Source organism: Pseudorasbora parva, chromosome 9 (genome assembly GCF_024679245.1).
Source record: "Pseudorasbora parva isolate DD20220531a chromosome 9, ASM2467924v1, whole genome shotgun sequence".
NCBI lineage: Eukaryota > Metazoa > Chordata > Actinopteri > Cypriniformes > Gobionidae > Pseudorasbora > Pseudorasbora parva.
This window is the reverse complement of record NC_090180.1, coordinates 34,095,118-34,221,100: the sequence shown is the minus strand read 5'-3', so window position 1 is coordinate 34,221,100 and position 125,983 is coordinate 34,095,118. Positions and strand designations below refer to the sequence as shown.

The 125,983-nt window shown below is 38.1% G+C and overlaps 8 protein-coding genes across 14 annotated transcripts; 4 read left to right on the top strand and 4 right to left on the bottom strand.

The window, feature by feature from the left end:
• Nucleotides 1-2,363: 2,363 nt before the first annotated feature.
• Nucleotides 2,364-4,082, bottom strand: gadd45bb (growth arrest and DNA-damage-inducible, beta b). Its single transcript, XM_067453235.1, has 4 exons — nucleotides 3,843-4,082; nucleotides 3,636-3,737; nucleotides 3,305-3,530; nucleotides 2,364-3,036 (listed from the first exon to the last, which is right to left on the bottom strand). The coding sequence occupies exons 1-4, from the start codon at nucleotides 3,893-3,895 to the stop codon at nucleotides 2,932-2,934; spliced, it is 486 nt and encodes a 161-aa protein (XP_067309336.1). The 5' UTR covers nucleotides 3,896-4,082; the 3' UTR covers nucleotides 2,364-2,931.
• Nucleotides 4,083-8,236: 4,154 nt separating this feature from the next.
• map1sb (microtubule-associated protein 1Sb) lies at nucleotides 8,237-18,562 on the top strand. Its single transcript, XM_067452338.1, has 7 exons — nucleotides 8,237-8,464; nucleotides 10,531-10,632; nucleotides 11,899-11,981; nucleotides 13,370-13,510; nucleotides 13,698-16,827; nucleotides 16,907-17,112; nucleotides 17,403-18,562. The coding sequence occupies exons 1-7, from the start codon at nucleotides 8,317-8,319 to the stop codon at nucleotides 17,559-17,561; spliced, it is 3,969 nt and encodes a 1,322-aa protein (XP_067308439.1). The 5' UTR covers nucleotides 8,237-8,316; the 3' UTR covers nucleotides 17,562-18,562.
• A 639-nt stretch (nucleotides 18,563-19,201) lies between these two features.
• LOC137088944 (interferon-induced protein 44-like) lies at nucleotides 19,202-30,615 on the top strand. 4 transcript variants are annotated; one of them, XM_067452337.1, is made up of 9 exons: nucleotides 19,202-20,313; nucleotides 23,751-23,886; nucleotides 24,014-24,234; nucleotides 24,318-24,369; nucleotides 27,171-27,366; nucleotides 27,486-27,638; nucleotides 27,789-27,960; nucleotides 29,575-29,675; nucleotides 29,764-30,615. In XM_067452337.1, the coding sequence occupies exons 3-9, from the start codon at nucleotides 24,030-24,032 to the stop codon at nucleotides 29,947-29,949; spliced, it is 1,065 nt and encodes a 354-aa protein (XP_067308438.1). In that variant the 5' UTR covers nucleotides 19,202-20,313; nucleotides 23,751-23,886; nucleotides 24,014-24,029; the 3' UTR covers nucleotides 29,950-30,615. The 4 variants fall into 4 exon arrangements, with proteins under 4 accessions (XP_067308438.1, XP_067308435.1, XP_067308436.1 ...); XM_067452334.1 differs by having other exon boundaries at nucleotides 23,751-24,234; XM_067452335.1 differs by lacking the exon at nucleotides 19,202-20,313 and adding an exon at nucleotides 21,448-22,917 and having other exon boundaries at nucleotides 23,751-24,234.
• Nucleotides 30,616-32,154: 1,539 nt separating this feature from the next.
• On the top strand, nucleotides 32,155-37,094 carry LOC137089666 (interferon-induced protein 44-like). Of its 2 annotated transcripts, XM_067453234.1 has the most exons (9): nucleotides 32,155-32,270; nucleotides 32,428-32,563; nucleotides 32,691-32,908; nucleotides 33,006-33,057; nucleotides 34,111-34,306; nucleotides 34,401-34,553; nucleotides 34,716-34,887; nucleotides 36,162-36,262; nucleotides 36,355-37,094. In XM_067453234.1, the coding sequence occupies exons 2-9, from the start codon at nucleotides 32,460-32,462 to the stop codon at nucleotides 36,538-36,540; spliced, it is 1,182 nt and encodes a 393-aa protein (XP_067309335.1). In that variant the 5' UTR covers nucleotides 32,155-32,270; nucleotides 32,428-32,459; the 3' UTR covers nucleotides 36,541-37,094. The 2 variants fall into 2 exon arrangements, with proteins under 2 accessions (XP_067309335.1, XP_067309334.1); XM_067453233.1 differs by having other exon boundaries at nucleotides 32,161-32,270; nucleotides 32,428-32,908.
• Nucleotides 37,095-40,315: 3,221 nt separating this feature from the next.
• rabgap1l2 (RAB GTPase activating protein 1-like 2) lies at nucleotides 40,316-46,806 on the bottom strand. The gene is made up of 9 exons (XM_067453232.1): nucleotides 46,603-46,806; nucleotides 46,301-46,470; nucleotides 44,792-44,860; nucleotides 44,527-44,637; nucleotides 44,315-44,419; nucleotides 44,144-44,227; nucleotides 43,986-44,057; nucleotides 43,699-43,890; nucleotides 40,316-42,424 (listed from the first exon to the last, which is right to left on the bottom strand). The coding sequence occupies exons 2-9, from the start codon at nucleotides 46,409-46,411 to the stop codon at nucleotides 42,206-42,208; spliced, it is 963 nt and encodes a 320-aa protein (XP_067309333.1). The 5' UTR covers nucleotides 46,412-46,470; nucleotides 46,603-46,806; the 3' UTR covers nucleotides 40,316-42,205.
• A 1,776-nt stretch (nucleotides 46,807-48,582) lies between these two features.
• On the bottom strand, nucleotides 48,583-81,022 carry fam163aa (family with sequence similarity 163 member Aa). The gene is made up of 4 exons (XM_067452333.1): nucleotides 80,588-81,022; nucleotides 53,438-53,537; nucleotides 53,107-53,221; nucleotides 48,583-52,747 (listed from the first exon to the last, which is right to left on the bottom strand). The coding sequence occupies exons 3-4, from the start codon at nucleotides 53,197-53,199 to the stop codon at nucleotides 52,388-52,390; spliced, it is 453 nt and encodes a 150-aa protein (XP_067308434.1). The 5' UTR covers nucleotides 53,200-53,221; nucleotides 53,438-53,537; nucleotides 80,588-81,022; the 3' UTR covers nucleotides 48,583-52,387.
• Nucleotides 81,023-90,163: 9,141 nt separating this feature from the next.
• Nucleotides 90,164-111,383, bottom strand: nrd1a (nardilysin a (N-arginine dibasic convertase)). 2 transcript variants are annotated; one of them, XM_067452331.1, is made up of 31 exons: nucleotides 111,235-111,383; nucleotides 110,608-110,844; nucleotides 110,103-110,355; nucleotides 108,010-108,091; nucleotides 107,755-107,908; nucleotides 107,483-107,556; nucleotides 107,299-107,394; nucleotides 107,091-107,213; nucleotides 106,947-107,004; nucleotides 106,797-106,870; nucleotides 106,646-106,715; nucleotides 106,212-106,289; nucleotides 105,934-106,054; nucleotides 105,556-105,614; nucleotides 105,379-105,433; nucleotides 105,145-105,249; nucleotides 104,885-105,008; nucleotides 103,376-103,462; nucleotides 103,153-103,272; nucleotides 102,970-103,021; nucleotides 102,635-102,785; nucleotides 102,420-102,547; nucleotides 101,571-101,733; nucleotides 100,949-100,980; nucleotides 100,712-100,850; nucleotides 100,532-100,579; nucleotides 98,588-98,640; nucleotides 98,416-98,499; nucleotides 95,689-95,896; nucleotides 95,491-95,580; nucleotides 90,164-91,142 (listed from the first exon to the last, which is right to left on the bottom strand). In XM_067452331.1, the coding sequence occupies exons 1-31, from the start codon at nucleotides 111,342-111,344 to the stop codon at nucleotides 90,921-90,923; spliced, it is 3,450 nt and encodes a 1,149-aa protein (XP_067308432.1). In that variant the 5' UTR covers nucleotides 111,345-111,383; the 3' UTR covers nucleotides 90,164-90,920. The 2 variants fall into 2 exon arrangements, with proteins under 2 accessions (XP_067308432.1, XP_067308433.1); XM_067452332.1 differs by having other exon boundaries at nucleotides 110,608-110,911; nucleotides 111,235-111,306.
• Nucleotides 111,384-115,470: 4,087 nt separating this feature from the next.
• On the top strand, nucleotides 115,471-121,158 carry slitrk3b (SLIT and NTRK-like family, member 3b). 2 transcript variants are annotated; one of them, XM_067452329.1, is made up of 2 exons: nucleotides 115,471-116,694; nucleotides 117,767-121,158. In XM_067452329.1, the coding sequence occupies exon 2, from the start codon at nucleotides 117,791-117,793 to the stop codon at nucleotides 120,434-120,436; it is 2,646 nt and encodes an 881-aa protein (XP_067308430.1). In that variant the 5' UTR covers nucleotides 115,471-116,694; nucleotides 117,767-117,790; the 3' UTR covers nucleotides 120,437-121,158. The 2 variants fall into 2 exon arrangements, with proteins under 2 accessions (XP_067308430.1, XP_067308431.1); XM_067452330.1 differs by lacking the exon at nucleotides 115,471-116,694 and adding an exon at nucleotides 116,732-116,863.
• Nucleotides 121,159-125,983: the final 4,825 nt, after the last annotated feature.

The window sequence follows — 125,983 nt, the reverse complement described above, 5'->3', positions numbered from 1 at the left end:
ATGCAGCCTGCATCATGATCGAACATGGCGTGATTATGATTCAGGCTACATCACATGCCAGAAGTCAAATTGTGGCATTAAAAATATTTCATCCAGTTATTCCATGTTTGAATGAGCCTGGTTTCTCTCAAGGTTTTTTCTCTCTCTCTCTCCATTTTGTCACCTGATGGAGGTTGGGTTCTTTGCCTCTGTCGCCTCTGGCTTGCTTTGGGGACACTATATTCAGTAATATGACTGTTTTCTGCAGAGCTGCTTTTTAGCTAACTAATTTCATAATTGATATAGGCGACTTTACACAATTATTGAACTGAAATTATGATTGTCTTTAGAGGAGAACTGAATCTGTTTGCACCATTAAAGCACTATTAGTCTTTTTATCATGTTAAAGCTGCTTTGAAAATCTGTATTGTATAAAGCGCTATATACAGTAAATAAAGGTGACTTGACTTTTATCTTTCACATCATGTGCCAATCTCTGAACAACAGTGGCTTCGTATGCATATATCTGAAGCTCGAAAAAAATGTTCTGTTAGAATAAATGGAAAATGATCTTTAAACTTGTTGACTGGCCCTTGATTTTCATGATCTTAAAATAGATCGCCCCATGAATATGCACACTGCAAACATCATAATTCTGTGATGTTTATATTCAGACTAGTGTTTATGTCTGATGTAAAACCCCCTCCACCATGCTCCACTTTTTGTTTTTCAGTGAACATTTGAGTCAGTGACATGCTCAAATATAGCTCCTTCTAGTCTAAGAATAGAACATGCAGTCAGGCTATTCATGGCAGTGGCTGTTACCTCAGTATAGCGAGTATCGTTGTTAAAGAGCTGGGCCATCGCTGCCATGGAAATAAGAGCCTTCTGTTCCTGTTTTTCCTCTATTTTCTCTCTCGGGCTTGACGTCAGCGCAACCCTGAAGTGCGCAGCTCAGCCCAGCAGCCGCCCAGGGTACGCACCATGCTTTAGTCATGTCTGTCTGCAGAGGAGGCCATCAACGTCGGCTTTGTGCATGGACGAGGACCCCGGGGCAGAACACACTGTTTTCTCTCGGGCTTTTACAACGAAGACACAAATATATCTGTCAATTACTCACTGATCCACCCCACCTAAACAATAGCCCCTGTTGATGATTTCATAAAGTGGGTGACTATGGCTCACTAACTTTCTTCTCATCACCGTTCTTGAATTGTGCCATTGTTTTTTTTCTTCTTCACGTTAAGTGAACTTTTTCTGCACAAGGGAACTGTAAATATTGCCACATGTAAGAACAGGACTCCCTGTGAAAATACAGACATGCCATTCAATCTTTCTGTACAGCGTGATCTGTTCTCAAGAAAAGGTCGATACTCTGCCAGATGTGCAGAGGTGACGTCTCTGAGTCATATGACATTATTCACTCGTAGAGGAATCATCCCCAGATGTCTTTAAAGGAATATGGTGTGAGTCAGCGCAGTAGTCTTGTGGGAAGTCATAGCGCTGAAGATGTGGGGTCTATCACGTGCAGAAAGGGCAGCCTCTTTCAACCAGCTCATTTAGCTGTCTGCAAAAGTTAATGGGAAAATCACAGGCTATGTGATCTCAACGTACCCCTCCTGCATGTTTACTGTGGCCTGCAGGCAGCCTGACCTTTCACAGTCACCAAAGAAAAGGTCAGTGAAGTCGGAGTGATCAAGCTATTCTTCTCCCTCTTTTTTTGGACAAGAGCATGAGTCTGTGACTAATATGATGTTTGTGCATGTCCAGTCTATAAAGACACTGATTGTTCTTTTTGAAAGATATATTACTATACGACTGCGCCACTCAGTTGTTTGGCTAAAGGGCAATAGTTGAATCAGCGAAAAAAATAGCTAAGCAGTTTTGTGATTTACCTGACTGTAGTTTCTCCTTCATCCTCTTGTGCAGGAAGATATTAAAAAAGCTAGCGTAGAATGACTATCTGTTTTGCGAGTCTTGCAAACAAAGCCGTGTGTTTGAGAAACAGATAAGGAACCTCTTACTCTTGTACACATAGTGCCATGTCTAGGCTGCATGATTCATAATGCAGGTGGGGGAAAATAAACAGGTGTCAATATGTGAACAGCAATCTTCTTGGGAATATGTTTCTTTACCATTAATCAAAACAGTCTGTCGTCCCACAGAACAATATAAGTCCCTCGCTTCCTTATTGCGTGCCTAAAATAACATCTGCAATGATAATACTTGGCTATTACAACAAGGAAGCAAAAGTATTTTTAGCTAATTTGTCTTTTTATGACCAACTCTGAATGAGCTTGTGTCTGCGCACGTGTCTTTCTTAATGTTGTCCAAAAAGTTGCACTCATTTTAAATCTGGCATTAAAAAAACACAACAAGAACTGTTCATTTTTGAACCATTAGGCATAAAATTTATTTCATAAAAAAAGTACACATTTGTAAAACACGTATAAATACCCAAATATATTATTTGTTTTGAATGACATCAGTGTTGTGCATAAATAAAAAAATAATGTAAGGCAAATTCAGTCCTTGAATAGCAGTCTCTTATTGAAAGCAGAGCTTCTTTTCCTCTGTAGACCTGTCACAATATTGTCAGGTCTGAGTCACGTGTAATTCATTCACCGTCCCACGTGGTGCAAACTGTGGCCATGCGCCGCCGTCTGGAAATATCCCCAGCATCCTTGCTGCATCCCTTAGACGTACAAACACAGTCCACCCTGGTGCTCCTTCGGTTCTTCCAAAGGGCGATAACACCGACCATGCGTTATGAGGAACGCGGATAAATGTCTCTAGTATCCTCTGACACTTCAAATTCCATAAACATGGAGGTGGAAGCTCTGGAATGGACTATTAGCCAGTCCCCTTGAATCGATGAGCGTGTCCTCATGACAGCTGAAGGACGACGTCAATATTCCTGTTTCTCTTCGGCACATTTCAGTGCAGAATAGCTCAGCGCTCTTGCAGGGCAATGGAGGGCACCCACTGGTTCCTGCAACGGCTTTCCTTGCAGTAGCTCCCCACCTCGTTCAGCTTCAGATGCTCGGCTTGTGGGTTCTATGAGAAGGAAAGGAATGTGATTAGTATTGCAAATCTTTTCGCCATAGCTTGTTTACTTTCCTGAAGGTGCGAATTGTTCCGGAACACTAAGCTCATTATCAGACGCAAAATGTTGAAACTGTCAATATTAATTTAAGAGATTTATATATCACAAACACATCACAATTTTTGTTTTGTTTACAAAGTTAACGATGACAAAGTGAACCTTTCCCTCCGCACACTGATCCTGTTCATAAGCATTTGAAAAATGCTTAAAAGTACTTACAGTTACAAGTATGCAGTGCAGGTCTCTCGGTTCATTGGCGTTGCTGTCAGTGGAGAGAGGCTCCCCGAGAACCTGTGCCAAACGCCTCATACCGGACACGCGCACAATGTTGATGTCGATGTCACAGCAGAAGGCTTGGATGAGCGTAAAGTGGATCTGAAGTGCAACATCATTTTCGTCCTCCTCATCGGTCGCCAAAACGCACAGGACCACGCCGTCTGGATCACTGTAAAAGGTAATAAATGCATTTAATTTAACGTGCAATTCGGATTCCCCCATTTGGTCTAATGGATATTACTGAATTACACATTAGACTGAGTAAAATACTTACACATTCATCAGTTGTGCAGACTCGTAGACGCCAACTGTCAGGCAGTTTTGTCGTTGTGCAGCCACTAGCAGCTCCTCGAGAGCTTCACTTACTGTTTCCATTCTAAAAGAAACAAGAATTGTCAGTTTTAACTTCTAAAACGGTTAAAATGAGAAACATATTGTCTTAAAATAGTCTTATACGAAACAAGTAGACAGCGTAACTTACTTTCTGTCGGTGCTGCTGCATCCAACAACTTCCTCAAGAGTCATGTTGGTCATTAAATTATATTATAATCCAGAAACCGAAATTCCTCCAAATAATATAATTCCAAGGAATATGGCGATATTTGAAGGCAATAGTAATCCACAGAGATGTCGAGTGGTCTCTCTCTCTCTCTCTCTCGCTCGCACTGCTCTGGTAGTTCTCGCTGCGATACTGTATCTACTCGTGTTTGACTTGAAGCTGTGTGGGAGCCGTGTTTTATAGCAGGAGTAGAGGAGTAGGCGTGGTTGAAACTGCAGTCGAAACCTCATGCTAGGTGCCCACGAAGGTTTCTATGGAGTCTCCTATTGTGTGAAGTATTGTGTCATCTGCAGTTGTCTTTGTGTAAGGAAGGAACGATCAAGGATCTGTTTTCCATAATGAGATCCTGCAGACTAATCTGTTAAAAATGAAAAACAATTAATATTGATAGATGGTTGCTGATGGATTTAAATATTTTTTGTGTGTGTGTCAGCTGCATCCATAGCTAAGCTTGAGGCTACACGACCACCAGCTGAGATTTCAAGTATTGTTAAACTTAAAATAAATAAATAAAAATTGCATAACATTTATATGTGATATTATATAATAATTAATAATAATAATAATAATTATTATAGATATATTTTATCTTTGGATTTTTAACGTTTCCCCCCTCTCAATTTATTTATTTATTTATTTAGGCTATTTTTATTTTAGATGTTGTTTATTTTGCAGTTGGCATTTCTATTACAATCTCACAAATCTGTTTATTCTGCAATGGCATTGCAAAATGGTCAACATTTATATCGTAAAAAAAAAATCAACAAATCAAAATGTCAACTTGTGTAAGTGGACTATTATATTAAAATATTTTATATGGCTCATTAAAATAATGTAATAAACTAGGCCTTTATGAAACCATGCAGCCTACGAATTATTTAACCTTAGCCAATCTATGTTCTCAAATAAAATAAAAAAATCTACTAATTAATACTACTACTACTACTACTACTACTACTACTACTACTACTACTACTAATAATAATAATAATAATAATACGTTTCAGTATTATTATTATTATTTATAGCATGATGCAAAAGTCAACCAATTCTCGTATCTATTTTGAACAGCTGTGAGCGCCTGGACCGTCTTGTTTGTCCAGCGCTCCATCTGGTGGAGAGAACTGGAGGCACGTCGGCAGCCACGAGGACATGTGCGGGCACGTACCTACCTGGTACCTCAATTAAGGTGATCATTTTCTGATTACGTCGAAACTAATAAGTAGCTAACTAACTAGATCTAAGAATTAGCCTATACGAACCTCCGCGATTTCGTTGGTTTCGGTGATTATGTCAGACAACAAATCGTATGTCAGATGCCAGATGGTGATAGGCTAATTATAGCCTAACAAAGTAAAGATGAGATGAGCCTGTCAATCGAAACACTCTTGAGGTTTAGCCTGATTGTCAAAGGTTCGCCATTTTGCATGATAATCCGTTCAATCAGGGCTGTCGTGATTAGGCCTACATCAGTTCAATCAGCCTTTTTTGATAATGTTTGTGCTGTCGGAATTATCGTAAATAGTTTCCTATTTGAAAAATTGGACATAACGCCTCTCAAAACAAAATTTGAATGCGTATTTTTTTTTAAATATTTTTTTATTTTTTTAATTTGAATGCGTAATTAAGCCTTCAGCAGTGGGAAATACGACATTTCCGATAGCACGTGAAGGCAGCATTAATCATTTTCAAGTGCCATTAATATCATAGGGATTTGCAAACATATCGAGTTCATGGTTTAGGTTACCTTATTAATAGGCTACCCGCAGCCGCAGGTAAATTTGTTTTGCAGTAGAATGATATGATAAAATAATTAATATTACAACAAAATAACAATTACACGTGCTCAAAGCTCCACCACTCAAGGCTTAACTTAGGATAAACCTGTAGCCTATTCATGTACAGATACACATCCCTATATAATTATGCATATACACAGATAAAACCCCTATTTATTATTCAACACTGTAAAAACAACAGGAATAAAGTTGCTTCTATACCGCTTTGTTCTGCATCTTTGGTCTCAAAAACCTCCGTCCAGAGGGAAGAAGCTGAAACTCACCGTGCAGAGGGTGGGAGTCATCATTTAAAATAGAGGTATCCATTTTCTGTAACTGTCTATACAGGGATGCCGGATACAAATGTGACTCATCCAACCGACTAGGACATTTAACTGGTTTATCTGGTTTTAGGAATTTCTTGCTTTTAATGATGTATGATCAAACCATGTCACCAAGGAAAAGGACAAAACTGATTCAATAAAAGCATGATAAAACATGGTCATTATCATTCGGTCAGTAGTGTAATAGTTTCCTTATTAGACAATATAAAATGTTGGTGGCCCGTTTTATGCACGGCTGCACAATGAGCTTTAAAGTTAAATTTTACACCAATAATGGTATTTATACAATTGCACAGTCTCAATATTCTGATCTTTAATTAAAGTAGCTTCGTTCATGACTGTTCCTCCTAAAATCCATGAGCATCTTTAGTTTTTGATATAGGCCTATTAAGCTGGAGGTAAGATTCCTCACACCATGGCTGATCTCGTTCTCCTGTTCTTACATCTAGACACCCATTGCATTCTGTTGTCTTACAGGTTGTCTCTGAAGCAAAGCCACTGACCTTGGTTCACCAGGGAATCATCCAGATCATGCAATCCTCTGGAGTTAGGCTGTCACATATCTTAAGTCATTTTATTTATTAATTTCAGTGATTTGAGATTTTATTAAAAAAAATATAATGAAACGATATGTTTTTAAATGATTATTATTAGCACAACGGACTACACATTTATGTAGTAGGCCTAGTTTATTCGGAGGACGACCCCTGGTGGTGTGAGAAGGTATTGCAGGGCTGGGTTACAGACATTAGAAATTCACTAACGTTTTAAATAACCTTTATTAAAACACATGCTTAATAGATATAAATCAACATATGAATATAAAAAAGAAACAGTGAATCAGTTCCCTGTAGTTTCCAATTTGAAGGAAACTATACTGTATATAAGCCTATGTAAAACTATTTGTTTACGAAATTCATTAAAGTTATAGTTTACAGTGTTAGAGAAAATGTATCCTTTTGGGGTTCCTGGTTTTCTGAAAGTTTAAAAGGAAAATCTCTGGGTTATGGTGTAAAAACATATGCATGAGCAGACATATAATGTATGATCACATTGAGCTGGGACATGCATCTGTAATATTTATATTATACAAACTACCATGATGTATGGAAAATGGCCTGTCATGTCACTGAGGGTCGTCATCATTAATGTTGTAGCAGGTGATGTTATATATATATATATATATATATATATATATATATATATATATATATATATATATATATATATATATATATATATATATAATCATGTGTGTGTGCATGTATATTACAGATAGAGGCACTGCAAGGGGTTCTTGAAGTTAAAGAATAAACCACTCCCACAAACTGGAAAAAAAGTTAGTCTACTTCCTTCTGTGATATAGTACTATTTTTTACACTACCCAATGCTTCCTACACATGTGGAAATTATTTTAATCATATTTGAGTGAGACAATAAAGGGAAGTTAATTCACTTACAGCTTTGAATGGCAATTTTAAAATTTGCTTAAGTTTACAGTCTTAACTTTTAAGTAATCTCATGGTGCAAAGGTTACAACTTGCAGTGATGGACACGTTTTCAACCACTTTGTAATAACTGAAGAATAGCAAGTTGACAACAAAATGACTGTGACATGTTATGTTAATATAATGCTGAAAGGATTTTACAGTGATAGCTCTCCTCAGATGTAGTCTACTCATTGCCTGGTTTCACAGACAAGGCTTAGATTAAACCAAGATTAAACCTTAGTTCAACTGGGATTTAAGTAGCTTTTTTATAAATGTCCTTTAGAAAAAAAGAAGAAGAAAAAAACATTATATGCATCTTGAGACAAATGAATGGCACTGATATTTTAAGATAGTCAGTGCAAGTTGCTTTCAGTTAAAAAGGCTCAAACATGAATTTTAGTATTACAGTATTTTGCCTCAGACACTGTTCATACTACGTACAACAACTTGTAAATTCTAAATTAAGTCCTGAGTTACTAAATGGTTGAGTTTTTTTGCTTTCCTCATCTACAATGTTTCTAATGAAAAGATACATTGTATGATTTTTTTTATTTACTTAACTCATAGCACATTTCAAATTTGATTCCTAGGCTGTTAAATGCGTTCCTTAAAAAAACATCAATTAAAGCTAAATGTTGAAGAGTGCATGCGCTCAACAAGGCGGTCTGAATCCTGACTTCGATTGGTCAGCTTCAGTTTCATTCAAATTATCCGCCCGTTCCTTCAATAATGCTTGCCTTGAATCGAATGCTTGTGTATTACATCATAAGAATAACTTTCCAACATGGCGTCGGGTCTAACGGCAGCGATGGAATCAGAGGACCTGACAGCCCATCCTGGATTCAGCAATGACAAATACTCGATGTTGATTGTAATCGGTGCGCTCTATAGACCGCACATACTGGACTACATTGTGGTGGAGATTGAACGAGGTATTCCTTTATAATTTTTGGATTTATAGGAATAGGTAATAACGGTGTTAATCCAAGCTTTTATAATATTTATTGGATATTATCATTATCTCTCATATTTATATGCTATAGCCCACAACTGGTTGCGAGCATTTGGATATTCCATTCTTTGATTTTGTAATTCAGCGGTTCATTGGTGAATTGAGATGGGTGAAACAATCAACACAGTGCGACTCATCATTGAGCCAGGCACTTTCTCTCGCGTTCAGCATTTGTTTTCATTTTTCTTTTCTTTTTTTAAATACATATTTCAACAAGCTGCCGTTTATAACGTATAACCTAAGCGTTTAAAGCAAAAATACCATGTATTCTGGTACAAGATTCGCGCAGCAGTTCCCTGCACTGCAGTGTTATGGCATCAGATTGTCAACATCAAAAATAGCCACCTACATCACTCTTTCCAGTATAGTCAAGTAGGCATTATTTAGCTTACAGGTTTATTAGTACGTGACAGTCTTCATATAAAAAACGAATTATTATTTAAAATAATGTGTTTTTTCGTTTTACACATCAACAGTTTGGGCTCAGTCAAGCTCTGCATGTTCACACCCACCCCAGCGGTCGTTTTTTTTTTTTTTTTTTGCTTACATATATTTTAGTGACCATCATCACCCTGATGAGAAATCCAACTTAATCTAATCTAGTATTGTTTTGGAACACTGTAAATGTTGTCTAGATGACCTTAGACCAGCTAGATACAAGCTACATGCTACAAAACAGAAAAGCTACCAGTTTGAGCTGGATTTTCCATCAATTGGTCAACATTCCAACAACAGAGACTGTGGTACCATTTTGAAGTAGACATATGAGACTTTAACAGTATGTCAGATGTTACCAGCAGAGATGTAAAAGGCGATCAAAAACTGAGACGAGCTTGTCTCCATGGCGATCAGGAAACATGAAATTATTTTTCTTTTCATATTTTCTTTCATTTCATTTTTTTACCTCAAACAGAAGGTTGTCAGGTTTTAACTACAAAATATAAACCTGATATTGATACAAGACACTCATTTTGCCACACACAGTTCACACAAATAATTTATTAAGGTTGGTTCTATACTGAACAACTTTGGAAAAATAATATCCTGCAAGATATCCATAACTTTTAAAGACATTGTTTTTCAGATACTTTGATTCTGACCCTACTAAAAAAATTAAGCTTTCTTTTATATTTAGTTAATCTTTGTGTGTGTGTGTGTGCGTGTGTGCGTGCGCAAATTTTATATCCATGAAGTTTACCAACGATAAAAGTATTTTTTCCCGTTCTATTTGAAATAATTAAAAAAATACTTAATACTATTACACCTTCAGTAAATAAAAAAGCAAGTAGAACAACATCCATTTGTAAGGACATCAATTTGTAGGCTACACTGTAATTGATGTATAAATTAATATCTTATTTTTCTTTTGTTATTTTCCAGTTTTCAGCCAATCATTTTTAACTATTTTTTTCTGATGACATTGAACATATTGCTTATACATTTTTTTATATTGCTTACAAAGTTGTATATCATAAATATGTAATCTCTGTATTTTTTGGAATAATAATAATAATAAAAAGGTTTTATTTACAACATTACAGTGTGGCTTTAGTTTGTTAGTCCACCCTTGTATCCTATGTATCAGAAAACCAAAATTGTTTGTTTGTTTGTTTATTTATTTTAGTTCTAGAAGTGATGAGTTGGCTTCTTTTTATGTCATATTCGGTGAGAACATGCTGTTCAGAGGTTTGTATATTTCATGAGTACAAAACCAAAGCCACAAAACAATGATGGCCAGTTAGCCAACTGTCCCATTCGTCTCTGAAAGCCACAATGCGTCTCACATGATGTTTCAATGCCATGCTGACTGCAGTGCTTTTGCTCTGGGGGGTTTAGCCTGCTTGCTCTCAAATCATCGTTCATTGTTTTTGTAGTAGGCATAAACCCAGCACAGTAAGTGTCAATATGGACATTAGCACATGTTTTAATACTTTAAGTTTTGGTAATGCTTTGAATTTGTAAAGGTATTTGTATCTCCTTACATAGGTGTTCGTGCGTGGGATGTGGACCTGGCAGTGTGTAACTTGGATGAGCAGCTGAAGCTCTTTACTTCTCAGCATTCTTCTTATGAATCCAAAGACGTAAGAGGTAATTTTTCAAAGTCATACAGTAGACAAGTTTGTGAGGTATTCAAAAAGAAGCAAATTTAGGTTGGCAGTGATAGACATTAAAAGCTACACTTTTAAAGAACTCTGTTGGGAATATTTTGTAGGCCATTTGCAGCACATGATATATGTGGGATGCAATCTTATGAATGAACAAAGAAGCAACTGTGTAGTTCAGCCCCAGCGCAGCACTATTTAAAGTATGACATGCACAATGATATTCCAGTTAATAATGGAATATGGTCATTGGTAATATTTTCAATGTGTTTGAGTTATGTTAACTCATTAAAGCCATTGCCGTAATCCGATTATGCCAATATTTCAGTTTCAAAACAGATGAAAAAACAACAACAACTGGCATATTCCTATATTAAAATAATTATAGGTCATGCCAAACATGAGAATAGTGGACAAAAACATGCATGACTTTTTAAAATATATTAAGAGAGTACTATGTTTATAGGAACATTTCAATAACTGTTGAGCATGTAAAACTGTTTTGTTAAATATAGTCTTATATGGTAATCTTTATCTGAAAATGATCAGTATTTTACATTTAGACATACAGTAAATGTTCTTTCATTACAGCCAGTCTTATGTATATATGCGGACATGTTTTCTTTGCTTTATTGCGAGAGAATCAGTAATTAATTATAATTTTAATATGTATATTGTGTAATGAAGACTGTGTAAACTGTACTGAGCTCAATCGCAACTTCTTTACAGCCTAGTTCTATTGTTCAGTAAACGTTGTATTAGGTTTGTGCGTTGGTCCTAATTTGCTTTTTTAGTACACACAGCAGAAAGACAGGAAGGAAGTGCTTTCTACCAATTGTTCAGACTTTGGCTGCTAACAGCAGTGGAACATTTTCTCGGAGTAGTTTTCAAAGGAATTTTGCTGACAAACCATAGATAGATGTTTGCAGCTCTAATACTCAGGAAAACTACTCTGGTTCTGTGTTAGATTATGGAAGCATCAAAGGGCTTTGTAGTTTGACTGCTGATTTAAAAAAGATTTCAGAATTGCCAAATAGTTCTTACTCAGGAGAAGTGCACTTTTTTTACTTTAAAGTTTAGTGCAGTTTGCTTTGATTTATCTTATACATTCTTTTTTCACATTAGTTTGTAATGCATTACTGTTTGCTATTGAGAAGTCCACATGTGCATGCCATCTTTGTGTACTTGTGTACTAGTTCTGATTATTTCCCTATGGACTAATTTTGTCTGTCTCCCTACAATCCCATCATAGGTCAGAAGACATTTCATTTCAGTTCAGATGTACTGGACATTAAAGTTGTAGTAAATCCATCTGAAGGGTTTCTCTACTCTGAGGTGTGTGACTGTTAAAGGCATCTCTTCTTCTCTTCCTTGATTCTATTTATTTGTATTACACAATAATCAATAAATGGCAAGGTTCACATTAGATTTAGTGCCTTGGCAATGTAAGACATCATTACCAATCCTGCAGTAAAACCCAAACATTTGTAACAAAATTATATATATTGTTATATATATATTGTTATAAATAGTTGCGTTATAAATGACACACACACACACACACACACACACACACACACACACACACACACACACACACACACACACACACACGTCGTGTTTCCATGTTTTATGGGGACTTTCCATGGGCGTAATGGATTTCATACTGTACAAACTGTACATCCTATCCCCCTACACTGCCCCTGCCCCTAAACCTACCCATCACAGGAAACATTCTGCATTTTTACTTTCTCAAAAAAACTCCTTCTGTGTGATTTATAAGATGTTTTCCTCATGGGGACCTAAAAATGTCCCCACAAGGACAAGGATTTCGGATATTGCCATCTTTGTGGGGACATTTTGTCCCCATAACGTAGGGATTACCAGGTCCCACACACACACGCACGCACGCACGCATGCACGCACGCACGCACGCACGCACGCACGCACACACGCACACACACACACACACTCGGATCAGGACAGGTGAAGTGAATAAGACTGATTATGTCTTTATCACGGCACCTGTTAGTGGGTGGGATATATAAGGCAGCAAGTGAAGATTTTGTCCTCAAAGTGTTATGATGTGTTAGTAGCAGAAAAAAATGGCCAAGCTATTTGAGCGGTTTTGACAAGGGCTGAATTGTGATGGCTAGAAAAATAAAACTGCAGCTTAAGTGGGGTTTGCAGTGGTCAGTATCTATCAAAAGTGGTCCAAGGAAGGAACTGTGGTGAACCAATGACAGGGTCATGGGCGGCCAAGGCTCAGTGATGCACATGGGAAGCGAAGGTTGGCCCATGTGGTCCGAGCTACTGTAACTCAAATTGCTCAAGAAGTTAATGCTGGTTCTGATAGAAAGGTGTCAGAATACCTGCAATTTAAAAGTAATTTAGAGCTTTGTAAGTAATAAAAAAGATTTTAAAATGTATACAGTGTTTATTTGGGAGCCAGTGCAGTGTTGACAGAACCGGGCTAATATGCTTATAATTCTTGGTTCTAGTAAGAACTCAAGCTGCTGCGCTTTGAACCATAATAATAATGTGCCCTGCCACAAAGCAAAAATGGTTTAGGAATTGCTTGTGGAGCACAACAAAACTCTGAGTTTGAGGTGTTGACTTGGCCTCAAATTTATATATATTATATATAATATATGTTTAAATATACATTGAAATATTTTTGTAATTTATCTATATATATATTAAATGTATTTTTTTAAATTCAGGTCCACAGCTTGATAGCATCCATACCTCGGCACAAATTGCTGGTGCTCACAGGACAGTCTCTTGAGGACACCGGGGATCTGGTCCTGCACACCGGGCAGTTCACTCCAAATGATTTCACCCAGATCTTTTCAGATGAAGAGGTTTGCCAGACTGTAATTGTGTATGCAAATAATTTAGAATATTGTCCTCACATTAGCAGTGGATTTGAATTTTTTTGCTATATTTGTATATAATATGATTCTTCTGAGCATTAAAAACGATTGTGTTGTACTTTAATTTAATTTTCTCATATATTTGAATTGAATTGCTGTTTTTTGTTCATTTCAGATTCAAGCGCTTTTAAACTCTGTAAGCATACATGGCAAAGCAAACCTCACCTTAAGCTGCCCTAAAACTGGAAAATGGAAAAACTCAGTGCTAGGGAAGCACAACATACATGACATTATCGACATTAAGGTGAATCCTCTAATGGTACTACCTAAAATGGGGGGCCTTCAAGAGTTCACAGACCACATTTTTGAGTCCTTAGAGTCACAGTCTGCATTTGATCTCTTAGAGCCACCTGGCACAGTGGGATTTCTTAAGCTATGTCGTCCGTGCTGTTATGTCTTTCCAGGAGGGAGAGGCGACTGTGCTTTTTTTGCTGTCAATGGCTTCAATGTTTTGGTAAATGGTGGAGCAGATCCACGCTCTTGCTTCTGGAAGCTCGTCAGGCACTTGGACCGTGTTGACTCAGTGCTGCTTACACATGTTGGAACAGACAACCTGCCAGGAGTTAACAGCCTGTTGGAGAGAAAGGTCGCAGAGCTTGAGGAAAATAGAACTGACTCACAGGAAAAGGAGCAATGGGCGAAGAATCTAATCTCTCCAGAGCTTGGTGTGGTTTTCCTAAATGCCCCAAACAGACTTAAAAAACTTCAGGGTGATCCTAATGTACTACGAAGCAGTGATCTAGCAGCACTTATTTTACAGCATTTGGAAAAACTAAAGATCTCACCAGAACCGCTTTTGCGCAATTCAAGTGGCTCCATAGAACCAGTTATTCTTTTTCAAAAAATGGGAGTGGGATGCCTTGAGCTTTACATCCTAAATCCAGTCAAACGTAGCAAAGAAGTAGAGTCTTTTATGAATAACTGGCCAGATAATAGTTCCAAATCCAAGAGTTTAGACGGCCACCTAACCTCTTTGGTCTCTATATGTGCTTTGCTTGTTTGGCATCCTGCTAACCCAGTGGAGAAAATCATCAGAGTTCTCTTCCCTGGCTCTACACCACAGGGAAAGATAATTGATGGTCTGGAGAGACTGAAGCATCTAGAGTTTCTCAAGCGCCCTGTAGTGTGCTCCAAAGATTTTGAAACATCAAAATCGGATAAGAATCCAAAAGTTGCAGAGAGTCAGGACAATCCCAAATCTGTTAAAAATGAATCCAGACCAAGCAATGGTGCTTCAAAAGACAGAGCTGTTCGTGGAGATGTAGAGCTTAAAGACAAGACCAAAGGCATGAATACAAATGATCTGAAAAGTGAGGAAAAGTTCAAATCTGTAGAAAGCAATGTGAAAAATAAACCTTCCAGACTAGTTACAAGGAAGGAGTCTTTGAAGGACAAAAGCAATGAAAAAATAAACATATCAGACTCAAAGAAACAAGAAAATGGACAGAAAGAAGCGTCAGGTAGCAAACATTCTTTAATAAGAAGACCAAAGTTAGATGACAAACCCGAAGAGAGAAAAGCAACAAAGTCTCTTGGGAAAGATATCAAGAAAACATCCACAGGATTATTGAACTCAAATAAGCCAGGAAACGTAAAAAATGAAGCAAAGTTACAAAAACCGGCAGAGGACAAAGCCAAAAGCTTTAAATCTAACAAGGAGCAGCAGAATCAGAAGTTGTCAACAGACTCAGAAGATGTAAATTGCTCCGTAATGTCTTCACCTGAAGATATGACGGCAGATTTTCTGGAAATGGATACAGAACAACATGAATTACTTGTGAAGAGGCAAACTGTTGACTCTGGGAACCTGAAAAATGTCTCAACAGATAATATGCAGTCTGTGTGTAGTAGCATAGTAAATCCTAGCAAGTCCGGAGCATCTGCGAGACCCTTTGTCAAAATAAAAAATGAGCTCTGTGTGAATCTAGACCTCACTCCAACTGACTATACTTTGCTTGATGGGGCTTTGAAAGATAATACTTCAAAAAATGGGCATGAGGAAGTTTGTGTCAGTCCTGATGAAAAGACGTTAGAGCTAACATCTCCTAGATCAGGTCCAAATAGTGCTGGTCATACTCCTTATCACTTGTCACCTGAGGAGACCTGGGCCTCAAAAGATCATAGTAGTTTTGGCATTAAAATGTGTCTTGGTTCCGAGAGCCAGCAGATGGGATTGTCCAAGTTTTCAGAGTCCGGATGCCCTAAAAGTAACCAAGAAAGTATCTCAACTTCCTCCAAAGAGAAGCATTCTAGTTTCCTGTCTCTCAGCTCTTTCAAGGATATAATGCCTGATATATCTCCCACTTATACCACCACACACTCAATGCCTGCAGAAGTAAGTTCACCGCAGTCCACTGAGGTTGATGAGTCATTGTCGATGTCTTTTGAGCAAGTACTGCCAACAGTGAGCGAGTCCACCAACGAAGACGAAACATCTTACTCCAATGGACACCATGTCAATTCTGATTTCAAAGTAGGAATGTCTTTGTCTTTAAAGAAGCCTCACACCCAGAGGGTACCTCATGATAGCCCAGAAGGGTGTTCATCTGGACCGCACGGTCTAGTATTTGATGCTACCCATGATGTTGACCTTTGTTTGGTCTCTCCGTGTGAGTTCAAACATTTCAAACCGGTTGGCGAGCAAGAGGATCCACTGTCACCAGGCTTTCGTAACACCAGCCCATTGAACCTTTCTGATGATAGTGACCATTCCCAGTATGTAGCTAAGCCCCTTCCACCTTCGTGTTCAGGTAACAAGGCCACTCATCCAACTCAGGAGACCCCTCTCACTTCTGCCAGTGACTATTTTCCTATGGCAACGGACTCAGATGTACATCCTGGTGTAGAGGATTGCCCATCCATTACTGCAGATGGACTTCTGGATTCTGATGAAGAAGCTGGTGTCCACCTGCAATCCCAGAACCTAAATGATGGTTTGAATTCTTGCAGTGGGCATCATTCTTTGCCAAAGGATCCCCCACCCGCACCTCTGAAAGACTTGCCTCCTCTTCCACCTCAGCCTGGTGCTTGTATGCCCGATCCCAACGTAAAGCCTGGTGCAACAAAAGGCAGAAAAGCAGGAAGAGTTACGCAGAGGTTAACATCTTCTAGTGTTTTAACACAAGGCACCAAAACCAGGGCTGGCAGTCAAGGTACTTCTGTTAGTGGCTCGAGAAGCAGCTCAGTAGGAGACATAATGGCGAGTCGTAGTACAGGCACTGCTTCTAAACGTTCCACAACAGCAGGTTTGATCTGATTTCACATTGTTTATTATTGTTTGAAGATATTTATCTAGTACTGACTGGTTTCATAATGCATCAACAGGTAGCAGAGTTGGCGCTTCAGTATACTTGGACCTGGCTTACCTTCCGTCAGGCCATGGAGCTTCCACTGTTGATGTTGAGTTTTTCTGCCGCTTGCGATCGTCCTGTTACATAATAAGTGGGGACGACACACTGAAGGAATGCTTGATGAGGTCCATTCTGGATGCATTATTGGAAGGGAAATCTTTATGGCCTGAGGATGCGCCGGTATGTATAAGTAGATGCATGCAGTAGAAGTCAATTCAAAGGAACTCCACAGAACTTTAGCCTCTCTACCTCCATCTGTGGTTAAACATGAAATTGCAAGTTAATTGTAGAATTGTTTTTTTCTTATGCCACTTTCTGTTTAAAACCACTTCTACATGGATAGGTATACCTGTGGTTGCCTGTGATCACCATATTAGAGTGGACCCAAAACAATCTTCTGTTAAGTTACTACATTTTTGAGGGGATAGTGTAACATACTTAGTCTGTTTTATCTTTGTGTAAACTTCTAGGTGACCCTGATTCCCACGTTTGAATCACCGATGATGCATGAGTGGTATCGGGAAACTCAAGAAAAACAACGGCAACTGGGCATTACAGTCCTAGGCAGCAACAGCACAGTGGCTATGCAGGAGGAAACATTCCCTGCTTGTAAAGTAGAGTTCTGCTAAAAGGACAGTAATGACATATGCTTTACATTTTCCATCTGTGTATCCCATGCTTATTTAAACCATTATTTAAACCACCATTGTTTCATATGTACAGTTATGTTCTCGTCAGATGCTTTATCAAAAAACATATCTTGTGTTCATTAAGGATTCCTAAGCAGGTAGCTAAGGACTTAACACACAGTAAAATCACAAGCATTAAATCAACACCTATAGATGTATTTACTCTAGGAGTATAATTGCACTGGTTTATTATTAATAAGAGTATTTAATAGATTCCCACTTCACAAAAACTAGACAGTTGCATTTAAATATTGCAAATCTTAACATAGCACATAGAGTTCAGGTCTTTCTATGGAAGGGGTATACACTACTCTTTGGAAAATGCATTATTGTGGTCTCTGTTGGTGACTTGAATAATTTGAAGCCAGAGAATTATAAAATCTAATTTAGGCACAAACAAATGAATTAAACAAATTAGCAGTGCCATTGGGGGTTAGATTAGGGATGGCGCAGATATTTTAATTTCCATCACATATAAAATCACTTAACATGATTACTTAGAGACCTTCGAATTGCTCTTAAAGGTTAGCATTAGACCATTTTCCAGTAGCTTCACACCGATTCACACAGATATGGTATGAATGCACAGGACTATAATGGAAATCACTATGAAACCTGTAGAAATATGATGGCATGTAAGTGACAATTTCAGTCCATCCCGTCTGGACATGTGATAAGTGGTAGTAGTGTCAACTGTGTGACACCAAGTATATGCAGATCTGATGTCTACTGTATGCCTACTGTGCTTCTGTTCCGACCGCTGTAGTGCATACTGCTCCTTTATTTTTTAGATGCATCTCCTTTCAGCACAGAATGTCTGGTAAGTTTGTGGGACACAAAAGAATTTTGAAATCATGCATTGCTGCACTATCATATAAAGGATAGTGTTTAATATGCTTATATGTAATATGAATTATATGCATTAAAACATTTAAATGTCATTGTAAATACTGTGCGGATTTCTTGTCAGTATGATAAGATAAAGCAATCCTATAACACAGAGAGACATGAGCAGTGGAAAAAATGCTAAAAGTGGAGGAAAAATATATAAATCTATTTGATTTAATATTGTAAAGTACCAGTACAAATAGTTAAATATAAATTGGACTATTTTCTCTTATATTTGTGTGTGCTATTTGTGTTCATGCCTGAGATTAGGCCTATGTATAATATGCTAGCGGTAAATTATATTGTAAATATTGAGTCTCCTGTCCTCATTTAGGTTCAGGTGCCTATTTAAAATTAATTTGTCATTATGGCTCAAAAAATGTAAGTTAAATTAAATTTATTTTATTTATTTTGACTGTAGAAAAGAAATGAGGATGTATGTTTTTATTAGGGAAGCAATTTTTAAAAAAATGATTATTAGGGAAGTTTAGAAAATACATGGTTTGGCCAGTCACCAAAAAAGTGTGTGCGCCTATTACTATGAATACGGTCATTTCAGCAACAGCAGAGAGAGAGTGCGCTTTCAGAACGCTTGAGTTGCCCACTATCTATCTATCTATCTATCTATCGATCTATCTATCTATCTATCTATCTATCTATCTATCTATCTATCTATCTATCTATCTATCTATCTATCTATCGATCGATCGATCGATCGATCGATCGATCGATCGATCTATCTATCTATCTATCTATCTATCTATCTATCTATCTATCTATCTATCTATCTATCTATCTATCTATCTATCTATCTATCTATCTATCTATCTATCTATCTGTCTGTCTGTCTGTCTGTCTGTCTGTCTGTCTGTCTGTCTGTCTGTCTGTCTGTCTGTCTGTCTGTCTGTCTGTCTGTCTGTCTGTCTGTCTGTCTGTCTGTCTGTCTGTCTGTCTGTCTGTCTGTCTGTCTGTCTGTCTGTCTGTCTGTCTGTCTGTCTGTCTATCTATCCGTCTCTTCTTTCTTTCTTTCTTTCTTTCTTTCTTTCTTTCTTTCTTTCTTTCTTTCTTTCTTTCTTTCTTTCTTTCTTTCTTTCTTTCTTTCTTATTTACATTTACATTTAATCATTTAGCAGACGCTTTTATCCAAAGCGACTTACAAATAAAGGGGAGAGCAATAGAAGCAACGAAACAAACAAGGCCAACAACCTGGAAGAGTCTCAATTAATTAGCACAGTACACTTTTATTTTTATTTTAAATTTTTTTATAGCCATCTACAATAGCCACCTACAACAAAAACTCACGTATGCAAAATACAGAACACTGAACAACCCATTAGGACTAAGGCTGTTGCCCCAGCTGTTGTCGTTAAGCAGATTCAGTGGCCTTATGGGTTGGTTTTGTATGGCATTCTAGCTAAACGCGCAGCAATAGCCATCTACAACAGTAACTCACGTACGCAAAATACAGTACACCGGATTATGATAGCTATGATAACTGTAACACACCCGCCTGAAGGCACAAATCCGGATGAGAGACGTAGATATGATCCAGGAGTGTGCGCTTTTTGGTCGTTGCTGTGGTGATCAGTAAGTGCTATTCTTTATTGGTCAGGTGCAATTGGAAAAGATGTGTCTTAAGATGTTTTTTTAAAAATGGCTACAGACTTGGCAGCACGAATTGAGATCGGCAGGTCATTCCACCAGGTGGGAACGGTCCAGGAAAATGTCAGTGAGAGCGATTTCATCCCTCTTTGGGATGGAACCACGAGGCGCCGCTCACTCGCAAAACGCAAGCTTCTGGAGGGTGTGTAAGTCTGAACAAGTGAGTTTAGGTATATTGGTGCAGAGCCAGTGGTTGTTTTGTAGGCGAGAACTAGTGCCTTGAATTTGATGCGAGCAGCCATTGGCCTGCTCCCACCTCGGATGAACTGAGTAAATGTAAGTAAAAAAATTAAGTAGATCTGAGTAACTGCAGTTGGTACATTAACAAATAAAATTGAGTAGAAATAATTCGGGGAAAACATTTAGAAAACAATATTTATAATAAATATTAGCTGTTTTTATTTATGAGTAATATTAACTTTTATAGTATGAGTGATAATAAACCTAATTTTTAGTAAGCAGACAAAAAAATGGTCAGTTCTTAGGGGACATCCTGCACAGTTTGCACACCTAGTGAAGTTAATAAACTTAATTTCGGGAGGAGTACGCCCATCTAATCTTTCAATTAATAACAAGGTATAAAACCAGCAGCTTACCTCTTCCCCTTTTTGGTTCCTGAAGCATCCCTCCTCCTCCCCTGCTCCTCCCTTTTGTACAATTTTGTATACCACATTGGTGGTGGTTGAGGAGAGATCCCTGACATGAGTGTAAAGCGCTTTGGGTGTACAGCAGTACATATGAAAGCGCTATATAAATGACTCATTCATTCATTATTTTATTCATTCAATTTGCCTGTTATAGGGGGGCAATCAGAGCTCGGGTAGAATATCCTCTCTGAGCCCCACTATAGCAGACAGCAAGCCAAATCTGTTTACCACTTTCACTAAGATTATATGGGCACACAAACTCGTGAAATCTCAATCCATTTTACTGCAGTGTTTTGGAGATATATATCTTTCTACAGTGTTGGACAACAAAGACAAAATAATTTTGTTTTGATAGGTGAATGGAAGACCAATTCATGGTTATTTATCCAGCTGTCCAACATAAAATTCTAGCAGCCGTGGTTGGTTTGCAAGAACCAGAGGCCAAACTTCCAGCCCAGTTCCATGAGCGTCGGGTGAGGATAAAACGTTTAACTTCCTGTAGGAAAGGTCAAATACATTTAAAAACATAGCCAAGAGTTATCATGTCAAAATCAAGTCAAACATTGAGAATGGGTTCTCCGGAAAAAAAAAATGTGTTTGGGGGGTAAAAATGTGTGTTATTTTGGCAAGGTTGCCTACTAAAATTTGCACTCATGGGTCTATATATCACATAATAGTCGCTTCAACCCGCGAACATAGAAAACAACCCGTGGAAAAAACGCGGACTTGGCAACACAGTGCAGTTGAGCTCTGTTGACATTTGACAATGCGTCACTTCGTTGCTCTGATTGGTTGTAGGTCTATCCTGTTGAGGTATTTCCTGGTTTGGTTGAAACACGCCTCATAATCACAGCCCAATGGCGCAGTTTCAGACTCATATTCTGACTAGAATTGAGTATGACCACTAGCCTAGAAATCTAGACGCACCCTAGCGGCAGCAAATTTAATCTGCCCGCAAGTGTCGTCTAGGAACTCTCAATGCCCTTCTGAGCTGTATTCCTCACAATCTGGACGGGCCAATCACGTCGTGTATAAAGTCGGCGGGCGGGGCCATAATGACGATGGCCGAGTTGCGTTTGCATGCTTCTAGTAAACACAGAACTAACTGGCAAACGGTGGCGGTCCTTCGAATCAGCTTTGACCGCGACTCTGGAAGACCTGGAGTTAAGCTTTTCTCTGAGAAAAGAACAAAGAACGGCACTGAAGTCATTCTTAAAAAGGGAAGATGTGTTCGTAGTTTAGCCGATACGGCGAATGTTTAATCAGTCAGCGAGCTCTGCTTCACCTTCGTTTCTCTGGTTGGTGTAGCGCTATCCTATCGCGTGCAGAGGGAGTTTGAAAGACAACCGTTTATCCCGCCCCTCGGATTGAGCCTGTCTATGGTGAGTTTCCAGACCAAACATCTTGATGTGGGTCTGGCTTGTCAGGCTATATGACCACGTCAGGCTACCAAAATGCCATTACTGCTGATGACTGGAGCTGCCCCAGTTGTACTGGTCAAATCTAAAACAGAATTTTTTCCCCGTTTTTTTTTCTAAAGCCAATTTAGGAAGTAAAATGACTATGGGAAGTATGCTTAATTATTTTTGATGGGACCCATGCAACAAATGTGTGAAATATCTTGTGGTTTCAGATAACTTTTTCATTGGTAAAATTGTAGGTTGTTTCAGTAGTATTTAAACTTCAATTATTTTAAAAATATGTAAAGTGAGGTTTTTAGTTTACATTTATAAGCAGGGTCTCAGGAACAAATGGCTTTTTTATTTATGTTTGTGTATGTGTGTATTTTTTGTGGCAGGTTTTTAGTTGATAAAATCAAATGGCTTGAATAAACATATTACTTTTAAAAAATATTTACTCCAGTATTTCACTAAATAAATGGAATGTATAACAAAAACATAAAACCTTTAAGCATCGATTTAAGATAAATCATTTACTTTCTTTTCAGTAAATACGTACAATTTCGTGTCTGAGGAACGTGTTGAATGGACCATACTTTTTTATTTGAAATGAGTTTTTATTGGCCTCTAAGGTCGAATGTGACATATCTCCAAAACGCTGCAGTATAATGGATTCAGATGAGGTCTGGGACGTCCCCTGTAAGAAATTATAATTTTTTTCTATACTTATTTAAAATAAATTTAAAGTATAAAGCAGTATAATGACATATCTACATAACGATGCAGTAAAATGTGTAAATATGAGGTGTGCACACTGTATGGGACATTTAAAAACTGATTATTTTGAAATGATAGATAGATAGATAGATAGATAGATAGATAGATAGATAGATAGATAGATAGATAGATAGATAGATAGATAGATAGATAGATAGATAGATAGATAGATAGATAGATAGATAGATAGATATTACCGTACTTTTAGTAATAGGTGCACACACTTTTTTGGCGGCTGGATGGATTGTGTATTTTTAGTGACACACTGCCAGTCATGCGATTTTCCCTCAAAACGAAAGTAAAGGCTAATCTCTTTCGGTTCTAACTAGCAAAAGAGAGCAGGCGATTTTTACGACTTGTTTCAACGTGAGGTGATTGTGTTTTTTAAATTTATTATTTATTTATTTTTTAGCAAGATGATTGCATTTTGTATTTAGGCTTATTTGTCATACTTAATATAATTTGATAATTTTAATTATTTGAATCCTTTCAGAGGAATTTGGGTGGGGCAATAATCCATTGCCTAAGGTGCACTATATATATATATATATATATATATATATATATATATATATATATATATATATATATATATATATATATATATAGCTCTGAAAAAAATTAAGAGACCACTTAACATTGAGAAATCCATGTTAAGTGGTCTCTTAATTTTTTCCAGAGCTATATATATATATAAGGGGACCTTTTCTTTACATTTTATTATAACAGCATGATGTTGGTTGAATATTTTTCAGATCATGAGCGCCATCACATCCAGTTTGACCGAATGGCAGAAGAAGAAGCTCTGCTCCTTGTTCAGCCATGCCAGCTTCAGCCTGCTGTTCAAAGCTAGTGTGCATGGCTACCATCTCACTACATTTCACCAAAAATGTAATATTCAGGGACCAACTGTCATTGTAGCTTACAATAAATCTGGATATGTTTTTGGAGCTTTTACTAGCAAAAACTTTGGTCAAACAAGCCAAAATATTGTGGATGACAAAGCTTTTCTCTTCAGCTTTAATGACAAAGAAATGAAAGAAGATCCTCTCCGTGTGTTCAGTGGAAATCCCCAGTTTGCTTTCACTGACAATGGTCCAAACTTTGGTTCTTTAGTGTTTCTTTACAATAACACAACCACTGTCCGCAGTATTCCAGCAGGAGCATACCGATTCGATCCACAGAAGATGCATGGGAATGACTTATATCTGACAGAATGCGAGGTGTACAGAGTTGAAGGTTTGTATTATTTTGTACTATTTTTTAGATCATTTACACATTCAGTAATGGTTGTGTGAATAACTGGTTTGAATTCTCACCAGAATGTGGAGGACTCATGGAGAAACCATGGAGAAATGTGCAGTGGAACCCTGAGTGAGTGAAGCAAACCAAATTCAGTGTCATCTTAACCCTCTGGTGCTCTTCAGTCAAAAATGTTACATTTTGAAATGTAAAAAATCATAGCTTCATCAGAATGGTACGAAACTTGGTGACTTGGTATATAGCCCAAACACAAAAAATAGAGGGCATGATTTGAAAAGGCTCAGTGGCCATAAAAATAGTCACAGACTTGTGGTCTTCCCGGTCAAAAATTAAATATGAATTCAGAGATTGCAAATCAACCACGATGCAGAAAAAAGGACACAATATGGAAGGGTTGAATCTTTAAAACATCAAGAGTGCAACACTCACACACACAAACACAAATGTCTGGTGCGCTATCTTTCTGGGGACTCACCATAGACGTAATGGTTTTTATACTGTACAAACCATATATTCTATCCCCCTTCACTGCCCCTGCCCCTAAACCCATCACAGGAAACTTTCTGCATTTTTACATTTTCGAAATAACTCATTATGTAAGATTTATAAGCTTTTGTACCCATGGGGACCTCAATTTAGGTCCCTACAGTAACACGAGTGTAAGGCCGCCCAAATCGTCCCAATGGAGGCTAACGATCGGCGGGTGAAAGTCGCTGCGCGTTCGGTCTTTTCAGCGGACTTGTATTGATGCAAAGGCCAAATGGCTGAAAGCCACACCCACCAAACTAAGACAAGATATCTCTAAACTCTTAAAACATTGATTATCTTTTGGTTAACTTCTGTGGAGATGAGATCTTTGTACCAGTCGCACTGAGACATTTCAAATGATATCAAACACATATAATACTGTATCGTGTGGATTGACATTGTAATATAGAGATTCTGGGTATATTTTCAGTGATCTCAGCATGAGAGAGGGAATGAATTGGGGGAGAGGGAGTCAATAGGGAAAGATGTAGATTAGCTGATACTGAGGTGAGACTTGCGTCTCCAGTGGTGTGTGAGGGACAGTTCAGATGTTAATTTCCTTTATTTACTCAGAGAGTCCTTGTTCCTCATTCAGACATTTCGGCATTTACTAGTCAAACATAATTTGTAAATATTTTCTATTTTCCATTTACTGTTTGATATTTATTATATGTTTGCAGCTATTTAGTATTTTGTTCATAATAGCTGTTCCCTTTTGAAGGTGTGTTACTGTTCATTGAATTGTACAAAAAATAGATTTATTACATTTTTAAAAATTAAATTGAAAATTAAGTAAATATGTCCAAAACAATTAGGGAATTCAAAAGCCTCTCTATAGAGAGCTGTATACATCTAGTGTTTACGCCATGGTTTTACATGTTTTTCTTTCTTTACTTTCACCAGATGGCACTAATCTGCCTCAAATAGGATTGAATGTTTATCAATATGCATTCTAAATAGTATGTGACATCAGTAATATTCAATATTATTTAGGGTGGATAGTATGCACTTTGAGATGCAGGGCTATAGTCTCTATTCTTACGTGAAATACTGCATTAATTGAAAAATAATTAAAAAAAATAATTAAAAGTTGTTTTTTTTTCAATGGTAAAAGTACCATAACATTATCTAAAAATACAAAATAAATAAAACATATTATTGAACAAAAATATATTACATAGATTTTACTGAGGGGAAGAAGTTAGATTTTAGGGGTTTTGACCATGAAGACCATAAGTGAGACTGCCAAATGAGAAGCACCAGAGATAATTTGGTTGCTAGGCAACGTGGGGGAGAGGACGCTGGCGTCGTCTGTTCGCCGCTTCTCCACCCACAAATGATCATGTTAATGTACTATTAGATTTAGATTTTATTTTATTTCCTTATGTTTGTGACTAGTCTAACAGTCAGAGCTACAATTGGGGCTGTTGCTGATTGCTGGCAGCCACTGAGAGGACGTTGTTCCTCGTTTCGCCGTTTTCCACCGCTTCTAATGTTTACGTTTGAATTGCTGCGGTTGGTTCTGGTTTGGTGGACATTTGATGTTTCTCGTCGCGACTGCTCAATGGTGGTCTCCCTTGGGCTTAAGCTGCATGGTGGCTGAAGTTTGCACCGGGCTAGCGTCATCTGGGCCATCGTAATCGGCGTCCGGCATGATGTTGGGATGTTCCGCTTCTCGGCTGCGCCGCTGTTCCGTCCTGCATTGCGGCCGTGGAGCGGCTTGGACTTCTGCGCCGACCCCGGTGTGTCCACAGAAGTGCCCGAAAAAATGTTCTGCCTCCTGCATGGTGCTGCGGTGATCCCCATCGTTTGAATCGTCATGAAGACCCATCATCTGGTCTTCAGCTGTCCTGCCTCGGCGATGTCATCGGGACACTGCCGCTGGGAGAAATCTGAAACATGGAGTGGACCACAGTGTGCTGCGGAGCTAACAGAGACTTCCACCATCAGCTGTTTTCTGTTCACCATCAGCTCTGTTTCTGTTCACCATCAGCTCTGTTTCTGTTCACCATCAGCTCTGTTTCTGTTCACCATCAGCTGTTTTCTGTTCACCATCAGCTGTTTTCTGTTCACCATCAGCTCTGTTTCTGTTCACCATCAGCTCTGTTTCTGTTCTGTTTTCTGTGTTGGTTGATTGTTTGTAGTATTTTTACTTGTTATTCATTTTTTGTTGTTATCCCCCTTTGTTGCACTTTGAGATTCTTCGGAATGAAAAGTGCATTATAAATAAAATCTATTATTATTATTATTATTATAATTCATGTTCAATAATTCAGTCAATTTGGTCTGGTTTCTTTGTTTTTAATATCAATGTCTTTTACAAAATGTGTCTGACTTACTGTGTCCCTTAAGGATTTTGACAATAAAATGAGTAATGTTTTTAGGATAAGGAAAGCACTCTTGAGCTTCATCTCGGGCTGGAAGCCTTCTGTTAGCTCAGTCAAACAGGCTCGGGTTCTACTGGTGGGTCCTGTTGGTGCTGGGAAATCAAGCTTCTTCAACTCCATCAACTCTGTATTCAAGGGTTATGTGAGCGGCCAGGCCAACACTGGCACTGCTGGAACCAGTTTGACTACTCAGGTAGAAATTTACCTTGATGATTACACCTCTGATATTTTACAAAGTAAAACATTTTGATTATCCATCTATTATGTAGGCTACTGTATTGAAAATAATTGCTAAATATTTGTGCCATGTAGTTTCGTACCTACTACATAAGGCCAGGCAGCGGTGTCAGCCATGTTCCCTTCGCTCTGTGTGACTCGATGGGTCTGGAGGAGGGTTTGAACAGCGGTCTGGATGTTGAGGATTTTTACAGTATTTTGAAAGGTCACATTCAAGACAAGTATCAGGTGAGAACTTTAGGTAGAAGGTGAACATAATAGTTAATAGGTTTAGAAGATGCTTTACTGCATAAATAAAAAAGATAGACAATGAACCTACTTTATTTATATATGTTTCAATATTATGATTTAAATATATTTGACATATCTTTTTCTTAGTTCAACCCATCAATGCCTATTCAGGAAGACTCGCCTCATTACTGTAAATCTCCTGGCTTGAAGGACAAGATTCACTGTGTGGTGTTTGTGATTGACACCAGTAAAGTCAAACTCCTCTCTGACAAAATTATCGAAAAGTTTGTGGTTTTTCGAAGAAGAGCCAACCAGCTGTGTGAGTGACCTACAATAATAGAACAGTTTTTATTAATTTCAGGTGAAATTTGTCTTTTGTCATTTAAATGCCTCTCTCAAGCAAGTCCCTTTCTCATGGGGTGTAAGTGTACAGCTTGAATAAATCTGGAAAGGGGCACTATTTTTGAAAATAGGCTCATTTTCCAACTCCCCTGAAGTTAAACAGTTGAGTTTTACCGTTTCCATTCAGTTGATCTCTGGATCTGGTGGTAGCACTTTTAGCTTAGCATAGATCATAAAATCTAATTAGACTGTTAGCATCGCGCTCAAAAAAATGAACAAAAAGTTTCAATATTTTTCCTATTTAAAACTTGACTCGTTACACTGTGTACTAAGACCGACGGAAAATTAAATGCTGAGCTTTTCTAGGACGATATGACTAGGAACTATACTCTTATTTCTGCGTAATAATCAAGGAACTTTGCTACCGTACTGTGGGTGCAGCAGGTGCAATGCTATTATGCAAAGCGACTGAAAATAGTCCCCAGCTCACTCCCTGTAAAAGCAGGTTGTCACATTGGTTATGTATATGGAAGTTAGCCTATTTTCAGGTGCTGGCACCACTGCACCCATAGAGACACGTCGCCATTGACTTTTTTATTGCGCAAGGCTGCCTCCTTGTTATTTCTGACTTATAACAAAAAAGCGAACAATGTCTAAAATGTGATATGTGACAAGGTGTACAGAAAACAAGCTTAAAAACCCAGAACCAAAAACCCAGAAGTTTTTATAAGCTGCGGACCTTAAAAAACAACGTTTAAAGACATAAAAGTGCATACATGCTATATTACAGTGAGAACTATAACGTTACGCCCACTAGAGGGGAAAGTAATCTGCGACAGGAAATATAATATATAAAACTGACATTTGGATAGTTTACAAAATGTTTACTGCACAAGTAGGCATACTGAGGCATACGGGATCCCAAAATGTACTTATTCTTCCCGCTGAAGCTTCACGTCTTATTGCCTGTATTCACTTTTGTCTCCTTAAACGCATGTTTTTTTGGGTCGACAGCTTATAAAAACTTAGTTCTATGTTTTTTTTTTAGCTTGCTTGCTGTACACCTTGTCACATATCAGCGTTTAGACATTGTTCTATTTTTTTGTAATAAGTCCGAAATGACAAGGAGGCAGCCTCACCCCCCCCCCCCCCCCCCCCCACACACACTCTGTCTCTATTGTACAGTAGCAAAGTTCCTTGATTATTAGGCAGGAATGAGAGTGTAGTTCTTAGCCATATCGGTCTAGAAAATCACAACTTTTGATCTTCCGTCCTTGACAGAAGTGTCAAGTTTTAAATAAGAAAAATATCCAAACTCTTTGGTAATGTTTTGAGCGAGATGCTAACAGTCTAATCCGATTCAATGATCTATGCTAAGCTATGCTAAAAGTGCTACTGCCAGATCCGGAGATCGCCTGAATGGATTTGAAAATGGTAAAACCAACTGTTTAACTTGGGAGTTGGAAAATAAGCCTATTTTAAAAAATAAAAATAATTAGTGGCATGTTCCTTTAACTACTAGAGCTGCATCACCCATATGATAATGATTTCTGTGATTTGATGGCATTCAAGGTGTTGTTCTGTTCTTCAGGTATTCCTCAGCTGGTTCTGCTCACTAAGGTGGATGAGGCCTGTCCCATAGTGGCGGAAGACCTGAAAAATGTCTACCAGAGCCACTATATCAACAAAATGGTACAGATGAATGTATAGGACTTTATTCTGCACTGTTCTGTTTCACATCCTGTTCTTGAGTATTTCTGAAGAACTGTTTTTGTCACAGGTGCAGGAGGTGAGCGCTCAACTTGGAGTTTCTCTGTCTGCTGTAATTCCAGTGAAAAACTACTACCAAGAACTGGAAATAGACCCTCAAACTGACATTCTGCTTCTGAACGCTGTTGTTCAGATACTCAGAGCCACTGGGGGCTTTTTTGATGATTTTTACAATCCAGAGGAGAAGTCTGAGTAGAGCTCAGTCTCTTTTCCCTGTCTGACCTAAAGGTTCTGGAAGTATTTCTATAAGCAAATTGTATCTTTCTGTTAACACGCAAAATCACATGATTTTAGTTTTATAGTCTGTGCTGTGGGTTTGTTTCTCTCTTATGTATGACATCATTACTCCTTTCATCTCTCTTAGCATGTGTTAGTTTAGGCCCTTGTGCGCCTGTGCTAGCGTTATTTCTAACGCAAGTGCCGACACAGCCATTTGTAAACTGAATGTGTCTAATATCCGATGTCATCTGTTTTTTTATTTTAATGTATTTTCATAATTATAAACACACGCTCTGTAACTGTTTACAGCACTATGTTATTCTTCTAGTTATTTACACATAGCGGCTAATTTTTGTCTGCTTTGCAAAATAAGGTGGATAAAAGTTCACCGAAGCGGAGCAGAGCAGGGAAGAGGAAATATTCAGCAGCTATAGCCTCCAAAAAAGCTTTGCTCCTTTTTGAAGTTTGTTGATTAATCTACCTTTTAAGCTGGAGTTTTGTTTTTAGGTATTATTAATTATTTGGTTTTGGTTAATTTGCTGTTAAGCCATTTAGAGTTATTTCACCATGTTTTGCTAATTTAACACGTTTCCTTTTGCTTCTGGTAATTAGTTTTTGTAATAAATATTTCAATATGATTGCATCTTGGTTTCATGTGTCATTTATGTTGCTTACCACTTTACAGTGCTGGGATGATTCCAAATTACATGACAGAAATTGTTAGTAGTAAAGTAATCAATTACATTACACATTTAAGGAAATATTCAGACTACTTTGATTACTTTAAAATGACATTTGACCTATCTCATTTATCACATTGGTTTGAATAGAATAGTCTTGTACCACATTGAGATGAAAATACAAAGAGAAATAAAAAAAAATCCATTCTTTGTTATTGACAACATGAAGTGCATTAAACAGGGTACAACCTATGGGTACAAAAGGGCAAAAGGCTCCTTTGAGTTTATTTGCCTGTAAACCACTAGATGGCACCAAAAACTTGCCTCAACACTTTCCTAAACATCCGCTTTTCAAGATGCACGTGGAAAATTGTCTGCTCTCTGAGGCCATCTCAGGCAGCAGCGCAAAGTGGATTTTGCACTTATTTAATCTAATATTTGATTTTTTTTTTTAAATGTTGTAGATTTACTAGCAAATACAAATCGCTAAATATTTATTGAATATAGTATTTTGAAACAAAGGTCTTAATGTTTGTCAGTTTTGTTCAAGGTAATTAAAGCAACGGTTTTTCAATAACGGAAAAATATGTAAAATATTTGGTGTAAAAGGCCCTTCTGCTGTTAGGGCGAAAAGGCACCATATTTACCATGATAATAAACAGCTGCTGATTTTTCTATTTGTTGACATGACATGGTTAGATTAAAATGGCACGTTTCATATATTAAATGGGGTGTCCACCTTAAAGATATATCACCATAATTATAATGAAACCATCATATTTAGAAATGTGATATTAATCATTTAATAAAATATAAGTTATTGTTAGGCCTACTAGTTGCATTATTTAGGTATTTTTATTTTTTATTTTTTGTTAGGCAGTAGAATTGGTAACATTTTACAATGAGGTCTCATTTGTTAATGCAGTAACTAACATTATCTTTATTAATGTTAATAATAAAATTCATGTTAGTTCACAGTGCATTAGGCTACCTAATCAGACACAATTTTGGATCTGAAAAACTGAGATTAACATGAACTAAAATTAATAAATCCTGTAGAAGTTCACTCATTGGTTTTTGTTTTCGTAATCAGGTTCGTTGATCAAATTTTGTATTTAGATTTTTGGGCCGATGGTTATCGCTTTCAAATATAAAAAAATATCAGGAGGTTATCGGCCAAATTTTTCATATCCGTGCATATGTTTACAGTAGATACGGGGACTCGTATGGAAGAGAATTTATGCCAGGCAAAAATGCAATCATTACATAAGAACGATTATAGTAGCCTAATCAGTTGAGATGCAGTTACATGAAATCCGTTTTTATGTGTGTTCCATTCTCCGTTTTAAGGTAGGCTATTCCATGCAGGTATACACAGTCATTTTTTTCTAGATTTGAAGCAGGATCTGTTTTTGTTTTTTTGTTTTTGTGGCCATGCACCACAATAAAATCACCTGGCCCTGAAAAAAAGTCCTGGCTCCGCCCTGATGTGACATAAGACCAAGACGCGCTGCAAGCAGGCTGCCTGCAAGTTGCCTTTCCCGGGAAACGAAAGTATCCAGTCTCTTCCAGGCTACCTAGCGAAAGAAAGCGGGACATTCTGACGACTTTTTCCAACGTGAGCTTATTTCATAATTTTTTTTGCATGATCATTGCATTTGTTATTTAACTTTCAGACGTGATATAATTTGATCAGAATCCTCGCGGATGAATTTGGGTAGGGGCAACAATCCATGCTTGTACTTGCTTTTAAATGTTGGATGAATATTTTTCAGATCATGAGCGCCATCACTTCCAGTTTGACCAAATGGCAGAAGAAGAAGCTCTGCTCCTTGTTCAGCCATGCCAGCTTCAGCCTGCTGTTCAAAGCCAGTGTGCATGGCTACAATCTCACTACATTTCACCAAAAATGTAATACTCAGGGACCAACTGTCATTGTAGCTTACAATAAATCTGGATATGTTTTTGGAGCTTTTACTAGCAAAAACTTTGGTGAAACAAGCCAAAATATTGTGGATGACAAAGCTTTTCTCTTCAGCTTTAATGACAAAGAAAGGAAAGAAGATCCTCTCCGTGTGTTCAGTGGAAATCCCCAGTTTGCTTTCACTGACAGTGGTCCAAACTTTGGTTCTTTAGTGTTTCTTTACAATAACACAGCCACCGTCTACAGTAATCCAGGAACATACCAATTCGATCCACAGAAGATGCATGGGAATGACTTACAGCTGACTGAATGTGAGGTGTACAGAGTTGAAGGTTTGTATTATTTTGTGCTATTTTTTTAGATCATTTATGAGAGAGTAGTGCACGTTCAGTAATGGTTGTGTGAATAACTGGTTTGAATTCTCACCAGACTGTGGAGGACTCATGGAGAAACCATGGAGAAATGTGCAGTGGAACTCTGAGTGAGTGAAGCAAACCGATTTCAGTGTCTTCTTAAAAATAATTCCTGTTCAATAATTTTGTAAATTTGGTCTGGTTTCTTTTACTTTTACGAAATGCGTCTGGCTTACTGTGTCCTTTAAAGGTGCAGTGTGTAGTATTCATGAGGATCTATTGAGAAAAATGCAATATACATAACTAGGTTTTCAGTGGTGCATAAAAACCTTACATAATGAACCGTTATGTTTTATTACCTTAGAATGAGCCATTTCTATATACATTCAAAACGGGTCCCCTTACAGTAAAGTCACCATTTTGCACTGTCATATTTCTACAGTAGCCCTAAACAGACAAACTGCTCTACAGATCACTTATCACTCTCTGCTCTCTCCAACAACGACATTTTTGTCCAGTGTTGGCCCCCGTTAGCCTAGAAATCTAGACGCACCCTAGCAGAAGCAAATCTAATCTGCCGCGAGTGTCGTCTAGCAACTCTCAATACACTTCTGAAATGTAAACGCCAAACTCTGGTCGGGCCAATCACATCGTGTATAGAGTCGGTGGGCGGAGCTTAATATAATGATGGCAGAGTTGCGCTTGCATGCTTCTAGTAAACACAGAAACACAGATTCTTTCGAATCAACTTTTGACCATGACTCTGGAAGACTTGGAGTTAAGCTTTTCTCTGAGAAAAGAACAAAGAACAGTCAAAGTCATTCTTATGAAGGGAAGATGAGTTTTGCCGACCGGAAAGTTTAATCTTCCAACGAGCTCTGCTTCACCTTCGTTGCTCTGGTTGGTTGTAGCGCTATCCAATTGCGTGCACTCTGGGCAGAGGGAGTCTGAAAGACAACCGTTTATCCCGCCCCTCAGATTGAGTCCTGTCAATGGTGAGTTTCCAGACCAAACATCTTGATGTGGGTCTGGCTTGTCAGGCTAGGCTCCCGTAGCTTCTCTATGTGCTTTGAAGTGGGGGTGAGCGGTGAGTGATTATAATTCACAACCTCACCACTAGATGCCGCTAAATTTACACATTGCACCTTTAAGGGTTTTGACAATGAAATTAATGTTTTTAGGAGAAGGAAAGCACTCTTGAGCATCATCTCGGGCTGGAAGCCTTCTGTTAGCTCCGTCAAACAGGCTCGGGTTCTACTGGTGGGTCCTGTTGGTGCTGGGAAATCAAGCTTCTTCAACTCCATCAACTCTGTATTCAAGGGTTATGTGAGCGGCCAGGCCAACACTGGCACTGCTGGAACCAGTTTGACTACTCAGGTAGAAATTTACCTTGATGATTACACCTCTGATATGTGATTAGTTATTATATGTACTGTATTTAAATTAATTGCTAAATATTTGTGCCATGTAGTTTCGTACCTACTACATAAAGCCAGGCAGCGGTGTCAGCCGTGTTCCCTTCACTCTGTGTGACTCGATGGGTCTGGAGGAGGGTTTGAACAGCGGTCTGGATGTCGAGGATTTTTCCAGTATTTTGAAAGGTCACATTCAAGACAGGTATCAGGTAAGAACTTTAGCTAAAAGGTGAACATAGTTAGTTGTGGCAGATGTTTTATTACCTTATTACAGGAATAAGATGATGGACATTATATTAATGCTTTGATTTTGTATTCAGTAGTCTCATGTCTCAATGATTTAAAGCTAGTTCTATGATTTTTCCCCTTAGTTCAACCCATCAATGCCTATTCAGGAAGACTCGCCTCATTACTGTAAATCTCCTGGCTTGAAGGACAAGATTCACTGTGTGGTGTTTGTGATTGACACCAGCAAAGTCAAACTCCTCTCTGACAAAATGATTGACAAGTTTGCAGTTTTTCGAAGGAAAACCAACCAGCTAGGTGAGTGACTAACAATAATGAATTAGATTTAAAATAATTTCAAGTGACATTATTTTTTATATACTGTTGTCTAAGGTTAACTAATGACATTTGTGTGGTTTTTACATTAAAAAAACCCTAATAAGTAATAGGCTATTTTCTACACTGGTTGTGAGGCTCTCTCCTGAACACTGGGTTTTGATGGGCGTGCCACACTGGAGACTTAGAAGTAAACGCCCACGGCTAGGATTGGATAAGATTTGCATATTTAATGAGCTTCAGCTCCTGTCATATCTATGCCCCTGTCAGTTCAGTTCACATGTGGGAGGGATTGTTTTGAAAGCAGCAACTGGAATGATTCTCTCAATCACAGGGCTTGTAAACGTCTTTATCAAACAAACACAATAACTTATTTATCATCCCCCCGCAATTGATTGGACTATTATTTTTGTATTACATGGCTCGCCCGATCGGTCGATATAAGCGTGAACCACATGCACGCACCCTTCAAATGTCACGTCAAGAGAGAGTGACCAGCGTAGATCAAGAAAAGGAATATTATTTCACTATTTGAGATTAATCAGCCTGCTGACTGGTGTTTTGGTTGCCCATCTGGAAAACACACAGCCCCGTGACGTTGGTCTTTGCGAGCCCTGGCCCATACATGTCTGAGTCCAGCGTGCTAAATGCATGTTCTGTTAGACACGTACACATAATCAAAATGATCTATAACAATGCAATACTATCACATATAAAAACACATTTTATTCACACAAGTGTGTTGCTCCATTCCCGTCGTATCCAATATAGAAGGCACATATGCGTCATGTTTTAATCTAACAACCAGGAATAGAGCAATATCTTGCTATATTTTTCGGCATGTTTATTGTTGTTGGCTAGTGTGAGCCGATGACCTCCATGAGTCGGTGGGCGGGGCTACTGGATTAGACGGGCTTATTGTTCTAAAGTGGCATGTTTTGTCGCTCGATGGCGTAAAGATGCGCATCGTTTTCTGGGCCTGGTGTCTATAAAAGCTTTTCTTTGACTAAAAATGAAGTTTTCAGCTCTGAAACTTACAGGATATTCTTATATTACCATGACCTTTTATATATCAAGAGCTCAAGGAAAAGTTGATTTCTCAATTTATCACCCTTTTAAATAATATAAATTATATTTACAGTCTCGCTCCAGCAAGATCCTTTCTCAAGAGCACTTCTTGTGGGGTTTGAATGTACAATCAGCATAATATATGTTTTGTGATTTGATGGCATTTAAGGTGTTGTTCTGTTCTTCAGGTATTCCTCAGCTGGTTCTGCTCACTAAGGTGGATGAGGCCTGTCCCATAGTGGCAGAAGACCTGAAAAATGTCTACCAGAGCCACTATATCAACAAAATGGTACAGATGAATGTATAGGACTTTATAGTCAGTATTCTGCACTGTTCTGTTTCACATCCTGTTCTATTTCTGAAGAACTGTTTTTGTGACAGGTGCAGGATGTGAGTGCTCAGCTTGGAGTTTCTCTGTCTGCTGTAATTCCAGTGAAAAACTACTGCCAAGAACTGGAAATAGACCCTCAAACTGACATTCTGCTTCTGAACGCTGTTGTTCAGATACTCAGAGCCACTGAGGGTTATTTTGATGATTTTTTCAATCCAGAGGAGAAGCCTGAGTAGAGCGCAGTCTCTTTTCCCTGTCTGACCTAAAGGTTCTGGATGTATTAGCAAATTGTATCTTTCTGTTTACATACAAATCAAATACATGTATATTTGTTTTACGGTCTGTGTTTCATTTTTTTCTCTCTTTATATGCATTAATCATTAAAGAACCATTACTCCTTTCATCTCTCTTAGCATGTGTTAGTTTAGGCCCTTGTGCGCCTGTGCTAACTTACGTTATTTTTAACGTAAGACACCGCCATTTGTAAACTGAATGTGTCTATGGTGTCATCATCTTTTTTTTATTATAAACACACTGGTTTGAAGCTCTGTAACTGTCAAAGCACTTTGTAATTCTTCTAGTTATTTGAACATAGCGGCTAATTAATAGTGTTCTTCTGCTTTGCAAAATAAGCTGGATAAAAGGTCACTGAAGCGGACCTACTATTAGCCTACATACAAGCTTTGCTCCATTTTGAAGTTTGTTGATTAATCTGCCTTTTTTAGGTATTATTAATTATTTGTTTTTGGTTAATTTACTGTTAAGCCATTTAGAGTTATTTCATCTTTTTTCTTTTCTTTTTTTTTTGCTGATTTAACACGTTTCCTTTTGCATCTGGTAATTGTGTTTTTTAAAATAAATATTTCAATATGATTGCATCCTGGTTTCGTGTGCTTTATGTTGCTAAGTTGCTGAGTAGATGATTCCAATAACATGACATTGTTAGTAACTTAATCCATTACATTACACACATTTAAGGTAATCTATTCAGACTACTTTGATTACTTTTAAATTAATTTTGAACTAACGTATTATAACATTGATTTGAATAGGCTAAACCTGTACTATATTTTCATTTTTTTTGTTACCAACAACATGAAGTAAATTAAATATTACATTGTATCAGGGTTTTGTGATGGAACTGCCAGGGTCTTTGAGTTTGATGAAAAGCAATTTTTAATTAAATCATACATAAAAAAAAAAAAAAAAAACTAAATAATTTAAAAATTAAAACTATATACCTAAAGGATTATTAGGAACACTTGTTCAACTTCTCATTAATGCAATTCTAATGCAACATCTAATCAACCAATCACATGGCAGTTGCTTCAATGCATTTAGGGGTGTGGTACTCTTCAAGACAATCTCCTGAACTCCAAACTGAATGTCAGAATTGGAAAGAAAGGTGATTTAAGCAATTTTGAGCGTGGCATGGTTGTTGGTGCCAGACGGGCCGGTCTGATTATTTCACAATCTGATCAGTTACTGGGATTTTCACACACAACCATTTCTAGAGTTTACAAAGAATGGTGTGAAAAGGGAAAAACATGCAGTATGCAGCAGTCCTGTGGGTGAAAATGCCTTGTTGATGCTAGAGGTCAGAGGAGAATGGGCCGACTGATTCAAGCTGATCGAAGAGCAACTTTGACTGAAATAACCACTCATTACAATCGAGGTATGCAGCAAAGCATTTGTGAAGCCACAACACGCACAAACTTGAGGCAGATGGGCTACAACAGCAGAATACCCCCCTGGTTACCACTCATCTCCACTACAAATAGGAAAAAGAAGCTACAATTTGCACTAGCTCACCCAAACTGGACAGTTGAAGACTGGAAAAATGTTGCCTGGTCTGATGAGTCTCAATTTCTATTGAGACATTCAGATGGTGGAGTCAGAATTTGGCGTATACAGAATGAGAACATGGATCCATCATGCCTTGTTACCACTGGTGGTGGTGGTGTAATGGTGTGGGGTATTTTTTCTTGGCACACTTTAGGCCCCTTACTGCCAATTGGGCATCAGTTAAATGCCACAGCCTACCTGAGCATTATTTCTGACCATGTCCATCCCTTTATAACCACCATGTACCCATCCTCTGATGGCTACTTCCAGCATGATAATGCACCATGTCACAAAGCTCTAATCATTTCAAATTGGCTTCTTGAACATGACAATGAGTTCACTGTACTAAAATGACCCCCACAGCCACCAGATCTCAACCCAATAGAGCATCTTTGGGATGTGGTGGAACGGGAGCTTCGTGCCCTGTATGCGCATCCCACAAATCTACATCAACTGCAAGATGCTATCCTATCAATATGGGCCAACATTTATAAAGAATGCTTTCAGCACCTTGTTGAATCAATGCCATGTAGAATTAAGGCAGTTCTGAAGGCGAAAGTGGGTATGGTATGTGGGTATATCAAATATATATATATATATATATATATATATATATATATATATATATATATATATATATATATATATATATATATATATATATATATATATATATATATATATATATATATATATACACTTACGGCTGTCAATCGATTAAAATATTTAATCGCGATTAATCACATGATTGTCATGAGTTAACTCACAATTAATTGCACATATTTAGCAATTGTAAATGTATCGTGAATTAAGTTTATATTAAGTTTTTAATACTCTAATCAACATGGGTATGAACAAATATGCATGCTGAAACCATACTTACTAATCAATAATACAGCATGAAGACTAGATGTATCAAAGTTCATAGATGTTTATCAAAAAATGTGTTCATGTCTCTTAAGCATAAAATTAAAAAATAAGAATTAGCAGTGATTTCTCTCATTTTAAGAATATAAAGGGAGTTTTTACACTGGCAGTTTAATTCAGAGCAGGGCAGTTCGTATGAAAAATTGGTAATGTGAAAGCTGTCATGCGGACCTGTGAGCGCACCAGAACCACACCATACCTGGAGGAGGTCCATATTCCACGAGTAGGAATATAGTGCGGCCACTTTAAGAGATCCGCGTTCCCTATTGAACTGTGGTATTTTGTGTGTCGAACAGTGCCGTGATTCACGTGAACAGGGTGATTAACACCGACTCCGGGAGTGCTCTTGTTCAGAAAAGTAACCTGTGCATTAGTTTTAGGTGATTGTAATGTATTTAGTTCAATAAAACACGTGTAGCTTACTGTAAGATGTGTTAATGATTTACCTCAGACATGAGCGAGAGTGCTTGCAGACAGTGCATATAGTGGTCGGACTGCAGAGAATGTGCTTAGTAAAAAAAACGCACTTTTCTTTCTTATATAGACCTGGAGTCTAATAAAAGTTAAACAGAAAATATGCTAGCTTGTAGGCAATAACTACACTTTTGGTTAAGAATAGTAATGTCAACCCTTTTCTTTCCCTATTAATGTTTGCTGCTGCATCCTTTGCGTCTATGACTGCTCTCACTTTTTCCAACTACGAGCCATGCTATGAATCAAACAGAAAATTTGCGCTGCGTTAACGGGAGCAAATAAATTTAGTGCCGTTAAAATGAATTTGCGTTAACGAGTTATATATATATATATACACACACACACCATGTAACCATAACCCGACATCACCGGGAACTTTATTTTTATTTTTTATTTAATTGTATTATTGTCCTAATTTATTAACTTAAAATCTCAGGGGGCACTTATGTGTTTGAAAGATAAAAGCCTTCCAAAGACAATAACACAATAATGTTTGTCAGGAGTTGACTTGATATGCAATGTTACAATGCTGAGAAAACACTTGTTAAAAGTGAAATGATTTGTGTAAATCCAGTGATCAGATGCTGTGTGGCTTTTAGTTTTCAGTGAGACGCTCATGATGGTGGCTGGTCTGTGTGTGCAATTCCAAGAACCCGGAAGACCTTATAAACAACCTCTTATTTTAGAAATAGATTGTAAATATTGTCTTAGGTGACACGGTCATCTCTGTTTTTGTATTAAGAGATGATATTTCTGCTGGTGCTCTGGACAAATTATATATATGATAAATAAATATATAAATATTTGCGATCCAAAACATGTTAACAGATTTGTAATATTCAAAGCTTTATTCAGTTCAAGTGAACAATTTGTTGAGTAGAATTGAAATAAACATTGTCATTATATAAGTGTCCTTACTTAAAGTTTAAAAGAGATAGATTCAGTATGATTCAGTTCCTAATGTAGTTAGGTTGATATAGTGAAATTAAAATCAGTTCATTGAGATGTTACCACACAAAGTCCACTATTTAGGTTATTGGCAAAACACTTCTGCAGTGTGACATTTGTAATACATTATGCTGAAACTCCTATAAACTTAATAAAGTCTTAAAGGGATAGTTTGCCTAAAAATGAAAATCACCCCATTAATTACTCACCCTCCTACACTGTACAAAATAATACCTATATAAAATTGAGTAACAGATTACATGCAATATTATTAATTCATTTCAACAAATAAGTTGGAAATTGGGTTAGAATGAATCAAATTTATTCCCCAAGACTGTTAAACACTAAACATTGTTACAAAAACCACAAACTGACTTAAAAAGTCAAGAGTAAAAATGCCCAAGTGAAGGAAACACTGATGACCATATGCTGATCAAACCTTTTCAATAAAACATCAACATCTGTTCGCTCTGTTAATTCTCAAAAAGAACTGTAGACAAATGAAAGAAATAAAGTCCGATTTGTTTGTAATAAGAGAGATGTAATATCTTTTCAGTAGATTTCATCTAAGGCTGTGGCTGAAGTTGTGGTTCTGTATTTCTCTTCCTTCAGCTGTAGTTTGTGTGCTATTTCCAGATACTTATTTTAAATGGTTGACTTTATTTGATTCCTTTGAACTCACTTCTTATTTGTTGAATTGAATTAATAATATTGGTTGTAATCTGTTGAGTAGATATATTCTTTTTTACAGTGTATGTGTATGACATTCTTCTTTCAGACGAATACAATCTGAGTTATATAAACGTGCGCACAACAGTTACGTTTAAGTTAGAGTTTACAGCTTAAAATACGGATATTTTTCTTACACAAACATATCGCTTCGCTTCAGAAGGTCTTTATTAACCCCCTGGAGCCATGTGGATTACTTTTATAATGGATGGATGCACTTTTATGAACTTCAAAACAGAAACAGGTTTGAAAGAAGAATGTCATACACTTAGGATGACTTGAGGGTGAGTAAATGATGGGCTAATTTTCATTTTTGGGTGAACTATCCCATTAATGTGAGATTGCCTTAAGAGCAATATCTGCCTCATCTCTAGGGGGGATATTTCTTCCTGCTGTCAGCCATCCTAAGAAATCTCTCATTCACAATGTTTACAACCATACAGATCAATCCACCTTATTTTGCAATGCCGAAGAAAGTTAATTTGTGAATTTGTGAGACTTCTCGTTCATTAGCCACTAAGTGCTAAAACCAGGGTGTTTATAATTACAACAATACATTCAAATAATATGGAATAAGAAACACCAGTTTGCAATGTCAATTAGCATAACAAGCTGTTTTGTACTGCTAAAAATAACTGGAAGTAGATGACACCAGAAGCCACATCACATTTGTTCTTACGTTAAAATAAGGCTGATAATTTTCTCTGTAGGTAGTTGCATAAACTGCTTAAATTAGTCTTAAAAGTTCATGTCATTTTCTTTTCTTTAAGACTGGTCATAATTAATAAAGTAAGTTTACCCCTTGGCTAACTGCTTGGTCAGACTAGTTTGTAAGACTCAGTCTTAACATTGTGACTGTGTTTATGCAACTGTCCCGAGGTCTGAGAGTACAGCCTTCTCATCATTTGTGAGGCTCATTTCAGGAGTGCTCTCATGAAATACTTTTCTTCTCCACTAGTAGGCCTATGCTACTCCGTTTCATACTTTGGCTGCTCTCCCTTCTCGATGGGCCCAGGAGAGCCTTCTGGTGACCCAGCTGGACTGGGGGTTATTTGTGGGGCTCCAGGCAGAATCAGATTGAGAGGGGTTCTGATGGCCGCCCGCAGCTGTCCTGAAAGAGTCCAGAGTTTTTCTGAGCCATGTGTTCTTAGCAGCCTGAAGTTCAGTCATCACAACTGTGTTTTGGTGCTCCAACTCCTTGGGACACATTAAGATGATAAACATGAGAATTTTTTTGGCATAAAATCATGCATTTAAATTCATTAACAAGACACTTTAGTAATACTTAAAGAACTATTTAACTTCAAAATGAAAATTTCCTGATAATTTACTCTAAAATGTTCATGTCTTTCTTTTTTCAGTGGAAAATAAATAAAAAATGTTGAGAAACATTCCAGGATTTTTCTCCACTTAATGGACTTCAATAGCTACCAAGATGTTGAAGGTCCAAATCAATGCAATTTTAAAGGACTTCGAAGAGCTTCAGAAGATCCCAGGTGAGGAATACTGTCTTATTTAGCAAAACCATCTGTCATTTTCAAGATTTTTTTTAAATGTATATACTACTTACTTTAGCTTACGTCTAGCGCGACCTTTCTGACATGATTGCGCAATCCGTGGTGTGTCACAAAGCAGCACAATATGAGCAATTTAGATAAAAAGTATATACGTTTTTTTGTTTTTTGAAGAAAATGACTGATGGTTTTGCAAGAGAAGACCCTATTCCTCGTCTTGAACATTTTGGTTGCCATTGAAGTACATTGACAGTGTGGAGAAAAATCCTGAAATGTTTTCCACAAAAAACTATTTCTTTTCCACTGAAGAAAGAAAGACATGAACATCTTGGATGGTATGGGGGTGAGTAAATTAACAAGAAATGTTCATTTTGAAGTGAACTAATCCTTTGATAATAAGCTTCAATTCATTTACTGAAGTTAATGTGAACACTGAACATTTTTAACAGCATTTGTAAATGTTAATTTATAAATGTACTATTGTTTATCGTTGAGTCGTGTTATTCACAATAAATACACGTTAAATCATACAACAATAAATGTTTAAATGTTTTAGTAAATGTAGAAATTAACATTAAACTAGATTAATAAATGCTATAAAAGTACTGCTCATGGTTAGTCTATTTATTAAGACTATTTTTTTTTTTTTAATTTTCCTTGAAGTGTCAGTATGTGCTCTATTCACAAAATTCACTTACAAAAATGTATATATATCTTATGGTCAATAAGTTATGACAGCATATGTTTTTACATTGCTTAAACTGATAAAATAGGTTAAGCAATTTTTTATTTAACAACTTTTTTTTTTTTTTTTACAGAGTTCAGCAATAAAAGTGCCACAAAAAACATGCATTAATGCTGACTGAGCTTTAAAAATTATAGAAAAAATGATAATGACAAAAACAAACAAACAAACATTTAAAAACACATGCTTTTCATCAGACTTTTTTGTCTTACTTGTATCTTGCATTTGGACTCCACCATTTGTAGCTTGGTCTGGGCTAGTTCTTTCTCTAACTCTTGGACCTGTTCTCTGAGAGAGGCTTTCACTTCCTCCTGAGCAGCGGTCTCTTCACTCTCAGAGCACAGCTGAATTGATCCATCCATATTAAAGATGTGTCTGCACCGCTCACACTCCAGCATCTTGCTCTGAAATAATATAATACATCATACAGCATATATAAGAAAAGAAACATGATAAGACTGACTGACATGGAAGGTAAAGAGGTCAGTTTGTTTCTTACCTTGATAACGGCCAGCTCTTTGTCAGCTTGAGCTTTCTGGTTTTCAAGCTGAGTGTTCAGCTGGGAGCAAATCTAAAGGATGCAAGAAAATGACCTAAATGTTGGCATTAAATTGACTGATGTTTATTGAATGTGTAGAGCAGCAATTGAATGTCTACCTGCTTATAGTCCGCAATGATGTTGTTTGATCTCTTAATGTCTGATTCTGCTTTGTCCATCTCTTTCCTAAACATCTCTTTCAGCTGTCAAACACATCAAGAGCAGAACATGAGCACTCTTTCAGAGATTGTTCAAACAGTTTACCGCTCACATCAGTGATGTTAAAGCACCTGTGAAGCCTCCTCCTCCTTTCCCCGTTTCTCTTCCTCTGTAAACTTAAGAAGCTGTTTGGTTTTTAAAAGCTCCTTGGTTAATTCATCCACCTTGTCCTCGGTCTGAAACACACACCAGATCTATTCAAACATACACCGCAAATAAAACAGAAAATGAAATTGGCATGTTGCATAATGCAAGTATGACAGCTGGTAATAATTTGACAGACCTGGTCTAAAGCAGTCCTCAGCGCAATCTTGCTGGTGACAAGCTTTTGAGCAAGGTCATCATTTTCCTGCTCCAGACGCAAACTGGTTTCTTGAAGCTTGCGGTTTTCTCTCTAGAAAAAAAACAAAAGCATTAGTCACAAAGTATTTCGTGCATGATTATGCAATTTTCACAAAGTTTAAATGACGCAAGAGCTGTAGTTTTAGATGCGTTTGTTGCGGAGTGGGACGGAAGCTTTTTGTTTTTGTCAGGGTGTGATCTCTTACCTCGTACCTGTCGAGTGGGTCTTCTGGCTGCAGTTGGTTATCTCTTAATTTCAGCTTTTTAGATAGCACCTGTTCAAAAAGAAGATTCAAAGAACTTTCAAATCATAATATCATATAGGTACGCAAATCTTGTATGAAAGGAATGTACTTTAAAATCGTACAAGTACACGTTATATAATAAATTGTTGTTTGCAGGAATGATATTAGAATTATTTCTTGCAATTTTATTTACTTTTTTTGTAATAATGTGTGTGTGTATATATATATATATATACTTTGCCCATATGATCTGAAAGTTGTTTAAATATAACTCAGATCATATCAGGACCGCAACATCTTAAAGGCATGAAAGGAATGTTCAGTAATATCTTAAGTACTTATGTTATGTTCATAGTTGCAGGTTTTCATATTCATATTACTTAACATGTCCTACACACACACACACACACACACACACACACACACACACACACACACACACACACACACACACACACACACACACACACACACACACACACACACACACACACACACACACACACACACACACACATGTTGGTCTATGTGGTTTACAGGGACTCTCCATAGGCGTAATGGTTTTTATACTGTACAAACCGTATTTTCTATCCCCTTACACTGCCCCTGCCCCTAAACCTACCCAACCATTCTGCATTTTTACTTTCTACATTTTTTTTTCCTGTATATGAAAAGTGAGGACATGGCCAATGTCCTCATATAACTCCCTCTCCTTGTAATACCTATGTCATACCCATGTCAACACATTTGTGTCCTCATATGTCACAAAAACACGCCCCCCCTCCCCACACACAAACTCGTACACACATTTGTTTTTGTGAAATGTGGGGACATTCCATAGGCGTAATGGTTTTTATACTGTACAAACCACATTTTCTACACTGCCCCTAAAACTACCCATCACAGAAAAGATTCTACATTTTTACTTTCTCAAAAAAACTCATCCTGCATGATTTATAAGCCTTTTGAATAGTGAGGACATGGGTAATGTCCTCTTATTTCACCCTCTCCTTGTAATACCTATGTATCTATGCACACATACATACACACACACACACACACACACACACACACACACACACACACACACACACACACACACACACACACACACACACACACACACACATATATAATATATATATATATATATATATATATATATATATATATATATATATATATATATATATATATACACACACACACACACACACACACACACACACACACACACACACACACACACACACACACACACACACACACATTATATATAATATTTTTGTCCGTGAGCGGCAAGGAGTAAGCATTTTACCCAAAAATGATCACAAACAGACTAATATTTCTGTTTTTTTTTAAGAGATCTGGGGAAAAAAGCATGCGGTCGTGCTGCTCCTTTAAAAATTCCAGCATGCCAGCGATAAATCTACATGTGATAAAGGTGAGGTCCAAGGGTGCTGAACTTACCACTTGTTTCGTAAGAGACTCCACCACTAGACTGGCCAGGATGTCCTCCTCTGACATTTGGTCAATAATGCAAGCATCATACGCAACAGCAATAGACACTTCTTCCATCATTTTGGCAGGCGAGTAGAACACGAGTGATCTCAAAATACAGAGCAAGCCACTGAACGTGTCTGGAGAAATGACAACAGGTTTGACAGGCAGCAGTCTATATCTGTCTTTTCTCAATGCAAGCCCAGCCCAACCATAAGACTATGGGAGGAGTGTCACTTAAGTCTACCTTTGTCCTGTGGCTCTTCACTTACCTAATAAGCAGGTATCAAAACACTGTGGCCTTCCAACTGCTCCCTGTTGAACTTCCTCGCAGTATTATTCCACAGCCCAGCAGCTAATATTAATTATTTCCACACACCGTTTCCTCATTGCTGAAGCAGAACCCAGTTATCATTCAAATTATGAATCTAACGCAAGTAGGTCCCAGAGCAGATATATTTTTCAGAAGATCTTTTACCGTCACAGTTTCGAGCTTGCTAGCCGGCCTGTGGGTTCAAGCTCAGGGCTAAAGACTGTGAAATTGAAATTCTTGCTGTAATCCTGCAGGTCGCCCCTCACACAAAAACACTGCGGTTTGCTGGGGACAAGCAGGTGCCAGAACATTCCTCCATTCCTTAAGCTGCTTATATCTGGCTGCTGTATATGTTCATTGGGATTGATGGAGGCTGAGAACTGCTGTTTTTATCATCTCACTGCAGATTTAGGGAGGCATAATGCAGATATTATTAATCGAAATGCTCAAAAGACGGTTAAAAAGTACTAGTTTCTTATAAAACTACCTTTTTTTCTTTGTCTTTAGAGCTTATCTGGTCATGGGTTTGAACAAAGCCGAGCTAATAAGGTGAAAAATAAGAAGGGGAATGTGAACAAAAGTGGGGGAGGATGTTATTAGTAATTGAAAGAAGGGAGGAGAAAAGGGCAATAAAGACAAACAGCAAAGTGTGACAGTGTTCAAAGGTTCTTGTATTGAAGGAGGTGCCACCTCAGTCTTCATCATGATCCTGCGAAACAAACAAACAAACGCACAGCTCTCTCCAACTGTGAGGTGGGAGTGCCTCTCACCTCCATTTGCTAAGTGTGTTGCCTATTATGGCTGACAACTCAGAGAGAGTCAGGGGAAAGCTTCATCATGCTGAGAGTGAAATTCTTTTAAAGTCGCTGAACTGCAATGGAAATGAGATGCACAAAAAACAGCTTAACAAGATCTTAAACTGGTCCTTCAAGTCTTTTAATGCAGAGAGAATGCGGTCCCAGCCCTTCTTGGCACTCCCATATTGTTAAGTGTCTTCAGTGCTTTTAAATATCAAAGTGAAAGAAAAGAGAAAACTGTAAGATTAGCAGAGTCAGATTTTGATTTTGTCACAATCACACAAACGTGTTCCCTCAAGCAGTGGTTTCGGTACACTACCGTCCAGAAGTCTGGTGTCATATGTTTTTAAAAGAAATACTTCGCAAAGACGCATTAAATTGATCAAAAGTGAGTCTAAATCTATTTCAAATAACTGCCGTTCTTTTCGACTTTCTAATCATCAAAGAACCCTGAAAAAAAAGGTTTCCAAAAATATTACGTTGCTCAATTTTTACATTTGCGGTAATTCACGGCAGATATTTGATCAGTTCTCGCTTTCCTTGAGAATCAAAGCCATGACCTTGGTGCTGCTAGCGCCATGCGCAACAGTTATCAACATTAATAAGAAGAAGAAATGTTTCTTGAGCAGCATTAAAAAGATTTCTGAAGGATCTTTTGACAGACTGGAGTAATGATGCTGAAAATTCAGCTTTGCCATTAATGGAATATATTACATTTAAAATAGAAAACAGTTCTTTTAAAGTTTAATATTATCCCCCATCTAATGTTTAGAATTCTCCATTGTTTATTGTGTTTCATAATTATTTTACTGTTTAAATGTTGCTGCAAAGCTCAGTTTCCATCGTCAAAAGACCCCATGGACCCGCTACTGGGGCATGTTGTCACAAAAGGTCAATACGTGTTCAATGAACTGGACAACAAAGTGGAAATGTTCAATTAGCTTTTCTTTTTTGGAGTAAAGCATTTGACAAGCAGTCTTTTTCATAGTTACCCATGATACACTAGGTGTCAAAACATCTAGATTCTAGAATATAGCAACATGAATAGTAATATGAAAGAAAAACATTATTAAAGGAAACAGTATCATTGTCTGTCCGTTCTAAGACACAAACATATAGAGAGACTTGACAGGAAACATTACAATCATTGAAATAATTTGATCTTTATGTACATGTATTTTATAGATGTGAAATGGGTTTTATTACTCTGATCACAATTGACCAATTTTATAAAAGTCTACAGACATTTATAAATGCTTTATTTATATTCAAAAGCATTCTGTGAAATATGTGCACAATAAGCTCCTTTTTTGTCTTTAGTATTTTAACCAGAGACTGATGTCTTTCCAGATTTTACCCCCCCCCCCCCATTTTTGCCAAAAAAGTATTCACATGTAAAATAGAAGTGCCATCCTGTGATTTGGAATGTGATCCAGTTACTAACAGAGAGTGCTTAAGAGAGAGTGAATATAGACATCAGAATGCAAGATTCATAAACCAATGGCTACTGAAACAAGTGTGAGAAAATATAATCATTTACATAAACACATTTGCAAAGACAAGGAAATTATTGTTCCTATAAGTATCATTTTGACAAGAACAATTCAATTTTTTTTTTTTATATTTTCCAGTCATTTTCTCTCAGTGACTTTGCCTCAAGAAGATTTTTGAAAATGTTTTGTATAAATTTGAAAATCATATGTCGCTGGAGATATCAGCAACTGCACTGACATTGAAAATGTAGTGGATATGGACAAAGAAATAAGTGAGAATGAACAACTATTACTCCAACCTCAATCTTATTTGATATTTCAACAACTGACAACTCTGTGCCATTGTGATTTTTAGTTGATGTGACATATTCAAAAATGAATTGACCAATATATTCCCCATCAGTAATTCATTTAACATTTTCCCAACAGATCAACGCACATGAAGACAATTACATTTTGGTTAAAGGGTTACTTCAGCGATTAGCATATGGCTTTGTATCAGTAGAAACCCCAGAGTATATTCAAATGATTGTGCTCCCCCCGCTCCCCCCACCCTGCAGACAGTAGAGGGAGCCATTTCCGCATGTTTTTAACCCGCACATGGGCGGTGGCAGATCGCACTCACAGCTCAGCTTGCAGCTGCAGCCTCAGGCATTCATGTGAACGGTGCGGCTGACGGAGTAAAGTGAGTGTTTCCACTTCTAAAATGAATTCCTATGAAAATTAAGCTTCCAAAGGCATGAACTGAAAACGTGCCAGACTTAACATGCGCTGTGAATCTATGCCGTGAGTGCGGTCGCGTTTACCTCAGCTCTCGTCACGAGCTCATCCATGAGGCTTGGAACATACTCTGCAAGAACAAAGAAATTTGTTCGTTTTCTCACAGCCCTGGGAGCGAGAACTTTTTTCTCTGTTCTTGCGGAGTATGTTGAAGCCTTGACTGTCAATGTAATCTGACTCCTGCAGCGTTTGTGGCATTACACTCCCTCAACGGCTAAATCATGACCAGACACGTTCAGTTTTTAATTGTAGTGTCTGTTCTCTAACTGAACTGATTTAATGAAAATGAACACGGTCGTTGTGGGAAAGTGAAAGTGATTCAGTAATCTAGTATCGTTGGCTTTGGGAGTGGCCTCGTAGGGCAGTGAAGCATTCTGGGAATTGTTGTCTTTCAACCCTATTTCTCAGTCTAGAGAGCACCAAAAATAAAAAGTAATTTCACATTTCTACTACATTAATGACCCAGTTTAAATACAGATGCATATTCCCAGCGCTGAAGTACTCCTTTAACTTTTCATCCTAAAATAAGTGTTTCAACTAAAAGGATTCAGCATATCTGGGGTTATTTAAAGGGGTGGTTGCATGCGATTTCACTTTTTTAACTTAAGTTCACAAGTTAACACTTACATCAAATTAAATAGAGTAAAGATTATCCGTATTTGGCATGCTGTCCAGGGGAGGGCTCCGGGCTCTGAATTTTTTGCCCCAGAGTACAACCCCCCCCCACGTGAAGAAATCAGGGATGGTTTAAAACTAGACTGTATTGTATTAGATTGTGTAGAAATCTAATGAGAGTTATATTAAATCAAAGTGAGGAGATGGGATGGTGGAGGGATGCTTAGAAACTGTCAACGGAAGGAAGGTAAGACAGCTGTATACACTCTAAATAATGCTGGGTTATTTTTTAACCCAAAATGCTGGGTTAAGACTGTTAGGTCATTTTTGTTGGCTTATTTGATCACATTTTAAACACCATTGGGTAGTTTCAAATTTCCAGTCCTTGGGTTAAACCTGCTGGGTCGCAATGCTTGGTTGATTCTACCCAGCGCTTGCTTCCCGCCTTGATTCGTTTAAATTTGCTCCCAAACGAATCAAGGCGGGAGGTCGCGTCACGCAGGGCTCCAGACTGTAGCCGAATATATACGAGTGTCTGTGTATATTAAATACTATTTAAATATTACTCTTCCATGTTTTGCGTCTCTGTGTGAATGAAGGCCCCGGGCGCGTGTCATATCATGAACACAGAGACTCAAAAGTCACAGCAACCCGTCAAAATAAAAGTTTGATTTAAACGTGAATAAATTGACAGAATATGGTTTGTAGTTGTCATTGTTGCTAATTTTAACACATTTGTGTATTGTACCATTTGTCAAGCAATAAAAATGATTGTTTTAACAGTCTAAACATGCATTCTTCATTCTTCTTTCATGATTGCCTAGTTTTACAGTAGGCTATAATATGAGATTTTTTAAGAACAACCCAGCAAGAATAACCCAGAATAGCAAATCCATTAATGGTAAAAAATTGACTACATTTTGGGTTTTCTCAACAGCCCAGCCTGCTGGGTTAAAATGCCACTGGGTTAATTTAACCCAGCATGTGTTCTGTCCAATATTTACCCAGCGCTGGGTTGCCATTTGGGTTGTTTTTAACCCAGCCATTTTTAGAGTGTATATACACTTCTCCTGTTGTTGATTAAATTGATTAGCTTAGTATGCTCCACTCGTGTTTAATTAGGTTTATTATCTGGACATGCTCCACTTGGGCTTAATTAGGTTACATTATCTGACGTGCTCCATTGTTTAGTAGGTTTAATTATCTGAACGTGCTCCTCCCGAAATTAGTTAATAAAACATCACTTAGTGTGTAATGTTGCTGCTTGAGCATAAACAGTATCTGCAAAGTTACAGCGCTGTGAGATGTGACTTCTGCCCGTAATGGCAAGGGGCGTGGCGCTTCCAGACAACCTATGCTTGGCACTTCAGCCAATAAAAATACATGAAACTACATTTGGCCATCTAACCATTTTAAGACCATTGCGTTTTTCGGAGGGATGGGCTTCATAGAAGCAGGAAGCAAAAGAGCTGTTCAAAGGACAGTGAAGACAGCAGAATGGAATAAAGGTAAAATATAAGAAAAATACAGTGTTTAAAAAAAAAGTATTAAGACATGTTATATTGCGCCCCATAAACGCAACCAAGCCTAGAAAAAAAAACACGGAACCACCCCTTCATATAAAGCTGAATGTCATGCTCTTTCCAACAAAAGTACTTTTTAAAATTAGCCTTTTATGTCACTATAAACAACAAAATACTTCAGATGAGCCTATAAATGAGCCTATAAATCTTCCTTTCGGCTGCTCCATTTCTATTTTCTAAATTGAATTGATCTGTTTTTTCCATCCTATTTGCATTTAACCTTTAACATCAAAGACCAAAACCCCCACAAACACTTCATGTCATATAACACACAGCCCTCACAGCAGAGAGAGGGAGAGGTGTGCAAGAGGAAGAGGTAAACAGGTGAAACAAAAGACAATGGAAGACTGAAGACCTGCGCGGAAGAATAACATGGCATCCTGTAGGTCTTTTGGCGTAAGGACATGGCACGGCCCTGGATGCTCTGCTTCACAGAGGAGGCTCTGTCCCTGGGTCCATCTCCGGGTCTGTGAGGGTCAGACGTCAGTGCTGATGGCTCGTGTATTGGTGTAAAAGTCTGGCGTACTGCGATGGCTCAGCACGGGGCCGTACATGGCGGCCAGACCAAGGGCAGTGGCGCCATGGTTCTCGTAGTGAGCGGGCATGTAGGACAGGCGTTCGCCGCCATTACGCATCTCATCCGAGCCACGGAGGTAGTAGGGCGAGCAAGTGGGGCAGTAGCTCTGCTGCGGAGCGGGGTCGTAGGGCAGCGAGAGAGGTGTGACGGCCGCCCCGTCCACTCCTGGAGCGCTGCATGCGTTGCAGGCAAACTGTGGCTGAGGCTCTCCGACCGAGCCCGCCTCACCTTCTGACTCATTCCTCTTACAGCAGTAATACTGGGATGAAGGGACGGTTAGATAAAGAGAGGAAACAAGATCAGGAATTGGCATTTCAACACAGATCTTCCTCAAATTGCTGAGTAACGCGCTGAGTGTGTTTGAGCGCAAAACACAGAAAGATTCTGCAATGGATTTTTAGTTATTTACATAATAGAGCTGTTCAGTCGCAATGCCATTTAGGTCAACACACTTAAGGCTAGAACACAATTCAGTAGTTCTTGATTATGAATAAAGTCTGTGGTCCATTATCTATTCCATTGCCTTGCATCTCGCATTTTACGCACTAAAACATCATCTGCATGAACGGCGCCTTATCCCTTACAGCACCTGCAATGGAATGCAAATGCCATGCTCACCTGGAGTCTACAGTAACAAAGCACTGCAATGATACACAGGAGTATCACTGTTGCGAGAATTCCTCCGGTTATGACAACAGTTCCAGCTGTCATCCGACCAGATCTCCATCAAACCCTGCGAACAAGAGAGAGTCAATTGTTTTACTGAAACTTCATTTCCATATGTAAAACCAGACAGAAACTTTGTTGTTGCTCCATTCACAACACCGAAACAAAGATGAACTTTTGAAACAGTTTTAGCTAAATGACATTCGAAGGATCAGGAGTACAGCAAAAACATTTGATGTATGTATTAAAGCGTTTAGATGGGATTGTACTCAGTAGCACTTACATTAGAAGAGAGCAGAGGGGACGACAGGCCACAGAGAGTTTGTACGGCTGCTTCTCCTGACACACTGCTCATTGGTTGCAGGCACTCACCAGTATAGATTCTGGATATCACAAAAAAAGAAGAACGTTTGATAGGTTAAAATAGATTAAAAAAAGAAGAAGAACTTCTATCAGCAATATGACAACAGCCACAATAACCATTCCGTCCAAAAGGAGGCAGTATAATGTAGAACATCACCACAGCACAGTAGACTAACATGGCATCACATATTCATATCTTTTTTGCTTGAACATTTAAATAGTAATGATGAATAATTAAGAGACATTTAAAAAATATATTTATATATGGATTTGTTGATGTCTACAAAAGCACTATAAGTGAAATATGCAGGCACTTGTTCAACAGAACAAATGCAACAACACAAGGGAAACTGAGAGATGACATTAGCACTTTAATATGGCATTGTTAAAAAAATACAACTAAAACAAAAATGAACTACTAAAATAATCAATGTCGTCTTAACTACAGAACCCAGACTCAATGGAAAGCAGTCTTTAGTTCAAAATCTGGGATTCTCTCCCACCCATCACACTCATTTTTTCCCCCAGAGTAAAAGCACTAAATTATATACAGGAACGGTGGAATGCTAATGCTGTTAAAAGCAATGTGCCATCTATTCTCCCTGGAATATGTCCAAGCAGCATGTTCCTGTCCCCTGCGCTCCTTGCCAGCAGTTAAACTCGAAGAAAATACTGATCTGAGTTCTTGTGGTGGGCTGGAGGTCAAACCCCTCCGTCATGGCAACAGCGACAGCAACGGGGCACTGACAGGACATGTCTGGACAATTACATAGCCTGATGGGCTAGACAAGATCACTGTAACACTGAGAGTGCTTTGAATACTGGGGAGCGATTGTGTTTACTGTTTATCTAAGTATTTTCCTGTGCTGATTTGTGGCGATACTGAACTGTGGCTCCTTGTCTACTTTTGTCTTATTTGACATCAAAGTAATGCCATTTCTGCACACAATACAAAAAATTCAAAGTCTGTTCACTTGGCAATATAGCTATTTTCTATTATATACTGAAATAGGGAAAGCCCCAAAATAAAATAAAAGTTTGCTAAGCATGATGCATACGTGTACTAATCAATCACTCATTAATGTAAAATAAAAATACAGAGTAGGTATTGGAGCTTGTTTGCACCACTGAATAAAAAATAAAAAATGTATGCACGTTTTTAATCTGACAAAACTTTTAAATTAAAGGAACTATGTGTAAGAAATGTATTTCAAGTAATCATAAAATGGCCCTGGTATGTCACTAGACATTAAGAAATCATGTTCATTTCAAATACTTATATCACTGACAACAGTAGTCCGGCCAGGATATTGTCATTTAAAAGTTGTTGTTGCAGCCCTCAACTGATGTTGACATGTTGTGTTTCGGCCTGAAGCTCCGCCCTCCACCTATCGACCAATCACGAAGCCAGTAGTGTTTCTGCATCCAGGTTGCCAGATCTTCTCTAGTTACCACAGCTACAGATACAAACGTTCCTGCTGATCCTGCAGCCTATCTGGCAACCTCGAGTCAGGAGGAGGGGGAGAGGGGATAGTGATTGCAGTACCAGTTTTCGCCACAATCTTACATACACTTCCTTTAAGTTTTAATTTAAAAAGTAATTTCAGACTTTTCAGAAAAAGTTATAAACATAAACACGCAATTCTGACTTTTTCCAAGTCAGAATTGCGTGATATTAACTCGGAATTGCAAGATATAAACTTTAAGCAACAAAACTTTTGTTAAACTTTTGTCAGTTTAAAAAAAGTCAGAATTGTATATTTATATCTACCAATTTTGACTATAACTTTTTCCGAAATGTCAGAATTGTGTGATATAAATCTGCATTTGCGCTTTTCTCCGAACTGCAATTTTATAGGCTATCGCGCAATTCTGATTTTATAATACCCAATTCCTAGAATTGTGAGATAGCCTATAAACTCACAATAAGAAAATGTCAGAATTGTGAGCTGAATTTTTTCCTCTTAGAATTGGACTTTATAACTCACAATAGGGGGAGAGTCAAAAACAAGAAAAAAAGAAAGAAAGTTTTAATTTCTTTATAACTTACCATTGCGAGTTTATATCTTGCATTTCACTGCGTATATATCAGGTTTTAACTCACAAGGTAAGCTTGTAACCTTGCAAGGTAGTCAGAATAAACCGCAATTATCTTTTAAATTGTTTAATGTCAGAAACAAGCTTCCGTAAGTACGAGCTACTCATCAAATAAATAAATGGACCTTAAATACTAATTTGACCTTATTTGTTTTAGGCAAGGCAATGCAAGATTATTTGCATAGCACATTTCATAGCCATTGGCAATTCAAAGTGCTTTACATAGAAATTAATTAAAATAGTGGCAACATATGCATGAGAAAAAAGAATACCATGTGGACGAATTTAAAAAAAAAACAAGCATAGTTAAAACAGTTGTAAAGATAATAATAATACAAAAACATTACAATAATAATAACCAAAGATAAGAACAAAGGTAAACTAAAGCAATCATAAAAAGATTAAACAGATAGGATAGGGTGCAATCAGTCAGACATACAGTGGCTCAGTGCTCATTCAGTAAATGCACAGCTAAACAGTTTGAGTCTGGATTTGAATGTGGCTAATGTTGGAGCACATCTGATCTGTTCAGGAAGCTGGTTCCAACTAAGGCTGGCATAATCGCTAAAACCAGACTCTCCTTGCTTTGAGTGAACTCTTGGTATTTCTAACGGACTTGATCCTGCTGATCTGAGTAATCTGTTGGGTTTGAATTTAATCAGCATATCTGCAATGTATTTAGGTCCTAGGTCATTGATTGATTTATAAACAAGTAATAGTACTTTAAAGTCGATCCTAAATGTAACTGGAAGCCAGTGTAAAGACCTGAAGACTGGTGTGATATGGTCATATTTTTTGGTTCTGCTCAGAATCCTGGCAGCAGCATTCTGTATGAGCTGCAGCTGCCTAATGGTCTTTTTGGGAAGGCCGGTGAGAAGGTCATTACAATAGTCCACCCTACTGGTGATGAAAGCGTGAACCAGTTTCTCTAAGTCTTGCCTGGAGACAAAACATCTAATTCTTGCAATATTTTTCAGATGATAGTAAGCTGATTTAGTTATTGCTTTGACATGACTACTGAAACTCAGGTCTGACTCCAAAATCACTCCAAGATTCCTGACTTGATTTTTTGTTACCAGGCCTTTAGCCTCAAGATATGCGTTCACCTTGAGAATTTCATCTTTGTTTCCAAATGTAGTGATTTCAGTTTAGTCTTTGTTTAACTGAAGATAGTTTTGGCACATCCAGTTGTTAAATTCATCAATGCATTTGCACAGCGAGTCAATGGGGCTGTAGTCATTAGGTGATAGTGCTAAGTAGAGCTGGGTGTCGTCAGCATAGCTGTGGTAAGCAATATTGTTCTTTTTCATTATTTGGCTCAGTGGCAGCATATACAGGTTAAACAGGAGTGGTGCAAGAATTGACCCTTATGGGACTCCGCATGTCATGGACGTCCACTCAGACTTATGGTCTCCTATACTCACATAATAACCTCTCCCTTCTAAGTATGACCTGAACCATTTGAGGACCATCCCAGAAAGCCCGACCCAGTTGTCCAGCCTGTCTAGAAGTATGTTGTGGTCAACAGTGTTGAATGCAGCACTGAGATCCAGTTGCACCAGAATTGATGTTTTGCCTGTATCAGTATTTAAACAAATATAATTTATAATCTTTATGAGCGTTGTCTCTGTGCTGTGATGTAGACGGAAACCAGATTGAAAATTGTCAAAGTATCCATTCAATCTTAAGAATTTGTTCAGCTGATTGAAAACAACTTTTTCAATGATCTTGCCTATGAAGGGGAGATTTGAGATTGGTCTGTAGTTGCTTAGTATGGAGTTATCCAGATTTCTCTTTTCAGGAAAGGCTTAACTACTGTGGTTTTAAGGGAGTTTGGAAAAGTCCCATAGAGAAGTGAGGAGTTTACCACTTCTAGGAGATCTGCTTCCAAACAGTTAAATACACTTTTAAAAAAAGAAGTGGGGAGTGTGTCAAGGGCACAGGTTGATGTTTTAAGATGCTGTACCGTTTCTTCTAAAATGTTGCCGTCAATTGCTTCAAAATCTGATATAGTAATCTTCGGAGGTTTTGGTCTGATCTGACTGACCCCAGAGCAACTCGAGGTGTGCTAATCACCTTTCAGATATTATTAATTTTCTCGGAGAAGTAGGAAGCGAACTCACTGCATTTACTGTCTGAGAGCATTTGTGACTCGGGGTGGGGTGGGGGGGGGTTGTTAGTCTCTCGACAGTAGCAAAAAGAGTGCACGTGTTGTTTATGTGTCTGTTTATAATATTTGAGAAGAAGGTCTGTCTAGCTTTGCCTAGTTCAACATTGAAAGCATGAAGGGTGTCTTTATAGATGTTATAATGGACTACGAGTTTTGTCATCTGCCTCATGCGCTCCGATTTACTCCATTGTCTTTTCATTATTTTTTATCGATAGATGGTTTTATGGATTGTGCTATGTATATGATTAAATTCTCCTAGCATGGATTTTTAACCACATATTTCTTTCTAGGGTGACTTGTAACATTCTGCCCAGGGACTACAGATAAAAAATGGCCATTAGCTAATTCTAGTGCATTTACAGAAAGGTTTTATTAATGCGCAATGTCCCTGTTAACTAAAAAAATAAAAAATAAATAAAAATAAAAATTAGTTTTTTTATCTTAAAGAAAAAAAGTCTGTTATAATGTACAACACAATTTGACTTAAAACAAGACTTTTCTACTGTAATACAAATACTGCAATATATAGTATGAAAAAGTCCTTGGATGTCATTTTTACAGGTTAATGAATAAATGCTGCATTCACACCCTGCCGAGAAAACCCCCCAAAAAGAGTTAAAACCAGTCTAAACTGGTCAGTTGGTTTTAGCTGATCTCCCAGGCTGGTTTTAGAGGTGTTTTGGTCACATTTTTTAGCTGGCCAGGCTGGTATTAGCTAGTCAAGCTGGGAAACCAGCTAAAACCTGCTGAGATGAAATCGTCTCGGGTTATGACTATAACCCATGTTCCCTTTTCGAGGGAACTCGCACTGCGTCATCGAGTTGACAGATTGGGGTACGCCCCCAGCGTGCCGCTCCTGAAGCTTGAATGAAAAAAGGCCAATCCTGATTGGTGTTATGACATAGCGAGTGACGGCATACCCGGAAGGTACAAAGGGATGCTGTCACAAAGCACAGTTAGCTTGCTGCGATGAAGTGAGCGCTCTGATGATATGTGTGGCGATGCGACGCAGTGTCTCGTTCCCTCTCAGGGAACATGGGTTATAGTCATTACCCGAGACGTTCCCTTTTCGAGGGAACTCGCACTGCGTCATCGAGATGACAGTTTGGGGAACGAGTACCCACTATGCCACACCCATCGTAACCACCTGGTGTGAAGCCAATTCCGGGCACACTCAGGAGGTGAGCACACGGGAGGTGCAGACTATAATATCTAATGAAGGTGTGCAGAGTGGCCCAACCGGCCGCTTCACAGATTTCCTGCAAAGAGGCTCCTGAAAGGAGGGCTACCGAGGAGGCCATGTCCCTGGTAGAATGAGCCCTCACGGCTATAGGTGAAGGCAAGTTGCGCACCTGATAAGCTGTGGCTATAGCCTGTACAGTCCAGTTACTAATTGTCTGTTTTGCTGCAGGCAGCCCTTTCTTAGGTGGACCAAGACACACCAACAATTGGTCTGACTTCCTCCACTGCGCAGACTTCTCCAAGTAAATCCTAAATGCCCGCACCGGGCAGAGGAGGTGAAGTCTTCCCTCTTCCGCCGTTACGTGAGGACGGGGGATGGAATGCCTGGAGAACCCACGACCGTGCCACATTAGACGGCACCTTAGGTACATAGCCCGGGATCGGGTGCAAGATGGCCTTAACTTCGTCTGGGGCAAACTCCAAGCAGGTTGGCGTGATTGCCAACGCCTGGAGGTCCCCCAATTCTCCTCAGAGAAGTGATGGCAAGGTGAAAGCCACCTTGAGGGTCAGGTTCTTGGCCTCAGCCAGCTCCAGTGGCTGAAAAGGGGGCCTCAGCCAACCCCTCGAGCAGTACTGCCAGGTCCCAGGTTGGGACCCTGGAATGAGCCACAGTCCTCATTCTCCGCTCCCCTTGGTGGAACCGTACAACCAAATGGTGCCTTCCCAACGGTCCATTACCTATAGCTGCGTGTAAAGCCCCAATGGCAGCCACGTACACCTTAAGTGTGGATGGGGTAAGCCTGGCAGAGAAGCAATCTTAGAGAAACTCCAGCACTGAAGCCACTGGGCAGTTAACTGGGTTCACCTCACGCCCTCTACACCAAGTGGAGAACACATTCCACTTTAGGCTTTACAGTCTTCAGGTGGAAGGAGCTCTGGAGCTGAGCAAGGTCACCACAACCCCTGCTGACAGACCCTCGTCTATGAACTGTGCCCCCTCAGGGGCCAGACCCATAGGTTCCACAACTCTAGCCGGGAGTGGAATATCGTGCCCCCCGCCTGAGTCAGCAGATCCCTCCTCAGAAGGACCTGCCAAGCAAGGCCGTCTAACAGGTCTATGATGTCGGAGAACCATACTCTGGTTGGCCACCGGGGTGCTACTAAGAGTGGGCTGAAGCCCTCCCGGCAGACCCGCTCCAGAACTCCCCCAAATAGACGACAAACACAGAGCGCTAACACTGAAGAGCAGAAAGCTAACTGTGCTTTGTGTCGGCTTCCCTTTGTACCTTCCGGGTATGCCGTCACTCACTACATCATGACGCAACACCAATCAGGATTGGCCTTTTTTCATTCAAGCTTCAGAAGCGGCACGCTGGGGACATACCCCAAGCTGTCATCTCGATGATGCAGTGCGAGTTCCCTCGAAAAGGGAACACTTAATCATGGTAATTACAACATGGTGTTTGTTTTTTCCCACTCCACTGCCCGTTTTCAATGCAAAAATGTGTTCTGTTTAAATAACCCCGAGTAGTAGTTGTACTGATTCGCTAATTTTGGAGTGATTAGTTCACCTCCCAAGTACTGTGTGCGCATTCTGTTCCGAGTCTTTCGTTTACTTGTCCCGTAGTAACTGCATAAGCAATGTTTGCATTAGTAGATGTGTTTGAGGGGATTTTGCTATTGAAAGGTTAACATTTACTTTTAATCTGTAAATTACATAAATGTACAGCTTAAAATAACAAAATTACTTGAATAAGACTAAGAGTAATATTACATTTTGATAAACCAATAAGGTGATCAGTTGATCGGTTAGCTGAGACCTATGATGCATCCCAATTCGCCTACTTATACTACGTCCTAAAAGTATGTACTCTTTTTGTATAGAAAATGTATATACTTTAGAGTGTGTAGCAGAAAAGTATGCAAACTTCGGGACATACTATTTCGCCATCTTTAACGGACTCTGTCGCTACGTGCATCCCGTCACCGTTTATCTGCCCTGTCAATCATCGTCAGATTCGTCACAGTTCAAATCCTCCACATTCAGTTTAATCTCCTGCCGTATCGGAGAGAAATGTAGCCGCTCGTTGATCAGCCATGGGTGGGTCTTTGTGGGTCAGAGACTCTCCTCATGTGTTTGTGTTTAAATATAATGATGCATTTAAAAGTTAATGGCCAAACGTGTCATTACAAAAGTTCTCAATGCTGCTGCGGGTGAAATATAATGTAGACAACACTGAATAAATATATTTTAGTCAGGTTAAATATTGATAGTTGGTCACTCAAACCCCTTTATCTAAACTTTTCCATTTAACCGTCGGACTCGCACATCCATCATGTTTGTAGTTTTTTAACGCTTTTGCGTCCGCGTTTGTAGTTCTAATCGAATCCTCATCCAACTCGCAATGGGTTGTGGGCAATATCAGCCGTTAGAGTGCCCATCGATCCATACTTCGAATTCGGACCGGAAATAGTAAACCATCCGGGAATCTTTGGAATACTCTTTTCAACATACTACGATTTGGGACATACTAATTCTATTTTCGAATACTATTTCGGATGGATAGTATGCGAATTGGGACGCAGGGCTAGACTCTTTATGCTTTCCTACCACCTATTCATTTTCCAATGTGTGGCCTGCATTTTCCTACACCCAATATGTCTCTGACCATACATACCGAATAAAAATATAACAGATAAAATCACACTGCAGTATATATACACTGAAGCCAAAAACCAGAACCATTAAATTGAGCTGTGCTTTAAATTGGTCCTCAAGTCCCTGCGAGATCAATTATTCATAGTGAAAAGTAAAAGACACCACTAGGCACAATGAACACTGAGATACTACTACTACTACCATACCTTTTGTTTGGTGGGTTATATTTCAGTGTTTTTTGAGGTTAATACAAACTCAAAAAAACAGAGTTGTCAATACTGATGATAGCTTCCCCCATTCCACAAACCTGTTTTAATGTGTTTATTCATGAAACTAATTTGTGCATAATAATATGAGGTGACCATCCCATGTACATGTATGTGTGTTATGTAGGCATGTGAGCAGAAGCAGACGGAGATGTGGTGAAAGAGGAAGTGTGACCTGGTGCAGACCTTGTCAGAGCGCTCGTTTATCACCTGGCTCACTCTATTACACCAATGAGTCTGCAGATCAATAGACAGATGCTCGTATATCTCCGTTGCCATGGTACCCGCTGACCCACTTCTCCCCAAATACCCCAACAATCCTCTCCTTCGCCCATCCCATTCTTTTTCCTTTCCTTTTATTCTCTGTTCCCCTCCATTCTTACCACAAAATTTCAGTGTGTCACCAGTATACGTCAGCCATCTTCACTGTGAAGGCAACATGGGAACATATATATATAACCAAAGGTGTTAAGTAATGCTGAGAGAAGACGATTCCTCCATCACGCTATGATTGGATATGGTTGGTTTGTGCAATAAATTCTGCCTCGTTTTCAGTTTTCATGCACATTCACTAATTGGTCTGAATTAACAAAATGAAAAATAAGTTAAAAACGAAACAACATTTAGATATCACCGCTTTATGTCACATCAAAATCAAACTTGAAATGGACTGAAACCATGATGACTATTGGGATTTTTAGTGAGCGATCAGCTTGAAGAAATCTTTGTCCGTGATCAGTGTTTACCAATTTGATAACTGATGAAAATAAGTTGACTATAAAAAAAGAACAGTAAAACATAAGTTCACTAATAAAATATATTGTTTAAATGTACACTATGTAGGAATTATGTGGTAAAATATCCAAAAACCACTAGACCAATGTTATATATTTTGTTCAGTTGAGTTTTTACAATATCCCAATTGTTTCCAACTATTTGTAAATTGTGAGAAAATTGCTATTTTAAACAAGGACCTGGGACGTGTGAGGGAGTCGCCTGTCTCTTACACCATATCTGCGTGACCTTCGGTTTACAGTTTTATTTGGCAAAAATTCTTTACTCTTAGAAGTGTGAACAAGTTTCACAGCAGCCGCTGAGCGAACGCACAGAGTGACATCATAAAATACTTTTAAACACACTTAAATGTATCTAGTATGATAAACAGACCTGTATTACCTCATACTCCTGACCGGAAACGCGGAAATGGCCGTGTTGTGCAACAATCACACCAGCAGCCTTGCTCAGCTCCCACAACACTCGGCCCGGCTCTGCTCCATACTACAGTAAAGTAATAATCACATCCATGAACATGATTTCTGCCCGAGTCCTATCCCAATTCTTTTCCACCGGCTGTGAGGTGTAGACCACATGTCCCAAGATTCTGCGCTCAAACTGGCATCATCAAACTACACATTTGTTTTGAATAGGCGCCCTCTAGCGGATGGAAAAATTACATAGTGCAGCTTTAAATTGTGTCTTTAGTTATTATTTTGAAATAAATGTAAAAAAAACTTAAACTAACAATGAGTTTTAGTGACTAGAACATTAATTACATAGTTCATGTAAAAATTTTAACAAATATTTATATTTGGATTCTCTTTTTAATGTAATCTTTATTTAACCAGGAAGATATTTGGTATATGAATTTAAATTACATAGTACTATTACATAGTATTTTTACACAAAAAAATGGTTTTAAGACAGTTATTTATATTTTTAGCTGTACTGTGTCACTGGGAAATATCAGTTTACATTTCCAAACATTCCTTTTGCTATTAATTGTGAAAATCCGGTGAAATCTTTGTATGCACATGGAGTCTGACAACAACTGGAGATCTGATCTCACCATTATCAAGTCTATAGATTATTTGAAGAAACTGATAAAAACTAAGAAAGACTAAATCTAGAAGAACTGCGGCAACGTCTCCAAGAGGCTTGAAGAAATCTGTGTGAAGGTGCCATAGGTTGCTGCAGGGAGGCACGAGGATGGCAGATGTGGACAGAGGATTATAATGTAAGACGCCTAAGATAGTGCTAAAAGGAGAAAGGAATGACAGCTGACTGTCCTTACATTTTCAAACCATGTATAACCACTTGCACATACTGACTGTTACTTTTGATATTAATCCTCCCCATTCAATTTCTGTTTATTAAATGTCTGTGACATTTGTTCAGTTTATGTCTAAGTTGTTGAATCTTTTTTATTTAATGTTCTTATAAATATTTACACTTTTTTAAAGCTAATTTTATTTTATATATATATATATATATATATATATATATATATATATATATATATATATATATATATATATATATATATATATATATATATATATATACACACCTGGCTTTATGCGGCATTGCATCTTTACAGACACCTTCAGATCTTGTGAACATTAGAGCTCTCGTCACCTGCTCACTTCATTTCACCTGCTCGGGTTTCTTCTCTACTTTCTCTTTTTGTCTCCTTGCCTCAAAAAAATATGACTCTTCTCACTTCCTTAGCTTCCCCTCTGCTTCTTTTTAAAGAACCACATGATGACACTTCCCCTCAGCGATCTGGTAGAATGTGGTGTCTGTCCTCACTGCCTTTGCTCCAGAACTTTTATAGACATTTTATCTGGCAGCTCTATCTGACCTCTTATCTGTCTGACTGCACCAAGACAAAATATAGCTGGTGGTTCCACATGTTTATGACAAAAATCTAAATCATATTATACCATGGCCTGTCTGAATACTCGATTCTGATTGGCTGCAAGGTGTGCAAAAACAGTTTAATGCACAGGTAGTTTCAAGTCAGTTTAATCGCCTTTCTGTATTAAAGCACTGTTTTCATTGAAGCACATTCAATTTCAAATTCACTGCTTCATGAAGCTTTGAAGCTTTACGAATCTTCTGTTTCAAATCAATTGGTTCGGACTTCGGAGCATGTAACAAACTGCCAAAGGGACGTGATTTCAATAAACGAGGTTTCAAAACGTTTCAAAATGTCACCTTAAATATGTTTTAGCAGGATTCAAATGCCTACTTTATAATAAACCTAATCCTCTTTCTATGTAGATTTTACATTCATAAATATAAATTCTTGAATTTTAAACCTTTTGTATTCTTACCAGAGATAAAACCTTATTTACTTACAATTTCACTCTCGCTTAACAAAAAACCCCTCAGAACATGTACAGTTTGCATGGCCTACTAACTTATCATTTGTACTCAATGTGTAATTGTTGTTAGTTTGTGTAATGCCCTCTTTTTTCATTTATTTGCTATTTGGGTCTACTCTAAGCTATGGTATTGATAATTTATGTTTTTCTTTCATGTTATTCGTATGCTATTGTTATGTTCTATTTTGTTGTACCATAGTGTAAACTAAATGTTCCATAGTGTAAATGCTAAATGTAAAAAAAGAGAAAAACCTCTTTGAAATGTCAGTGGTTCACAGTGAACCCATGAATCAGTCACTGAGAACCATTGAAAAGAGTCTGTGGGTTTTACCTGTTCATTATTAGTTTTATATATCTGTAGATGTTTTATTTAGACAAAACATTAGTATAACTAATAAGTATTGGCCAGTTTATTAGAGCCATCCATGGACCAAACAAAACAAGCCCCGACAACTGAAAAAAGAACATATAGACACTTAATATTTATTAGACGAATAGTTAATGGCATTTGACAGATTTTACTTTCAATAAAACATTTGCAATAGATTTGTAAAAGGTGTTTTTATGCATGCTTGGCCTAGAGTTTTATTTCATTTACACTGTTCTGACCAGCAGAGGTAGCCATGGCACATTTGCTTCAGCTGTTTCAGTGTTTCACAAAGCCTCGGTCTGCACATTACTACATACATACTCGCACAAAGAGAGTGGAGATCGTGCTGCGCACACACAGAAATATTCGGATCGTGTGTCAAACTGCCAAACCGCTGAAATCACATGACATTGGCGATCCCAATCATGAATCAATACGCTGATTCATGGGCGTTTCAATCTTTATTTGAGGTTTGAAAACAAACCCGGAGGAGAAGACAATGCTGAATTACGTCGTCGTTTTTGTTATTTTTGGACCAAAATGTATTTTCGATGCTTCAAGAGATTCTAACTAACTAACTGATGTCACATATGGACTACTTTGATGATGTTTTTATTCCCTTTCTGGACATGGACAGTATAGTGTGCATACATTTGGATACGCCCTGATGAAATATAAAATATCTTAAACTGAATTCCGAAGATGAACGGAGGTCTTACGGGTGCGGAACAACATTAGGGTCTTAAATTTCATTTTTGGGTGAACTAACTCTTTAACTGGTTTAAGTAGAAAAACTGGACGCACTTTATGTTAGGTGGCCTTAACTACTATGTACTAACATTGTAATTAATCATTTGATACAATGCACTTATTGTGTACATACATGTTTTTACATTTTACATTTTAAAAAATACCTGCATGTAATTGCGTCTGTAATTAATTTCCGTAGTTACATCTGTAATTACACAGTTGGCACTTCCCTTACACCTAACCCTACCCTTAAACTGACCCATGCCATCAAACCTGCCCCTGACTCTACCCGTATCCCATCTCAATATCAGTGTTTTGCAATACAATTTGAACAAAGTAAGTACATTGTACTTATTTTTTGATTTAAGTACATAGTACTTAAGGCCACCTAATATAAAGTGGGGCCGAAAAACTTAAACAAATTAGTTCAGTTAAATAAACTGTTGTATTTAGAACTTTCCTTTTCTTTTGAGTTCACAGCACTGACATATTTCAAGTAAACTGTACTGTTTCAGTGTTTTGATTTGTATGAACTCATTTCCTTTAATTTAATCTAACTTAAGTTTAACTGAAACTGGGCTGGGATTTTTTTATTTCACAGCATTCTTTGTCCATGGCATTCAAAAGGTAGAGTAAATGCTAAAATGAGGTGTTATATAATGTTGATAATTTTGTGTGTATAAGAATAATAGTACGGGAGATTTAGTAGTGATTAATGTTTTGTTATGCAAATTCAGAAGAGTTTCTGTATGCTGCAGTTTGAGAGCAGGTAAGTTAAAAAAAATTTAAAGGTGGGGTAACGGTGTGTTCACACGGGGCGTAGGCGTTAACGCTTGACGGAGGGTGTGGCTGAAGTTTGGTGCTGACGCGATCTTCATCGCCAATCAGCCAATAACATTAAAACTTACTTGCCGCTTGGACCACAACACAACACAAAAAAAAACACCTTTTTTGACAGCTAGTCTGTGAGATGAAATGGATGCCGATTTTGTTGTATGTGCGAATGCGATTGCCCCTGTAGTTGTTGTCAGTGCACTGCACAGGTGCTCGAAGCTGATCATAGCCCGACAGTGGGAAGAATATCACGTACTGGTCCGGGAGCTGCGTCTGGATGGTTCACGGAGTAGTAATGAACGCAATTGGCTAGTGCCTGCTCAAGGATATTTGCATACGGCGATCTGATTGGATGACACCTGCGCTGGCGCTTGAAAAGTTGAGAAATCTTCAACTTCTGCCGCTTGCAACGCGAGTGAAGCGCCGCAACGGAACCCACAATTCAGTTCGGCAACGGATGATGTCACCCATTCAAAGTAAATGGGAAGCATTAACGCCTACGCCACGTGTGAATGCGGCCTAAGTGTTATTTCACGCAGATTACCAGCAGGTAAGGGAGATGATTCGACTATCAGTCGACCATAGAATGATTAGACAATTCTGATTTGAATGTGTAAATCCTTAGTCGGGGACACCCCTACAAAATGACATCTTTTCCTATATTATTTTGCCTGGAACCGCTTTCAACACGCTCGCGTGTCACATGAAAAATAGGCATCTTTTCTATTTCTAGCATGCACACTTTTTCCACGTGTCACGCAGCTCCAACCTGTTAACATGGGAGCCGAAATATAAACGGACACGCCACGCAGCCGAGACACTCACACCATGCTTCCAGTGTGTCTCCAGCCGTAGGGTTTACAATGAAGTAAATAACTCATTTGACTTACAAGAACTCAAAATATAAAAGTTAATTAACTAAACCTTCTATGTTAATTGCTATCAAAAAGTTAGACTTACTCAGTACTTCAAGTTAGGAGCATTGAAATACATGAGTACTACAAACTCAAAACATGAGTTCTGCTTACTTAAAATTGGGAACATCATAACCCATAATTCAGGTTTACAGTGTGCTCAATCCTTACATCATATTTCTCAGCAACGAGGGAATTACTTAATTATTTTGAAGTAATTAAACTAATAGCTTAATAGATTGTTAATAGATTGTTAATAGAGAGATTGTTAATAGAGAGAAACACTTAACAGGTGCAGGTACGAATCTTTCTATCTCTGTCTCGATAATTAATTGAAATAAATTATATAATTCATTCATTCAAATAAATGTAATCTGATGCACTACCTTTTTCTGTTTCTGATTCAAAGAGGTATAACGATATAAGATATAACAAGCCGTATCTGATGAAAATAACCATCAATTTTACTCTTCCATTCAAATATTGCGCGCCAAACATCAATAATAGCTTAACATCGCCAATGCCGGCAAATGACCATGGTATAAGCAGGATAATTTATGGCCAGCAGTACATTAAATGCTTTGCATTGGGCGATTCATTGCCTCCCCATTGTGCATTAAAGCTACAGTCTGTAACTTTTTGCACTCTAGTGGTTAATAAACAGAACTGCATGCATCTTGTGGAAGAACATTGCAGCCGGAGCTACTTCTCTCAATTTATGTCTATGGCGGATCACGCAGGTACTGTGCTCCTAGTCTGGCCTGAAATAGTCCCAATATAAATACTTATTATAAGTGTACCATAATGATTCAGGGTGGGTAAGACAAAAACACGGTTTGGAAAATGGATTCATGTTGTACATTCTCATTATATAATTTTTGTCAATCTTGAACACAAAAAAAGTTACGGACAGCAGCTTTAAAATCATTTAATGCACAGCTAACCATAGATTATACCTTACTTGAACATGACGGGAAAACAACATTGAACCTTATAACAGTGTAAAGATTATGCATTAATGTGTCCAAACAAGAGTCACATTACTACATATTAACAAAATAAAAATTAAATGTTTACTCAATGGAAAGCTGTTGTTTTTGCTCAACAAAAGCAAATGATGAACACATCACCTAGTTGGATTACACACTAAACACAAATAACATTATTAAGATTTATTCACTGTCCAATTTTTTTACATTGCTGTCACTGGGGAGGTACCCTAAGGTACAAAACCAAAAAGGTACTAATATGATCTCTTAAAGTACTGATATGTACATTTTAAGGTACTAATATGTACCATTTAGTGGTGAGATGTACCTTTTCACTTTTGTACCTTAGTGCACCGCCCCAGTGACAGCACTGTACCTTTTTTTCTGAGAGTGAATCCTAATTTTAATAAGATTTGCAAAGCTATAATACTAGAATGCAAAGTATAATAATAAGTGCAAAGACCAAACTAACCTCATTTGTACTACATCTGGTTTGAAAGTTGCTTCGCGACTGTTCTATAAAGTATGAATGTTGGTATGAATGAAATTCGGATGCGTTTCCATTACAGATTTGCGAAAAACTTTTGCGATATTTCTTAAATGTCGATAAAAAACTGTTGCGAAATGACAGCGTTTCCATAGCTGCAGTTATGCGACTAAAACATATTACTTTCCTCTCGCGATAGGTCAGGCCAAAATGATGGCACTTGGTAGGTTTGTACATCCCATCCATCACACTAGCCATTATTTTTATTGGAAGGAGACGTGTGTGTTATCCAAGCATTAATGGCAAGGAACTGTAATCCTATATTGTCTTTTATGAGTTTAATAAAGAACTCCATCTCGTCTTCTCTCCAAACCGAACCATCATCTGTAAAGAATGATCGCCTTTTAAGCGCGGCAGGTTGACGCATATAGAGAAGAGCGAAATGTTTGAATTTGCATGTTAACTCAAATGTTTTATTTTTATTTTCACCACTTTCGTTATTTTGGCTAGATATTTCGTTTGATTGGCATTTGAACTGAATTTAGAAATGCTTTGGAAAAGAAAAAATTGGCATTTAATAAACAAAATAATTTTTTTTAAATGGAGACCGCGTTTGGAGTGAGTGCATGCAAAATAATTAGTTCCCCAAATCCACAAATAAAAATAGACAGTTTAAAGTATATAATTATGTCTTGAACTCATCTGTATAGCTAAAAATGACAAGAGTATTGTAAATTGTTTCATCTCTCTTAAAGGAAGAAGGAAAAATGAGAACGTCGGCGCTTTTATCGGCCGTGGGTTAAAGAAAACATAGCCTAACTACGAAACTAAATAGGCTGCGTTTAGGCCTAAACATTAGCCTGTAATATTATTATTTTAATGTATATGTTGGTTATGAAAAGTGAGCAGCATGAGTAAGAATCGCAATATGTTTGAGACCTGGGGAGTCACATGATTTTGATCACTTCGAGTTTTATTTTCTAGAAAGTCTTTCTTAAAAAATACATTTAGTTTTGTATAAATTGTATTTTTATTTTGATCGATGTTTCATCAATTAATTGCCTGTTTATTAGATAAGAAGCAAACTAAGATCGTCTGGAATGGATTGACGTGCGTAACTGGCCTGTTTCTTCTGCCTTTGAGTAAGGCTGAAAATACAGACTGGCTCTTTCTGCTTTAATACATTTCTTGAATATATGTCTTAATTACAGTATATATAGCCTGTAGTCCTTATTAGGAGAAATTATATGTCCTTTTAACTACATTATCTTGTTATTACGACACAATTGAGTGGAAAATATAATATATAGGCCCTATGTTGTGCGTCATCGCAACAGGTGACATGTAAATGCAAAAAAACCGTTTCCATTGCAGTTTTGCGAAAATGTCCTTTTTCGAATCGCCTGAAAAACTCATGAGAGCGTAAAAACTTTTTTTGCGATATATGGGAGTTTTTGCGAAATTGCCGCGTTTCCATTGGGCGTATTTTCAATTCGCAATTTCAATTTGCGCAATTTGAAGGGTAATGGAAACGCGCTTACTGTCATGTGCGTTGCTTCACTGCCATTCACAAATCCTCTCTCGTGGCCTCATGGGATCGCAAAGCGTCCAATGGACGCACACTTCAGAATCATGGCGAAAGTATTAAGTCATATGGGTACTTTTTGTCAACTGCTGTTTTATAATCTACTATGAATTCGGACATACTACTCGACTCGTTTGTTTGCCTACCCTATGGAAGTATGGGCTTTTTCAGACACAGGGCAGGTTGCAGTATGAATGTCCATGCTAGTCCAGTCTGCATTATGTAGTGCGATTAGTTCTAGTCTTGTTAGCCTAGTTAAGAAGCCTGGTGGGACGGCAACATCCAAAACAACATTCAGTATGCTGCTGAGCAACTACTGTGTTCTTTTCAGCAGGAGTGTTGTTTTCTCAGTGTAAATAACCTCATACATCACTATTTAAAGTGGCAGCAAAACGGTTTGTGTGACTGAGCAAGCTAAACAGGACAAAACAAATGCCCTATGGTTAAGAAAATGCTACATCTAAATGACTAGCACTGATCGACCTCCTGTTTGACAAGTTGAACACAATGTGACAACCAAACAGCTAATTTCCCTCAACGTTCTAATTTTCCTGCCTCATGATTTCACCAGCTTGCAACAAAACACAGCAGCGTGGCGCTAATAGAAAATAACTTGCAAAGAGCTGAGATTGCACTCTGCATGGACAGCCCAAAAGGCCATTATTGGAACAGTCCAAGCTTTCATTTACTCTAATTGCGATTCTAGCCTTTATACCATACACTTTAACCACAGGATGTAATAAGAAAAGAGAGACAGAAATCAAATCCCATTCAGTGCAATTTTTCTCATAATCCAACTGTGTGCTGGTTTCTTAAAGGATTTAGAGAGATCATGCTCAGCTTCTCTTTGGGAGATGAAAGTTGAACTGAATTGCAAGTCAAAGGTTTTATATTAATGCATTTTCTTATCACAGGTCATTGTGGAGTTTTTCTTTAAAAAAAATGTGGACTGTATTCCTTTTCAGACCAGACGTAGTCCATATGTGACATCGGCTGGTTAGTTAGACTCTTTTGAAGTGTCGACAATACATTTTGGTCCAAAAATAACAAAAAATACTATTTTATTCAGCATTGTCTTCTCTTCCGCGCTTGTTTTCAAACCTCAAATAAAGAATCAAATGGTCGTGAAACAGCAGATTGATTCGTGATTCATATCGCCAATGTCACGTGATTTCAGCAGTTTGCCAGTTTGACACAAGATCCGAATCTTAAATCATGACCGTTTGATTCTTTATTTGAGGAACACAGGAGAAGACAATGCTGAATAAAGTCGTATTTTTTGTTATTTTTGGACCAAAATGTATTGTCGACGCTTCAAAAGAGTCTAACTAACCAACTGATGTCACAAATGGACTACTTTGATGATGTTTTCATTACCTTCTGGACGTGGACAGCAAGTGGAGCACTTACTTTCAAAGCACAGAAAGCCCTTGGACTAAATCTAAAATATAAATCTAAATATCTTAAACTGTGTTCCGAGGATGAATGGAGGTCTTAAGGATGTGGATTGACATTGGGGTGAGTCATTAATGAAAGAAATTTCATTTTTGGGTGAACTAACCTTTTAACATGCCATAACTAATTATATCTGTCAAATAAATGAGAATTCTGTCATCATTTACTCACCCTGTCATTCCAGACCTGTATGAAAACAATCTATATAAAAAAGAAACCCTATTGACCTTTGTATGGATAAAGAAATCATGGAGAGATCTTTCGAAATATAATAAAGTCATACAGGTCTGGAACAACATGAATGTGCGTAAATGACAGGATTTTGGGTGAACTATGCCTTTAACACCAGATTGCTCTGGAAATACTGTCATGTGAGTCATTTTGGATAAGTGGCAGTTAATAATATCAAGTAGCTGACAGCTGTAAGAAGCACTTTACATGCATATATTAAATACTCCCTGATGTATAGACCCACTCAGTTCAGCTCAATGGGCTCTGACACAGTCAATGAGAGATATTTAAGAAACTATTTGAAGGAATCACAGGAGTGACTGACTCTTGAGTTTTATCAGATCAGACATGGAGCCCATATCTCTAGTGACAATGAGAGCTTTGGAGATTCGCTGAGATTCGAGTTTTGGTGAGAAACCAGTGATAAGAGAGAGCTTGCTATTTTCCTTGTTCCCACCTTCATTTTACTCATTCCACCATCATCAACTCTGAAGATCCTGGTCATTCAACGTTAATGTCTCTTGGATTGATTGAAATAGAGCTATGCTTTAATTATTGTTCTGTTTTCTGCTTTTCTTTTCCAAGACATCAAATCTAAAATCATAAAAAACACAACATTCTATACCTAAATCTATAATGTCCGATGCAGCTTTAGTTTTAGCTTCTCTCTCTAGCTGGGCTTGTATGCCAGCGGGTCTCTGCTCCCTGATTTATGGACGGCCAGCATGCACATCCCGCCCCAAGGACAAATCAAGAGACAGCTTCAGATGTCAGGCTATAAAGCAGCTGCTGACTGGGTTCTTATTCAGCAATTGCCGCTACCCACTTAATTCACTGGCGTTTATTTAAAGCACAAAGAGAAACGATCAAAAATTGAATGAAAATTCATTTTTTAAAGATATTTTGATGGACATGAGGCCCATGGTTAAAGGTGACAGATACAATCCATGCACAAATAATTTACTACGTCAATCAATGTGATATTGATCATCTCCATGTGCTGTAAAGAAGAAGAAAAAAACACTTAGGGTGAAAACAACACACACACACACACACACACACACACACACACACACACACACACACACACACACACACACACACACACACACACACACACACACACACACACACACACACACACACACACACAGTGTTTCCATGTTTTATGGGGACTTTCCATAGGCCTAATGGTTTTTATACTGTACAAACCGTATTTTCTACCCCCATAAACAGCCCCTGCCCCTAAACCTACCCATCACAGGAAACATTCTGCATTTTTACTTTCTCAAAAAAACTCCTTCTGTGTGATTTATAAGATGTTTTCCTCATGGGGACCTAAAAATGTTCCACAAGGACAAGGATTTCGAATATTGCCATCTTTGTGGGGCATTTTTGTCTCCATAACGTGGGGACCTCTGAAGGTGCGCTGTTTTCTGGCACTAATATGTTAGCAGCAGATCATTTAAGTCATGTAAGTGGCGAGATGGGGCCTCAGCACATCCCACAGATTGGATTGTGATCTGGGGAATTTTGGAGTCCTAGTCAACACCTCAAACTCGTTGTGCTCCTCAAAACATTCCTGAAACATTTTTTGGCTTGTGGCAGGGCGCATTATCCTGCTGAAATAGGCCACAGCCACCAGGAATACTGTTTCCAAGAAAGGGGGTAGATGGTCAACGAGGGGGAGAGGACGCTGGCGTTGACTGTTCACCGCTTTTTCATAACCTGAATCATTCCGCTGATTCATTACCATTTGAATCTTTATTTGAGGTTTATTTGAGGTTGAGAAGACAATGCTGAATAAGGTGGAAGTTTTTGATATTTTTGGACCAAAATGTATTTTCGATGCTTCAAGAGATTCTAACTAACTAACTGATGTCACATATGGACTACTTTGATGATGTTTTTATTCCCTTTCTGGACATGGACAGTATAGTGTGCATACACTTGAATACGCTCTCAGACTAAACATAAAATATCTTAAACTGTGTTCTGAAGATAAACGGAGGTCTTAAGGCTTGTTTATACTTTCCCCTGGCTCCGTGGCGCGAGCCTCCAATGACTGCGCGCGCTCCTCCCCAAACAGACGAGGGGTTTATACTTGACGCGCTCGCCATTGTGCTATTCTTTGAAGCATCAGAGGGCGATTCGGAGTAATTGTTCTATAACAATCAGCAAAAAGCGTCGAGAAGAAGTGGGCTAATGTACACAGGTGATGATATTTATTTTAGTACATTTCACCAATAACCACACCACAAAAGAATTGTGTAAAACTCAGTAAACCTTGGCTTGATATTATTACTTGTGACATGAAAACAAAATATATGTATGCAACTAAATTAACAATCTCTTAAATATTTCCTATTTTCACTAAACATTTTAGTGCCGTGATTTATTTATTTAGTTGATTAAACATGGATCTTTATTTAAAAGGGCTTATTTCTGCTTTTGTAGGCTCATTTTTTAAATAGAAGCACCTAATGTGTATGTGGAAACTGTGTGCCGGAGTGATGAGACGTCATGCTCGGCTATATTCGCAGAGAACTCGTTCATCTTCAGATACGGAGCAGCGCACGCTATTACAAAAAAATGCGCTGCACACCTCCAGGCGAAATGGGGTCTTGCGGACCCAATGCGCACGACCGCCCCCTTCGCATTGACGTCTTTTTTTTTCCACGTGCACGAGCATCCGGGTGTGGATCAACATTAGGCTGCTGCAGCTGCGAGCTGAGCTGTGAGTGTGATCTCCCAGCCCCCATGCGTGGGATGAAAACATGCGGAAATGGCTCCCTCTGCTGGCTGTAGTCTTTAGCCTCTGGCCAAAAATTCCTCAGATGAAGCAAATTGACGATATTTGCATCTTCTAAGGATTTTTTCCAGAAATAAAATGCATTAATCTTTTGTCTCAGGGGGATATTTGAGAGGGAGAAGCACGATCATTTGAATATACTCCAGGGTTTCTACTGATACAAAGCCATGTGCTAATCGCTGAAGTAACCCTTTAATAAATGATGAATCTTAAATAATGTGATTTGTTACGCCTGATTGGTGTGTGTATATTATATCTATATATTTCTTTACACATATTTATTTTCATTCTGCTTTTTTATTTCATGTTCAGAGATGATAATTAAAATAAATTATTAAAAGCTCTTAAAAAATTTGAGATGTACATGACCACATGCTACAATGTAGCAAAACAGTTTTGAAGTAGTTATATTGATTTAGCAGTATTGCGGCAATAAATTTATATTATATTGGCAAAAGAATAAACAAAATAGTTTTATTAGGTTGAATTTTACCTGTCACTCAAATACAGATACACAGCTTGTTTGCTTGAAATATATATTATCACCCAGCTCTAATCTGCCAAATACAGTATGAATATAAGATATTACTATCATCAGGGACGTGCACAGGATTTTTGAGGGGCAGTTGCTCTGACCTAAAAAAGGGAACACCCCCACCCCCAACCGAACCCCCCACCCCCCATGATCTGTCCAATTACATATTATTGTTATTGCCATTATCATTATTATTTCAATGCCCCCTAGTGGTATTTATGTTCTGCTCAGGAAAAATATTATAGGTGGGGCTATTTTTTTGCAGGGGGGTCTGGGGGTTTCTCCCCCAAGAATTTTTTTTATTTCGTAGATGTGATTTCCTGCATTTTGGTGCGTTTGAGGCCATTTCCCTTGCCTATACCAATAAAGAACTCAAACCAGTCAATACCAATAGTCTAATAAAAAAAGACAATATTAATTTAACTGCCATCAACAGTTTATGATCGTCCATTTGTTATACCTTTCCGACAACGTTAAGTCTCACCCGAACAATCTCCTTCTGGTGCCGCTCATGCAGGCTCAGCCAAGGCGGTTAGAAGGATTTTGGGGGCCCCAAGCAAAATAGACATGGCTAACTTTCTACAGATAAACGGGTAATGATTAAAAAATGTTTGTAAAACTTTAAGAAACCATTTTTAAAACATCTATAAACATTACATAGATAGACAGACCAAATATTCCTAACACTTTGTTAAGGGTTACTGTCACGGTTGGTAAATCCGCTGATCAGGCTAACTAGTGACCACGCCCCTAAGAACAAACAACGTAACGAGACACACCCACACAACATACACCTGCACCACATACACACACACACACAAGACTAGAATGAGACAGCGGATTTACCAACCGTGACAGTTACTAGTTGGTTTGTAAACTGTCTATAAACATTATCTGGATGGTTATTATGAAGTTGCAACAGATGACTATAATACCTTGTTAAATAGTTAATAAACAGTACCAGTAAAACATGTGGGTTGTCCTGATACTGTACTTCAAAATGCAACAGTGTAAAAATTGCCACACCGAATAAAGTAACTGTTCAAGATCCATTGGTAACTTATAAAAATAATATCATATTTGCATAAACTGTTACTACCATATATCCCGACACTAGCACATTAAGATAAGCTATGAAAAAAAAATCATGTTCCTCTGCCTCTTTCTGGTTAAATAATGTTTATAATAATAGTTAATGCTATATTAACTATTCCAGGTTATTTATGCATAGCATAAAAATAGTTAGTATAGCATGCTATTCCACTTTCATCAAAACCTATTGCAAAGCTATAGCAATTTTATGTCATTATATACGATAAACAGTTATTCTGGAACAGATCTGCGTCTTCCTTATCCCGTTAAAAAAACATATTACAGTAAGTAACCATATTCCGTCCGTTCGAAAACAAAGTTGCACTAACTGTTCGTTACAAGCAGCATTTACCAGGCAGGTAACGTTAGCTAACATAAACATATTTTTGCTAGCCTACCTGCTGCAAAATTACACAATTTTTGTACAAATAAAGCTATTTTATATAATGTAATTTATCACTTACCACTATCTTGTTTTTTATCTTTTTTCTTTTCTGGCTTCCTAAAGCATAATTCCGCTTCATGATCGCCGAGGAGGTTTTGTATTTTGCCGGCAGCAGAGATTGCGTGGTTGGGTGGCTGTTGTCAGCGACGACTGAGAGGGCCCCCTTGAGGGGGATTCCGATAACAGTGTCATTGCACTTTACTGCATTGACTATCAAAGGGGCGCTCAAGCAGTTTGTCGTTGCATTTTATTCTTAACCTGTCGCTGTCTTGAGGCCCCAGGCCAGCTCGGTGCCCCAAGCAATTGCTTGACTTTCACTTTCGGACGGGTACCCGAATATGGAAGTGAACGAGGCTTTGCGATTTTTTTTTTGTATCTTGGCCTACGTGAAATTCTGCATCCATTGTACGAATTTTTTTATTTATTTTTTTCCACCTCGGAAGGGCAACGTGAGTCGAGAAGGGCATATGGGCAGTTGCCCGGGCAACCTGAGCAACCCCCCTGTGCACGTCCCTGACTATCATGATTTTCTGTAAAGTTGCTTTTTTGCATATGGTGAAAAGTGCTTCACAAATACATTTGACTTGACATTTATTAGCAGACACCTATTTCAGGACAAGAAATCAAATGTAAAAAATCATGGAAAAAAATAAATACAACAAACAGTCAAGCAAAATGTGTTCCTACATTTCAGACATGATCACTGGCAAAAACTAAAAACAGCCTACAGCAAAGCTGCATTGCTGATGGGTTCATTCCGGAGAAAAATGTAGTTTTTAAATCATTGTTTACATAGTGCGAGTCAAATCAAGTGGAAATGGCAACGCAGTCAAGTGCACATGTCCAACTCGGCAATAAGTATTACACTTCTCTCTTCGGATAGCTCAAGCAATACTGAGCTGATGACTCAGATTCCGTGCTCTGCTCCCTCATAAACACAATGTAATTTGTTTTTGATGTGTGCTACATAAGTCAGCGACAAACAGAAACCGCCGCAATCACAACGCTGAGAGGTTTCTCTTGACAGCTTGTCGGCCTGATCTATGATGTCACTTATAACAATGCTGTGGGGAGATAGTAAGGTGAACGTCCCTCTTCATTATTAAAATGAATCTCTCCGCCGCAGCCGTGCAGGGCCGGTTCTGGCGCTGTGAAATAGAGAGGCAGGAGCTCTGATCATTTTTGAATGAATCCCTTCTCCTGACTGCTAAATAATGGCATGAATATTTCGGTGAAGAAGCCTCTTACTTTGCACTTGAAATCATGGCAAGCCTGCAATTTTAAAGTCGGCCCTTTTCAATTATTCAAATATCATTCCTGTAACAATATTTTTCCATCACCGAGCCATTTAGCCAGGTAGTGAAGGAAGGATTTTTCACCCCATTCTCTTCAAAAAGCACTCATCTCTGCTGTGTATGGAGAGAATATATTTATGTCTAAATCTGGGACAGTTCCATGGATTTCAAAAATGAACAGAGAAAAGAGGAAAAGTATCACTCCGTTTTTTTGTCAAAGAGTATAAATGCAATCCTGCCCATTTATACCATATAGGTAAGATTACTTTTACTTAAATGTCTGGTTGCGTGGATTTTGTCAAACATAATCGTTTAAGAATCTGCCACTGAAAACCCAGTTTATGGTTCTGCAAGCAGTTAATAACACTACATAATCAAACGATCTTCCATCAATTTCTCTTTTTACCATATAGTAGTATTACATCATGTTCATGTACATGTGTCATCATCGCCCTGTAGCTTTCAACCGCATTTCTTGCAACAGACAAGATTTTTTCCCAGAAAAGCCCTTGATGGGCTCTTCCTTGTCAAGTCGACTCACATTGAGGCAAACAGGCTCCCTCAAGCAGTACATCTGCCAAGAGCACACTGCTGGAGAGCTTGTAAATCCAGCAAAACAAACAGTTGAAAAGCAGCTCCAAACACGCCAGGCCCCCTTGGCAGATAGAGCATCACTGGCCTAGAAATCATGTCTCCACTAAAACAGCATCTGTGTATGTGTCGTGTCTGCTAGAAACAGACAACATATGCTTCCCCCTCTGGAAAACATGACTTCTTGGCCAAAAGCTATAGCGTTGCATGAGACATCTTACTACTATTAGGCTCAGATGTCACAAAAATGAAATATACACTATGCCTATCTGTCTGTCTGTCTATCTATCTATCTATCTATCTATCTATCTATCTATCTATCTATCTATCTATCTATCTATCTATCTATCTATCTATCCATCCATCCATCCATCCATCCATCCATCCATCCATCCATCCATCCATCCATCCATCCATCCATCTATCTATCTATCTATCTATCTATCTATCTATCCTTAAACAGTAGAAACAAACTAATCAAATAAAAATGTCTTGATCCCTTTATATACATATACACATACACACACACACATTGATATATATATATATGTGTGTGTGTGTGTGTGTGTGTGTGTGTGTGTGTGTATGTGTGTGTGTGTGTGTGTGTGTGTGTGTGTGTAAAGTAGAGTAAAGTAAAGTAATTAAAAATTATGCTTTACACATAGACATTCAATGCAACAAAGTCTAGTACTGTCAAAAAAGGTTTCAGCATAATTATGCTTTTTCTGTAGATATGGTGACCATGTTATATATTGCCTACAATGCCAGAATCACAGATTTTAGGGTTCTCACACCTTCATATTTGCAGAATGCAGACAACAGAATAGCTTAATTCATAACAATTCTTAATTGCATAAGCCCTGCACAAAGCATACAACAAACATGAACAAGTGGGCAAAAATGATGTCTTAATTGTGTCCAAAGGTTCCTGATATCTTATCTTTCATAGCTGTTGGTTGTCTTCTAACTATGTGTGTGTAAGAAATAAAGATTTTATTATTATTATTATTCATGCAAACAAAGAACATGCACAGAAATTCATAACCAGTTACATTTACATAATGAATTGCCACTTCAACACTAGACTGCAATAACCCAAATCAAACCATTTCAGCACAAGTGCATGTCAGGATATTTTAGTTACCTTAAACCTGTTTCTCCTCCTCCTAGAATATTTGTAAAGCAGGGTGCAGGGTATTATTCCAAATTGCTGTCACAGACTGCTGTCTGTCAGTAGTGAACACTACTGTTCATCTGGGAAAGGATCGTCTGAGGCTTTGCTTCGTTAGCAGAAATGCAGCGTCCACTGAACAGCTAGCTTTTATTATCTATCTGAACGGATGGCTGTCACATCATCATTTGTTGCGGCTGCAATTCCGTATATTCCTTGCGAAGTGCCGCGTGTATTCTGTGAGAGACAATAACACATCCGAGCTCGCAAATGAATGAGTAGTAGCCTATTACCCAGATTGCGAATCAGAGATCGGTGTGACTTGCAGGCTGTGAAGAGCGCCGACGGTCCCTCGGGAGGATGCAACAGCCTGTGAGATGATGCTGCACGCGCGGAAAGGGTCAGAAAATGAACACACACCTTTACAGACGTTAAACGAGGGGAAAGCGTCAGCCTATGAGCATGCGTCATGTTTCACATGACCACCGTCCAGAGAATAAATATATGAAAGAAAAAAGTAACAGCATTGCTTAGCCTTATCTTCAGGAAACGTGCGTGGTGAGTTTGTTATATAGCCTACTCCAATAATTATGGAAAATTAAATCTTAATTTCAAAATAAACAGGCCTATGACTATAGCATACAGTGCGAAAAAGTAAACTAGACTGCAACTTTTTCGAGTGAACTTAATATCATTACTTGTCAATCTGTTTTGGCAAGCAAAACTAATGAACATGTTCCAGTAGGCCTACGTGGGAAGATGAATGACGTGTGCAGACTTACTTACCCCCAAAATTAAAATTCTGTCATTAATTACTCACCCTCATGTCGTTCCAAAAAAGACCTTCATCTTCGGAACACAAATGAAGATATTCTTGATGAAGACGAGCTCTCTGACCCCTCCATAGACAGCAATTTAATTAACACAAGGTCCAGCAAGGTTAAAACATTGTTAAAATAGTCCACATATGACTCCAGTGGTTCAACCTTAATTTTATAAAGTGATGAAAATACTTTCTGTACGCAAAAACAAACAAAAATAACGACTTTATTCAACAATTTCGTTCTAGCATGCATCAGTCTCCTATCATTGGTTGCCGTAGAACTAAAAAATGCTGCCCTGCTTATAAGCCCTGCTTACATATATGTATAGGCTGACACAGGCTAGAACGATATTGTCGAATAAAGTCGTTATTTTATATTTGTTATTACACACAAAAAGTATTCTTGTCGCTCCATAAAATTAAGGTAGTCACATTGACTACTAGTTTAAGTTTACTTTTAATTTTTACTTTTAAAGTTAACTGTTAACAATGAACAAGTCTACCTTTCTGGACCTTGAACGTGTTAATTAAATAGCTATAGAGGGCAGAGAGCTCTCGGATTTCATCAAAAATATCTTAGGCTAATTTGTGTTCCGAAGTTGAAGGAAGGTCTTGAATTTTCATTTTTGGGTGAACTATCACTGTCCTGGAATGAATACATTGAATTTCTCTGATATCATGTCAAAGTCTGGATGTCCTGGACAGGGGCGTGGGACTGGGGGGATAAAGGGTACTGAGTAACCAGGGCCCAAGGCAGGGAAGTCCGTTTTCTATACATACACATACATGGTACAGGGGCCCAGCAAGATGGTTTGTACCCAGGGCCCAAAATTTGGTGCTACGCCCCTGGTCCTGGAGCACACTCAGGGCTTTTCAGAGATACCATTTGTTTTGAGGTTTCACCAGGACAACAACTTTTCCTTAGTCTTTAAAAAACTGACTATGATCAAATTTAGCACTCTTATGGAAATAATATTTTGTAATTATTATCATTTAAACCGGACTCATTTTCTAATAGTTTTTTTTATTTTATAAATCAACATCTTAGGAAAACGTTTCTAAAATATGACTTTCTGTTAAAACAGGGCATTGGTTTGGACACCTAAAGGGTTAGTTCACCCAAAAATGATGTCATTAATGACTCACCCTAATGTCGTTCCACACCTCCGTTCATCTTCGGAACACAGTTTCAATCCGCGTCATTTATAGTCTGAGGGAGACTGTGCAGTTGCGAACACAGATTGAAAAAAAAAACATGGAAGAGACAATGCTGAATAAAGTTGTACTTTTTGTTATTTTGGGAGCAAAATGTATTTTCAGTGCTTCAAGAGATTCTAACTAACCCACAAAATATATTAGATATTATTATGAAAATGTTGTCAACTATCACTCCCATTAGTACATTTCTTTTTTAATTAAATGTTGGTCCAAGAACACTTTAACATACAAATTTGATAGTTTACATATTGCATTAAATGGGAAAACCCATGTATGGCCATTTTACACACATAGGCTATTGTATCGACCAATTCCATTATATCTTTCATAACATAGTTTTGATTCATCTTTAAACAAAGTTTGGTTAAAAAAAATCCTGAAACCTGAAAATTGATTGTTGAAGGACAAAAAATAGAAAATAATCCTATTGTTTTTGCTTATACGTCATTACATTTTTAGAACAATTTTTTGTCCCAGTGTCCACTTACGAGGACATAGCATATAACATGAGTAAAAAATAAATAAATAAACATTTGTTTTTCATTCTCTAAACAATATAAGACTTGAAAAAATACTAAATTCACTTTTTTCCTGGGTCTTAGGTAGGTACAGTAGGTCTATGCACAAAAACAATTCCATCGTAGACTCAAACACTACCTCTCGTACATGCATTCACATTTATGTGCGCGCGCACACACACACACACACACACACACACACACACACACACACACACACACACACACACACACACACACACACACACACACACACACACACACACACACGATTATGACAGCTGGCAGGGATTTGTAGCATAGAATAGTACCAGCAGAAGGGATCTGCAATAAAGCTGAATGAGCCTGCTGAACTCATCTGTGTCAATGCATTTAATGTGCTCTATAGTGCAAAGCTACCATACTTGTCATTTGACATCTTTCTAATTAAATATTACACACGACATGGGAATGCCATTCCCTCCTCCCTCTCTCTCTCTCTCCCATTACATTGTCTTAAGATGCGAAGGAATGATTACATTAAAATGTCACCTTGATAAGCATGCTTTTTGGGCTGCTGCAATGCAATTTCCCATTCTCATTGATCCTATATATATTTTTAATTTAATTTAAATTCATAGTACAGTTCCACAAAATAAAGCAAGTTATTACAACTGTGAATTTATCTGTTACTGAATGAATTAAATTAGGCTGTCTGAATCTAGCATTAGACGCCATTATCTCACTATAGAAAGGCCAAACCTAATTAACCTGCCTTACAGAAGCCCTTGTTTCATTCCTTTGCTTTGCTGCCTGGGAGGCACATAATTCATGTCCTTCTTATATTTTCATGACCCATAAGAGCAGCGAGACTCACAGCTCAATGAGTAAAACTGAGAGAACTCCCTGTGGAACAGCAGGCTGACTTTTCCCCTATCTGCTTTATTTATTCATATTACCCAATCCTTTTCTTTCTTAGCTACACCTCCTCCCTTGTCAATTAAGACACCCCGCAGGAGTGAGATGAAGTGACAGCGCAGTGACAAATCGTCTTACACAAAAGCCAAGCAGTGTATTCCAAGACGGTCTAAATATTTAGAATGTGATCCCTCTTAAACTGTGCCAGTTTCAGCAGACTGATGAAACTCTAGCCAGTGCACCGCACCTCTAAAGAGCGCTTCAGGACAGCAGTATCAGAACAACGAGAGACGAAGAGCTATTCTGGAGCACAAAGAGATCAACTCTCTTGCTGCGCTGCTATGTGCCACCTGCCTGGACAAGGAGATGCAATGCCAACTCCATGTGATGCCTGGTAAGAGTTGGCACCGTGACAATTCTCAATGTACTTTCAGCTGAATCTAAGGTCACATTTGGAAAGTTGAAGGCAAGCTTTTTATAAATCACATCCATGTATGACCCCTACAGCTCGCATCATTTCAATATCCTGCTATCGTCCTTATTTTGCAAGTATAAGAGCAGGCACGCTATTTGTACAGTCTTGTTCAAAATAATAGCAGTACAATGTGACTAACCAGAATAATCAAGGTTTTTAGTATATTTTTTATTGCTACGTGGCAAACAAGTTACCAGTAGGTTCAGTAGATTGTCAGAAAACAAACAAGACCCAGCATTCATGATATGCACGCTCTTAAGGCTGTGCAATTGGGCAATTAGTTGAAACGGGTGTGTTCAAAAAAATAGCAGTGTCTACCTTTGACTGTACAAACTCAAAACTATTTTGTACAAACATTTTTTTTTCTGGGATTTAGCAATCCTGTGAATCACTAAACTAATATTTAGTTGTATGACCACAGTTTTTTAAAACTGCTTGACATCTGTGTGGCATGGAGTCAACCAACTTGTGGCACCTCTCAGCTGTTATTCCACTCCATGATTCTTTAACAACATTCCACAATTCATTCACATTTCTTGGTTTTGCTTCAGAAACAGCATTTTTGATATCACCCCACAAGTTCTCAATTGGATTAAGGTCTGAAGATTGGGCTGGCCACTCCATAACATTAATTTTGTTGGTTTGGAACCAAGACTTTGCCCGTTTACTAGTGTGTTTTGGGTCATTGTCTTGTTGAAACAACCGTTTCAAGGGCATGTCCTCTTCAGCATAGGGCAACATGACCTCTTCAAGTATTTTAACATATGCAAACTGATCCATGATCCCTGGTATGCGATAAATAGGCCCAACACCATAGTAGGAGAAACATGCCCATATCATGATGCTTGCACCTCCATGCTTCACTGTCTTCACTGTGTACTGTGGCTTGAATTCAGAGTTTGGGGGTCGTCTCACAAACTGCCTGTGGCCCTTGGACCCAAAAAGAACAATTTTACTCTCATCAGTCCACAAAATGTTCCTCCATTTATCTTTAGGCCAGTTGATGTGTTGTTTGGCAAATTGTAACCTCTTCTGCACATGCCTTTTTTTTAACAGAGGGACTTTGCGGGGGATTCTATTCTTGAAAATAGATTAGCTTCACACAGACGTCTTCTAACTGTCACAGTACTTACAGGTAACTCCAGACTATCTTTGATCATCCTGGAGGTGATCATTGGCTGAGCCTTTGCCATTCTGGTTATTCTTCTATCCATTTTGATGGTTGTCTTCCGTTTTCTTCCACGTCTCTCTGGTTTTGCTCTCCATTTTAAGGCATTGGAGATCATTTTAGCTGAACAGCCTATCATTTTTTGCACCTCTTTATAGGTTTTCCCCTCTCTAATCAACTTTTTAATCAAAGTACGCTGTTCTTCTGAACAATGTCTTGAACGACCCATTTTCCTCAGCTTTCAAATGCATGTTCAACAAGTGTTGGCTTCATCCTTAAATAGGGGCCACCTGATTCACACCTGTTTCTTCACAAAATTGATGACCTCAGTGATTGAATGCCACACTGCTATTTTTTTGAACACACCCCTTTCAACTAATTTAACTAATTGCCCAATTGCACAGCCTTAAGAGCGTGCATATCATGAATGCTGGGTCTCATTTGTTTTCTGAGAATCTACTGAACCTACTGGTAACTTGTTTGCCACGTAGCAATAAAAAAAATACGAAAAACCTTGATTATTCTGGTTAGTCACATTGTACTGCTATTATTTTGAACAAGACTGTATATTTGGTGTCATCTGCTTCCAGTTATATTTAGCTCTACAAATCAGCTAGTAAAATTGCAAACCATTTCTTCTTATTATTTCTCTAAACCGGCAAATGAATCAGAAGTCTTGGAGATTATTGTTGAACAATAAGGTGGATACTAAAATGGCATTTTTTCGACATAGTATATGATGCAACACCAGTTACGCACTGGAATGAAGCAACGCGATTGGTGGAGATGATAAAGGGTGAGTTCACTCTACAGGAAGACTATGAGACTAGATGAATTGCCATGGTGCTCACTAGTGTTGTAGTCAAGACCACCTAATCCGAGACCAAGACCAATATGTGTTGAAATCGAGTCAAGACCGAGACAAGACCAGCACTCCCTAAAGGGGTCATATAATGGTACATGCACTTTTACAAGTTTATTGTATAGAAAAGTGTGTTGGCAGTGCCTGTGCACAACATCCAATGATAAAAATATATGTTTTTCCGTGTCTCACACCAAGCCGTTCGACCGTGTGACGCCACACGCTGTGACGCCCCTCCCACGATTGTTGACTGACAGCTGAGTTTCAACACAGACCCGCCCTGAGCGAGCTATCATCACAGTCCGCCATTGTTGATACGTCTCGGTCTCGACCACATTTTCACTAGGTCTCAGACTTGGAGGACTCAGGATTTTGTTTCAAGACCACATCTGCTGGGGACATTACTGAACTGCCAGTCTGATTTAATTATTAAAATCATTATTGGGATTGGAAAACTTAGCTTACTTACTTTCTTAAAACTTACTTACTTAAAGGTTTCTTCAGATGCAATCAATAACTTATTTCTACTTTGATTTATTTATTGTGCCGGTTCAGAAATGAGGGATTGTGTCAAAAATGACACCAAAATTAATACAGAAGGTCACAAAATTCAAGATATTGTTGCAAAAAAAGTGATCTTGATTTTTACATAACATGATATAATTAAGCAATATCACAAGAGCAAGAGTGTTGATTTTTACAAATTTGAGCATGACTGCAAACATATTGCTTTTATACAAACAAAGAATTTAAAAAAATATTCTTAAAATTATTTATGCATTTGCAATTTACCAATTCAGATGCATCTTCTGTACCACCACCAGTGCAAAGATGGATTTTGTTGTAAATGATTTCATTTGATTGGTATGACAGCTCTATATATGGTGTCTTATTCTAATTATGCTTCTTGATTAAAAATAATTTCTCAGGCAGTAATTTGGATCTTTATTCATATAATGCCATTTTTGTATAAGTTAATATGATTATTTAGTGTCTAAATGAAAAGTTTGTAATATACTTTAATTAAAAATTCTTTCTCCTTACTATTGTAAGAAAAGTGACATTCTAAAACGCTTAACGTGAAAAACGCTTAACGTGAAAAACGCTTAACGTGGCTTAATGCACTTAGACAGTGTTAAAAACACACCAAACTCAGGAAACATAATATTAATGAAGTATACTATGCACAAAAAATCAGATGAGTCCAGAATATGAACGCAACGCCTTTTATTACACGTTAAGCGTTTTTCTTCCATAGAAAACCATTATAAGAAAAGGCTTAACGTGGCTTAATGCACTAAGACAGTGTGAAAAACACACCAAACTCAGGAAATATCATATTAATGAAGTATACCATGCACAAAAAATCAGATGAGTCCAGAATAATATGATATTTCCTGAGTTTGGTGTGTTTTTAACACTGTCTTAGTACATTAAGCCACGTTTAGCGTTTTCTTATAATGGTTTTCTATGGGAGAAAAACACTTAACGTGTAATAAAACGCGTTGCGTTCATATTCTGGACTCATCTGATTTTTTGTGCATAGTATACTTCATTAATATGATATTTCCTGAGTTTGGTGTGTTTTTAACACTGTCTTAGTACATTAAGCCACGTTAAGCGTTTTTCACGTTAAGCGTTTTAGAATGTCCCTAAGAAAACACTATTTTACCTGGTCAAAAACAGCTGTTTTCAGCAAGCCATTTCAGAGCATACGGCTTTAAAGGATTTAAATGATCTTTGCTCACCCCGCCCCTCTGTTCTGTGGGGCGATCTGACACACACACACCTGGAGAGTTACTTTGACAACAGTTGCGGTATATTTTGGAGAAAGAATGGCAACTGGAGGACACATCGTATCAATTTGAACCCGGAACAAGATGACAGCCCGGTGAGCTTGACATTTCTGAATGGTTGGTTAAAGTAATGTCACTTTGATCTATCTTTATGTACTGTCAGGGTAACATTAGCGTAGTAAGATACGAATGCTATGTGTTTACTGATGTATACGTTAGTTCATTGACAGATTGATGTTACAGCTAATGGTCATGAAAAACTTTTTTCTGTAAATGTAGGCTTGCCAGTGATGCGTTATCTATGCAGTGTTAGGTACAGCTGTCAGGGCTGAAGCAATGGCATTAGGTCACCATAGGAATGTTTCAACAGACACTGTTATAAACCATCTACAAAAGTAAGCTTGTAATTACCATGTTCACTTTATCACCAATGTACACAGTTTGTAATGAGACAATAACCATAATGCGTTGTTCACAAGCGGCAACCTCCCGCGATCTCTCTTGAAGCCAATACGAAAGTAATGTAAAATACATCATAAAGAGGAAGATGCGACAAAGAAGACCTAACACAGTTGAGCAACTAGAAGCCTGTATTAGACAAGAAAGGGACAACATTCCTATTCTTAAACTAGAGCAACTTGTCTCCTCAGTCCCCAGACGTTTGCAGACTGCAAAAAGAAGAGGGGGATGCCACACAGTGGTAAACATGGCCTTGTCGCTATTTTTTTTTAGATGTGTTGATGCCATGAAATTTAACTTATTTTATCATTAAAATTATACATTTTCTACGTTTTACACATGATATCTCACCCATGTTGTAATCTGAATAAAATATTGAAATTTAAAACTATCACAACATTGTATTGTTTTTATTCACAATTTGTAGTGTCCCAACTTTTTTTGAATTGGGTTTGTACATTATCTTTGGCCAAGTGACAACCCTGACTAACAATGAAAAAATGTTGAGACGAAAAACAAACAAACAGATACAACAGAAAATTGGCCAGAAATAAATGCAATGGGTTTTTGCAACCAAAAATATTTATATTTAAACATTTATGACCTATAATAATTAGCTGCTATCAAGCTCTGGCAGAAGGGTGACCCATCGTTTCGCATCAGAAGGAATTAAACACACTGGAGTAGTATGAATTACTTTAATGCTAGATGGAAAAAAAAGAAAAAGAAAAAAAAAACTCTGGCACTATTCAGTGCTATTACAAAGTTGGGAAGAGCCAGGATATGATTTCATACAACTGTGATTGTGTTCAACTGAAAGAAGAATGTCATATACAGGATGGCTTGAGGTTGTGTAAATTATGGGATAATTAAAAATTTTTAAATAAACTATTCCTTTAATAAGAATCAAGAGGTTCTTGCACCGATTTGGCCGAGATCCGGGGTTTTTGTTGCAGACCTTGGAAAGCAAAATACAGCCAAAAGTCATGTATGTGATCTTTTCTTACTTGTGCTGTGACGTCAACCAAAAAGAAGTCAGATATTTTGTTAAGAATAACGTGCACATATAATAATATCGGAATCTTGTATTAATAAAGTATGGAAGCACTTTATTTTATATACATTTACTTTATACACAGTCCGGTTCCCTATGTACATACTATGTACTACTTTTAGTTATTAGAATAACTGGGTAATAACTAGGAAACTAACCTTGGACCTATGCCTAAATCTAACCTTAACCCATATAGTTACCTTATATTACCCAGTGCTTTCTCAGATAAGTACTAGTACTGTAAAATAAAGTGCAACTGAAACTATAAAATAAATCTGATTCCAGATTTAAATTTTTTATTTTATTTTTAAATGATCAAATGGTGATTCATAATGAAGATGAAGATATTCAAATGCAGACAGGCCATTTGCAGTTTTACGGTGCTTTTAATAAATATATTTGCACACTCTGAATTCAAGCAGTTATATTAGCCATCCCTCAGCTTGCAGATTGAAGTTGTGCCAAATGCAGAATGATGCTATAGCAGTAAGAGAAGCATCATCATTTTGGTCTTGCATGCTCAAATGCCCACCTCTGAAGCATCATTTCACATCCTCAGTATCGGGCATTATCAACTGGCTACATAAAAAGCAGTCCAGAATCTCATTCAAATATTTGTCATACTTTCAGCACAGTGTCATTACATTATAAATTTATTAGTACAAACTCAACACTGCAGACCTATTGATAAAATACACACAATTCTGAGTCATGTTTATGTTTTAAAGGTCCACTACAGCCAGGGAGGAATTTAATGAGACCTCGTGATCTGCGTCTATCCAGCAGGACCCCCCAAACTGAGCCCCATCTATGCCCACACACACAAACACAACATTCACATCCACATCATTTCAACAGCAGGGCTCATTATATGAATGCACACACACCTGAAGCTCATATGAGTGGCATGGGGAGACCTCCATTCCATGCTCATCCTTGCTCAGGTATGATAGAGTAGACAGGAGGAGAGAATGGAAGATGAAGGTAAGGGGTGCGTGCCTGCTTCTAAACTGGCAGAGTGAGTCCATGCTTTTGTTTATTTGAGAATCTTGTGATAAGGGTAGAGATTGAGGGTGGAAGTAAAGGCCTTGATGTCTGTGATGGTAGTGGCTGAGGCCAGTAAAGTGGAAGCAGGAAGGAAGGTAAGTTTGGAAACCTCCCCATACAATGACATCTTACTGCCTTCCTCCACCTCCTCTCCAGTGGCCGGATGTTCCTTACTAGGAGGGTCGTTTTCTTCTACTCCATAACCAACAACCTGAAAAGAAACCAGTTATCCTTCAGTGGATAATTATACAATAAACTATAGTAGACTCAATATACAAAACATGCATATCTTTTTTTTTTTTTTTTTTTTTTAAATTAGATTAGATTTCCTGAAGCAAATAAATGATCATGTTTGCAAGTCACCTAAAAGTTTTTGGTAAAAATCACAAAAGAAGGGAGGGGGAAGCTTGTAAAAATTAAAATAATACAGACACTACAACTAATAAAAATAGCAACTTTGCAGACTATTTTCATTTTTAAAATGAAAGCAGATGAATTTGAGTCTGCAGAGTGCATACATTAACAATGTATGGTTACAAGAATTCATAGATTAAAATATCCATTTAAAAACATCAAAACCCTCCAAAAATAGTCAGTGATAAAGTGGTGTGCAGTTTTTTTTATTTTATAAAACAAATTTAAATTCATGTCCCAGTGACACTTAAAGGGGTGATGAATTGAGAAATCAACTTTCCCTTGAGCTTTCGATATATAAAAGGTCATATAAAAGAATATCCTGTAAGTTTCAGAGCTGAAAACTTCCTTGTTAGTAAAATAAAAGCTTTTATAGACACCAGGCCCAGAAAACGACTGAGTGCTTTATCCTTACATTATTGTGTGGCGAAACACACCTCTACAGAATAATAAGCCCGTCTAATTCAGTAACCCTGCCCACCGAACCTTGGAGCTGTTCTGATAACGCTAGCCAACAGCAATAAACATGCCGAAGAAGATAGCAAGATATTGCGCTATTCCTGGTTGTGGAAGAACAGTCGCTGCATAAGCTTCCTTCGGATCCTAATATTAGGAATGTGTGGTTGAACTTTATTTTTAATGAAGTTCCAGCTCATGTGGGGAAAACATTATATGTGTGTTCGCTTAATTTCAATGCGTAACTGTTTGTAAACAAGTCTCAGGTACTGGATTTGCAGATATAAGATTAAAACACAATGCTGTGCCTTCTATATCTGACAGGAATGGTGCAGCACACTTATGTGAGTAAAACGTGTTTTTTTATGTGATAGTATTTCATTGTTATAGATTGTTTTGATTATGTGTACGTGTCTAACAGAACATAGCATGCTGTCACATAGCTTTAGCATGCTGTCACAGGCTGGAGAATCCCTTATTTGTTGGTTCATTGCGATTTGGGGTCAGACTCGGATATACAGTGAGGAAAATAACCCTGCTATTTGCAAGTTCTCCCATTTAGAAATCATGGAGGGGTCTGTAATTGTCATCGTAGGTGCATGTCCACTGTGAGAGACATAATCTAAAAAAAAAAAAAAATCCAGAAATCACAATGTAGGATTATTTAACTATTTATTTGTATGATACAGCTGCAAATAAGTATAAAAAAACCCTGAGAAAATCAATGTTAATATTTGGTACAGTAGCCTTTGTTTGCAATTCCAGAGGTCAAACGTTTACACACAATGCAGAAGGGGTTTTGGCCCACTCCTCCACACAGATCTTCTCTAGATCAGTCAGGTTTCTGGCCTTTCGCTGAGAAACATGGAGTTTGAGCTCCCTCCAAAGATTCTCTATTGGGTTTAGGTCTGGAGACTGGCTAGGCCACGCCAGAACCTTGATATGCTTCTTACAGAGCCACTCCTTCGTTATCCTGGCTGTGTGCATCAGGTCATTGTCATGTTGGAAGACCCAGCCTCGACCCATCTTCAATGCTCTAACTGAGGGATGGAGGTAGTTCCTTAAAATATCGCAATACATGGCCCCGGTCATCCTCTCCTTAATACAGTGCAGTCGCCCTGTCCCATGTGCAGACCCCAGTCCGAGGGAGATTGACAGTCATGTTTAGCTTCTTCCATTTTCTAATGATTGCTCCAATAGTGGACCTTTTTTCACCAAGCTGCTTGACAATTTCCCTGTAGCCCTTTCCAGCCTTGTGGAGGAGTATAATTTTGTCCCTAGTGTCCTTAATGCCCCTTTGGACAGCTATTTGGTCTTGGCCATGTGAGTAGTTGGATTCTTACTGATTGTATGGGGTGGACAGGTGTCTTCATGCAGCTAACGACCTCAAACAGGTGCATCTAATTTAGGATAATAAATGGAGTGGAGGTAGACATTTTAAAGGCAGACTAACAGGTCTTTAAGGGTCAGAATTCTAGCTGATAGACAGGTGTTAAAATACGTATTTGCAGCTTTATCATACAAACAAATAGTAAAAAAATAATTTATTGTGAATTCTGGATTTTTTTTATAGATTATGCCTCTCACAGTGGACATGCACCTACGATGACAATTTTAGACCCCTCCATGGTTTCCAAGTGGAAGAACTTGCAAAATAGCAAGGTGTTCAAATACTTATTTTCCTCACTGTAAATGGGCCCGGACTCGCAAAGCCCAACGTCCCGGGGCTATGTGTTTTGAAGACAGGCTACTAAAACGTAAGCTCTTCGGTAGGCCGGTGAATCTTAAATAGTGAAATAATATTCCTTTCTTGATCTGCGCTGTTTACTCTCTTGACTTGACATTTTTAAGGGGGCACGCGCGCATATGTGTGTGTGTTCGCGCTTATATCCACTGATCATGAGAGCCAAGTAATACAAAAATAATCAATCAACCAATCAATCGCGGGTGGATGAGAATAAATCATTGTGTTATTATTGTGGATAAAGACATTGACGAGCCCTGTGATTGAGAGAATCATTCCGGTTGCCGCTTTCAAAACAATCCCTCCCTCATTTGAACTGAACTGACAGGGGAGCTAAAGCTCATTAAGTATGCAAATCTTATCCAATCCTAGCCGTGTGCCTTTATTTCCAAGTCTCCAGTGCGACACGCCCATCAAAACCCAGAAGTCAGGAGAGAGCCTCAAAACCAGTGTAGAAAATAGCCTATTACTTATTAGTTATGATGTTTTTGAATGTAAAAACCACACAAACATCATTAGTTGACTTCAGACAACAGTATAAAAAAAAGCCAGTTCATCTTTAATGTCACATTTTCCTGGTTAAATAAACATACATAAAAAATAATAATAAACACAAATCTATTTTGGATTTTTACATAAACATTGTTATTAATGTTCTATTTATAAAAAGTAAAAGTATAAATCTCATCAAGTTAGTTTTGAGCATTTTTACAAGGCAATAATAATTTAACCTTTAATTTGTGAAATTATGCTTAGCTGTTGTTTAATAGTCAATTTATTTTTGGATCATCAGGCATCAAGCTCAGTAAACACTGGTCACAGACACGAAAATGTATCTTTAATTTCACAAAGCTGATTGCCCACTAAAACCTTCCAGAGTCATATTTCCAGGTCTATTCAAGTTTGTTTATGACGTGACAAAGCAGTGATATCTAAGTGGGTGAATTGTTTCCTTACTTTTAATTAGTCCTCCCATTAACACCATAATTTTATTAATTTAGACCGATTAATTCAGACGCACGAAAACGAGGCAGGATTTAATCACACGACTCAATCATGTCCAATTATAACCAATACTATCCAATCATAGCAGCGCAATGGATGTATTGTCTCCTCTTATGTGACTTTCCACCTTTCATTTACAATTACCCCCCAACAAATCAACAACGCTTTAGGGGGTCTGTTAAAACTCAGGGGAGGCAAGAGAGATGGTTTCGCTGTTGGACAGCGTTACTTTAGAAATACGAGGGATTTATACAACTTTTAAAGTTCACATTTTTGTTATATAGATTATTTTCTCATCCAATTTTTGGAGGCAATGCCTCCCTTGCTCCCTTTGGAAGAAACGTCCCTGATACATATAGCGGTTGGACAATAGTCCCGTTCCCACCAAAATTACCCGGAACAACTTTTTCCCCCAGACCTGTTGCTGTTTGCTTTCCATCGTGGTCTAGAGTACCGTGAAGATTAGTCCGGTGGCGTAGGACTGTGCGCGACTTTCCAGAGCCCACTGGATTTCACCTTCCAGCAAATACACTTATTAAAGCCCGAACCTCGTCTTAGGTCCATTGGTAATATTTTTCATTGTTGATTCCAATAGCAATAAAACTAAACACGCAGTGCAACTGACTTTTAGTTTGAAATAAAATACTGGGTGAGCTTAACTAATCAGCATGTTCAGCGCCCAAATCCCCACCCCCAAAAGTTTGAAAAAGTACTACCTCGCAAGCAGGGCCGTTTGTATATTTTTACCTGGAACTTAATTTAGACCCCGGTTCCTGCGGTCGAAACACACAGAGTACTAGTCACTAGCTCTTTGGGAAAGTTCCTGCGGTGGAAGCGCGGCTAATAAAACTGAAACACCTGGAGCCTGGTGTATAAACGTTACGTACCTAGATTCACTGAATAGATGAATCTTGAGTGAGTAATATGCAGGTAAACTTACATGCACACTGAGCTTCCTGTTGCCTCCACCCCGGTGTTCCATGAACCAGTTCACTAGTTCAGCCTTGGTCATGAGTTTCAGTGCATCAATCTGTTGAACAAGAAAAAAATATGACAATGTCCAAGTATATTCCCACAATTCATCATTAACACATTGCTGAGCTGTCAGACTTCGCTCATGTGCAACCGGGCTCCTCACCTCACGGCTGAGTCTGTCGAAGACGTATTGCTGCGTGACCACCTCTGTCCAGTTCCTGTCCACCTCCTCGCCGAGATGGGTGTCTTCACAACCCTTCAGCTTGACGAGAGCAGTCACCTGCGTCTTAAAAGCCTCATCACTCAAGCTGTTCATCTTCTCTCCAAAGCTCACCAGAAACTCCTCAATCTTTGTCTCCACAAGCTCAGTGCTGAAGCACAGGAAGTGAATGAAAAAAGAAGAGTTTTTGTCAGCTTCAAACCACATAAATGCGACAAATATTCTGGCAGCCAAATTAACCCTCTAATTGAACTCAACAGAAAATACTTTTATCGCACTATAGTCGTTATGTTTTTTTTAAATATATTTTTGGAAGAAATCTCCTATGCTCAGTTTGCCAACCAAGACTGCAATTATTTGACTAAAAATAAAATAAAACTGTAATATTGTGAAATATTTTTTACAATTTAAAATAACTTTTATATTTTATTCCATTTTAAAATGTAATTTATTCCTGTGATGGCAAAGCTCAATTTACAGCAGCCATTACTCCAGTCTTCAATGTCACATGATCCTTCAGAAATCCTTCTAAGCTAATGATTTGGTGCTCAAGTAAAATTTCGTGTTATTATCAATGTTGAAAACAGTTGTGCTGCTTTTTTAAATGAAAATTGATTCATTTATAAGAGGATATCTCACATCGTTTCCATTTGTTTGTGAAGATTGGATAGAGATTCTTTTCAAATCATTTGATAGGGACCTTGAGGTTATTCCTAGATAAAGAAATGCTTTAGAACTAAAATAATCATTAAAAAAAATATCTACTACAGAAATTAACATAACTTAAAGGGTTAGTTCACCCAAAAATGAAATTTATGTCATTAATGACTCACCCTAATGTCGTTCCACACCCGTAAGACCTCCGTTCATCTTTGGAACACAGTTAAAGATATTTTATATTTAGTCCGACAGACTAAAATCAATCCAAATCATGAATCAATACGCTGATTCATGACCGTTTGAATCTTTATTTGAGGTTTGAAAACAAACACAGAAGAGAAGACAACGCTGAATAAAGTCATAGTTTTTGTTATTTTTGGACCAAAATGTATTTTCGCTGCTTCAAGAGATTCTAACTAACTAACTGATGTCACATAGGGACTACTTTGATGATGTTTTTAATTCCCTTTCTGGACATGGACAGTAAAGTGTGCATACACTTGGATAAGGCTCTCGGACTAAATATAAAATATCTTAAACTGTGTTCCGAAGATGAACAGAGGTCTAACGGGTGTGGAACGACATTAGGGTGAGTCATTAATGACATCAATTTCATTTTTGGGTGAACTAACCCTTTAAGATTTTTAAAATAAGATAAGATTTTTAGTAAATCCGATTTTTGAATTATTATTCTGATGTTCCCAGCTGTAACCCTGATATATATCAGGGTGTGTGTGTGTTCGCGCTTACATCCACCGTTCGTGCATTTATCTTATTAATCACATTAATTTTGTCATAATTTGCTATAACTAAAGTAATCATTACACAAAACTGTATTTTCTGCAAACTTCAAGGATCATTGGAGACTCCAAAAAGAAACCAAATATAAGGAGTCCATATAATACTATTATATAATAAATTTGTACACACCTAAGCACCCATGAAAAAGAACATTACTAAAGAACCTTTACAGAATTCATCATAGTGTGACACGTATGTGTAGAGAGCAACAACAACCACTGCACGCATGCTCAGTATATCTCTGTGCGCATTATCATCATCAGTTCTCTCTTAGTCAGTGTACTGTTAACCGAATAACTTCGGAATGTTGGAATGTTTATTTCGAGAGAGAGAGAGAGAGAGAGAGAGAGAGAGAGAGAGAGAGAGAGAGAGAGAGAGAGAGAGAGAGGTCAAAGAGAGAGTCAGAAACATCAAAAAGTGAATAACTTTAGAAATGTGAGTGTGTGTGGAAACAATGCGAATGTACTGAATGAGATCGCTTACTGTACGACACAACAATTGCGCTCTTCAGAAACAATGGCAGAATACGCCAGAGCTCGTGTTTTAAAGCAAAGCAAACACTGGAATGAACAAATTACTAAAACGCACTGTGAGTCTCTCTGGTGTATCAGCCTGGCCTTACATTAGCACTGTTTGGATGAATTAGATTACTGGATCACTGAACACTTTCCCAGAGTTTAATGCTTAAACTCACAAACAGAGAAGCAGGTTAAATAGTTAGAATGGAAAATTCCTCCTACCAGGGTTACAGGTGTGATTGATAAACTCCCGACTTCTATGATCGACTGCGTGATGCAAATTACTTTAATGTTGCTGCTTCACGTACTTCTGTAATTTATTTGTGTTAATTGCTTTAAATTATTTTAACGCGTTAACGACTTTTAATTAATTTCATATATATATATATATATATATATATATATATATATATATATATAAAAACAACCTTTTGCAATATAGATTTTATGAAGCAATACAATTATACATGATTTAATACATGGATATATTGTTAACATTTAGTGTATTTCACTTCAGAAACAATAAAGAGAGCAAATCAGTGTAAAGAAACACTGCAATTTAGTCGAGATAGAGGTGGAGATGAAGGTTAATTATGATTCTGAAGTCAAGAGGCAGCAGCTGCAGTGCATAAATCAGATAATTTTGATTAAGCAGTTTGAATTGCAACCAAAAAGCACAGCGAGAGCTCACTTGAACTTCGTGGCCTGAGTCTCCACTGTGACTGAGAATCCAAGGACACCTGATGTGTTTCTACAGGTTGGGTAGACGTGATATCTGTGAAAACAGATGGGGTACAACTAATTAAAACCAGCAACTTGAGTAAGATAAATGTCTCAACGTCGTCGCTGCACCACAGACTTACCCTAGTGTCTCTTTGGTTCGAAGGAAGTCAAAGCATGGCTCCTCCATGTGCATCTATAACACAGCAGTCACAATAAGACATGAGTTGATAAAACACAGTTAATATAATGTTTTGCCGTGTACAAACATGCTTTAGTCTGCAGACGAAACAGTAGAGTAGTATAGAAGTCGCCTAATATTGGAGGTGTAAGAATTTCTGATGAATTAGACAATGGCTTTTATTATTGATATATATTCAATGTGGGGAAAAAACTATTTTTTAGTTTCTTTAGTGAGGCTTTAGTGAACCCAGATAACACTTTATTTTAAGGTGAAGTACATACATGTTACTTCATGTAGTTACTATAGTAATAACAATGATGCATCATTACAACAAACCCTAAAACAAACCCTAACTGTAACTCTGTAGTAAGTGCATGTAGTTAATTGAAGGGGTACTTCAGCGCTGGGAAGATAAATCTGTATTTAAACTGGGTCATCAATGTAGTAGAAATCTGAAATTATTTTTGAATTTGATGCCTTCTAGACTGAGAAAAGACAGAAAATGTATTTTTGTCTAATGGGGATGAAAGACTACAATTCCCAGAATGCTTTGCTTCCCTGTGAGGCCATTCCCAAATGGATTACCTACTGGATTACTGTGACTGAGTTGGAGAAGACACTACAATTAAAAACTGAACGTGTCTGTTCAATATAATGAGTGAGTCACTGCGCGAGTATCACAGCACTGAGCACTAACTGCAGGAGTCAGATAAATGAGCTGATGAGCTCTCGTGATGAGAGCTGAGGTAATCGCGACTACACTCGCAACATACATTCACAACGCGAGTTCAGTCTGGCACGTTTCAGTTCATGCCTTTGCAAGCTTAACTTTCATAGAAATTAATTTGAGAAGTTAAAAGATTTACATTGCTCACCATAGCTCCGTTTAAATGAGTGCCTGCAGCTGAGCTGAGCTCTGAGTGTGATCTCCCATCCCCCGTGTGCGGGTTCAAAACATGCGGAAATGGCTCCCTCTGCTGGCTGTATTCTTTAGCCTTTGGCCAAACATTCCTCCTATGATGCAAATATCGTCAATTTGCATCATAGGAGGAATTTTTCCAGAAATATAATGCATAAATCTCTTGTCTCAGGGGGATATGAGGGGGGAAAGCACAATCATTTAAATATACTCCAGGGTTTCAACTGATACAAAGCCATATGCTAATCGCTGAAGTAACCCTTTAATATTACCCAGTACTGATTTGAGTAAGTACACTGTATCTGTCACCTTAAAATAAAGGGTTACAGTCTTTGTTACAATGTAATTATACATTTAAGTACAGAATAATATTAAGTAACTACAAATAGTTATTGTAGGGTTGGATTAGGGTTTGGTTTAGGGTTATGCATAATTTATAGTTATTACTATAGTAACTACACGTAACATATGTAACAATGACAATGAATAAAGTGTAACCTAATCCCCCCAAAAATGTCAGGGATTGCCCACCATGAAAAAAAGATACTGGTTATTAACATTTGTTTTAGCCAATATCTGATAGTTCCAAACCCTGTTATCAGCATCAATTAATCGGCAAAAATAAATAAATTGTTGGACCTTTAGAACAGTACATTACACTTTACAATGAGAGCCAGCTCAAGCTGTCAGAGTGTTTTAAAGCAACTGCTGAGAAAGACAGAGAACTGGACAGTATCCAAAGTCAGTCTTCAGTATAAAGTAAAGTGGATGAGTTGAGCTTATGGCCATGCAGATGTGTGTGCTCAGCGCCCTAGAGAGCAATAACTGAGAACCTCTTTTGAAACTGGCCTGAGAGATTTTATTGCTTAAAAACCCTGGGTTGGCTGTTCTTATACTTCTCAAACATATATAAAGTTACAGTAATGTATACTGTAGGTGATACCTTTCGTTATGAAGTCGGCTATCAAACAGAGTCATACTCACCACTAGTAGCTCCATCAGAGTGTGCTCACGTAGGTTCTTAGGACCAGACTACCAAAAGACAGGAGGTAGACATTAGGAATAATCACTGCAATTATAGCAATACAATACACAAAAAGCAATAAAAAGCGCTGCTGTTGGTTTGGATCAGCAAAATACAGACAAAATATAGACAAGTATTACCTGGTAATACACAGTGACCTCAGAGTTGGCATCTCCCTTGTTGAGAGACTTAACTTTGCAGAGATGGTGCTTCTGAGGCAGCTCTACCACTCTAAAGAGAACAGGGACCTCTAATGACAACTTCTTGAACTGCAATTTCCTGAAAGTAAAAATGAAAAGAAAAGAAAATGCTATTTTTGACTGTATTTCTTTAAAACACTAGTACTGCTATACAAAAGACCTGGTAGAAATGCTTACTCAGTAACATACTGCAAAAACCCCATGGATTCCTGCAGGTAATGAGAAATTACAAATTCATTATGTTTCTTAATAGATCAACTGTAGATTGATGTAGTTTTAATTATATCTAAATATTATATAAAATGATATAATATTTGATGTGTAAATGAATACAAGGTAAAGTCCCAGTGAACCGGAAGTAGCAGGGTTTCTTCAGTGATGTGACACATTTCCAAGTGAAACGGAATATTGAAAGGAGGGGAGGATTTTACCTCAGCGCTCTTCCTCTCCATCTCTTGCTCATAGCAGACTAACGGTTGGAGGGGAGTGTTAAAGCATTTTCAAACCTAAGCTGACAAACTGACATCATCAGAGATAAAAAGCCGTTTCCAGACCGGACGTTACTTTTCAGATTTCGATTAAAGATTATCGCGACAACATTTTTTTCTTTGTATTAACTTGCACAAATGAATTGTTCACTCTAAGACCTGTAATATGTGCTAACAAAGTAAATAGGGTCAATTTTGATTTCATGAGGACTTTAAGCTCTAACAGCAGCATTCATGGGATGTTTTGAACCTTGAATGTTTCTCGAAAAACAAACACAAAGAATGTGTGCATAAAAAGTGTGAATACTCACAGCGCTAGTGAAGTTTCCCTGTACTAGTCCTTCAGCATATAGCTCAGACTTGAACCTGCTCACAAACTCAATGAGCTCATCCACACGTAGTCCATCCAGCACAGCCTGGTACTTCTGAATGGTTGACCAGCGAGAGTGCTCTAGAATCAGAAGCCTCACATCTCTGAGGAGACACATGAAGACAGACAGAGAGCTAATGAGAGGAAGACCATGCATTTATTTTCTTCATCAAACAGACAGAAAGATAGCTAGACAGATAGCTAGACAGATAAGTAGACAGATCGATCGATAGATAGATAGATATAGACAGACAGACAGACAGACAGACAAACACTTAAATTAGCCTATTCTACAGCTGTTTTGAAACTACATACTCTTGAATAGAATAGAATAGAATAGAAATGTTACTTGACCACCAAATCAGCATATTAGAGTGATTTCTGAAGGATCATGTGACACTGAAGACTGAATAAATTACATTTTAAAGTACAGTAAAAGAGAAAACTACTCTGTTAAATTTTACAATATTGTTTTTATCTATTTTTGATCAAATAAATGCAGCCTTGGTGAACATAAGAAACTTAAAAAAAAAATATTACTAGATTTCAACAACCCACACATATGAACGATAGACTTTTAAGGCGGCATACATTTATTTAGAGAACAATCACAAATATTATATGCTTGAATGTTGATTCGCATGATTACAGTTTTCCACAAGATTAATATTTTCTAAATGAAAGAAACCTATAAAAGTAAAAAAAAGTGTACAATGTCACTTCTTGTGGTTGAGACTTCAGGGGCCAATAAAGTATAACTGAAGTAAAGTAAAACATAAGAGAGACCTACTTTCCAAGCTTCTCAGGCTTGATGAGGATGTTAAAGTAGGTTTTCTTCAACTGCTCTGCAAACATGCTGAATACGTCAGGAGCCGCAGAGAAATCAGCGAGATAATCCACAATCAAGTTGAACAGCAACTGCAACAAATGTCAGCAATTTAAGCAATACATTTAAAACATAAAACCAGTTTCTGTATATAACCTGATTTGTGCCCATTTACTTACCGGTAGTTTGTGGTTGAAGCCCTTAACCTTGATGACCAGACCATGCTCGCCTGCAACCAATTTATATTCTAGCTGGGCCACATCCGCCTCGTAGGCTGGCTCCGCCAAGTTATGGACCAGGATATTCACGAACAGGTCAAAAAGCACAAGGCTAAGAGGAGAGAGGAAAGAACAAAAAGAAAAGGTCAGATGAAAAGGTAAATGGATGAGCAAGAATAGAAACTAGAGATGAAGACCTAAGCAGACACGCTAATGGCTAGCTTGGGTTTCCATGGCTACAGCATTTACAAGTTCTGCTAGAACGACTGAACGTTTTCACATGATCTCCAGCTTACTTTTTTGGAGACTTCTGAACCACAGGTGATATGAGGTGGAAACGCACATATGCTGGGAAAGAGAAAGAAAATGAAAGTGTGAACTGGGTAAATGAGAGACTTTTTGAACTTCCCACTAAATCTGTTTTGCTATTAGACATCGGATACATGATATATTAACTGCAGAAACAAACACAATGGCACCTTTGGGGATCTTGAACTTGTTGTCTTTCTTGTACCACAGACACCCTCTGTCATTGTTCATTATTCTGACTGGGTACTCAGTGTCCGGACAATCCGAGTTTTTGAGGGCGAAATCAGTGGCTGGAGGTGAAAACAAACAACAAGATGTGCAAACGCTCTTAAAACAGGCTACAGATACAGTACCTGACAGCAACATTAAAAGACTTCAACCAAAGACACTCACCGATGAATTTATTCTCGGCAGGTAGGTGAAGGCTTGGGTTTAAATCGAAATCCCCCATCCAGAGCTCTCTCCAGTGCTGCTGTAAGTCTGTAAAGAAAAAAAAATTGTTTGTCTCCAGAACTGCACAATATAGAGGGAAAATGCTTAATGCTATTTATTGCATAATGTGATTAACTAACAATACATTTCAATTATTTTCAAGTAAATTTAAAACTAGGAAAACAATAACATTCAGCAAGCATATCTGCCAGAGAAAGGAAATCAATTCCTCAGAGTTGCACTTGAGTAAGAAATAGCTAATCTTTTACTTAAACAACATTCTACAAAACCTATTATTCAGCATTAAAGTCAAACAAATTGAAAAAAGTTGCTTGTATAACAACTAGGGATGCACAGAAATTTTGGCTACTGAAATAGCTATTTTCATTTTCGGGCCAAAATCAGAGGCTGCAACAGATGTTAGATTTTGACTGAGTTCGGCATCTATCTCATGCACACAACAAGGATCAGCAACAACAGCTAAACATTTCAGCTGTGTGGACACTAGCTCAGGATTGACAATATTCATTTTCTTGATTTTAATCGGAGATGATGTTTCTTTAAATAGTTGTAGCGCACCTCCCATCCAATACATTACCAAAAAAATTGTGCTTTGGAATTAGCAGCAACATCCACAACTAAAATTCTGTTGATTTTATTACAAAAATTCAGTGTTTCAAACGGGGAAAGACAACAAAACAGCCTCAAGCAAGCTAGTCAATGTCCATAAACTCATTAGTTAGCAATAAAAAAAAAGTATGCAATGCATTACATTACATATTATGTATTTTACTTAAATGGTTTGTGATGTCTTCATTATTAAATGCATGTTTGAATAATTATGTCATGAAAAACAAGTAGTTTAATGTAATTTAAATGTTTATATTTCTCAGTAATGAGTAGAAACTATATAAAACTATATATCTTATGGGCAGTTTAAATGCTTGTACAACTCAGTTTTGGCTATTTGAGTGTTGATTATTAAATACGTGTTGATTAATTAATTGATTATTTACTTTCAGTATTGGTTTTCAGTCAAATGCATCCTGAATTTTCATTTCGGTGCATCCCTAATAACAGATTTTGTGTTCAATATGACATCTAGAACATTCAAATAAATTAAGAGCATAGAGTGTTAGATCTACCCATGCTTGAAAGCAGCAACAGCTTGTTGTGCTTGGACTTGAGATATATTTTCCTTCTCAAAAACCACCCACAATCTCGTGGTCATTTACTGCAGTTATCATCTTAAAACCAAAATACTCCCACACAGCCGAAGTGCTTCCTAATTTCGGGAAATCAGATCTTTATCTACAGCTGCAGTGGCTGCACTGATTTATTCTGATAAGCTAGCTCATGGTCACTTCAAATTGGCACTACTTCAGCTTGTTTATTTCATCTTATGATCCTGAATGTTGTTTTTCAAACTTAACTGAAAACGGAGAATTCGAGTTAAAAACAAGTACAAACCCTCCACACTGTATTGGGTCCCAAACCACTTTTCCCTGAGTGGACACTGGCCTTCATGCTCGGGAGACAAAACAAGCAAGTTGGCCTTCTCTGGTGTGAGGAGTTTCAGTGCAGCAGAGATCACCTAAGAGAAAAAATGCCCACAATTATAAAGGAGTTCAAGTGTTTTCTTTCACATGACATGCTAAAATAGCACAAATATATGCCCATTTTTTACAAAACATTTAATAAAATCAGTGATGCCTGTGAAGGACAAATACCTCTGGTTTGAACTCAAACATTAGCTGGTCTCCTGTTAAAAAGTCCTCTTTTGGGAACAGCTGCATGTTTTCACAGATATCCTCCACGTACTCAATAGGATCAGTCTGTAAAAGTAACACTGCAAGTACTGAGGCAACACACAAACACTCTTATCCATCTACTTTTAAAATGGTTCTAATAGGAATACAAAATTCTTTCATAGGGTGATAATAGTGTAAAATTATTAACCGTACCTGCTCCTGATAGTGGAATTCATTGGCCTCGATCTTTTGAATTTCTTCATATATTCTGCCAAAGAAAAACAAAGCTTTTCTTTCAAGCTAAATTATCGATTGTAGTGTGTGCAAAGTTCTACAAAGATTGTACTTCAATAAATATCCTGTGTAGCACACTTCACATAAAAGGCCTACCTTTGTTGGGGTCCAAGAGTCTGAAGCATTTTCAAGTATTGGAAGACCAGATGAGCAACCTGAATGAAGAAAAATATGCAAATGACCATGGAAACGTTCCTTCTGAGTGGGACTTAACTTTACAGCAATCGCCCCTGTGTTAATTTGGGATGGTAAAGGGGAGTGTCTGTGCCTCAAAGGCTTTGTAATCCTATTTTACACACATCTAGCAAAGCTGTTAGTTTCTCAGCTTTCCCCCTGTATTTCTATAATGACATTAAGTGTGAAAATAATATTATATCTTACGGATCCTTGTAACTGTAGTGCATATTTTTTGACATGAAATAAGTGTTGAAATGTAAAGCAATGCAGTGTTTGAGCTGGTGACCCTTTGCAGACCTCATAGAAGTTCTGGAAGCCCTCATCGGTCAGAGTGATGGAGATACTAAAAATTGAGTAGGTGGTGTTCTGGTCGAAACCAGTTTCACTGTTTCCACCAAACAAAGCCAGAGCCCAGCACCTAGTCAGAGAGATAAGAGAGATCCAGTTGAATTGTTTTTGCCATTAGTACATAAGTTATGCACAACGCTCTACTGTGCTACATGCATCCAGGTTACAAAGAAAGCAGAATAAGCTCGCCACTCATTAAAAACCAAACCATTTGAGAAAGGCCTTACTTCCTCCTAAGCATGGACAGAATACTTCCAGTTCCCTCGTGGCCAATCAACCAAGCAATGTAATGCAGAGGCTTTACCCTAAGGACCGACATAAAGAGCTTTGTCTAAGCGTCACATCATTTGAGAAATAATATTGGCATTCCAATACAGACCAACAAAATCAATATATATAGACCCATGAAATGTCTTTATGAGTGCAGTTTTGATATGCTATTGAAACAGGAAGTTAGGGAAGGACATAATGAAAATGTGGATCTAATGCAGATGTTCTCAAAGTTAATGGACACTGCTCAAATTAAAAAAAAAAAAAAAATGGCAGTAAAAATACACTGTAAGAGCACTAAACCTGAACTTCACTGTGGATCAATGTACTTTTTTATAGAAAAAAATGTAACTGAAAAGGGCCAGAAAGAGCACCACCTTGGCTGGTTTACCTGTAATGCTTCTCTTGAGGGGGTAGCGCCCATGTGATCGTGAGGGCATGTACTTTTCTAACAGGCACCACTGCAACAATCCACAAACAAAATATTAATAGTGAGTTTCAGTTTGTTAAACCTTATTTGAGTATCCAGTTCTTTGACATACTTCGGTAAAGTTTGTTGAAGGCAGGTGTTTCAAAGGGGCTCAGCTGGTCTGAAAAATCAGGCTTTGGCTGCCCACTGGAAGGAATCGAAAAACGTTTTAAATGCATTCATATTATCACATTTTCAGAATTCTAAATAGTCCTTTGCTTACTTGTTGGGCACCTGACTGAAGATTTCTCGAACCCATTCCTCAAGGGTGTCAAGATTCTCTGAGAAGATAAGAGTAGAAGAAATTTTAGGATAATTTCCCAATAGAAATTTCATGTCCAAGTTGAGTTCTGTATGCATTACCTACCTTTAGACTGCACAGCTAAGGTCATATAGTGTGCAGAGTAGTGCCTCTTCCAGAACTCACGGAGTCGCTTGTAAACATTGATGTTCTTTTCCTTAGGTTCAGTCTTCAGGGTCTGTGCGTTTCCTTAAATACGATCACCAAAAAAGCAACTGAAACTCTAGAACAAATCGAAGAACAACTCTAAAGCAGCGTTGTATGTTTGACTTACCCCAGCAGAACTTGCTCATGGGATGGTTGGGCTTTGCAAGGCTGCCAAAAAGCATTTCCTTACGGTGAGAGTCTGAAGGCTTAGCAAGTTGATATTCTGTGGCAAAACAAACAAAAACATAGGGCTGTTAAGATGCCTAGTTAAGCTAGTCAAGACCATTTTAATCCATAAAAGCTTTACTCACCACTGTCCACAGCCTCAACCTCACGATCAATGGCGTCTTCAATCATAAGAGGGCAGATGAAAAACTGAGCCCATCTGAAAAAAGACAATGACATAATTTTAAAGACTATGCACAGCTAAAGGTTAATACATTTTTATTTGAACGTTTTTAGTTAGGAAAATTCTCAATTGTTTTGTGTGAAATATTACAAGTGCACTTGTTCCGACAAAAAAAAAGGAAAAAAGAAGATATCTGGATAAGGTGATAAGATCACATCTTTAGAGCTACTTCACCTATCGAGGGCTTCTTTGAAGCGTTTCCTCTGCACATCAAATTGGAAAATGGTTCTCTCACAATCAGTGGAAGCATTATCACTGCCACCATGCTTTTTCAGGAATGCATCAAAGCCATTTTCAGAAGGGTACTTTTCACTGCCCATGAACACCACTGAGACATAAGAAGAGAGACACGGTCACATGAAAAATTATCACTGAGAATAAAGCATTACTGAATACATTAATGTCAGAACAGCTGTAGGTTTGACTTACTGTGTTCGAGGAAGTGTGCAAGGCCAGGTAGATCATTAGGGTCACTGAAACTCCCTACGCCAATACAAAGGGCTGCTGCAGACTAATTTCAGAAAATAAAAATAAACTGAATGCCCTAAAATAATTTCAACACACTAAACCTGATATTTTTCTGTAATAGCTAGTTTTCATGTTATAGTCGATAGCTGATAAGTCAAAGGAAATCCCACTCATTAATACTTTAATACTAGTCTCAAAAAATGTTTTGACAAGGTTGCCAATAAATTTTTGATACTTATGAGATTTGTTGTCTTTTTTGGTCCAATATATATATATATATATATATATATATATATATATATATATATATATATATATATATATATTTAAAATATAAATACATACATACATATATACAGGTATATATACAGGTCCTTCTCAAAAAATTAGCATATTGTGATAAAGTTCATTATTTTACATAATGTAATGATAAAAATTAAACTTTCATATATTTTAGATTGATTGCACACCAACTGAAATATTTCAGGTCTTTTGTTTTAATACTGATGATTTTGGCATTCAGCTCATGAAAACCCAAAATTCCTATCTCAAAAAATTAGCATATCATGAAAAGTTTCTCTAAACGAGCTATTAACCTAATCATCTGAATCAACTAATTAACTCTAAACACCTGCAAAAGATTCCTGAGGCTTTTAAAAACTCCCAGCCTGGTTCATTACTCAAAACCGCAATCATGGGTAAGACTGCCGACCTGACTGCTGTCCAGAAGGTCATCATTGACACCCTCAAGCGAGAGGGTAAGACACAGAAAGAAATTTCTGAACGAATAGGTTGTTCCCAGAGTGCTGTATCAAGGCACCTCTGTGGGAAGGAAAAAGTGTGGCAAAAAACGCTGCAAAACGAGAAGAGGTGACCGGACCCTGAGGAAGATTGTGGAGAAGGACCGATTCCAGACCTTGGGGGACCTGCGGAAGCAGTGGACTGAGTCTGGAGTAGAAACATCCAGAGCCACCGTGCACAGGCGTGTGCAGGAAATGGGCTACAGGTGCCGCATTCCCCAGGTCAAGCCACTTTTGGGCTACAGAGAAGCAGCACTGGACTGTTTCTTAGTGGTTTAAAGTACTTTTTTCGGATAAAAGCAAATTTGGCATGTCATTCGGAAATCAAGGTGCCAGAGCCTGGAGGAAGACTGGGGAGAAGGAAATGCCAAAATGCCTGAAGTCCAGTGTCAAGTACCCACAGTCAGTGATGGTCTGGGGTGCCATGTCAGCTGCTGGTGTTGGTCCACTATGTTTAATCAAGGGCAGGGTCAATGCAGCTAGCTATCAGGAGATTTTGGAGCACTTCATGCTTCCATCTGCTGAAAAGCTTTATGCCATTATGCCTTTATGCCTTTATGCAACACTTGTAAATGGTTTACTGACCATAGTATTACTGTGCTCAATTGGCCTGCCAACTCTCCTGACCTGATCCCCATAGAGAATCTGTGGGATATTGTGAAGAGAAAGTTGAGATACGCAAGACCCAACACTCTGGATGAGCTTAAGGCAGCTATCGACGCATCCTGGGCCTCCATAACACCTCAGCAGTGCCACAGGCTGATTGCCTCCATGCCACGCCGCATTGAAGCAGTCATTTCTGCAAAAGGATTCCCGACCAAGTATTGAGTGCATAACTGAACATAATTATTTGAAGGTTGACTTTTTTTGTATTAAAAAACACTTTTCTTATATTGGTCGGATGAAATATGCTAATTTTTTGAGACAGGAATTTTGGGTTTTCATAAGCTCTATGCCAAAATCATCAGTATTAAAACAATAAAAGACCTGAAATATTTCAGTCGGTGTGCAATCAATCTAAAATATATGAAAGTTGAATTTTTATATTTACATTATGGAAAATACTGAACTTTATCACAATATGCTAATTTTTTTAGAAGGACCTATATATATATATATACACACACCATACATATATATAGAGTAAATTCCCCAATATATATATGGGGAATTTCCGTTTATGATGACTTTAATGCAGGTTCAACCAAAATAACAAAGAGTCATATCAGTTTGAATCCATAGACAAAATCAAACCTGTTTTTCAGATCCCCTTTTCTTCTTCCCTTCATAGTCCTCATCTAGCTCCTCAAAGTCACTATCTTGACTGTCCCCTTCCTCTTCAGATTCCTCATCCGTTCCTTCCCCTGAGTCTCCCTCCTCTTCTTCTCTCTCTGCCTCTTCCTCCTCCTCCTCTTCTGAATCTTCATCCTCATCTTCAGCTTTTCCATCTAAACCACTCAGATCAGAGATCAGAAGAGCCCTCAGTCCATTACTCAGCTCAATGAATCTGGATGAAAAGAGAAAATATTCTGTTAGCTGGTTTAGTCATCAACACTTGCATGCAGTGTTGTGTTACACACTCAAGAGAAGGAACCAGAGCTTGTGTTTTCCTTGAGTGATCTCATATTTCTGTCTAGTCCCAACATACTGTTTCGTAAAATGATCTTTTAAAAGGTTTTACTTGTTACTTAAAGAATAAGACAGATGTTGACTGGTAGAACCTAGATATCAATTTTAAATCTGTATGTCTGAACTTTACCTGTATTGTTTGGGGTCACTGGGGGACTTAATAATTTGAGGATCCCCTGGGTTGTCATCTCCACCACCACTGTCCCCTGGAGGTGCATTGGGGTCTCTGAGTGGTTCTCCCCGGTCTGGACCAGCAGACTGAGCAGAGCTGCTAGCTGCTGCACATTTGAACTTGTTTGTCTGGGGCATCTTGAGCAATGATGCTACTTTAGCACTGGAGTTGAGGTGAACGGGGCGGTGTATGACCCTGATACAAAACAGGGGAAACGCACGCGCAGCCTTGAACAGAGCGATAATGTCTTTGTTTTTTCAGTCTAAAAGAAACGATATATTAGAAACAGGATAGCCAAACAAATAAGCACATTATGTACGCTATCTTTAATTATACAGTAGAGTTTGGCTTTTCACGAAGGAAAACTTTAACTTCTGATGCATATTTTTGACAACATCATCACCACTGTGCTACAATGAAGCTAATCCGCTACAGACACAATTTAATATGAAGCAAAACGTCTGAATCACTTGCTATGGTTAATAAACGGACTCAGCTAATTTATCTCAAATATGATACGACCAAGTGAGATTATTTCCTGGCCATATTTCACAAAGTTGGTCAAGTTTCATCACAGTCTCATACCTGCTGTCCTGATGATGGGTCAGTCGAACTTTACAGTTATACGGTACAGAGCATGTCACTGGTAGGTTGCGTCTGTGCAACAAGGATAGTTCTGATTCGTCAAAAAACATTGACGTAGTAAAACGCGAGTCTGTGATTGGCCTAAGTTATTGCTGGGGCGAATACATTTGTTTCATGTGTCTCAGCATTCCATACGGTGATGTTGTTGTATGGGGAATTGGGATTCTAGGTTTCCTCCATCGATTACTAAATTAGCAGACTTTTAATGACACCGTGTCAGTTTCTGTATTTTTTTAAGTAAATGCCAGAGAACATGTATGTGTATACATGCACGGTGATTTTAGACCGATTTATAATTACAAACGTTTTACTTTACTTTGAGATGTGTGTGTGTGTGTGTGTGTGTGTGTGTGTGTGTGTGTGTGTGTGTGTGTGTGTGTGTGTGTGTGTGTGTGTGTGTGTGTGTGTGTGTGTGTGTGTGGGTGGGTGGGTGGGTGGGTGGGTGGATGGTGATCCAAAATGAATGATCTTGAAGAAAATGATGTGGCCTACATAATTGGTAAGCTATTTATGAAGTAATGACCTTTATAAGAAAAAAGACCTTTATATGAACTGTAATGATGATGTGTCTAGAACTGTCTTGACTATAAAGTCTAAGATAGGCTTGACTATAAAAAAAATATTTTGTTACCCCACTATTAACCCAGTAAAGCCTGACATATGATATGAAATAGAAAAATCGTTTAAAAAAACAAACAAAGATTTTATTGAATATTTGGATTATATAGGCTAAATATATATATATATATATATTATTTTTTAATCATATTTGATAAATCAGGCTTTTTATCCCCCATATAGTATGATAGTGAGAATATGAAGCTCACACTTGAGGAAAACTATTAAAACAAAAAACACATAGCTATCAGTTTTATTTATATGTCCGAACTGAAAATAAATGAATTGTAATAATTCTGAAAAATGAATACTATATAAAAACATTTTTATAACATTTTAAAAGACTACTTAGGCCTACATAAAATGCATAATATATCAATATATATATACCTCACTGTCAAGGCTTAGTTGACAGTGACAAGGCTTAGTAAGATATTTAAATGATTATTATTTTTTATAATCAAAGCTCTCTAATGAAAACATAGCATAATGCAATGCAATGGCAAGGCTTTCAAATTCATCTATCAAGTAGGCGTTAAACCTTAAATTTGAGCAAATAATCTGGAAATGATATTAAATGCATCAGATACATATAACAGTCCTGTGATAATAATCCCAAAGGTACAATTCTGTCAATTCAACAAATCTTGTAGCCTATGAGAAAAAGCCTATTTATTTGAATTGGCTTCAATATCCGATTGCTGAACAGCTTATACTGAACGTTCAGTAAACTAACATAAGAGGACAGGCAGAGTTTATAGGTGCTCTTTGGAACCTTAATTCCTTTCCATTTAATTACACAGATACCCATGAAAAGAGTCTGGTGAATGCTGCATCCATGACAACCAGATGTGGAACAGTATGCTGGTAAACTGAATATAATCAAATGGTACGAGTAGGTTATATGTGGATTAGACCTGTTGGTTTGTGCTTGAGTCTTATGTGACCGGTTTTAATGAGTTTAGACTCTGCTGAGGGTAATAGAAATGGACGTTTTTTCTTGCAATGCTCTTACTTGCTGATGTTTAGAACAGGTAATCTGTTCTTAGGCGTTTAATTCTGGTTAATTGTTTCCATATTTTACGATTTGAAGGCTCTCCGAGTGGAGATAATCATAATCGTTGGATTCCCTGTATAATCCTGCGTGGGTATTACATGCCCGTGAACGCGTTTGCATTGTTTAGTAGCGGATGACTGCAACTCTCTCCGTCAGTAGGGGGAGCTCTCGTCATGGCATATTTTCTGCTTCGTTTATTATCACTGCTTTGATGTAATCTTTTAGCATTTCAAGTATGATGCTTCACATGATAAGAGGTGATTTCCCTGGGAGCACTTCTGTTTTGTGAAATGCTGTGTCGCAACATTTTGAGTTTGGGTCTGGTGTGCTTCAGTTTTTAAGATGCTTTTGACAAGGAAATGCTAGAATGCCAGAAAAACACTTGAACCACCAAACAAATAAGACAAGGAAAATTAAGTCCTTGTGGAAATATTTATTTATGTTAAGGATTATAAATACAGATTTTAAAAAAAGCAAACAACAACAACAAAACACCCCTGTTCAAAATTAATATACGCTATAACACATTAATAATAATAATTAAAGTGCAATGTGGGTAAAGTTAAAATGGAACAGTTTCAATGTTCATCACTGTTGATATTAAAATATGATCTAAATTACTATGTAAGTACACTGTAAAATATTTTAAAAAAAATAAGTTAACTGGTTGTCTTAAAATTTTGAGTTCATTGAAATTATTATTTTTAGTTAATACAATGAACATTTTTGAGAATCGACAACCTTTATTCAAATATTATTAAAAGATTTGGTAAGAATATTGAGTAACTGTGGTTTTATTTGTGATGACAGTTAAACATGCCAAATTGTGCTATTTACATGTTTTATGTGGTTCAGATACAATAATATTTTGAGTTTCTATTTGTTAAACCAATTTCCTTCATTGTATCAACTCAAATTTTTAAGTTTAAAAACTTTAAAGGCAACCAAGGTTACTTACTTTTTTTAAGTTAAACCAACAATATTTTTTTTTTTTTACAGTGTACCATTCAGTGTACCATGTATTTTTACAACTTAATGCTGATTTTTAATGGACAAACATAATGATAGATGATTAAGGAATTGTACTCCATTTTACTTACATGGTTTATTATAGTCAACCTACTGAATGGTCTTATGAAAAAAAGTTAACAAAATATTCAGATTGTTCAACCATGGCATTCTGAGGTCAAATTACCTTCTATTCACCGTTGTCCATGGCAACGCGGTATATATCGTAACTGACGGCACTACTTTTCTCAGAGCACTTCAGTATTTATACTGTAATTTTGCTGCAGTGTTCATCTTGTGTAAATTTTGCAATACAAAATATACATTTTATATTATAACAATCAGCGGTTTATATTGTATTAAAAAAACAAAACACATAAAATTCATATTTTGGTATACTGTCATGCTACTGCATAAAATCAAAGGGCTTCTAAAACAGCGCTCTTCATCTACTGCACTTAATCCATCAGGAGTTTACACGGGGACTCCAAAGGACAGGTTCCCATGGCAACTGATTTATATCCTAATTAAAATGGGAGGGTAGTTTAATTGGCTTAACACTGGTTATTGCTCAAGGCGGGCCGTCCTTGGTGGAGGTGTGAGGAGAGGGGTCATTGCTCTGTGCTATCCACGAGGAGCACCTCGCTAAACGGTTAAAGCACCTGTGGATCCAGACAGCTCACGGTGTCAGCTACGCCCTTCATTTTCTGTTTTCTAAAGCTGGATAATTAATGGCCAGCTTCAGGCTAAATGAGCTTCAAATGGCCTGACCACCAGATTACATCCCGTGATTTATTTTTCTTCTGGAAAAATTACACCTCTAATTGTGTCTCTTCAGCTGCAAATTGAGACAGTCAAACAGGCTTTGTTGGTTTCATGTGAGAGGGATTTATAATTGAATCGGAATGCTTTAAATGATCTGTTAATTAGTCAAAGGTGGTTAAAATCATGTAAATCCCTAATACAATCATTCTTCAAACAAACCTAATCTTTTGTAATTATATTAATTACATGCAATTACTTGCTTCAATTGATCAGTGTGTGGAAAGCATGGCATGCATGGCTATTATAGTGTTATGGAATGGAGATTCAATTGTTTTCTTTGAAGGCGTTTGGAATATGCTTTAGGTCAGAATATGGCATTCGTTTTCAGAGACGGTTGGGTTTCTGGACCCCATTACTCTCCTGTCAGTCACTAGCCGTCTTCCTCATCGCCGTGTGATGGCTGCCTGCCCTACACCACATAACTTTAATTGCACATTTAAAATCATAATTTCATCCTCACAGTTCCTAATCAATAGTCTGTTTGTATGTTTTCTCTCCAAAGGGCTCTTGCAAATACCCTTGCAGCAATTTGATGGAGAAACACTGCTTTAACATGCTTCTGAAGAAAAGGGAAGCTGTTGTCGCAAACCAATTCACTGGAACATGTTCAGATCTGTAGCCCTGATCTGTGTGACGGCGTTAAAGTCTTTTTTTAAGGATCTTCAGGAAAATGCTTTAATGCTCAAAGGCACGAAGAGCTGCTGAGACAGAGTATTAACTAGCTTTAGCTTAGAATCTCCATTACCTGTGGGAAATTCACAATAAAGGGAAAACTAAAGTCGATATGCCTATGTGTTTAGAATATTACTCTGGATGTATGAGAAATTTAGTAGTTTGCTTTGGTTTTAATACATAAAACAGGTTGGAGATTGTAGGTTGGTATATTCCACAATAAACCAAAATGATGAGATGAGAAATTGCATTTATTTAGATCACTGTCAAATGACAAACTCATTATGAAGTAATTAACTGGTGATTTATAAGATAATTAATCAGCCATATGAGAGATCAGCAAAAGTGGGCATCAAGTCAACATTGTTCATTCTCAGTTCCAAAATAAGCAACATGCCCATGTATGAAGCACCACATTGTTGTGCATTAGCAGATGGCACTATGTTTCCATGGTAACCAAATTAAGATTTCATTAAATTGTTAAGGGCCCTATACCGCGAAGGATGATGAATAAGTAACCAAAGAAGCCATATCGCTCTGGGAACAGTTGCAGTAGCCTATTATTTAATATTACGAGTAAAGTAAGCCTTTTGCTAGTGTTACGTATTCTGGGTACAAACAAACTCAACTACTTTCCCTCAGAAATCAATGCAAATCTGACAAACATGTCTCAGGAGAGCGAGCGTAACATTAAAGCGCGTTAAAAAGCCAGGTTCAACCTGAAACGGTGTGTCGCGCGCCGTATTATTCTCATCACCTCGCGCATATTTGGAGCGTTTCATAGCAGGGCTGCAGGCGGGCGGGCGCGCGCGCTCGGTGCAATAGCTGTATTTTACTTGGAAAACGAAGTCCGAGGCGGCGCCATCCTGTGATTTTCTTTCAATGCCAACTTGCATAGTTGCAACTGAACCGGTTTAGTTTTTGTAGGCTGTTTCCAACCGAGATGTACTAAGATCTCGCTCATCGTCAGCCCTCACAGTGGTGCTGAACTGCAGCCTTCGCTGTCTTCACTGTTGAGCGCTCGTCAGGGGAGCGGACCTGCATCCTAAAGCAAACCTTTCTGAGACATTGCAGTCCTGTCACGTCTTCGGCTCTCCTATTTGCCTCCAACACGAGAGCGGAGAGAAGAAGAAGCGGCTCAACGGTGGTGACATGGCAAGAAGCAGCATTATTTAAAGTGGTCAATCTTCTGCTCTTTTAATTCCACTGCAGCAACCTGAGTGAGTAGCGCACATTTCTGCTCAGTTAATGCCTCTGATATGGATCCGGACGCGGGCGGTGGTAAAGCCAGACAAAGGGGAATGCTAGATTGCATTTTAGCGCATTGGATTATCATTATGTGTTAATTATGTATCTGACAGCGTAATATAATGGCACGAATCGCTCTTGGTAAGCTAATGAACATTACATTGTGTTTAGCTTCCATAAGTTCAGCTTTTTTTCCATGCAGTGCTTAAATGGTTTCCTTATGTCTGTATTGCATCTCAGTTCAAAGCTTGATCTGATCTTTGGGTCTGTTCTGTCGAGAGAGCGATGTGATCATCTAGGCTGGATTTCAGTTTAACTTTGCCTTAAAAATATTTATTTATCTTGTTTACATGGATTTGCTAAATATTACTATGATTTTTCTTATCATACTTTACCTCGAAGTACTGTAACTCCAACAACATTTTTTTTTTGTTACCCTAAAAGATTTTGCTTGCAATAATACGCTTTGCATGCATTAGTGGCGGCCTGAGGGAGCTACATTATTTCAATGACCTGTATGCACATACCCCTTCAGCAATCAATAGAACCTAGGTCTTATTAACATCACATTCCTAAGTGCCCTGCTGTGCACATTAGCTAATAGGTGCTCATGGAGGAGGGGAGAAAGAAATATTTTCCATGGAGGTCAAATTGATATTCCAGAGTCATTAGCTGATTTAGAAACTAAAGCAAAACCTCTAGAGAAGCATTATGCCTTTAAATGGATTATGTCACTTTTTGCATCTTCTCAATATCACTATAGTAAATGCAGCAGGCACACTTTTAAGTCAGTATTTAGCTCTGGTGCATTTGCTGACATTGGTAATTGAAGCCTTTATTCTTTATTTTGACAATATTGTTTGCAGTGAAAAACTGCAGTCAAAGCAGCTAAGCTGCATTCTGCTCCGTCATACAGTATAAGTGATAGCCACCCTATTCAGTCATATCACAACTAACTTGTCAAAAGTCAACATCAATTGGATTGAGCAGTTGTTCATCATCCTCTCTGTATTCACGCCACTAAAACTGTTGTATTTTTTTCAGTGCAGTGAAGGAGCTCTTGAGGCTATGCACTTGCCTGCATTTGGTGAAAGCATGTTGTGGGTTACACTGCTAAGCACAATTGCACTCGGATGGACAACACCTATCCCTCTACTTGATGATTCAGAAGAAATAGACGAGCCTTGCTTTGAGCCCTGCTACTGCGAAGTGAAGGAAGGCCTGTTTCATGTTCATTGTGACAGCAAAGGATTTACAAATATTAGCCAAGTCTCACAGTCATGGCTTAGACCATTTAAGCTCTACCTGCAGAAAAACACGTTACGGAAGCTCTACTTCAACAGTTTTTTGCACTTGAACAATGCAGTGGCCATTAATCTGGGCAATAATGCCCTGCAGGACATCCATGTTGGGGCTTTCAATGGTTTGAGCTCCCTGAAGAGGTTATACCTTCATGAAAACAAGCTGGAAGTGTTCCGGAATGACACATTTCTCGGACTGGAGAGTTTAGAATACCTTCAGGCAGACTATAATGTTATCAAGAGAATAGACAATGGGGCATTCCGAAATCTCCACAAACTCAGAGTGCTCATTCTTAATGACAATTTAATACCCATGCTGCCGGCGTTTCTTTTCAGATCAGTCTCTCTGACGCACCTTGACTTAAGAGGCAACCGACTAAAGACGTTGGCTTATAAAGGAATTTTGGAATATATTGGACGTAGTCTTATGGAGATCCAGTTGGAGGAGAACCCTTGGAACTGTGTTTGCGATATCATCCAGCTCAAGGCCTGGTTGGAGCGGATTCCATACACTGCAGTTGTTGGCGAGATCACATGCGAGTATCCCTTCCACCTCCATGGAAAGGACCTCAGAGAGATCAAACGCAGTGAGCTTTGTCCCTTACTAAATGAAGCCGAGATTGAGTCGGTTCTAGCCGTCCTACACTTACCATTCTACACAGGGAGGGCGAGGCCTACAAAGCCGTCATCTATAGTCTCCCCCAATCAAAACACCATCTCCTCTGTAGAACAAAAAGAAAGAACTCCAAAGCCAACAAAAAGACCCCGGCCCTCAAAGACACCACCAACACCACGCAGTGTGTTCCCTAATCAGCCGCCCGTAGCCGGATACCAGACACGGCCGCCTATACCTATCATTTGCCCCATTGGATGTACCTGTAATTTGCATATTAATGACCTTGGTTTGACAGTCAACTGTAAGGAAAATGGGTTTCGGAACATTTCCGAGTTGATGCCTCGACCATTAAATGCCAAGAAGCTTTACTTAAGTGGAAATCTCATTCAGAGAATATACAAGTCAGATTTTTGGAATTTCTCCAGTCTTGATTTATTGCATTTGGGAAACAATCAGATATTTTACATTCAAGAGGGAGCTTTTGTTAATCTCCCTAATTTGAGAAGCCTTTACCTGAATGGTAATAGTATTGTGAAGTTAACTCTTGATATGTTCCATGGTTTGCACAGCCTTGAGTATTTGTATTTTGAGTACAATGAGATACGAGAAATCCAGCCGGCTGCCTTCAGTTTAATGCCCTCCCTGCAGCTAGTCTTTCTCAACAACAACCTCTTGCGAACGTTGCCCGTGGGAGCATTCGCGGGTACCTCGCTGACACGCCTGAACCTGCGGAACAACTACTTTCATTGCCTCCCAGTCAGCGGCGTTCTAGAACACCTGCATGCTGTCGTGCAGATCGACCTGAATCAAAACCCTTGGGACTGCTCCTGTGACATCATCCCTCTCAAAGAGTGGCTGGACACGCTGAGCTTAGTGGTCATAGTCGGAGAAGTGGTGTGTAAGACCCCTGAACTGGTCTCAGGGAAAGATTTGCGCACTCTGAATTCTGAAGTGATTTGCCCTGAGCTCCGACAGTCCTCGCTGTCTCCTGCCGAATCAGATGGGCTTATCACTACGTATCCCGAGGTGGGGCTGCACCCGCCGAAAGGTGCCATACCCCTCTCTGTTCTCATTCTCAGCCTGCTGGTTCTGTTCGTGTCTGCCTTTTTTGCTGCTGCAGCCCTTTGTGCATATGCTCTCAAAAAGCGTGAGAAGCTTCCCTTTAGGAAGCAAGGGGAAGTGGGCCTGGCAGGCATTCAGATGGAATGTGGAATATTCACAGAGCAGCCACCCACCTTACCAGAAACTCCTCCTTCCAATCACGTGTACGATAGCATCGGTGCTCCCTCTTCGCACATGTGCAGCAACCCGGTTTACAAAAGCGGGCGGGAGGACTCAGGGCAGAAGCATCCATTCTCAGAGACAAAAGAGAGCGGTTCGCACTACAGAACGGTGGTGGAGAAGGAAAAGGAGTGGACCATGGCCATCTCCAGCTCCCCCATTAACACTATTGTCAGCGTCGGCACGCCACGTGGTGACATTGCAGGCTTTCATGAAAACGGAATACTCTGTCCGACTGTCATTGATAGCCAAGGTCCCACGCCCAAGGTGGGATTAGTGGACAGTCTTTTTGGCACAACTCCCCAGTTTAGCAACCTGCCTGACAGACACACGCACCCTCCCTCAGAGTATCCACATGCCAAACAGGATGCCAGACAAAAGCAAACGATCACAACCACCACAGGGACAAGGACAGGATGTCCTAATCAAACCCAAAGTGATTACCCTGAGCTGAGGGCTAGACTCAAAACAAAGATGGATTACATTGATATGCTGGAGAGGTCATATCAATTCTAAGACATGTCAGATATAAGACTGCACATCCAAAATGAAAATGGTAAGATGGAAAAAGAATTCATGCGATGTAAAATGGGTTTCGGTTTTTCCCTCAAGTTGCTCTGGAGGAAATCCCTTGTTCAGATTTTTTAAAGTGCCTTCATAAGAGCAGCCAGCAATGTTGTAAATGAGTATTTTTGTATCACAGTTTTATTTATCTAAAATACATAGATTTACATTAGAAGGAAAAGGATCAACTGCTGTTTCCAGACTTTGCGATGTTGGTAAATGTGAAGCAAATTATACGTATGAATGCAGGGCGTGCGGTCTTGGCTTTTAACTCGTTTGCATCAAAAACTTCGGAGATATTTTTTATTTAACTGAAAATTGTCTATCAGCAATAGAGATACTGCAGTTATTGTATAACTGTCAAGTGCTTTGTTGAATCTGTATTTTCAAATTGAGTAGATTGTCTATATCTGGACTTATTGAATGGTTTTATGGACCAAGGTAAGGTCAAAACATGTAAAAGATTGGGAACTATTGACCATGCCTATGGATGTACCTTTCCGTGGTCAGTCTCACAAAGGCAAAGACAGATCTGTGCATATATTTATTCTTAGATTTCAGTGTTGCAATTATTATTGTAAGACATCATGTTAAATCAGTGTATAATGATTATGCCTCTGGTTTAGCCTTCCTTGAAAAAAACCCCATGAATTCAATAAAGGGTGCTAAACTAAGCCAAGTTCTGCAAACTGTACCATTTTGAGTAGCAGATATGCAGATTTTGGCCTCTGCATAGCATGCGCACACACACACACACACAAACACACACACACACACACACACACTAGGCACTTTCGACATGCTCATAGAAGCTTCAAAAGAGATTCAAAAGAACAAAGTGTTTCAAACGAGAACTCGTATGCTGGAAACTAGTAAATAACCGCGTGAAATTGGTAAGAGATTGCATGATATTGGCACTGTCAATTTGCGAAAGACTCTGTCAGGTCACCCACATACCTGAAGGAGAGGAAGCAGAGAATATGTGCAGCATTCTTATAGCATCCTCTGCAGTCTCCAGTCCCCTGAGTGTCCATGGGAGGGCATCAGTTAGATACACCTATTCACCATGCATAAGCTGGCTTAACCTAGTTACGCAGCATTGCGTAAGGGGAAAAATACCGTTTTTGGCATCATACTGTAAAAGCCTCGAATAAAGCCAAACCTGGAAAGAGATGAAGCTGAATATTTATGAATATCGACGTTCCTTCATCCCGCGATTTGACATTTGTTGTTTTTTTAATTCCTCATTCGCATTATCTTCTTTCATAATTTCTCATCTCATTGCATGAAATGCAATTAAAAACCTCCACTTAAACTAAATTCACATTCCCGTTTTAGTCTCAAAGATCTACAGTGAAGTTTAGGGTTTTCTCTGTTTTAGGGTTTTGCTATTGGCCCGGCTTCTCTTGAAATTGGCCCGTCGACGAGCTGAAAGTCCAAGGACACGCGTGTGAAAGGAGGGTAACGTCACAGGGGCCCAGATCGGCTCTTATCGCGCTGCCCCTGTTTATTTTTGCTAATGTTATACTTGGCAGATATCGTCCCTCACAGGCCATCCATCATTTACACAGTTGGACGTTTATAACGGCATTTCTGCTTCTGGCGTACAGACCTGCTTGTCAAAGAGAGCAGCTTCCTAACCACCTTTCCTCAGTGATAATTCACAAAGCTTTTGTCCAAAGTATGAGGAGAGATAATCCTCTCAATGCCACTCCAGTAACCCTCATTATACGCCTCTGCCACCCAATCCCACAGACGGCCTGGCCAACTGATCCTGTATGCAGAGAATGCGATCGCAGGGGCAGTCAGCTGCTCTGCTACATAGTGCTCATGTGCCCCGCCAAGACAAAGTGGCATTTAACCAAGAGACCATGAACAGGGAGAAATGGGCAAATAAGAAATGATAGGTTATGTTTAATGGTTGTTGGAATCAAACTAACCAGCAGTTACTTTCTTTGATAGTATTGTGTGATTATTTTTATAGGAATGCTCCTAACAAAGTGGCAACATTATGAGGTTAATAATTACTTCTGAAAATGCTCTCAGAACAGCCATTTCACAAAACACTGTTATTATGAATTCTGAACACGACATATGGCGATGAATGCGAAAATGTAATGCGCCGCACCACGGATAATGTGTTCCCAACACGTAAATGAGCCACAAAGTACCTGCAGAATTTTCAATGGGATGCAATTAGTCAGCAAACGGTGTGTGCCGTTGCTCTCTGACATTTGTATTTTTTATTTTTTTACCAGAGACTGTGGCCTTTTCCTCTGGCTGTCACTCCTGTAATGTGTCTGCTCAGACATGCCGTCAAAACCCTTGCCCCTTGGGAAATTCAGGGACACCATAGTGCAGGCAGTTGTCATTTTACTAAGTTGAAAAGCTGGACAGCTTGGACATGGTTCAAGTGTTCTGCTGTCGTCAGTGCTGCGCTTTCTCAAAATGTATCACTGAGCAGAAAAATGTGAAAAAGTTTGCACTGGCTTGCATATAGATGTGTTTCTCTCCGACAAGAACTAGGCATGTCATTGTTCTGAAAAACCCCAGAGAATGCCTTTCTAATACTGATAATACCTTTCTGTATTGACCAATATTGCTGCGGTATTGTGTTGGGTGATATTTGCTGCTTGCGCTTTGTGCTTTAACCTTTCGATATATTGAAGTTGCTTTTTTGGGAGAAAAGAGGAATAATAAGAACGTGCTTGAAAGGGACAGGTAGAGATAGAGAGAGTAACTGGAAAGGTCCTTTAGAAACCACACATATAGTTTAAAATTAAAACTTGTTAGATATAAGATTTTACAGGTCTCTTATTTTATTGAACCAATTTAATCCCTACTGATCACTATACTATACTATACTATACTATACTATACTATACTATACTATACTATACTATACTATACTATACTATAATATACTATACACTGTAAAATTGCAACCAGCAATTGTTACACTACTCTAAAAAACGGTCATCTTATCCTTACATTTAGTTTTGTTGGTGTATTTAGGTTTACTTAATGAATAAAATTCTTGACTTCAATTTCTTGAGTTCAATTGTTTAGATGCTACCACAAGAAGCAGTTTTTAGTAGGGATGCCAAATATGCCTGTACAATATTTGACACTGGACCACAAAACCCGTCATAAGTCACACAACACGTGTTTTTGTGGCAATAGGACAAGTGATACATTGCACGGGTCAAAATTTATAACGAAAATCTTTAATGCCCGAAAATCATTATGATGTTAAGTAAAGATTCATGTTCCAAGAAGATATTTTGTAAATTGCCTATACTGTAAATATATCAAAAATGTATTATTATTAGTCATATGCATTGCTAAGGACTTTGGGTAACTTTAAAGGGTAAGTTCACCCAAAAATAAAAATTAGCCAATGATTTACTCACCCTCAAGTCATTCTAGATGACATTCTTCTTTCAGACGAATAAAATCTGTGTTATATATAAAAAAAGGTCCTGGCTAATCTAAGCATCATAATGGCAGTGAATTATCTTGTTTCTGAAATTTTAAATATGGATATTTTTCTTACACATGCCACTTAGCTTCAGATGGCCTTTATTAACCCCCCGGAGCCGTGTGATGGAGTTGTATGATGAATATATGCACTTTTATGGACTTTATAAAAAAAATAATTCACTGCCATTATAAGCTTGGATTAGCCAGGACTTTTTTAATATAACAACGATTTTACTTGTCTGAAAGAAGAATTTCATATACACCTAGGATGATTTGAGGGTGAGTAAATCATGGGCTAATTTTAATTGTTGGGTGAACTATCCCTTTAAAGATGATTTTTGTGCACCCTCGGATTCCAGATTTTCGAATAGTTGTATCTTGGCCAAATATTGTCTTACCCTGACAAACTACACTGTAAAAAAAAAAATTCAGGTCTCCAATTTAACATTTTCTAGTGACTGATCACTTCAAAAATTTTCAGTTGGCCAAATTGAATTTCTGTGAATTGATGCAATTTAATTCATAGAAATTCAATTTGGCCAGCTTAACAATTTAGACTTGATCAGTCTCTAAAAAAATTTCAATTGGAGACCTGAATTTATTTTATAGTTTATACATCAATGATAAGCTTCTTTATTCATGATGTATAAATCTAAAAACTAAAAACAAAAACAAATGGACTCTTATGACTTGTTTTGTGGTCCAGGGTCCTATATTTGTTATCGGCCATTATATAAATGTTCTGGAATCATTGAATATTGGATATTGAATATTTCCTTTTTTTCCAATTTATATTAAGTGAGTGTCAGATGATGGCAATGATTAAAGTCAATCTTTAACACTAATCATTTTATAACACTTAAATTGATTTTTTTTTTTTTTTTTGTAATTTCAGAATGAATATTCATTTTTCGAACATTATACTGCCTAAATTCACTTGTAGCATTTGAAATGATTTTAATGTTGTTGTTTTTTTTCATGTAAGACAGAATAGTAACAATATTTAATATTAATGTAGCCATTTATCAGTTAATATTAAAAATATTATGACTACACTGAAAATTTTAGAAACAAAATTACAGTCACTTTTCTTATACTTTACAACACTACAGTATCCTGTCCCCCCGTTCCTGTGTCACTTTCTCACGTCGACCTGATTGTCAGATCAAACCCTGTCTGAATGATATATTGTGGTTGCTAGCATAGGAAATGATAAGAAAATATTACCTCACAACACAAACTTCTCTAAATGTACAGCCGGTGCAAGAGCAGGCTCGTGTTTTGTATGCTGTACAGGTTCAATCTCTGTTTGAAGCAGCTTTGACACCATGCTGAGAGCTTTGTCTTGGGAAAAGAGAGTAGGATGCTGTCAAACCAGATCTTTTGTTTCTCCTCCTTTACTTTTCTTTCTTCATCTGGAATTAAACTCTGCCAGCAAGTAGAAAAGTTGTGTTTTAGTGTCTGACGAGTGATTTTTTATGCCCAATTTCTTCGCACAATATGGAGGTGCTGATATAGTTAGTGCGAGCTGGTTATTCCCTGTCCGCGGTGCTGAATTTCTTTTGTGCAAAGGATAGAGAAGGAATCAGCAAGGCGTTCTGCAAGGCTGTGCAGCTTTTGCGGTGTGCTATTTCCTGCAGTGGGAGCTGTTTTTATGCATTTGAGGATGAATCTAGAATCTAGCACACTGATGCAGCAATCAGCACCGTCTCTTAAGTCCACCATCTGTTGTAGTTCTTGGACATTTATGGGAGATCTGTCAGTGTAATTGTGTGTTTGTCTTGGCTGGGAGGGCATTGATCTGACCTACGGCATCTAACAGAACAGCAGTCACTGTCTCAGTAATTACAGGTTTTCATTAAGAAAGGCGAAGACGAAAGGAAAACAAAGCATATTATATGTGGTATTTGTTTATTTGAATTGAATTGATATATTTAAACATTTAAAAGTATTGCTTTTTATCTGTGAAATCTGGCAAAGGGTTTATGGGAAACCACTACATTACAAAAGAGGCTT

Bases quoted from the DNA above. Each gene is read 5' to 3' on its own strand.
- gadd45bb (XM_067453235.1), bottom strand. From the start codon at position 3,895: ATGACCAACATGACTCTTGAGGAAGTTGTTGGATGCAGCAGCACCGAC. The intron at 3,738-3,842 runs GTAAGTTACGCT...TGTTTCTTTTAG, and splicing joins TGCAGCAGCACCGACAGAAA to AATGGAAACAGTAAGTGAAG. The intron at 3,531-3,635 runs GTAAGTATTTTA...TACCTTTTACAG, and splicing joins TCTGCACAACTGATGAATGT to TGATCCAGACGGCGTGGTCC.
- map1sb (XM_067452338.1), top strand. From the start codon at position 8,317: ATGGCGTCGGGTCTAACGGCAGCGATGGAATCAGAGGACCTGACAGCC. The intron at 13,511-13,697 runs GTTTGCCAGACT...TGTTCATTTCAG, and splicing joins AGATCTTTTCAGATGAAGAG to ATTCAAGCGCTTTTAAACTC. The intron at 16,828-16,906 runs GTTTGATCTGAT...ATGCATCAACAG, and splicing joins TAAACGTTCCACAACAGCAG to GTAGCAGAGTTGGCGCTTCA.
- LOC137088944 (XM_067452334.1), top strand. From the start codon at position 20,233: ATGTCAGTGAGAGCGATTTCATCCCTCTTTGGGATGGAACCACGAGGC. The intron at 24,235-24,317 runs GTTTGTATTATT...AATTCTCACCAG, and splicing joins CGAGGTGTACAGAGTTGAAG to AATGTGGAGGACTCATGGAG. The intron at 27,961-29,574 runs GTGAGTGACCTA...TCTGTTCTTCAG, and splicing joins AAGAAGAGCCAACCAGCTGT to GTATTCCTCAGCTGGTTCTG.
- LOC137089666 (XM_067453233.1), top strand. From the start codon at position 32,431: ATGAGCGCCATCACTTCCAGTTTGACCAAATGGCAGAAGAAGAAGCTC. The intron at 32,909-33,005 runs GTTTGTATTATT...AATTCTCACCAG, and splicing joins TGAGGTGTACAGAGTTGAAG to ACTGTGGAGGACTCATGGAG. The intron at 34,888-36,161 runs GTGAGTGACTAA...TCTGTTCTTCAG, and splicing joins AAGGAAAACCAACCAGCTAG to GTATTCCTCAGCTGGTTCTG.
- rabgap1l2 (XM_067453232.1), bottom strand. From the start codon at position 46,411: ATGATGGAAGAAGTGTCTATTGCTGTTGCGTATGATGCTTGCATTATT. The intron at 44,861-46,300 runs GTAAGTTCAGCA...CTTTTTGAACAG, and splicing joins AGTCTCTTACGAAACAAGTG to GTGCTATCTAAAAAGCTGAA. The intron at 42,425-43,698 runs GTAAGACAAAAA...ATGTGTCCCAAG, and splicing joins AGTCCAAATGCAAGATACAA to GAGTTGGAGCACCAAAACAC.
- fam163aa (XM_067452333.1), bottom strand. From the start codon at position 53,199: ATGACAGCTGGAACTGTTGTCATAACCGGAGGAATTCTCGCAACAGTG. The intron at 52,748-53,106 runs GTGAGCATGGCA...CCTTCATCCCAG, and splicing joins TTTGTTACTGTAGACTCCAG to TATTACTGCTGTAAGAGGAA.
- nrd1a (XM_067452331.1), bottom strand. From the start codon at position 111,344: ATGTTTTTTGACGAATCAGAACTATCCTTGTTGCACAGACGCAACCTA. The intron at 102,786-102,969 runs GTAAGCTGGAGA...CTCTCCTCTTAG, and splicing joins GTTCAGAAGTCTCCAAAAAA to CCTTGTGCTTTTTGACCTGT. The intron at 100,580-100,711 runs GTAATACTTGTC...GTCTTTTGGTAG, and splicing joins AGGTCACTGTGTATTACCAG to TCTGGTCCTAAGAACCTACG.
- slitrk3b (XM_067452329.1), top strand. From the start codon at position 117,791: ATGCACTTGCCTGCATTTGGTGAAAGCATGTTGTGGGTTACACTGCTA.